At 38.4% G+C, this 114689-nt stretch overlaps 8 protein-coding genes and 2 pseudogenes across 13 annotated transcripts; 5 read left to right on the plus strand and 5 right to left on the minus strand.

Moving 5' to 3' along the window:
- Window positions 1–11641: 11641 nt before the first annotated feature.
- Window positions 11642–12586, minus strand: LOC126794832 (uncharacterized). The gene has a single exon (XM_050521616.1). It carries the CDS (start codon window positions 12512–12514, stop codon window positions 11642–11644), a length of 873 nt encoding a protein of 290 aa, XP_050377573.1. The 5' UTR covers window positions 12515–12586.
- Window positions 12587–13354: 768 nt separating this feature from the next.
- LOC126795563 (uncharacterized) lies at window positions 13355–28336 on the plus strand. The gene is given in 11 exon segments (XM_050522377.1): window positions 13355–13378; window positions 13482–13661; window positions 13952–13999; window positions 14092–14131; window positions 14229–14329; window positions 17429–17437; window positions 18280–18429; window positions 19902–20016; window positions 27294–27305; window positions 27534–27651; window positions 28216–28336. Coding segments are annotated over 11 exon segments (918 nt in total).
- Window positions 28337–28952: 616 nt separating this feature from the next.
- LOC126794820 (UDP-glucose flavonoid 3-O-glucosyltransferase 7-like) lies at window positions 28953–30986 on the plus strand. Its single transcript, XM_050521599.1, has one exon. It carries the CDS (start codon window positions 29108–29110, stop codon window positions 30809–30811), a length of 1704 nt encoding a protein of 567 aa, XP_050377556.1. The 5' UTR covers window positions 28953–29107; the 3' UTR covers window positions 30812–30986.
- A 456-nt stretch (window positions 30987–31442) lies between these two features.
- LOC126795565 (UDP-glucose flavonoid 3-O-glucosyltransferase 7-like) lies at window positions 31443–35198 on the plus strand (annotated as a pseudogene).
- A 3597-nt stretch (window positions 35199–38795) lies between these two features.
- On the plus strand, window positions 38796–40901 carry LOC126794830 (UDP-glycosyltransferase 73B4-like; annotated as a pseudogene).
- Window positions 40902–41681: 780 nt separating this feature from the next.
- LOC126794818 (protein ENHANCED DISEASE RESISTANCE 2) lies at window positions 41682–50642 on the minus strand. Of its 2 annotated transcripts, none has more exons than XM_050521598.1 (22): window positions 50211–50642; window positions 50024–50098; window positions 49455–49508; window positions 48998–49063; window positions 48782–48885; window positions 48206–48268; window positions 48001–48116; window positions 47823–47863; window positions 47631–47731; window positions 47191–47286; window positions 46875–46939; window positions 46723–46794; window positions 46440–46595; window positions 45764–45975; window positions 45632–45671; window positions 45384–45538; window positions 45167–45268; window positions 44473–44517; window positions 44262–44402; window positions 42732–42827; window positions 42542–42643; window positions 41682–41972 (listed from the first exon to the last, which is right to left on the minus strand). In XM_050521598.1, the coding sequence occupies exons 1-22, from the start codon at window positions 50349–50351 to the stop codon at window positions 41859–41861; spliced, it is 2157 nt and encodes a 718-aa protein (XP_050377555.1). In that variant the 5' UTR covers window positions 50352–50642; the 3' UTR covers window positions 41682–41858. The 2 variants fall into 2 exon arrangements, with proteins under 2 accessions (XP_050377555.1, XP_050377554.1); XM_050521597.1 differs by having other exon boundaries at window positions 48001–48117; window positions 48201–48268.
- A 2402-nt stretch (window positions 50643–53044) lies between these two features.
- LOC126794824 (uncharacterized) lies at window positions 53045–57205 on the plus strand. 4 transcript variants are annotated; one of them, XM_050521607.1, is made up of 5 exons: window positions 53059–53195; window positions 53570–53606; window positions 53825–54210; window positions 56194–56690; window positions 56788–57205. In XM_050521607.1, the coding sequence occupies exons 3-5, from the start codon at window positions 53864–53866 to the stop codon at window positions 56793–56795; spliced, it is 852 nt and encodes a 283-aa protein (XP_050377564.1). In that variant the 5' UTR covers window positions 53059–53195; window positions 53570–53606; window positions 53825–53863; the 3' UTR covers window positions 56796–57205. The 4 variants fall into 4 exon arrangements, with proteins under 4 accessions (XP_050377563.1, XP_050377564.1, XP_050377561.1 ...); XM_050521606.1 differs by lacking the exon at window positions 53570–53606 and having other exon boundaries at window positions 53045–53195; XM_050521604.1 differs by having other exon boundaries at window positions 53060–53195; window positions 53570–54210; window positions 56788–57203.
- Window positions 57206–57942: 737 nt separating this feature from the next.
- LOC126794826 (MOB kinase activator-like 1B) lies at window positions 57943–63049 on the minus strand. Of its 2 annotated transcripts, none has more exons than XM_050521609.1 (7): window positions 62918–63049; window positions 60924–60972; window positions 60336–60444; window positions 59665–59758; window positions 58999–59132; window positions 58753–58916; window positions 57943–58356 (listed from the first exon to the last, which is right to left on the minus strand). In XM_050521609.1, the coding sequence occupies exons 1-7, from the start codon at window positions 62938–62940 to the stop codon at window positions 58282–58284; spliced, it is 648 nt and encodes a 215-aa protein (XP_050377566.1). In that variant the 5' UTR covers window positions 62941–63049; the 3' UTR covers window positions 57943–58281. The 2 variants fall into 2 exon arrangements, with proteins under 2 accessions (XP_050377566.1, XP_050377567.1); XM_050521610.1 differs by lacking the exon at window positions 62918–63049 and adding an exon at window positions 61869–62905.
- Window positions 63050–85168: 22119 nt separating this feature from the next.
- LOC126794831 (uncharacterized) lies at window positions 85169–88250 on the minus strand. Its single transcript, XM_050521615.1, has 6 exons — window positions 88158–88250; window positions 87757–87879; window positions 87619–87670; window positions 86633–86691; window positions 85902–85947; window positions 85169–85558 (listed from the first exon to the last, which is right to left on the minus strand). Exons 1-6 carry the CDS (start codon window positions 88158–88160, stop codon window positions 85428–85430), a joined length of 414 nt encoding a protein of 137 aa, XP_050377572.1. The 5' UTR covers window positions 88161–88250; the 3' UTR covers window positions 85169–85427.
- Window positions 88251–89155: 905 nt separating this feature from the next.
- LOC126794821 (protein BREVIS RADIX) lies at window positions 89156–94351 on the minus strand. Its single transcript, XM_050521600.1, has 6 exons — window positions 94249–94351; window positions 93274–93403; window positions 90716–91110; window positions 90330–90459; window positions 89725–90047; window positions 89156–89619 (listed from the first exon to the last, which is right to left on the minus strand). The coding sequence occupies exons 2-6, from the start codon at window positions 93376–93378 to the stop codon at window positions 89541–89543; spliced, it is 1032 nt and encodes a 343-aa protein (XP_050377557.1). The 5' UTR covers window positions 93379–93403; window positions 94249–94351; the 3' UTR covers window positions 89156–89540.
- Between the last annotated feature and the right edge of the window lie 20338 nt (window positions 94352–114689).

The raw sequence follows: 114689 nt of genomic DNA on the forward strand, positions 1-114689 counted from the left end.
GACATTTGCCTTGGCTCTCTCATTCGATTGTTCGCTATGTCTTGTTATATACCTGTAAAATTGTGTATATTGGATATGTAAAGTTTAGGGGATTGTTGGTTTGAGCCAATTTGGTTGCCCTATTTGAGCCAATTTAGGAACACGCAATATGTTACTAACATGAATTAGTTACAAAACACCTATCATATTTCACAACTGACAAAGCTTCCAAATGAGATCAGTTGCAGATATTAGTCAAATAACAACCAACTCCAATCCGTTTTGCTGTAAATTGAACGTTCATTGGGTACAAAACTCGTTACAACAAACATATCGCATTGCTTTACAACATGTTCTAAGGTCCAATCCCGCGGCTAATCTTCCTAATAATTCAATAGTCTGTATCACAATCGTATCTCTGTCGAAATTTGGATAATAATATACCTAGCTAATACACAGTCAAAACATGTAATGGTGTCCATACTCAATTTATCTACATACAAAACCGGGTCAGAAGAATCCCCTTGAGTAGTCACAGTTACCTTTTCATGGAATTCACACGCAGACAAGATCAATTATATGACCGAATCAGAACAGATATCTTTGTACGATGCTAGCTAACATAGAAGGAAGTACACTTGCAGCGTTCACTGCTTCACTGCATCAGACAGATGGGAGATCTTTCTCTCCTCTTCTATAAGTAACCTCCGGTGAAGTCGACTTTGATGCTTAACAAATTCCAAAAATAAATCCTTCCGCAACTTAGCTGACTCATATTCATTAGTTCCAGAAATGACGACCTTCAATGAATTGCCAGTTAAAAGGTACTGCCTTATGCCAGCTATTTAGTATCCTGTTAGGATTGGCTTGCTCTATAACATAGCATGCACGAGCGGCATACTACCCTTACAACAACAAATAAAATAAAATAAAATAAAGTAAAATAAATAGATAAAAAATTAAAGAACAGGAAACAAACCTGACAGAAGCATGAAGCTTCGTCTTGCTACCCTTGGTGTCTCATGTAGTGCAGATTTTTCAGTCATTACCCAAGGCCTGCAGAGAATTACAAACTGATGGAATCTAACATGTCAATGAATAACACTCGAGCTAATTTTATAAACTACAAGAGGCTGAAAAATCTTTAAATTAACATCAGGTTAGCTATAACCATTTTCAGATTGTCAGGTTTACAAAACAATACTATCAAACATGTGACGATATATACCTTCCTTTTGAGGAAATGATAAGGTGATCCGGATTCTCCAAAAAGTAAGATAGCTTGTCCAGATTGCTTTTGCTGTCAACTACAATGGTTCCTCTTGTAAATGCTTCTGATGACTTACTTGGCCAGACAGATGCTTGACATGAGATTGTAACTTGCTGGTGTATGAATTCCATAATGGAGAATGGTGATATCCCCTTCTCAAGATTCTCAATCAGTAACATATAGAGAGTAGCTCCTATATCCATGTCATACTCAGCCTTGTCATCAGAAGGCCGGATTGTCAATCATTTCTGCATTTGAAATTTATTTGGGGTCTAAGAACTTGCATTTTTTAAAAGGTTTAAGAGCATATGTACAAAGTACAAACCATTACAAGACCAACTATGACTTGAGGGTTGTCCAGAGAAGCTTGTATCCTACAGTAAGAAAATTAGCATAAATATTATTGAGTTATTGACTAAAGGCTCATACATAATAGTTATTCACATGATAAATTTGAAACACATAGAAAGAATAAATACAGATATAATTGGATAATAACAAATTTGTTGATGTCTACAATTTTCAGGACCAAAATAACTATAGTAAATCTTGAAAAAAAAAATATTGAGTCAAAATATAATAGGTATCAAATACTCCATATTCTATGTAGAGAAGATACTTACCTGGTTTAGACGTTTAGAAATGTTTAGCTCTTCCCTACAGACAGGGGTACAAGGTTCTGAGTTGTGAGCAGATTCATGAGGAACTTTAAATATACTAGATAGAATGGTTTCTATTTTTTCCTTTGATGTTTCAAAAAAAGAGGACACAACAACGGATCTAAGTTGTCGACAGGAGGTTGCACTCTGCATATGTTTTCAGGAGGTTGCACAAACATTCTTCTTTTCCTTTTACAAGAAGGTGTCTATCATGTACTACGTAATGATTTCAAATCACAAATTTACAATTAATGGACAATAGTAGGTTAGGAAAAAATCTTAATATATTCTTCTTCTTTATTTTTTCTAGATACAAAAAACTTTATAAACATTTAATTACAAATGTGTGAATAGTGTTCCGGGAGAATTACTATTCTACCCTTGTGTGTGTCTTAGCCTAATAGGTTTCCTGTTAGGAGATAGATTAGCATCTCCGTAGTAGATTAGGACTCCGAATTCTACGAGATTGTGGTGTTGTAAATGCCTATATATAGGCCCCCATATCATTCAATAATATACAAGTATTCATCCTCAAACACGTTATCAGCACGAGGCCCTAAAACCCTCAATCTTTTAGAGCCTTCCGAAATTTTTTTTCTCTTCTTCCCGCCGCTGCCTCCTGCCGCCGCCGCAGCCCCCCCCTGCCGCCGCAGCCCCTGCCTGCCCTCGCAGCCCCTGCCCCTCGCAAGCCCCGCAGCCCTGCAGCCCCTGCCCGCAGCCCTGCTGCTCGCCGCTCGCCGCATTCACCGCTCGCCGTTCGCCGCATTCGCCGCTCGCCGTTCGCCGCATTCGCCGCTCGCCGTTCGCCGCATTCGCCGCTCGCCGCATTCGCCGCTCGCCGTTCGCCGCATTCGCCGCTCGCCGTTCGCCGCATTCGCCGCTCGCCGCACTCGCTGCTCGCCGCTCGCCGCACCTGCTGCTCGCCTCAAAGCATTCAAAATTGCTCCTCCCGCATATTCACGCAAGAGACGTGAAAGTCACAAGCAAGGACTTCGCTCAAGAGAAGCTACTCCCGTATACTACAAACCTTCCAAGGTAAATTTTTATAAACATTCCCGCTTTTGAACGTATAGATATATTATATCGGGCGCTATTAGCCTTCTTCTTGTCTTAATTCCGGCCTTTCTTATAACGCCGATGAGACTATAGAGGGATGGGTTTCCCCTCTTGGTCGATGTTTTCTGTGTGACGGTCCTGGGGGAGTCACGATTGTTTTGAAAGGGAAGTTAATCGATTTTCGTGTGGTCGCCTGAGTGCACCGCTGTTTTGGGTGCGATCATGAGTATCGCCGCTTGCATCGATTTTTTCTTGTGACCATATACGTCACCCCTTCTAATTCCTATTATACTTGAATCTAATCGATTCCGTATTCGTTTTGTAGATGTCATCGCCATCTCGACCGGAATTTGGCCTTCTTGATCTAGAAGGAAAGGAATACCACCGCTGGGTTTCCGACATCGAACTCGCGTTTGAGAGCCGAGGGATTGAAGGCATGTTTGCCGACCCTCCTGCTGATTTCCCACCTATGGCTAAGACTCAGACTCTCATCTTTATGAGACGTCACATCCATGCAACTCTCAAGAGGCAATACTTGAACGTAAAAGATCCTAAAGAATTATGGGACAAACTACGCTTGCGGTACAACAACGTTCATGATAAGCTTCTTCCTGAATTGACCATTAGATGGGATAACATCCGTCTATTGGACTATAAGAGAGTGGATGATTTCAATCAGGATATGCTATGCTTGCAATCCGATCTTGGCACCGTTGGTGTCATTAAGACCGACCTAGATCTTCTCAATAAGACATTGGACATGTTTCCAATCAACTATGAGGTTCAAGCTCATATGTACCGCACTCATGTAGAAGAAGGGAAGATCCGGTCTTTTGCCGACTTAATGGCACTCTTAGCTAAGAAGGAGAGACATTCTGAAATTCTCCTCAACAACAACAATAGACCTGTTGGCACTAAAAGAATTTCTATGCCACAGGCTAACTATGGGAAAGCTCCTAAGCAAAAGAATCAATCAAGGAACGCTCCATATCAGCACCAAAATAACAACTCTCGTGGTGGGAGGCAACAAGGCCGATCTCGGCCTCGGTTCAATACATGGACCCGTGATGGTGGCGGCGCCGCACCCTCAGGGGGAGGCCGTCCCCGTCCCACACTTCAAGGAGGCCGTGCGCCTCCTAATGCCTCCACTTCCGGTAATGGCAAGTCTCCATGCTTCAAATGTGGCTCCTTTAAGCACTTTAATCGCGATTGTCGCGCTAGCAAAGAGATGATCAAGGCTTACTCCGCCTACAAGAAGTTTCTACAACCCGAATCGAATCATGTGGATGAGGACCATGAGATCGAGACTCACCATATCTCCATGAAACCCGAGCCCCTTGCTTCTAAAGCTAGGCCTCCGGTTGCTACCATGGATACTCCCGACTTTGATTAGTCGTTTTAGTTTCTTTAGCTTTATGATTCAAGTATCGTTATGGCCGACCGCCATTGTTATTTTCATTGACTTTGTAATAGTCTTTTTGGAATTAGAAGTTTATGTGTGATGTATTAAAGATTGGCATTCAATAAAATTTCTCATTTCTTGCTTACAAGACGATCTCTTTGAGAATTTTATTTATCCGACACTTAGCATGATGATCAACGTGTGCAACTCACGTGGTTTTTAAATTGGACGCTTTTTGGGTCACATGGGACCCCAATAGCACTACATTGTGAATTTGGAACTTAAAATTCGGAAAACGAACCTCGAAACGTCGAAAACGACGTCGTTTTGCCTTGGCCGGCCCCGGTTACTATTCCGGCGTTTCCGGCACGTTTTGCCGGCGTATTCGCCGTCTTCCGGCCATTTCCCGGCGTTTCCGGCACCGCCACTTGGCTCCTGCCGGCGTCCCCTGTCGGACCTGAAGTCCCGGCCTCCATACCGGCCAGTTTCGACAGCCGCCGGCCGGTTTTTCCGGCAATAGGTGCCGCCGGTTTTCCACCGAGTTTTTCGACGATTTTTTTTCGTCGTTTTCTCGTGATTCTTCCGGCATATTGCAGCAGCCCCTGCTGCCACGTTTTCCTCGTCCAAAATTCACCCGGTTTAGAGTTCTTTTGACATGGTTTTCCGGTTTGTTTTTCCGGTTTTCTCCAAGTCCGTTATATGCACTCACCGGTACTCTTTGTGTGTGTTTCCACACCATTTTTGGATGGTTTATACCACCCTCGTTTACTGTTTGGTATTTCACTGCTTCAATACCATGATTTCCAACTCTTTAGTTGAAGAATGTAGTACTATTGCCATGTGATACATTCGATGGGATCGACCTTCGTTCCGATTCCCTTTCTTACAATATCCTACGGCGTATTGTATAGAATTGTTCCCGCGTCGCTGACTCTCTTAATTGTCATTTTGTAGATGTCCCGCGGTGAAATCGAATGTCTAGCTGATTGCGGAACCACCCACACTGTCCTACGGCACAGGCAGTTGTTCACGGATCTAGTGTTTTCGACTTCTTCGATGACTACAATGATTGGCTCGAAATCCATCATTCAAGGAAGAGGCACTGCTTCTTTCATGTTGCCTAATGGTACGACTCTTAACGTCGTAGACGCTCTTTATGCGCCGAAGTCTCCCCGCACCTTGCTAAGTTTTAAGGACATACGTGCCAATGATTTTCACCTCGATACTTATGTTGAGAATGGAGAGGAATATCTTTGCGTTACCTCTGAGAAAGCAGGCCATCGCCGCATCTTAGAGAAGATGAAGAGTCTTGGGAATGGTTTGTATCTTACTTCCATTCGGATCTTTGAATCATATGCGGTTGAACGCAACTTTTGTGATTCGGACTCTTATATGCTTTGGCATGCCCGTCTCGGGCACCCTGGACGTGATATGATGATTAGAATTCTTAAGAATTCACATGGTCATCCATTTTTCAAGTCCCGGAAGCGATTGGACGATCATCTCACCCGTGCTCCGCACGGTGAGGCCGTGCCGACCCATGCACCGCATGGTGAGGCCGAGCATGCCTCACTCGGCAGCTCCACGGCTTTCATGCCGTCGGTGGCGGCATCCCCTCCTTCACAGGAGCTTGTGATGCCTCCCGTGCTTTCACATGCCTCCATGGCAATTTCTGATGCCCATCGCTCGTTTTGCAAAGCTTGTTCTCTTGCTAAATTTCAAGGAAGTCCTTCTTTTGCTAAGGCTTCAACCGAGAACATTCCATTCTTACAACGTATCCAAGGTGACATTTGTGGACCTATTCAACCAGAATGCGGACCTTTTCGATATTTTATGGTATTGGTTGATGCATCGACGCGTTGGTCACACGTCGCATTGCTATCCACAAGGAATGCTGCATTTGCTAAGTTATTAGCTGAGATCATCAAACTTCGGGCTCACCACCCCGATTATACTATCAAATCCATTCGTTTGGATAATGCTGGAGAATTTACCTCCAAAACTTTTGATGATTACTGCATGTCTATTGGGATCGAAGTTGAACATCCCGTTCCTCATGTTCATTCACAGAACGGTCTAGCAGAGGCTACCATCAAGCGTATTCAGCTTGTTGCTCGGGCAATGGTTATGGGTACTAACCTGCCGGTCTCTGCGTGGGGATATGCAGTGTTGCATGCAGCGACACTTATTCGTTTCCGACCCGCGGCTAACCAAGCGTTTAGTGCGTACCAGATGGTAACTGGTTACGAACCCAATATTTCACACTTACGCATCTTTGGTTGCGCCGTTTATGTGCCTATTACGCCTCCGCTGCGTACTAAGATGGGTCCTCAGAGACGATTAGGTATCTATGTTGGCTATAATTCCCCAACGATTGTCCGCTACTTAGAACCAACCACCGGAGATCTCTTTACTGCAAGATTTGCAGATTGTCACTTTGATGAGACATGCTTCCCGTCGTTAGGGGGAGATGAGAATGTTATCATTCCAAATGAACGTCAGGAATTGACGTGGTGTGTCCCCACTATGTCTCATTATGATCCTCGCACTGCTCAAAGTGAGTTAGAAGTGCAACGCATTATCGACCTCCAGAAAGTCGCGGATTCGATGCCCGACGGCTTTGTAGATATTGCTAAAGTGACGAGATCAAACATACCCGCTGCGAACGTACCGGCACGGTTGGATGTCCCGAAATACGGGCGTGGAAGACAAGCTCCTGGACCTAGCAACGTTGGCGCCGCCCCTGACAGTGGGACGGAGGCCGACGGCGGCACCACCGTACGCCGTGGTGTTGCCGGCGCCCCTTGTGGCGACGATACTGAGATGGCCCAGCATGGAGCAGCTTCGGCCTCGGCTCCTCAAAGAAAAAGGGGGAGACCGATAAACTCTAGGGATTCAAAACCTAGAAAGAAGCGAATGACTAAGGCACAGCGCGTCATCAACGATGAATCACCATCGTATGAAGTTGTCTCTGATTACAGCTATGTCCATGAATCAACTCAAGTGTTTCCGTGGGACGCTATGGAACCTTGTTTGATGCCAGAGAACAACGAAATCTCAGTGAACTACACAAGTGAGCAGTCGGTCCGAAACCGAGCCACTACATGCATTGATGACGTTTTCGCTTATTCCGTCGTACTTGAGATCATATCTGAAGACGACGTTGAACCTCGCTCTATAGCTGAATGCGAACGCAGAGCAGATTGGCCGAAGTGGAAGGAAGCAATCCAGGCAGAACTTGACTCATTAGCGAAGCGAGAAGTCTTCGGAAAGGTTGAATTGACTCCAAGAGATGTCAAACCTGTTGGACATAAATGGGTCTTCGTTCGTAAGCGTAATGAGATGAACGAGATCGTGCGTTATAAGGCAAGACTCGTGGCGCAAGGATTCTCACAACGACCTGGTATTGACTATGAAGAGACTTATTCTCCTGTTATGGACATCATTACCTTCCGCTACCTTATTAGTCTGGTAGTGTCCGAAAGACTAAACATGCAGCTTATGGATGTGGTCACAGCTTATCTCTATGGGGATCTTGACACAGAGATATACATGAAAGCTCCTGAGGGACTACCTTTACCTCCATCAAGTGCCTCCAGACCACGGAGTGCTCATGCAGTCAGATTACGTCGTTCGTTGTACGGGTTAAAGCAATCCGGAAGAATGTGGTACAATCGGTTGCATCAATACTTGGTGAGAAGGGGTTACAAGAATGATGAACTATGCCCATGTGTGTTCATACGAAAGACAAATTCCGGATTCGTCATCGTTGCGGTCTACGTTGATGACATGAACATAATCGGTACTCTTGATGAGATTGAAGAGACCGTGTCTTATCTGAAGTCGGAATTTGAGATGAAAGACCTAGGGAGGACGAAATTCTGTCCCGGCCTTGAGCTTGTGCATAGGGCCGACGGCATCTTAGTGCATCAGTCAAATTACACGCAGAAGATGCTTCGACGTTTCAATATGGATCTATGCAGTCCATTGTCTACTCCCATGGTCGTCCGAAGTCTAGATATCAAGAAGGATCCCTTCCGTCCTAAAGAGGATGATGAATAAGTTCTTGGTCTTGAAGTTCCATACCTTAGTGCGATTAGGGCACTATTGTATCTTGCTCAATGCACTAGACCGGACATATCTTTCGCAGTGAACTTATTGGCTAGATTTAGCTCCGCACCTACGCTACGTCATTGGAATGGAATCAAGCATTTGTTTCGATACTTGAAAGGTTCCCTTGACATGGGATTGTTCTACCCCTATTGCAGAGAGAACACCGCCACGGTATCTCCCCACACCACCGCCGTTGCCGACCCCGGGCTTGCCGCCGTACGCCGCAGCGACGCCGCCGGCCGCCATGGCGTGGAGACCGTGCGCGGTGCCGAGAGCAGCCACCGGTCCCGTGCAGCTCTTTCCCCCGATGCAAAGACTCCAAACAACTTGTTAGTTGGTTATGCCGACGCAGGGTACCTCTCTGACCCTCACAAGGCTCGTTCTCAAACCGGTTATGTGTTTACCATTGGGAATACGGCGATATCTTGGAGATCCACAAAGCAATCTCTTGTTGCTACTTCTTCGAATCACGCGGAGATCATCGCTCTCCATGAAGCAGTGAAAGAATGTGTTTGGTTACGATCACTTGTTCACCATATTCGTGATTCTTGTGGATTAGTCTCTACAACTGATCAACCTACGTGCATTTATGAAGATAATGCTGCTTGCATAGAGCAGACAAAGTTAGGTTTCATCAAGGGAGACAACACCAAGCATATTTCGCCTAAGTTCTTCTACAACGTTCAACAACAGAAGTTCTTGAATGTTCAGATCAATCAAGTGAGTTCAGAATCCAATGTTGCAGATTTGTTCACCAAGTCTTTGCCCAAATCTACTTTTGTGAAACATGTGAAGAGCATTGGCATGCGTCGTTTATCGGAACACTAGAGTTTGGTAGACTTCAGGGGGAGTCTACATCACATGTTAAGATCCTTAAGTAGTTGGTGCGTTGTGCTCTTTTTCCCTTCGATCAAGCTTTTGTTTTACCCAAGAGGTTTTTGTTTTGCTTGACAAGGTTTTTACCGAGGCAACGATATGTGCACCATGCAACCTAGGCATGCGACACAAGGGGGAGTGTTCTGGGAGAATTACTATTCTACCCTTGTGTGTGTCTTAGCCTAATAGGTTTCCTGTTAGGAGATAGATTAGCATCTCCGTAGTAGATTAGGACTCCGAATCCTACGGGATTGTGGTGTTGTAAATGCCTATATATAGGCCCCCATATCATTCAATAATATACAAGTATTCATCCTCAAACAAATAGTTAATTCTATGCTTATATTTTGTATTTATTGCAACTCTAACTTATATATGACCAAAAGAAATACCACTGTAATTGTCGCTTTTCAATGTAACTCATTGACACTTCCACCATCTGTATCTATACAACAAGTGTTATAGTTTATGTAGTACATCAACATCTCTTATCATGACAATAATAGAATATTATTATATATTTATCAAATTTCAAACAAGCTAGTGACTAAACAAGAACCACTAGGCCACTTGTCGTAGTTAATTGTAAATACTCATAATTAAATCACTGTGATTCCACTTTCGCGCACAAACAAACGATAAATCATACTATCAATTACCCGGTTGACAACTATCTCATTGATTGACAAAACTCACCCTCACTTAGCCACTCTGATACCATATCTCAACTAACCAACGATCTACCATCCTCATAATCCAACCAAAAGCATTACACAATCAATATACTTATCCCCACCATTACATTGGGTGATGCCCAACTCATCATTTCCTCTCCCTTGTTCTCAAATTTTATGAAAATTATTAATTTCTTTTTTCGCAATAGTCATAACATAGCACACATGCATACCAAATGGGTGTCATTTTGCCATTTGCTTTTTTTTTTTTGTTATTTAGTTGTTTATGATCTCAAGTCTTCTTACCTTATACCAATTTGCTGTATTTATTTAGCTAGAAAAAAAAATTATTTATATTACCACATACCTATATAGAAGAAAATATTTTCATTGGGATCATGGGTTCAAACTTCACTAAAATATGTGAGTGACGTGTATTACGGGAATTTAATTTTTAATAAATGAATAAAAAAAGACCAACTTGATGAACAACGGCATCGTAGAAGCGGCAATCGTTAGGGCTTATTGAAATGGCGGCACAAATGAGGGTGGACTTCACCACCTTTCTGCACTCCCAATCTTGAACCTGAATCGACATAGGCTTATACCTCGACCTGAACTCCTCCATGTCTGTAAACAATGACAACATCTCAGCGTCAAAAAACTCGTCGTGGTCGTCAGAAAACCCGACGAACCTGACTCTCAGTCGACCCCCTCTGTCACCCTCCGTCTCTATTAGGACTTGGTACCACGCGTCGTCCACGCATGACCTGAACTCCAATTCCATCGCCGTCGCCGAAGATGAAGACCACGGCCAGAGATACTGGGATCAGTCTCGAGTACTCTTGTGTTTTCTACCGGTGGTGATCGACTGATCGCAGGCAATTTTTGTTTGCAGAAAGGTTTATATGAAATTGGTGGAGATGAAAATGATGTGAAGGGTAGTTTGGTCTGATCAAGATGAAAATGTGTTTTGGCTTCCCCAACCCAGCTGTCCAATCCTTCAAGATTAAGGAGACAAGTAGAAATTGTAGTGCTATATACATGAGTATATGGTATATACATTCATTTAATTTGTGCTTGAAATCTAAAATGCACAACTAGATACATACATGAATATATGATGGGAACTTTGTGATACATAGCGGGCAAGTACCTAGTGAAATCTAAAATTCACAAGTAGAATACATTCAGTGAAAAACCGTGGCCATATCTACATATCTAGCTGAATGTCGTCATTCAAATACGAGGTCAATGTTCTTATTTTTTTATTAATTCATATCCTAAATTTCTTGATTTTTAGTTTGTAAGGTTTGAACCTGTAGAAAGGGGTTTAGGCCCTCTCATGGCATGGATGTATTATCGATCGCTAGCTTGACAATTTTAATCAACATACTGTATATGGTAATAACAAAAGGAACAGAATTGTTTAGTGGCGCAAGCAAAAATATTACATCCAATCACCTAATTAAACAGGAAAAACAAACAGGTTTCATATTTCTTTGAAGTTTGAACAAATGAACTTATCAACGATCTTCTATGATATCATATTCCTTCAAAACATTACATTGTTTGTTTACATGTTACACATAAACGTTCATATTACAATCAATCAACCCTTCAACGAGTATATTTTCCCTGTAAAGGGTTGGAACTTTGAGTCTTCTTTCTTTTTTTGCTTAGCCTGCTCTTTTGAAGCTTCCTGCTTTTCTATTTTCTTCGGAGCAGTAGTAGTATGGTCGGCAGCATTTGATCCGAAAACAAGCTTCCCCTGAGTATGGCGATTAGACCCTTGAGAGCTAGATCCTGTGGAAGATGGCTGCGCGTTAGTCTTGCCATTGTTGGCTGCCGCAACGAATGAGGAAGAAGAAACTTGAACTTGGGGAGTGGGCAAAGGTTTTCCATCCAAACGCCTTCCATCTCCGCTAAAAGGGCAGAATTTAGGCTCTTCGATCTGAACAGGTTCCGCCATTGCCGCCTTGTTTGTTGGAGGAGAGGCAACAGCAACAGGCTTTTCGGGTTCCACATAGTCGAGAGGAGGCAGAAAGTCGACCTCGCAGTCGGTCTCAATAATACTTATGGCTTTACGAGGCTTTGTTTCCACGATATTCACATAGTACTCCTTGCCATTATAAGGAAGCATAATAGTATCACCAACAGTGAAACATGTAAAATTCCTCAGTGTTTTCTCTAACACAGCCTTCGGATTTGTGATGTCCAAAAAGTCTTTGGTATGGGGTTGCAATTTAACGAATTTGCCCTTAGGTAGAGACACATTTTTGACCTGAACAACGTCTCCATCTTTCAGGTCCATGCGCTTCATCTTCCATGAAGGTATATAGATTTTGTCTTCTACAGCAGTGAACTCCAGAACCCCACAGTGAGACACCAGCTCTCTATCGGCAGCATTTGGGTTTCGTAGCTGGAAGAGCATAGGGTTACAGACGGGCTGAGACAAAAGGACTCCGAGGGCTGAGGGCGGCATAAAGATCTTATCGCCGGATTCGAGTAGTGCAGCTTGGTCTTCGTTCAAGAATCTTGTAGAAAAGCAGTGGTAGCTTCGATTAAGAGCTGGACAACGCTCCATGTCTATCTCCATCATCTGCCGACGTATAAAAGCCGCCGAATCCTCGATTAAAGAAGATAGGACCATCTCTTGTTAGCTTGCTTATGAATCTGTCGGAAAGATCGATGTTAAGTAGATTTGTTAGCGGAATGAATACTTGGCTTCGTGCTGCATGTATTTATAAGGGTGACAAAATTTTGGAAACCACTTCGTGTTAGGAAATATTGACAGTTTCGGAAAGGAATTCTATTTATTAATTTCCTTGTCCAACATGGAAACATAACCAGACTTTTACCTTTCCATGTTAGATTAGGATTGTTAGCTAGATTAGGAATCAGCCAGAAGATTATATGTTGCCTCTATTAATCAAGTTTTCTAACTAATGCTTACTATTCATTGGTCGGTCAGTACTTTCAAGCATGTCGATTAGATTGAACAAAAATTTAGCGCTTAACTTTTGCAAAGAATAATAGTCGAGCCTAATCCCTATGAAATCCCAAGCAACATGCTTCTGATCAGATTTTCGCTCTGCAAAGTTACCGGAAGCGGTCCTTGCAATAGTTCTAAAACTATAACAGGAAGTTGTTTTTCTATTTTCGACCAGAACTGTAAGAAAACTATTGAAGATGCTTTTATACTACATACTAGAGTAATTATAAGAGAAATTATCAGTAGGGTAATTTGTGAATGCTTTTATAAAACTAGAACTAAAAAAACATCCGGTTGGATTAGAGGACAAAGTCGTCATTTGATATCCGGATGATTGGATCATCCCCGCCACATGTAACTCTGTGGCTACTCCAAACTGAAATACCCGCCTCTCTCTCTCTCTCTCTCTCTCCCTCGATCAGAAATGACCACTCATATATATTGATTCAATCAGTAGGTTGCAACTGGTTGCAAATATTTGCCTCTGACTTCTTGTCGGAATTTGCGTACCCTCAAATGGGCTGCACCTCATTTGCCTAGAAATCTCAAATTTGTGGCGAGTTCGATTTCCGGGGACGACACTTCGGTTGCCTTTGATGTGTCATTTCCTAGTGACTATGAGGAGCTCCTCGAACAAGTCACTAAACCTGGTACTGTTATTCCATTTCTATTAATATTCTGATATTCCAATTATTAACTTTGAATGTAATGTAATTTGCTGCAAATGCAATTGATATTATAGGAACTTGGATTGATTTGATGGAAGGGTTTAAAGATTTTATAAAATTGTTAATTATTTCAGTTAGCTAGCTACTCTCTCTCTCTCTCTCTCTAGCTATTATTGAGTTAATTTCTAGTGTGCCTTCAATATCTAGTATCCAGCTATATGATGCTAAAATTTGTCTTGGATTTCTTGATAATTGATAGGCCAGTAAAGCAACTCAATTGGCTTTGAAGGATAACAAACAGTTGATGGTGAGTTAGTACTACCATCAAATAGCATCAGTTCCTTGATATCAACAACACATACAAAGATTTGACACTGAAAAATACACCCCTTTTCTCAGGAGATCGAGTTTCCTACTGCTGGACTTGACTCCGTACCAGGTTATTTCCCTTCCACCAGCTAAAAAAGATTTACAGTCTGTTACTATTGTGTTTCATGATATAGTTTCTTCTCATGACTCCATAATACACATTTCAGGGAACGGTGAAGGAGGAATAGAAATGACTGGAAGTATACAGCTCATTCGAGAATTTTGTAACATCTCAGTATCTCCAGATAAAGCCACGCGAACCAGAATAGTAAATTTCTCAAATTTTCGCCTTTCTGAACATAAATCATTTTGGTTTTGATTGATGGATCCCTTACTAAAAGATTGAATTGTAGAGTACATAGTACCCACGAAAATAAGATTAAATAGTTCAAAAGAAATTATATTTTGTTCTCAAATTTTCGCCTCTCTGAACATAAATCATTCTAGTGTTGAATGATGGATCCCTTATACTGAATGATGGAGTATTTAGTTTTACACCCATTTTTGACACATACTTTTAAAATAAACCCACATATTATTTAATTCTAATTTTATCTCAAATATTGTTAATAGAACTTATAAATTGTCTTTCGTTTTAACAAGAATTACATACATTGCAACTATTTAAATCTGATTAGTCAACTATAGTGAATTAAATGCTCTTTTAAATACCTAATTGTAGATTGCACATTGACTCATTATTATTATAGAAATTATGTTTGCAATTTTAATTTAAATTATCTATCTTAAAGGTAAAATTTTAAAGAGGAAACTTTAAAATTTGTAGGTTGTTATTTGCAACACTAATTTTTCTATATTCATTCATCCCTTTATAGCTTAACATAAAGGTAGAAGTTAACATTGTTAACCTGGTTAATAGGTACGAGACAACTTAGTTAATAGATATCTCTTTTAATTTCAACCTAAAGGTTAGGAGCATTTTCTTGACATATGAAAATTTTATATTGTACCTCTTATCGAGGAAAACATGCATATATATCATTTTAATGTACCTCATTATTAGATTTTGTAGTGTATATATATTACATATGCTTCTCCTTCAAAAAAAATATATTATACCTCTTACAGTTGATTTATGTTATAATAATCTAACATGAAGAAAACAAATATCATTCAAGAACAAAGATGTGTACGTCCCTCACAATAAGAATTTCTCATATAATCTTCGTTTTACTAGCTCGTATTGCTTAAAAACAAGAATTGTGTAAACCTTTACAAAATTAGATAGATTGATGGAAGAAGAACAGCAAAGAGATACAAAAAAAACATGCAAAATTGAATAGCCTAGTGATGAGTATATATATAGATTAAAGTTAGTAATATGAATTTAAAACAATGAAACAATTATGGACGAAATTCATTAATTTCATATTCAAATGGATGTAAAAACCTAAAAGTAAGGAAATAATTTAATATAACTTTTTATGTATCATAAGGGTAGATCAGACATTTATAAAATGAATAAATATTGATAATAAAAGATTTTGGGTATAGATTGAAAGAAAAATTGGGTGTGGATGTATTTTAAAGAGAGAGCTTCAATATTGGGCTTATATCTAATTTTCTCCTGAAAGATTGAATTATAGAGTACATACTACATAGTACCCAAGAAAATAAGATTAAATAGTTGAAAATTATCGCTATCAATTCTTGATTTTTTTCCTGGCTATCTTTTCCTCGCAACCCGAAAACACATGTGATCATAGATTAAAAGTTGAGCCCTCATTTATTTGAGCTTTTGTTAATCTAAAAAGTTTCTCATTTTATGACCAATAAATAAACTTCACAATTTCTTTTAAAGGGTACTGTTCATCTGAATTGCGGTCAAAGGTTTCGCAGGGTAGTTGGTTTAAACATATAATCTTTGATCCCAAAGGTGTTGGTCTGTCTTGTTGAATCATATGTTTGCAGGCATTGTCATAGTGCATTGGGGTAATTGATTATAGACCTAATAATCAACACCCTTTTTAATCTAAACTCACTCTTAAAACTCTTTCAGTTAGGTTAAATAAGAAATAAAAAAATTATTTGCTATAAGAAATAAAACTTGTTCTTGATGAAAATTACTTTCTTTGTTACTGGTACAAATACATTTGGTATGTTTCTGAATTGCTTAATTGTAGCTTCAATTTAATATCCTATCACTTTATATTAATCCATTCATATTGAAATCCCTTCATTTTTGAAATTCCTTGTCACCTCTAAATCTCTTACCAAAGTACTTATTTAGAGTATGTATTTTTGTTATTCTATGTTTTCAGTGTGTGTCTGTGTTTGCTAAATCTGAAGAACCTATGTAACAGTAAAAAACATAATCTTTATTGTTCAGTGGAGTACGTGATTCTATGAAATATGTATGTTTTTTCTTAAGTATGCTAAATATGTGAGAGGATTCATATGGTTACTTGTGTATTGGTTGAGATTTGTAGGTTTTATAATTCTGTTGAGTACGTGGGTTTCACAATTTGGTTTGGATTTGTGTATGTAGAGTATATGTGGTTTTGTTGTGCATCTAAAGTTGAGGTAAGAACAAAGGCGGACCTAAGGCACGGCAAACCCAGCAGCCGCTGGGCAAACAAAAATTGGGGGAGAGCTAATATTTTTTTTCCCGCTGGGCAGAAAAATTAGACAAACCAATCAAAACCATGTTTTATTAGGACTTATGAGTGTTATGATGAAAGGAAGTCAAACATCACATAGTCTGTTCCTATTTTCAATTTGGCTCATCTTCTCAACTCAACTAATCTCTACTATACCTCCTAGGTCCATTGTTCTTGTCAATCTAGAATTCTCTCATTTTCAAATAGGGTGCAAACACTCCAATCCAGCCCCTCAATCTTTTTTTATGGTAGTAATCAATCTTGTTTCAATTGTATTTTTTATATATGAATGATATGATATTTCTGTTGTTGTAATTTACCTTACATAATTTGGTTGTTTTAAACTTATGTTTGCGAGATATTTTTAGGCTGGTAGATTGGAATTGCAATAAGGTTTTAGGTTTTAGCTAAAGCCAATTTGTAGCATGTAGGTTATACGTGTGTTGGAAATTTGGACTAAAACTATAGATATATGAGAATATGTGAGAATGATAATGTAGACGATATTGACTCAGAGATCGTCATTTTGAGTCTACTAGAGATTGTATAGCACAATTTAGATAAAGTGTTTTATGTAATAGTTCTTATTGACCCTTTTGGGTTGTAATTCTTATATATTTTTTGAATTCTCGAATAACATTTTGAAAATTTGTATTTTCCGTTATCAAAAGTTTTAACAATTCTGAATAAATTTGTTTTTCTGCTCACCTAGTTTTTGGACATTAGATCCGCCACTGGGTAAGAAGTTTTATTCTATAGAGCATTAAAATCTACTTAGTAGGTAACAAGATTTGCATTTATGTAACAAATATACGTAAAGTGAATAATTGTTTAGTAGGTAGTGAGATCTGCATCTATAGTGTTGGAATTGGGCAATTATAGGGATTTCATTATATTCTTTAAATTGTAGTGTGTATGGTTGTTTTGGTTTATAATAGGTGCTTTTCAATATGCTGAATATGTGGGAGAATGAAAAATATATTTCAAGTATATGCAAAAATATTTGATAACATAAAGTAATATGGGGCTAAATAGACGTCAAGAGATGGATAAACAAAAACTAAGACAAAATTTAAGGCTCATTATGACAAATTCAAATATTTAAATTTTCTTAAATAAGAAAAAAAATCAAAATTCATTCAATCATACATATGTTTCACTCTTGTATATACTATAATTTCTTTAAATTAATGTTAATCCCAGATTTTCTCAAATTTCTCCAAAATGAAATTGCAATTTTCATTTATGATAGATATAATTAAATGTTAACTAAATTAGAAAATTGGTCATAGCTAATTTTAAGGAGGAGTTTCAATTTCTCAACTTAAAGGGTAAAAAACTGAAACCATTCTAAATGAAAAATATTTGTTACAAAAATATTAGGTTAAAATAAGTAATTTGGGTTTAGATTGAAAAAACATTTGGGTGTGGGTTTAGATTTAAGTGGGGGCTTCAAAATTGAGTTTATATATAATTATCTCTAGTGGGCATTTTACTGTTCTGTGATATTTGACTTACAGCTACTCTCTTCGTTTTTTTTTTTTACCTTATTTTACTTTCTAGTTTAGCATCTAATGATGTATATTAATCTTTGTACGAAAGCAATGAAGTTGAGTTTGCAAGGAAATCAGCATTCGAAGGAGCATCCTTCAAGTTGGACTATCTGACTAAGCCATCATTTTTTGAAGATTTTGGTTTTACTGAGAAAGTGAAAATGACAGACCGTGTGAAGCCAGAAGATTATGGTGTGTATGGTGTGTTAGTGTTGTTACAAATTCTGATTATCTTTCACCTATTACTCTTAAAATAAAGTTCATTTATGTTGTTCATGATCCATGCAACAGTTTTTCTTCTCTTGAGGCCTGCAATGTCATGCTTTGTTCCTTTTGCCTTTGATCTTCTTTTTTCCTTTTGTTCTCATTTTCTTCCCTTCTCTTGTATGGTCACGCCTAATAGCATACCTGCACGGCTCTCGAATATTTTCCTAAAAATGTTCTATTCTCATTTTTCTATGACTAATCTGGTTCATATCATTTTACAGTCACCACCAGTTTTCAAGAACTAATCAAAACTAAGAGACTAAGGGGGGGTGTATTCAACTAGGATTTCAAATGATTCTGATTGATTTATTATAATCAATGGATTATGAAAATCCATAGATTATTTCAACTCCACATAGATTCGGCTAGATTTCATTGTATTGTATTTACCAGATTTGTCTTGATTTACTTGGACTTCACAAGTGCATGTATGATTTCTATATTATTATTAAATAATAAAATATAGAACATGGAGAATTAATAAGTTGGTTTTCTTTTTTAACAAATTACAAAATAATAATGTAATTTACAAAGTAATAAAAATATAAAAACAACCAAATATTATATAGTGAAAATTGCAAAGACAATTAGAAAAGTACATTAAGATGCTGCATACTCATCCATTTCGACCTCATTGTCATCATAGTCTTCATGATTCCTCTAATTCGCATTGTCCTCATTATTTTCATTCGCATTGCCTTCAATATCATTGTTATATTCTTGATTTTCATTATCACCATTCCGTAGTCTATCTTCCCACATAACTTCAGCAATATTAAGTCTCCAAGCATTAGCCTATGCTCTTTGTTATAGTTAACTTTGAGAAAGTAGTTCAAGATTCTCGTCTTCCATATCAAGTTCTTCATCATTTTCTATTTCAGGAGAAAATTCATCGGAACGACGTTCTTTATTACAACTATTAGTACAAGTATAAAAACAACCATCATTTCTTTTTTGCCTACAAAAATTATACAAAATCACAAGAAAAACCCATAAAATTGATTTGAGCAATTTAAATAAAACACATGATTAAGAACATAAAAATTTTCGATCTTATTGAGAGAGAGAGAGAATACATCAAAATCTCATGTCTAGATGCTTGATTTCTAACAAGCATGATATAGTGTAAAAATACTTCAAAATCCAACAAAATCAATTAATAAATGAAATCATTCAAAATCAATCGATTTTTGAATACCACCAGAATTCATAGGAGTTTTTGAAATCTTAATTGAATACCTTGAGATTTCAATGGATTGTTTAAAATCTTAATTGAATACCACAAGATTTCAAAAGATTCTTCAAATACAAGAAAATCCTATAGAATCCTAGTTGAATACACCCCCCTAAATGTACGTTCATTTCCTACAGAATTCATTTCCCACAAATCATTTATCAGTTTGTGATATCTGTCTTTGATTTTACATAAATGCTTGTGGTCGAAGAGCTGTACAGAGAAGCTATTCTGAACACTTCCAGAAAGCTAATTATTTTTAATGGAGAACTTGACCGAATAACACTACGCCAAATTTACACTCGCGCGACGGAGATGATATTCTTCATTGCCTAACTATATTAGGGCGACGGATAACGGGACTCGTCGCAAGAACGAAACATGTGGTCGCCTAAATACTTTCGGGCGACAACTTTTATAATCCGTCGCTTCAATTTAATACTTCGGCGACGACCTTTGTATATGGTCGCCTTAATATATTCGGGCGACAAAATTTGGCAATATCCGTCACCTAAGTTTCTAAATATCTAGGCAGCCAGCTGCTCTTCAAGACGGCAGAATTCTGTGGTGCAAAATACAGAAAACCTACTGCAGCTGCGATATACTGTTCATGGAGTGAAAAAAATTAATTTTTGGGATTGAAAGCTTGTTCTTCTCCTTTGCCATTGATTTGTAGGGAGGTTAGTATAAACTTCATCACTTCATTCATTCTTGGTGTCCTATATAATGCTAGATTGAGGTTGAAGTTTGAATTTAATTGGAAATTAGAGTATATTGGTTGTTTGGGTAAGAGTTTAGATTGTGATTTTGTGTTAGTTTTAGTGTTAAATTTCTTAGTTTGTGTTAGAATTAGTGTTTTGTTGCTCAATATGTATTGGATCTTGAGGATTTAAGACATTAATATGTTCAAGTTTGGCCTATTTGATTTGAAAACTCTAAATTAATTTAGTGTTTAAATAACTTAAGGGACCTTAAATTGCTTATGTGATTTGTGTTAGATTTAGTGTTAGATTAAATTAAAGTAATCTAATGTGCTTATGTGATTTGTGTTTGATTTAGTGTTAGATTAATTTAGTGGTTTATTTAGTTTTTTAACTTCAAATTTAGTGTTTGAATAAAGTAAGGGGCCTTAATGTCCTCATGTGATTTGTGTTAAACTAAGTGCAAGATTAAATTAAAGTAATCTAATGTGCTCATGAGATTTAATTAGTGTTGATTTGTGTGTTAATATGCTCATTTGCGCTTGTTTTTTAATTTCATTATTTTGTATGTGTTTATCATCCGGATTAGCATTTGTGAGAGTGAATCCACCCCCACAATAATGCACCGGTTTGCATTTAGCTTAGAATTTCCGTTCGAGAATTAATTGTACGGCATTTGATTCTTGAATTGTCCCATTTTTGGACAGTTTGGGAGAACATAACTTTGTTGAGCGACCTTGCACTTCATGTGATTTCATTTTTAGTTTTGGATATTGATTTCGACAGGATCTCCCTATATTGTTCCTCAAGTGCAAACTAGGTTTAGATATTTGTGCACTTGGGGAACTATAGGGAGATGCTGCCGAAATTTTTCCAAAACCGAAATTGAAACTCATGAAAGCAAGAAGCTTAACAAAGGAAGTGTTCTCCTAAATGGGATAGGACCCTAACCGAAGGCATAAGGCGAAGAAGAGCAATAAGAATAAGTATATTACGTGCATGTATTGTATATTTTTACTAACTTAATGAACATTTACTATTTATGTAGGCAAGAATATGGATAAGAGTTGGATGCAGTACAGTCATGTTGATCCAATATACCTTATCGAGATTTATCAATTCGTGAACTGGGTCAGAGATACAGCAGATGGGAAGACTTGGCACTATTGTCCATGCAACCGTTGTCGTAACAGTCGAGATCCGGTCACGATTGAAGTCATGTATTCACACTTATCTCATCACGGTATGTGGCCTAATTATACAGTATGGGACAAACACGGTGAAGTAACAAATTAATCGAGAATTGACGAGCTTCGAAGACAATTGCTGGAGCAAAGGGCATCTTCTAGCAGTGGTGCCGATTCTTCCATGGATCCCATTATGGACATTCTACATGATCGTTTTCCTTATCATGATGGATACGAGTCGGGTTTGGGTGAAGACAATAGTGATAATGCCGGCCCTACTTTCGATGATGTCGTAGATGATGACTACCAGAAGTATGACAAACTTTTAGTAGAAGCACAGACCCCGTTGTATCCTGGGAGCACAGAGACTGTTTTAGGTGCTGTCTTAAATGCAATGAAAATGAAAGTGGAAAATGGGTGGTCGGATAAAAGTATTCACGACCTTTGTAATTACATTAGAGACTTGCTTCCTCCTGAACACAACTATCCTCTTGATTTTGGAAAGATGAAAAATATTGTTAGGGACATCGGTCTGGGTTATGAGACTATTGATGCTTGTGAGTATAATTGTGTGTTGTTTTATAAAAGGTATGCAACTGATATTGAGTGTCCCATATGCCACACTTCAAGATGGATTCCACGTGAAGGTAGGAATAACAGCAAGATTTCTAGGAAAGTCCTCTGTTACTTCCCCTTGACTCCCAGGTTGAAACGCTTGTACATGTCGCCACACATTGCAAAGAAAATGCGGTGGCATGGCGAGAGAGAACCAGATGGTGATTGGTTGAAATACCATCTAGACAGGGAGGCATGGCAAGATTTCGACAAAAAATTTCCTGAATTTGCCAACGATGTGAGAAACGTGTGGCTCGGACTAGCAACTGATGGTTTCAACCTTTTGGAACAATGGGAACTCTACATAGCACCTGGCCTATTGTTTTAATGTCGTATAATTTGCCTCCATCAATGTGTATGAAAAAGGAATTTAATATGCTGACTCTGTTGATCCCAGGCCCGAAGTCACCAGGAAAGTGTCTCAGTGTAATCATGGAGCCATTGATCGACGAGCTTCTAAAATTTTGGGAAACTGGAGTTTGTACTTTTGATCGGCATGCACAATCTACTTTCATGATGAGAGCAGCAGTGTTGTGGACCAACAGTGACTTTCCAGGTTTAGGGATGTTGGCAGGCTCATCTACTAGTGGGTATAAGGCGTGTCCTGTTTGTTTGGATGATGTTTCCGTAAAACATGAATTTGGGAGGATGACATATGAGGGTCACCGCAGATGGCTACCACACGACCATTGTTGGCGGTCCAATGGTCAGGCATTTAATGAGGAGTGTGAGTTTAGGCCAAGACCCCTTTCTTTGTCTGGTGAGGAAATTCTTGCAAAAATCAACAGTCACGAGTACCTTACCCTTAGCTTGCACGACAAGTTCAAGGTCCCATATAATCCGGATAACAGAGTATGCTGGACTAATAAGTGCATGTTTTCGAGGCTGCCTTATTGGAAATTTATTAGAGTGAGATATGCTTTTGATGTCATGCACATTGAAAGGAACGTATTTGACAACATCATTGGAACCACTCTCAGTATTGCAGGAAGTCTAAAGACGGTCCAAAAGCTCGTGCGGCTTTAAAAAAAAGGGGTGTGCGGCAAAGTCAGTGGGAAAGGAGCAATGGACAACTTCCTTATCTAGGGATTTGTTTGTTGACTTTGGGTGTATATGGTTTCTCGTAGTGTATCAATATTCCTGTGTATAGTGTATCAATATTAATTTATCTGGAAAATTTGATGACATTGTTCTTGGGTTCGAATCCCTCAAAGATTACACTGTCAGTTTACAACTCTTGTAACTGATTTTGTAATCTTTAATCCAATTGAAATTGTATTCTGTATCTAAGTAAAATTAGTGTATGGTACTAGGTTTATGTTTAAATGTTAACTATTTTGGTTGATATATGTTTGGTTGCTGAGTTTGATTGGAGTGGCAAATTCTCGTTCAATTCTGTAATAAGGAAACTGCACATTTGAGTTTCATGTCATATATCGGTAAATAAAAGGAAGTAGAAGTATGCAATGATATTTTGAAACTCCATTGTTTGATGTGTTCATAAACAAAAGTGGTTACTGTTATTTAAGCTTACCCATGAATATAGTGGTTACTGTTATTGGTTACAGATTGTTATGTGATTAGTAGAAAGCTCATTTGTCGATGTTATGTGTGCATAGTATGCTCATTAACTGTTATGTGTAGGAGTTGCGGTTCAGAAACATCGTACTGTGATTAGTAACAAGACGTCACAAATTGTAAAGTCCATTGGAGGACTCATCAAGCTTGAGTGGTCAGATTTCCACACCGGACCTCACACGAATCATAATCATAGCATCCTAGTCCGTGACATTGGCACCGTTGTCAAGACGCATGTGCCAATGCTAGCCTCCACATTCTATGAGCTCCAACCTGACCATCACAAGGACGCTGTTAAGCATTATTTACAGGTTAATGTGTTTGATTTTTTGATTTTATAAATTTTTCTGTGTTAATGAAATTAAGGTCATAATGTGCAATTTTTTGGTGTGTTTGGCAGAACTACTACGATATACCAGCAAGTGACGAACATATGTGGAATTGGATTGACGAAAAATCCAATTCGAGGTACAGCGATTGGAAATACAAGTGTCACAAACATTGGCAGAAACATTTGGAGACACACGGGGACGCTGTTCCGCTTGAATTCCTACACCGTCCGGAGCAGTGGAACTACTTGGTCCACAAAGAATTCCGGGAGAGAGACAAAATGATAAGCTATCTATTGGTGATTGGTTATACATACATTTTTTAATTCAATTTATAATTAGAGCTGTTCTAACTCATATATATCTATATTTTCTGTTTTTTGTTTTTTTTGAGATTGTAAGCGTCCGGAACAAGGAGAACCGAACCAAAAACCATGAGCCGATCAACCACTGCTGTGGGTCAAAACCGCTCAGTTTTAGGGCAGAGGAGTACCTAATGCAGGGACATCCGGCCCCGCGCGTTCGTGCTGCAGTGGACGCTTACCTACCAAGCAAGCACGGGAGGGAAAAAGCGGTGAGTATTTTAATGGCAACACTTGTGTTTGGCAAAACTACTACGATATACCAGCAAGTGACGAACATATGTGGAATTGGATTGACGAAAAATCCAATTCGAGGTACAGCGATTGGAAATACAAGTGTCACAAACATTGGCAGAAACATTTGGAGACACACGGGGACGCTGTTCCGCTTGAATTCCTACACCGTCCGGAGCAGTGGAACTACTTGGTCCACAAAGAATTCCGGGAGAGAGACAAAATGGTAAGCTATCTATTGGTGATTGGTTATACATACATTTTTTAATTTAATGTATAATTAGAGCTGTTCTAACTCATATATATCTATATTTTCTGTTTTTTGTTTTTTTTTGAGATTGTAAGCGTCCAGAACAAGGAGAACCGAACCAAAAACCCTGAGCTGATCAACCACTACTGTGGGTCAAAACCGCTCAGTTTTAGGGCAGAGGAGTACCTAATGCAGGGACATCCGGTCCCGCGCGCTCGTGCTGCAGTGGACGCTTACCTACCAAGCAAGCACGGGAGGGAAAAAGCGGTGAGTATTTTAATGGCAACACTTGTGTTATTGTTTGATGAATTTTTGGTTCCTTGCTGGTTAAGCTTTTATTCTTTGCTTGCTTAAGAGTCTGTTTTTAGGAGACAAAAAAACTTAGACCAATAGAATACTGTGTTGCTTGCTGGTTTGCTTGAACATGAGTCTATTAATAGCAAACTAATAAGATACATCTTCTGCATATTAACCTCTGAGTCTATAAATATAAAATATCTTCATATTTTTAACCCCTTCTGCATTTTTACCTTGGTGTTGCAATTTCTGTTGGAAGCAAAATTTGAAGAGGAAGCTTGATGACATAATTGAAGAAGGAGAGTCAGACCCGGGTACTGTACACCAATTCACATTTGAGGAAGAATGTGATCTACTCGAAGACACCTGGGGACAACGAAAAGGAACAACAGTTAGAGGTAACTGCTCATCTTATCTCTGATGCTATTGGACACACACTAATATATAGAATGACAATGAGTGTGTACATGTTACAAAACCTGCTGTTGGAATTTGTAATCTAAATTATCAGCTTTCTCTACAAAACAAATTTGTACATGTTACAAAAATCTACTCCAACTATATTAGTGCATACAGAAACAATAGTTCACTGAAATGCATACAACTCTTTTGCGTCTTTAATGAGTCACCAACAGCATTATTAGTTATATGATTAGCTCTACTTTGTTTGGTATGAGTCAAAGTGTTGATCCGCTGATAAAGCCTGACAACCTCATGCAAACTGTGAACACACGGCTAAATATAGCATAATCACTCTGAAGCAACTTGTAGCTAGGAACATATGTGCCAATACCAAACAAGCCTATCAATACTACATTCCTGACATGAAAAGCGTTTCTTGTTTGTCCCATCAAGACACTTTCTTCTTCATTTGCTTTTGAGTTGTGTAGTTAATTCCCTCATTCATATTCGCTAACAGCAACTAAAGAATCACGAAAACTTGCAGCCTTGCTTTTTTGTTTTGGTTCGAATGGATGTAATTTAAATGATCACCTATATCTAAGAAGGTGAAGGAAGCCTTGACATATGATTTCAATCCTCTTTGTCACTTCATATTGTTATATTGCAGGCATGGGAGGAGGGGTCAAACGGGCGGCAAAGAGACGAGGAGGAGCACGGACCATCCTCATTCACGAAGCCGAGGAGAGAAGCCGGAAGTTAGAGGAGAGAGCCCGGCAGGCCGAGGAGAGCGCACAGCAGGCTAAGGAGGCAGCAGCCCGAGCTGAAGAGGAAGTCAAGCAGGCTAAGGAGGCAGTTGCCCGAGCTGAAGAGGAAGTCAAAAAGTCCAGGGAGGAAAATGAAGCCACGCAAAAGCGTCTTGAAGCGATGGAGGCATTCCAACGGGAATATATGGCTGCACGACCCGGTAGTACTTGAGGTAGTTCACTAGCACTAATATTAGGGGAATGATGATGATGTTGCTTGAAGGAAATTAAGTGCGGTATGGCACTCTTTTGTTATCAATTTTTTTGTGCTTCAAACAGCAAATTTCTTCTATAAACAACATTTGAAAGTTGATGTGTTTTTGTGGAATGGTTTTCAGTTGTGTTATGCAGGTTTAGCAAGTGAAATGGTGTTCAATAGCTTTTTTTTCTTTTAAATCAGATTCAGGCGACGAAAGCAAAGAATCCGTCGCTTCAATATTAACTAGAAACAACGGAAGCCAAATTACGGCAACCACTACTTCGTCGCTATAAAACTGAAGTGACAAAACTATTTAGTCAAGAACCCATCGCTTGAATTCGGGCCACCAACATAACTGTCCGTCGCTTCAGAATATGCCGTCGCTTCAAAACATAAAGGTCCATCGCTTAATTCTTAGGGGACGCATCTTATCTTCGTCGCCTGAATATATTGAAGTGACCACTTTTGAATAACTTGTCGCCTCAATGTTCTAGCCACGGTAATGAGGCGACCGCATTAAAACGACCACTTTCCCGGCGACCAGCTCGTGATTCAGGCCACCATTTCCCTCCGTCACCCGAGTGTGTTTCTGGCGTAGTGTAAGATCTGGGTGTATCCTTTGTTAACTCATGTCCCTTCAGTCTAATACACATGGTTATTTGCTCAACTATGGCTATTTCTTAACATTTATATTGCTAGCCATCGCCACAATAATAGATAGAACTGGAAGGTTCAAATATGTTTTGCTGCTGCATGAATTCAGTTTCTTTTGCATTATCTTCAAACAGTAAGCTAATAACCTCATTGGTGACATATGACAGTTTTTCTTGATAGAAAAAGATTATTCATCTTTCTTCTACCCAAAGCTAGCGGCTCTATTGAAGACCCTGTTTCCAAGTATGGAGACTGTATACTACATCCACAATTTTAAAGGCCGCAATGGAGGGATACTGTTCAGGTTCAAAAACAACTTCTGATAATGTTGTCCTCGGTGATATTTAAGAACCAATTAAGATTTAAGAGTCATCTTTTGTTCTTGCTTTTATCAGCACCAATGTTTTAAAAAACGAAGGCGTACCCCAAGGCGTTTTCTTGAGAGCTTTGAGCCTTAGAACTTGGGACGCATAAGGTGTAAGCCTTATGTTATAAAAAAAATTAGTAGTTTAATGTGTAAATATATAATTATACACATACAAAAAGAACAAATATACATAAGAACTTACTAATTTATTGCATTTAGATGTAATGAAATTCATAATCCAAACGTTTTAGATAGTTTTTCTCAAATTAAACATATTATATAAATAAATATAAAAAGATACTTAAAAAGATTATTTTCTAAGGCGTAGTAAAATGCGTAAAAAACGTAACATAAGGCGTAAAAGGCGAGCCTCGGTGTCCAGACCGAAAAACAGAGACGTTATGTAAGTAGCTTTAAGCATTTTAAGCTTTAGGCGAGCCTTGAGACGAGTTTTTTAAAACATTGATCAGCCTGTAATGGCTTTATTATTCCGCATTTTAGGTGCTAACCAGGTCCGTGGAAAGTGTTCAGAAAAGTGAGGAATAGATACATTTGTTTGCATCAGCAGGAAGCCATGCCATCTCTCAAGGAAGTTGCCTTGGAAATTCTTCCATCGGCTTAACTTTTTGTCACACTTTATACATTTTGTTGTGCTCTGATGAGCATAACATACTAGTTCATCCATTACGTATATCTTTAGCCTTCAACATCCTAGAATGCACTTTTTTCGTTTCAATAGAATGCCAGCAATATCATGTCGATCAAAGATAGCCTAATATATGATAGCAATGAGCAATGTGTGTGTATATCCTCATTTTCTTTTCTACTATTCCTTTTTGAGAATTTATTATGTTGGCTGGCATTTAGAACGATCACCTCCATCAGGAGTTCTCCTCCAACATCTAACACGATGTTGAAGGCTTGGGGTTCCTGGAGTTATCCAAAGTATACAAACTCTTGAATCTGTAGCTGTCAGATCAATCAACCTAGAAACAATTTGCAATATATCAATCTAGTTTTCTTGCTAATGAAGAAAGACAAAAGAGGAATGAGATACTAATAGCATCCATGCATGTCGGTCGACCTTAGTCACTCTCACCCATCAAGTATCTCAACGAGGTCGGTACACGTTATCCCCTTCGTTCAGTTCCAACAAAGTCCCCGCGTTTCTGAAAGTCCGGTCTTCTGTTCCCACTTCGCACACAACTAGATATCTTTCAGTCTCACAATACCTAACAGTCAATCACCATTCTCTCCATTTCTCCTACCTCTCTTTTCAGTATCCATTCCCTCTCTCTTAACTCTTAACTCTTAAGCTTCCTCTTCCTCCTTTCTTCTTCTCCATTCTTCCACTCCGTTCTCTCTCTCTCTCTCTCTCTCTCTCTCTCTCTCTATGTATATATATATATATATATATATATATATATATATTCCCAAGCCTTTGTTGGTTGTTACAGACAAACCCAGCTCTGCAAACATGGCAAATGAGATATGGATCGTTCCCTTCTTTGGTCAGGGCCATTTGTTCCCTTTAATGGAGCTTTGCAAGCACTTAGCTTCCAGAAACTTCAAAGCCGTTTTAGTTATCTCTTCCAAACTCTCCTCCTCCGTACCCTCATCTCTCCGTCAACACCCGCTCGTCGAAGTCGCTGAGATTTCTGAAGCACCACCACCGTCTGATTCGTCGTTTCCGTCGCAGGACCCGAGTTCTCAGCCGTTTCACCACCCCCACGGGCCCCACGGTCAGATGGCAGTCGGGCTTGAGAAGCTCTTCTCTACCCGAATCGAGAGTCCGGATTCGGTACGACCCCTTTGTGCGGTTCTTGACAATATGATGAGCTGGACTGCCGAGGTTTTTCAGAAGTTTGAGGTTCCGGCGGTCAGCTTCTTCACCTCCGGCGCTTGCTCTGCCGCCATGGAGTATGCCATGTGGAAGGCCCACCCGTTAGATCTCAAACCGGGGGAGACCCGTTTACTACCCGGGTTACCCGAAGAGATGGCTGTGACGGTCTCGGATATTAAACGAGAGTCTCGTCATCCGCCGTTCCCCATGGGTGGAGGCGGCCCTTCTGGAAGCCCGGGAGCCGGTTTCCCTACTCATGGGCTGCCACCGCCATTCGGTGGTCGTGGAGGCCCGGGAGACGGTTTTCCTGCTCATGGGCCGCAACCGCCAATGGGTGGACCCGGAGGCCCTGGCCCACGAAAGATGGGTCCGCCAAAGCCCGGAGACCAACCGCGTTGGTTAGACGAGATCGAGCAGTCTATTGGAGTGATGATCAACACGTGTGACGAGTTGGAGCATCCGTTTATCGAATACGTCTCTAAAAAGATCGAAAAACCCGTTTGGGGAGTGGGTCCGCTTTTGCCGGAACAATATTGGAAGTCTGCCGGTTCGATTCTTCACGATCGAGAAGTTCGAACCAATCGAAAATCAAACTTCACAGAAGACGAGGTGAATGAGTGGCTGAATACAAAGCCGCATGGATCGGTGCTATACGTTTCATTCGGAAGCGAGGTTGGTCCCACCAAGGAGGAGTATGCAATACTAGCTGAGGCACTAGAAGAGTCAACTCGACCATTCATATGGGTTGTCCAAGCCACAGCAGGAAGACCACCAGGCCCTCCTCCCGGCCAACCTGGTTCAGAACCGGAGCAGGGTTATTTTCCACACGGGCTAGATGTCCGCGTCGGAAACCGAGGGTTGATCATACACGGCTGGGCTCCACAGTTGTTGATTCTAAGTCATCCATCCACCGGAGGATTCTTATCGCACTGTGGGTGGAATTCTACTGTGGAAGCAATTGGTCGGGGAGTTCCATTCTTGGCATGGCCAATTAGAGGGGACCAACACGCGGACGCTAAATTGGTGGCGAGCTATCTCAAAGTTGGGTACCTTATTTGTGAGGATTTATCAGAGACAATAAAGAAGGAGGACATAACAAGTGGAATTGAGAAGCTACTAAGTGATGGAGACATGAAGCAAAGAGCTGTGAGGCTTAGTGCCAAGTTTGAGCATGGCTTCCCAACAAGTTCTGTGGCTGCTTTAGATGCCTTCGGAGACTTCCTTAGACATGCAAAAAAGGCACCTTCTCATTGATATTGGGTATTGTGTGCATGCTGATTAGAAGAGTTTATGTCTGACTTCTCTTTCTTTACATTATCATACAATAATCACTAAAGATTATGGGTCAAGACATTAATTTTCGTTACATTTTTTTGTGTGATCTAGTTGTATTTGAGAATTTCAATATAATTTATACTTTCTGTTCGAATGATGCCAACGCAATACATAGCATGACATATTTCTCTAAATTAAACTCTCACTTTCATCACCCAACGAAAATTCTCATTTTCATCCTGCCAATTACTGGTTGGAAGCCATTACAATAAAAATTCGTGACATATGACATGACATATGTCTGACGGAAATTGATCACAGAGATAGTATACAACCTTGAAATTGATAGTCTTGGAATCAAATCCATCAATGTCTCTACTGAAGAATGGTATTATTGAACAAAATAAGTAAATCTCAACAGATATTGCTATAGAATGTAAAATATGTCGAGCATTTTAAACAGCTCGTTATGCTATTTATACCAGCAATCAGCAAATCTTTCAGTTACGTAGCTAACAGTCCAAACCACTTTTTCTTCTTCATTCAATTCTTCTTGCACTACGCTATCTATATATTCCAGAAAGTTCAACACAAACCAAACTCTGCAAATATGGTAGATGAGATTTTGGTCATTCCTTTTTTCGGTCTGGGCCATCTCTTCCCTTTATTGGAGCTCTGCAAACACTTGTAATCCAGAAACATGAAAGCCCTCTTTGTCATCTCTTCCAGATTCTCCTCCAGCGTACCCTCATCCCTGTTGGAAAATGGTTGGAAAAACCATTTAAAACCAAATTTTAATTGATTAATTAAATTAAGTTAAACTTATAATTAATCAAAGATGAACATAGATTTGAGTTCTCCATAATGAGGGCTACAAGATCATATGTTTGTTTGTGTAATTTGGTTTGTGGGTGAATAAGAAATTATCACTCAAAGATGGCTACTTAGAATGAGGGAATGGTATTTGTCCCACATTGGAAAAGAGAAGTGTTGAAAAGACTTTATATAGAATCCACTGTAGAGATTAGTTCGGATCACTGTGGGGAGTTCCCCAAGTCCATTCCTATGATAAAAACCAGTGATACCCATGAAGAATGAGGTTAAGTTAAAACTTTTAATAATTCTTATGCGTCGAGAAATCGAGCAGAGTAATGCGGGTTACTCTTAATTAAGAGATCACATATGCAAGAGAGAAGTGGGGCCGCTTCTAGGGGAGTTAATGAGGGCATAACTCTTATCAAACTACTTGCAGAACCAGGCGTGTGTTCCATGGCCAAAATGGGCACAAAAATGAGAACCGAAGTGTACCAGGGAGACTCCTGTGTAAAGTATGTTATCATTTACACAAATGACGAATAGTTCAAAGACATCGCGTCTACTATTTAGTTAGTAAAGTAAGCATACTTTTATAAGGGAAGGTTCAAAGGGTCAAACCTACCTATCCTATGCAGGTTTCAACCGTAGAAATCTATCACCAATTTTTATCGAGTCTTTGGTGGCCAATTTCATTCATGTGGGGAATTGTTGGAAAATGGTTGGAAAAACCATTTAAAACCAAATTTTAATTGATTAATTAAATTAAGTTAAACTTATAATTAATCAAAGATGAACATAGATTTGAGTTCTCCATAATGAGGGCTACAAGATCATATGTTTGTTTGTGTAATTTGGTTTGTGGGTGAATAAGAAATTGTCACTCAAAGATGGCTACTTAGAATGAGGGAATGGTATTTGTCCCACATTGGAAAAGAGAAGTGTTGAAAAGACTTTATATAGAATCCATTGTGTATGGATTGTAAAGTGTGTAAGCCCCCTTATACCCTCTCGCGCACGCGCAGGGGAGGGTGCAAATCCTAGGTCACAAGGGAAACTCGTGTATGCCCGTGCGACCTGCGGACACGAATGCAACACCGAATTGAGGGTCGGAACGCAGATTCTTTTTGCATTTCCGAAAATTCGGGTTTGACTTTTCAAATTCTTCTCTTGACTGTTCAAATTCTTCTTTTGTAACAACTGAGTTATTGTGTGTTATGGAGAATTATAACAGAATTGAAATCAATATTTGTAACATATGTAACTCATATATGTTATGATTTTTTGATTTCTATAACAGCCATGTTATTAATTGCTGATTGCAAATCCTCACAGTATAAATAGCCACCATCCTTTCATTGTAAAATCACCCATTCGAAACACATTTCTCTCCCACTCTCAAAGTTCTTAGTTCTTCTCTGGTGATAGATAGAGGTACCTTTCGAGTTCGTTGAGGGTTCTAGTTAGTAGTGCAACTTTCTAGAATTGTTTAGTTGTTATATCCTGGGAGACAAGCGTCAAGCATCCTTGCACCGGTAGAGGAGGCGTAAACGTCTTAAGGACAGTGTGGTATCACACACGTCTCGACTAGTTCATCCATCACAAATCGTTCGGTATTTTTGTTGAATTTCTTTCGTGTTCTTCATTTCTGATTTATAATTATTTATAATTCAGCTTATTAAATTATATATGCAATATATCACTGATATTTACAACAATCCCTCCGTCAATACCCACTTGTCGAAATCAATGAAATATCAGAAGCACCGCCGAGCCGAGTTCTCAGCCGCGTCACTGTAAATAAAATGGAGCGATATTGCAAATATATAAATAGTAAATTAAATTCTGAAATAAATTTAAATAAGAAAATAAATATGCGGGAACAAAAATTTAGCATTACAAAAATTAGAAACGATAACTCAATCAATACCAAACGAATAGAAGGAAAAGTCGAGTCGTGTATGATACCACATTGTCCTTAAGACAATTACGCCGCCTCTACTGATGCAAGAACTCAATGACGCTAGTCACCCAGAATACAACGACTTGCAAATCCTTGAAGCTGCACTACTACAAGAATATCAGCGAACTAGAATGAACCTTTTCTTTCACCAAGAATAAATTTGTGAGAGAGATGATTGTTAGAAATATGTTCTCTGATTGAATCTATTTCCAATTGTGTTTTCGAATAAAAGAATATGTCGTTATTTATAGAGAGAAACTTGGATCACTAAATGAATTCTCATGAATTCAGAAATGAATTTCTTATCATAAGTTATAGCGGTTACAAAATGAATTTTCGTATGTTACGACCGTTACAGACGTTACGTAATGAATTTTCAAATGTTACGACCGTTACCTCAATGAATTTCATTTCATCTGTTACGACTGTTATACAATGAATTTGACAGTTACAGAATTCAATCTCATTAAATCTGTCATTACAAATTTAATCGTATTGAATCTGACGTTATAAAATCAAAGTGATTAAGTCGTCACACATTCCGGAATTCAAATGGTTTTCACGTTTACAGTGACAATTTCTTATTCACACTATAACCAATTTAACCAGATAAATATACATTTTGTAGCTCGTAATACCAGAGAATAAAAGTTCATATTTATTAATACAAATATAAGTGTGTCCACTCAAATTCTTTTAATTAAATTGGTTTAGAATGAATAGTGAAATTCACTAATTTTTCAACAGTCACCACCACCATGAACACCACAGACAGATAGCGCTCGGGCTCAAGAAACTCCTCTCGACCCGGAAGCATGACCCGAAATCAGTTTCTTCACTTATGATGCTTGCTTTGCCGCCATGGAGTATGCCACGTGGAAGGGCGGGCTGCTAGATGTCAAAGATGGTGAGACCCGATTACTACCCGAGTTGCCTGAAGAAATGGCTATTACGGTTTCGTATCTTAAGCAACAAAGATTTGCTATTGTATTACCACCATTGACTAAGTTTGGGCCGGAAAAACATCACTTGACGAATCCCAGTGATGAACCACTGTGGGTAGAAGCAATCAAGCCGTGTGTCGGAGTCATGATCAACACGTGTGATGAGGTGGAGCATCCGTTTATCGAATACGTCTCCAATAAGCTTAGGAAACCAGTTTGGGGAGTGGGCCCGTTCTTGCCAGATATATATTGGAAATCGGCCGGAACGATCATTCACGACCACAAAGTCTGAATCTATCAAAAATCGAACATTGCGGAAAATGAGGTAAAGAAGTGGATAGATATGAAACCAATTGGATCAATGTTATATATCTCCTTTGGGATGGTGGTAAGTCCCACCATAGAAGAATATGAGATATTGGCCGAGGCGTTGGAAGCATCAACCCGACCATTTGTATGGGTAGTTCGAGTCAATGCATGCCTCTCATTGGGTCTTCCGGGCCGGCTACAACTCGATTCAAGACCCGAAAAGGCCTATTTTCCACACGAGCTTCAGGTCTTCCGGGCCGGCTACAACTCGATTCAAGACCCGAAAAGGCCTATTTTCCACACGAACTTGAAGCTCGTGTTGGAAATAGTGGCTTGATTGTAGACGATAAAGGAGGAGGATATAACAAGAGGAATTGAGAAGCTAATGAGTGATGAAGAGATGAAGCAATGGGCTATGAAGCTTCGTACTAAGTTTGAGCATGGCTTTCCAACAAGTTCAGTTGCAGCTTTATATGCCTTTGGGGACTTCATTAGACATAAAGGCAAACCAAATTCAGTTCATTGACCTTGTTCTCACAATCTTGTATGGTCATATCCGTAGTACTCCGACATGCCTCTTTTCTTATTCCCTGCATTGTAATTCTTCTTATAATATTGATCTCTATTCACAAATCACAATCTCTGCATGTATTTACTGTGGTGCTAAGGAAGACTAGAAGAGTTTGTCATGCATAACTGTTAACACCTCCCCCTGAACAGGGTAATTCCCGACCAAATCTCCTCTGATTCCGATTGTCGAACCGGTGACCGGTAACCGGTAACCTGGTAATGCCAAGAGTCATAATTGCTAGCGAGGTAGCAACACCTCCGATCTGAACCTCGCTATTGACGCCATCCAAGGTGGCATAGGTGAATAATAAATGCATCTTGCACTAGACCACCTTCCCATATTAAAGGAAGAACCCAGCACATCTCCAAATGCGTCTATAAAAGGTCAACGTAGACCACTAGAAAATGATCCGGCCGAGCCGGCAGTGATTACACTTGTACAAAGGCAAAAAAACAAAAAGATAAAGTTACGACTGCCCTCCCCCAGTAGCACCCTAACTTGGTCCCGCGGCCACGACCTATCCTAAATGGCATCTTTTGCGGGATTGGCCTTGCAGGAGGATTTAACCGTTTCGGCGCGGGACTACTCACGCCAGCCTTCTTCGTAGAAGAGGCTGATCGTCGCGCAAGCGGTTGTCCATGCCCGCGGACTATCCCGGGATTCCTATCTGGCGATAGCTGTGGTAGAGGGTTTAGCCTCACGGCCCGCGACACCGGCTTAGGTGTCCGATGCCCCGGCGAGGAAGCCCCGACGAGTGGCAACGACAGGGCTTTCAGGAGCGACGCTTGCATGCGCTGGGGCACCGGCCGAGAATCTGGCAACCCCGAGATGTCTTAGGCCCTCCTTCTCTTCTCATCCTCCGCCAGTTAGTTGTATTTACCGACGTCCACAAATACGAGATTTACCCCGGTGTCATACATCTCATTTTGCCCGGCAATAACCCCCAAATCAAAGGCTTCGTTCTCTTGCTCCTCAGCCTCCTCAACTTCAACTCTTCCACGCGCTCCTTCTCAAGAGCCTACAGCCTAAGGGAAAGGTTATCCTCCTTTTCCATCAGCTTTGCCTTCAGCTTCTTGGCCCAGTTAATGTCCCACTCTTCCTTCCACTTCTTCTTGCTCGATTGTGGCCATTGAGTTCTTTCGCTTGTCATTCTCCTCCCTTAGCTCCTTCAACTCCTCATCCTTGGCCGCCTCCTCTTCCTCCAGCTGTACCGCTTTTTGAGTCACTCTGGTTAGCGAGCTTTGGCTTTTCTCTAGGTCGGCGTTCAATTCTTTGATCGTGCCGCTCAGCTAGACGAATTGAATTGTATGAACAGCTCGTTGGTTCTCAAGCTTGGTTACTTTAGCTAACAGCGACTCGTTGGCCGCCATGTAATCGCTTGATACTAGGCCTCAATGAAATCTCGGGTGTCATGCACCTCGGCCGTCACATGCACACGACTGTTAAAAATCCAATAAAAATGGATTTACACCCGAAAGGCAAAAGAAAGATTTCACTTACTCGAACCAATCTTTTCTCCGCCTCGTGGAAGTTCTGCTATGCCCAGCCATTCGCTTCAAATGGAGCGCCAACTCACCAGCCTCGGCCAACTCCGCCATGACTCCGGCCCAGACCTCGCCACTTGAGGATATCACCCTCTTAGCCTTTCGGTTCGGCTCCTCCTCTGATGTCAGTCCTCAGTCATTTGTCCAATGACCCTTTCAGAGTGTCCCCGGACCGTGTTATCGGCCACACCTCCTCCGGCCTCACCACTACCTCTGCAGGCACCTTGGGCACGGCCAACGGGTCAACCGGCTACTCCAGCACCTCCATAGCCCTTAGAACCTCCTCCCTCGATCCGATCATCACCTCTGGCACCACTTGTTGAATTACATAGCCGTCGTCGGGCCGCTTCATCGACACGGACACGGACCTGGACACGCCTGGACACGCAAACTCATTTTTGGACATGGATCCGACACGCGCGTGTCTTCCATGGACACGCAAATAACTAGGACACGCTCTCTCTCTCTCTCTCTCTCTCTCTCTCTCTCTTCTTCTTCTTCTTCTTCTTCTTCTCCTTCTCTACAGAACCAAATGATGGGGGCGCAACGGAGGCCGGCGTCGTTGTTGGGGTCGAGGGGGCGGTGGGGATTGAGGGTGAGGGGGCTTTGGAGGGGGTTGGTAGAGATGGTGGAGTTGAAGGAGAGCTTAGAGGGGACTTTGGCTTTGGTGGGTTGGCGGGGGCGATGGCAGAGAGGGAGAGGTGGGAGAAAGAGGAGGCTTGGCTAGGCGGAGCTGCATCTTAGAATATCCTGCATCCCTAAATAAAATAAAAAAGGATTGAGATCAAAAGCCAAAAATAGAAGAAGAAAATGAAAATAAAAAAATTAAGAAACCCGAAAGAAGAATCCATCTCTAAAAGACTGAGAGCAGAGACTAGAGGCGCGACCCTTGATCAAAGAGATCCACAGTGTTCGAGAAATCAAGAGCAAAGATGAAAAGGAATGAGAGAGGCCGAGGATCTGGTGTAAGGTTAGGAGTTAGCTAGGACTCTAGTGTGGTAAGGTCTAGTTTTTTTTTTATACAAGGAAAGAAATTACAAACTGAATCCCCTAGGGCATCTAGAATTAACAAGATCAATAGCAAGGGCATTAGAAGCCTGAAAAGGCACTTGATCAACCCATGATCTCGCATGCAATGTGTGACCGAGATTCGCAACAGCATCGGCGACGAAATTAGCTTCTCTATGAACATATTTGAAACTAATTTCCCTAAAATCTTTCACAATAATTTGTATATCCTCTATGAGCTTCCAAATCCTCCAAGGGGGGAGAATGATCTCATTGATAGCGTCCACCACCATCTTTGAGTCACCTTCAACTTCAATCTTCGAGAGATTCTTTGACTTCGCAATAGCCAAGCCCATTTCTAAGAGCCGTAGCCTCTGCAACCGGCACTGAAGTACATCCAACGTGGCAAGTAGCAGCAAACACTGGTATGCCATCATGATTCTGAATGACACAACCAGAAGCTGTAGATTTGTTTTTCACAGAACCATCGAAGTTTAGTTTGAAAAAAGGTTGAACCGGTGCTTGCCACTTAATAGTGGCAGGGTGGTTTGAAAGAGTGGTAAGGTCTAGTTAGAACCAATATTATATGCCCAATCAAACATTGACACCTCCCTAAGTATTAAGAAGCTAAGAAATACTAGAATAATTATACATACCCATATAATTTTATTTTCATAATTAGGTATACATATTTATAAAAAAATATTTAATTAACGTGTGTCTGTGTCTAACAAAAATTTCATGTGCCGTGTCCGCGTATCGAATTGTGCCTAACACGAACACTCGTGTTCATATCCGTGCTACTTAGATTATGAGCAAGACGCATGAAGTGTTATGGAAGTTAAAGATTCCAACGATGGTCTTAAATAATTTGACATGTTGCAATTGTAATCCAGAATACATGAACCATGCAAAACATTTTCCTAGTTCAACATGGACAACTCGATGTAATCTATATTAGTTTGATATTGAATCAGTGTTTTGATTCAATATGGTAAGTGAACCAATTTGTAATCAATGAGAAGATACAAAGTTGTATTACATTCGGGATCTAATTAGGATATTGAAGCCTAAAGCTATCCTTTATGAAATGATACTTGAGGTATTGAATCCTATATATAGATGACATTGTCTCTGCTACCACCACTGTAATCTAAGCATAAATTTTATCCATAAAGATACTGTGATTGGTGGCTAGCAAAGACGTTGTCTAGTTATTGAAGGAGTTACAGAAGCAAGATGCAGTTGAGCGCCAACTATAAGATCAGACTATATGATTCGATCCTTTTATATTTTTACTCTGATTTTAATTTCAAGCGTGAGATTGAAGTTGTGAGCTGAACGTATGTTTTAATTAACATCATCACCTCCGGCGCCGCCTGGGCGGCGATCCAGCACACCGTATGGGTGGTCCGACCCAGTGACATGAAACCCGGCGAGGCTAGGGCCTTATTCGGGCTGTCGGAAAACATGGTCGTCACGTACTTGGATCTTAAACAACGACGTCCTTAGATTCCGTTCCCGCCACCTGGTATAGCTCCCTCCCACTCCGGCGGGCTGGGAGGAATGAAACTGCCTCCCGTCCCCGCCTCTCCGTGGGTCGAGGAAGTGAAGAGCTCCTCGGCGATATTAATCAACACGTGCAACGATCTGGAGCGTCCATTCCTGGACTACGTGGTAGACTTGACCGGAAAATCCGTCTGGGGAGTGGGTCCCTTGTTGCCGGAGCAGTACTGGTAGTCGTTCGAGTTATTGCTCAACGACCCAGAGATCCGACCCAAGCGTGAATCAAACTACACCGAAGAAGAAATCATCCAATTGCTAAATTCAAAGCCACGTGGATCCGTCGTCTATGTGTCATTCGGTAGCGAGGTGAATCCCGCAAACGAGGAGTACCCAGAGCTTGCCAAAGCACTGGAGGAGTCGACCCGGCCATTCATATGGGTCATCCAACGCAAGTTTGGAAAATCTGGCCCCGGGTCGGGTTGGCCACCTGAAGAGAGTTATTTCCCACTCGGGTTGGATGCTAGAGTGGGAAAGAGAGGTCTGATAATTCACAGTGGGCCCCGAAGTATTGATACTGAGCCACTCATCGGCCGGCGGACTATGATGCACGAGTACGGGTACGGAACACGGCTACGGATACGGCATGACACGGGATATGTTATTTTTTAAAATGTAGTGTTTTAGATACGTTTTATAAAATAATATTATATATATATATATTAAATTCTAAATTTTGATCAAACAAACAATTAGAACACATAAATCTCATCAATTTTACAATAAACATAAGTTCATGAATTAAATACTTAATAAGTTCAAGCAAAACAAAAAAATACGACTAAGGGAGGGAGGGTATTAGATTTAAGTTTTATTTACGTGACAATGACAATTATAACCTCAAAACGTATTCTGACTGTATCCACAAAGTTGACATATACTACCTAATTTGGGTGCGTATTTTCAGGTTTGAATACGTATATGCAACGTATCTGATCCGTACTCGTACCCAATACGGATACGGTATGGGCGTTCACTTTTCTGGACGTATCCATGCATCATAACCGGCGGGTTTATGGCGGGTTTATGTCTCACTGTGGATGGAATTATACACTGGAGGCAGTGGTACGTGGCGTGCCACTATTGGCGCGGCCGATAAGGGGCGATCAGTACTACAATGCTAAGATGGTAGTGAGCTATCTCAAAGTTGGGAGCACAGTGTCTGAGGGCTACCCGGCTGACAAGGTTACTAAGGAGGACATAATGCTCGGCTTGGAGAGGGTTTTGGAAGATGAAGACTTAAGGAAACGATCGGCGGCGACAAGGGACAAGTTCGAGATGGATATCCGGCAAGCTCGTCGGCGTCACTGGATGCTTTTTGTGATTCTGTCAATAAATCTGTCAAGTAATGCATGGATGTAAGGTAATGCATGATTTTGTCAATGATCAACCTTAAATCAGAAATGGGACGAGTAGGCAAAATTATGATGATGAAGTCTATCAACTGTTAACAAGTTTAATTTTGCAAAAACAGGAGAACTAATTTATTTATGAATGTCAATAACTCGAGATATAATTGGTTTACACTTGATGTCACAACGCTTAATAATGAGCCAATTAGAGTAGCCTTGGATAAGATAAATCAAATTGATCAATACTCGGTACAAACAGAAGACCGATATGACAGATCAAAGATGAAATGGTGTTTGCTCAGTTGCCACCTCCAAAAGGAAGATGAACTCGTCCCAAACAGAAGCGTACATCTTTCTTTATACACATCCAAGGGTTATATTAAACAAATCTGCTGGCTTGCAACTCTTTCTTTCAGCAGATGCAGCAAGGCAGTTACAATACACACGAAGAACATTCAATTTGGGGGTAACAAATACAGCAGCCAGCTGCTTAATACATTGTTGCTGACCCAGTCATGCAGCAAGAAGTCTGGATACAAAACTGGTTCATATGTAAGGTTATAGAGTAACCACCAGTCTTCCGACTACCAAAAATAAAAACCGCCAAGACCTATGCCATATTTCCATTCTATAAAATGTCTCAAATAGTAACTCGAGCAGCTACTAACAATGAGAACCACTTATCTACCTAATACCCATCATGGACCTGAACTTTGACAGTCCCCAAAGGCTGGAAAGGAAGAATTTACCTTGATTGAACGAAAAAATATTGAACAAAACAATTTACCTGGACTGTACTTATTATAAAAGTCATGTCACTATTTGTGCAAAAATTGCACAAGAGATATTGACTATCTTCATTCCTGAAGTGAGATATGGCAATGATATAAGGAGATGCATTACAAGCATATCTGAACCAATGAATTTGTATAAAACCATAACGGGTCAATGTCTTTTAGTCATGATGGAGATGGTTCTCCCTCCAGCTTTGGGACTATGGCAGACTTGAGTTCTATATGAGAAACACGGACTGCACCAATTAGCCGCTCTGGCAATTCATCTGTGGTATTCGCCTGTAGAAAACCATTTCCCAATCAACTTACAAAGTAACAGAACTTCTTCCAATCATTGTTCACATGCATAAAACCATGGACATAAGAGTTTTATAACCTAAGTATTGCCTATCAGACATAAAAATGGTTTTAACAATTCTTAATGGGAAAAAAACTACTTAAATTAAGATCAGGCTGTACTTATAGAAAGGTTTGCTGTTATCATAAATAAACAAGAAACACACAAAAGTAGTCAAAGGGGATGGTCCATTGCAAGTACTCCTTGTCAGCAATGTACCAAGATCACTACTAAACATGCTTAGAGTGTATCTTATCTTAAATCTAATCACAAAAATTATTCATTTAATCTGATATCTCAAGCAAGTACTTCTCTTCTTTGCCACTACACTGAAACATCATAGTTGGTATCAATTATTAGTTTTCCATTCAGAATTAGAAATCATGCAAAGTAACAATCAGGATTGCCAATACTTTTGTGCGCTGGAACAAAAGCATGCCATCTTTATTGGAGTGATGCACACTGCAGTTTAATTATATATTAGAGTTCGGATTGGGTAAGACAAACATACCTGTACAAGAAAAGCCATGTCAACCACCAATGTTGTAATTACACCAGTTACAAGTCCCAAAACACCATTAGCAACAGTAGAGGAACCAATGTCCACATCAATCTGTAGATATATGAAAACCCTTAATACTATATCTTTTTTAACAAAAAAAGGGGCTGAAGTCCCGGCTCAAAAGAAAGCTTTATATTACTTCTAAGTACTTGGGACCACGGATGTAATTGCAATCAACAGCTTTTCCCAACAAACAAGGGGTGCTTCCGACACTCTGGCGGACAATCCATGAACCCTGCATTGTTCCATAAATATTACTCGATGGCATATACAAAACATCGAGTATAAAACAGAAAATATAATAACTACAATAAAACATATGGAAATAAAGTAATAAATCAGAGCTTCTACTAGAATATAAATAAAAATACAAATACAAAAATTAACACCACCAGGGTAACTATATAAGAGGCATAGAATTCTTCATATGAGTAAACCTGTGGTTAATGTTCATTAGCTAAAAAGGATGTCAATGGTTCGTTCCATGAAGGGTTCATTAGTAATGTTCATTCAGACAATCTTTCCCAGAAGGTCACTAAAGCGTTCTCTATATTCAAGGGTTTCCATTTTAAACCTTGAAGGCATGAACAAAATGGTATCACAGACTTGCAGTCAATTCCTATGACTTGATTTGTCCTTAAGTGAAATTGAGTATTGAGTTGCGAAGCTTAAGACTAAGAAATACAAGGAACGCGAGTTAAAGTAAAGAGGATTCTAGGTTCCATCTCCTAATAGTGTTTATACTATATTCTGCTTGAGAAAGCGAGTTCAACATCTAATTGCTACAGGCAGAATTTTCTTTAGTATAGCAAAAAAATCCAAGTTTCAGTTCTAGAATAGTTCGCTTGGACTAGATTTCATCAAACATGTCACTGCAAATTAGAAAGGAAAGCATCTCCTATGATATTTGAGAAGCTTTGGCCACAGCATTTCCTTCATGAAAGGTCAAGGACTCTTAACTTGGGCAATCCCCTATTCATTTTATGCCGCTAGGTTGGAAGCTCACTGATATTGGAAGTTCATTGTGTGGTTGACTGGCCCCCTTACCTGAATTTCGGAAGGGGACTTGATTGATCAACGAGAAGACCTCTGATGTATAAGCCTGAAGCCTCATGTCAAGTGTTTCTGATTTACGTTAGCATGTTCAGCCTAAATATAGGGTCTAATATTTAATCCTGCAATGGTTGACTCTTCCTGGTATCATCTAGTCTTTTCTGCTAGCCTATCTTAAACGTCTTTGTATTGTTCTTTTCCTTTTCCTTTCTTTGAAACAAATATCTGTAGTAGCCAAAATGACTTGGAGCAGTTTTCAGAGAAATTACATCCCAGTTCTGTACCGAGCATCCTAAAATCCCAAAGTATTGTCAACACTAAGAACCTACAATCTATAGTTTTCAATCCCTAGGAACATGATATATGTAGATCCTTCTACTTAATACTTTTATAATTCCAAAAAGTTACGTACACACACAATTATATAGATACTTCTATGAATTAATGGGGGGCTTAAGAACTCAACACCAACAAAGAAAGAATGACACCTATATAGATATATTTATATGTTTCTATATATATAAAAAGGAAGTCATGATCAATTGCCAGCTACAACAATCTTGAAATTGGGCTTTCATTATTTTCAGTTTTTAATGTAAAGAAACTTAATTAATACCTTAGGAACTGATGGTATAAGCTTCAGTCTACTAGTACGAAATTCGTCATCACCATCAACAAAACGTTGCAACAGAGATCCAGGTACTAGTTGTTTTGTCACGAAATAGAATACCATACTGTAATGTGTTGATCCAGGAACCTGTAGGCAGGACTCATCAATTCCCAACTCCTCATACATAATAATTTGTCAGATCAGTAATGAAACTTACTTGGAGATTAAAGACTATAGAGAAAAGTCCTTTTTCTGAGGCAACCTGCACAAATATACAAGCAATACTCCACATTACAAAGTAATGGTATAGAATGCTCAGAAAATGAACTTAAGAAGGGACCCATTCGGATCAATGCACCATCATGTCCCAACTACAAATTAAAGTAACATCTTACGACCCTAGTAATGTGATCTGTAATTTCAAAAATTTAAAAAAAAAAAAACACAGAGATATTCATACAATACCACTACTCAACTCCTCCCTCCATATCAATGGTGACAAAATCCCTATATTTCCTGAACCCGTCACTACTACCCAAAACAAAGTCGCCTACAGTCACTAAACTTATAATGCAGCTTTAAATGTGATTTTATATCAAATTTCAGACAAACTCATACATATCATCCATTCTCACTTAAAGCGTAATCTAAGATTTGATACGTGTAAGTCCAATTGGATCTTATACGCCAAGATATACAGTTTAACCTAAAATATCATTCAAATGCTGTGATCCTCCAAAAAGATGGTACAAATGCGATATACGATAGAGGCTCTTGGTATTTTTCAGAAAATAGTCTAGAAAAACCTTCAGTAGAAAAATTGATTACAATTTCTATGAGAAGCATTGTAATATGCAAAAAGCAGCAACTGCATTTTACTCATTAAAACAGGATCAGACGTGAATACATACTTGTGCTGCACATCCTTGACGCCTTACAACATGGTCCATTCTCTTTGTATCTTTAAACCAGTCAACAGCAACAAGATCCATTAGATGTTTTCCTGCAGGAATCTTAGATAAGCATGCCAACAAGAGTATCAGTCACTAACTAATAAATGTTAAATTATCATTTAAAAATAAATTAATAAAACAGAAACTAGAAAGTCTAAGTAATGCAAAAAAATACCTTTGTCTTGTCAAAGCAAAAATGTTTGCTCCGAACTCTGAAGTTGTTTCCCTCTGAAATTGTCCAGCAATCACGCCCTTTATCATTATTGTTGCGCCGTAGATTACCCGAAAAACAGGACAAATCAATTTGATCGGCTGGTTCTTCTTCAACAGCTTCATATCACGAGAGACATTGTAATTAGATTCTCCATTCTAATCATTAAACAAGGATCAAGACCATTAGAATGACACTGAGATAATAATTACCTGTTTTCCTGACATCACTATGAAGCCCATTCTGGTATGCCTGAAAAAGGTGCAAAAAAAGAATAGAAACATAAGTTACATTCCTTTACATATAAAAAGCATGTGAGCACATGTCCTGAGTCCAGATCAAACCTCTTGTTCAGCCTCGGCGATTTGAAAATCATCATCTTCATCAGAGTATTCATCCATCATCATCACTGAATTTCTATTTGCAGAACTAACAGAAGAATCAAGCAACTTTTGACCCTTGCGAGAAGAAACAGAAGCTGAGGACATATTGACCATAACAGGGATCCTAGGAGGAGCATTCCTTTCATCCGTCTGAGAGAACCATTCACGCAGCCCTGTAATAAAACAGAGCAAATAAGCACAATATTGCAGTAAACATAAAATCTCCCAGTACTCAATAAGATGTTGATGGGAAGGAATTGACAAAACTACTGAAACTCAATAAAATTGAAATAACAAATCCTTAATAAATAAATAAATAAGTGTATACAAAAAGAAGTAGCACTCTTTAAAATCTGTGTTCAATGATTTGAAGAAGTAATTTCTTATATGTCCAAAATAGTTTTTTAATGTGGTGCCAAAAGTTCACTCAGATCTCAAAAGATATATAACACCTCAAGGCTATCAGATGAGCTACAGTTTCTAATGCCCGGATGTGAATGTACACAGAGGTTTTGCCACTCTTAAACAGGTTATGTTTAACCGTGCAACACATGGTGATCAACCGCAAATGTACACATCACATATTATGTAGAATAAAATCTTTAAAGCCATTATAACAAGTAAACTAGGAACTTACCAGCAACACTATTTAACACCTGAAGGAGACAATGCTGTTGAAAGGATGATACATAACCAACACCCCATCCCTTTAGATCAATCTGCATCAGGTGCTGCACTTGAGTTCTGGGTCTCCCATTTCGAGACTTAAGAGGGGAGATGTTGAATCCCCCACCTTAAAAGAAAATCAGTAAACCAATGTTGGCCGTTAGATGGCTTACGAAAAACTATAAGACCAACAATCCAAAATATTCATCCTCCCTTGAAAGCTTTTCAGACCTTCAGAAAAGAAAATAACTTACTTTCAATATGTGCTCGCACATATCCTGGCTGTGGACCACAGTTCTCATGCTCCCTAGACCGAAATAACACAACTGCACAATAAGAAGAAAAAATTGATTGGCAATTTATATACGCCAATAAATGATATAGTCATGCAAGCAGTACAAATTACCATAGCTCCCATCATCATTTCGACGCCAATACCGCACATAGCATAGGTCACGAGGCCACACAACCCTGAAACAGAATGATTCTTGAGCAAAAATTGAGAATGCAAAAGTGGTACCTATTATGGTCTTAGAGCTAGGTAGAATGGTATACAGAACATGAATCCTGATTTCTAGATTCCATAAGTAATGGAAATCATAAATAAATATGAAACCACATAAATTAAACATATTGCTCCATAATACACTTAGTAGCGACTATATCCAACTAGTTTGTTTAAAAGAATATGAAACAAATCAGGATTATGGTAAAGGACTTACATCGGGAACCAGTCTAGCTGAAGCCTATGATATAGTACTGCCGTATGTCCATCTACCTCCTCAACTAAGCTACCATTCTGAAAACTACAATCCCACCTGCAATGGAAAGATATAATCAAAAATCTTACTTTTTAAGATAAAAATATAACAGCATAACCCACAGAAAACTACAGATTGAAGGCCAGCTGGCCATGTCTGGACGATAAGGTCCATTTAGTGTCCAGTCATTCAGCATGAGCAACTCTGGAGGAGTGCAAATGGCTGAGGTTAATTGATTCAAAAACGTGTCATGACCCATGATAGAGAATCTCAAGCGAATATAGATAAACCACATAACCTTACTTAAATACATGAACTCATTTAACTAATTAAAAGATACAGCACATCCTGCTGACATGCACACTCAAGATAAATGTAAACTTGTAAAAGGAAACACCTACTCAAACCGTGATCCATCCATGCTCATAACAAGCTCAAAAATTTCTTCACACGTAGCCTCAACCACTCCTACAGCTTTCATGGCTCGACTACAACTCCTCGGCTGCAAATAACAAAAGGAGTATCCAAGATTAAACGCCTTAACAAAACTGAATGGCATAAGTGAAAAGCTAGAGAAAAATAAAATTTCATACAAGGTAGTCTACTTCAAGAAGCTCTTCGAAAATGCGCAGTCCTGCCAAACCAGCAAATAGTAAGAAATAAAATAGATGAATGGATTCTCATCAATGCCCAAATAGTTAACAATTAAGTTACCAAGTTACATCTCTAGTTTTAATAAAAGCAGTATACAAGGGGAGAGGGGTGCTTCACCATTTTGGCATTGAAGAAGACGCCAGTGCTTCCGGGAAAATGCTTGATTACTGTTGCTCTGATTTGTCAACTCTGAGTCAAATTCCCTTGTCCAGTCAAATATAGATTCTGGCGGACCTGCACGTATCAAAGACAGTAAGACTCCTGGAGTGATTGCACCAATCTATATAATTCAATGAGAGAAATAAATCAGTTTAGACCATTTCCAATTGTTGTTCTCCGTAACAAACTTGGATGGGCATCATCTTCATCGTCCTGGGCACTAAATCTGCATAGTTATAAACGTTAATATACTAGCGAAATCCTAGACCACATAAACAAAAATATCATGTAAAAGTTTGAAAAGTATCATGACAGAAAATTGACAAGTTGAAAATAGGAAGGCTTTGAAATAGTAATTAATAAGAAAAATAAAAGTAAAGTAAAACAACACTACGTCATTTCTGAATTGCACATTTAATGGCCTGATAAACAACAATATGAGCATAGGTAACATAACAAGATAATAAAAGGCCAGAGCTATTATACAGCCTAGTAGCATCTTTTAGTTGATTCTTAACTGGTCCAACTTTTGTGTCAGCCAACCAGTATTTGAAACTTGAATGTAAATTGATGAGCATGTGAAGGACAATAAAAGAGATGAAAAACCACATGCTCATCAATTTACATTCAAGTTTCAAATACTAAGGACAATAAAAGAGATGAAAAACCACAGATCATCTTTTCTGTCATGATCACTAACATTCTGTTTCTTTTCCTTCAATCAAATTCATATACTTACTGACTTTCATGGTCTGATGAGGAAGCAGTCCTCCCATTATCCATTCCAGATTTATATTCAAAAGAAACATATTTGTTCCCATTTGGAGGTTGTGAACCTTGATGCTGCACAAAACAATATGCAATCAGTCATGTGCCCATTAGCTAATGAAATGTTACAAGTCATCTCTAGTTCAAGTTACGAGATATTGAGGGCACAGAACAGGGAGAATATTACCTGATCAATGACATATTCAATTTTTTCTTTCCATACTAGTGCCTCCTGTATGTTAAATGCTGCCATCTGAAGCACAAACATATCCCAAATGCATAAGTATTTCACACAACAAGAAAATAAGAAAACCTAATTCGAGCATAATTACTTCAGCAATCAGGAGTTCAAAGCAATTATCAAAAACCAAGTACATGTGTCTGAGTGTATCATATTATTATAGAACTACTATGTAGAAGACAACTTCACAAAATAATTAGGTGATATCTGAAAGAAAAAATTATAAAGCCAGCACAAGTCACAAAAAACCATATTTAAACCACATCACAATGGTTGCAATTTGTAAATAATACGAATATGGTCAAAGTTAACAATATGCGAATTTTATCAAACCAACCAAACATGTCATTTAAGATAGAAAGGATATCAAAGCCAGCATTTTCATATAAGAGAAACAACTCACCGTCATCCGAAGGTATTTATCTTTCTTGTTGTAAACAGATAAAACATATACCATCTGCACAAAAGATATATAAGCAAACCATCAGGCAATAAACCATCATCACTGATAGAACAAAAAACACCGCAAACCACGGTAGCTCAATAAACAAACCAATCAGCATAAAATAAAAACACACAAACTTATGCCTGTAAAGGTTTAATTTACAAGCAGACATCAAGCATATTCGAGGATAGAAACTACATAGTTCAATAGAAACACCTAATAACCAACACAAGTCAACTTGTAACATTTTAACCTCAAAGGCCAGCTACGGAGTAACTAACATCAGTGTGGTCTGTGTGGAGTAATCACATAACTATGTAACTAAAAAAAAACAGTTAGTTTACTCCGAACCGCTGCAATGTTTCTGAATTGCCAGCCTCAAATTTCGATATGCTGAAGAACTCAGTTGAATCCTCACCTCACAGCCCACAACCGAAACCGAAAACTACAGAATATCTCCATACAATGCTTCTATAATCGAGAATCACAAATGCAAATCACTTTTAAAAAAGCATTAACAAACTCACATGCCCACAGTGCGTCTTCAATCCTCGGTCCTCCACTCTGCAATTTCCATCAATCAACAACGACTTGATCGGAACCTAATCAACACCGAAACGAATTCAACCACAATTTCCAATCCAGAATTATCAACAAAAAAAACAAAAACCGAAATCCACAAATGAAGAAATGAAGGGAGAGCGATGAACGGACCTGATTATCTTGCGGTTTTCTCTTGTAGTACGCAAGAAGCCGAGACTCGAGGACGAAGTACCGCATGTGAATAAACGACCGGCCGATCTTCCTCCGGCCGTAACGCACCATCCAACCTTCGTAGACGACTTTGGACGACATCGTGTTGCGATTCCGAGCCGGTCGATTAGTCTCTCACCGACTCGGAAGCTCGGATCGAAATCCCCGGGGTTCAGACCTGATCGCCGTCGCTCATGGCGGCGAAGTTGAAATCGGCGGAGACCTAGTCGCGGGAATTCCACATTGCTTTGGGGGATTTAGAGAAAGTGAGAGGAAAACAGGTGGCGGTGAAATTTAGGGGGTTGGTGGGAATCGGCCGGGATCAAAGAGACAGGTGGTGGGCAAAACGACGACGTATGAGACGGGGAGGGGGGTGATCAGACGACAGCGGAGTTGAGGGGAGAGGAATATGTGACGGCAGAAAGTGGGAGATCCCACGTAAGGTGAGAGAGAGAGAGAGAGAGAGATCCGTCGGGAGGCGCGCGCGCCACGTGGAGGAATCTGACGATGTCTCGGGTGGTTTGGGTGTCTTTGGCGCCGTGTTAAAGCCAGAGGGCGAAATTTTGAAAAAGATGGTGCGGTCCTTGGTCGCTTCACGGTGAAATTGTTGCGAACCGTAGAGTCGTGGTCTAGCACATAATTGTGGTGCAAATAAAATACTTTGACGATGTTTTCCTTTCTCAAAAAAAAAAAATCAAAAACATGAAGTAAGAAGTAACTTGAATCACTGAGGTGCGATTCCCACCAATTCCGACTCCATTGTGTATAAATAAATGTCTGAATTCTCATAAATTAGTTCATTTTAAATAACTTCAATCACTGAGATACGATCCACACTCATTCAAACTTCATTAAGTGTAAGTAAATATTTGAATTCTTGTATCTCCTAATTTAATTGCATTTGAAGTAATATAGTTTTTGTTCGCATGTGTCATGGAACCACTTAAAAGATAATTGAGCTTTAAAGGGATGAAAAATAAGTCTAAATGAAGCAAGCCTAATGCTAGCAGATCTATGTAATATAGACTTATGTATTGAAGCTTCAACTGAATCATCCCACAGAAGTGCAAGGCCTCCCGCTCATACCATCCGATCAAACTGAGCAATACGAGGTAAATTCAATTGCCTTTTTCAACGATTGATGTTGTCCCCTGGTGCAATGTGTTTATGAAACAAAAATCATTTTAACCTAATCTTTTCGAACTAACATGTTCAACTCATAATGTGTTTTTCTATTCACTATACCATGATATTCCATATGGGAACATTCATCTTTACAAAGGAGGAGGATATCATTTTCGTTTAACCGAAAAATCTTCTATCAAAATAACCAGAAAATCATAAGCCTATTTAGGCGGCAACGCTTCTGGCGAAAGTACTTCTCACTTACCAATTTAAGTTGTCTTTTTCTTTTAGAAAACATAAATATTTCCAAAAGATTCGTTTTCAACAATGAGTACCTCCTTGACATTAGTTTTGGCCATCCAACTAGCTATTTTTGTAAGAGTAGCTCATTGTTGAAGAGCGGCGGGCTACAGTTTGAGTCTAAAAGCAATTCGTACTATACATAAATTTGGAAATATTAAAAAGGCATAAGAAGCTGAAATCGATAAGTTGTCATGTCAACTCTGAACAAAGTCTTCATGAACTAGTTACTTAATTAGGTAAGGAATCAGAGATTAAATTTGTCACTCGATGCGTATACTTGAAGGAGATAGTGATAAAGGGAAGCTGCTATAGTGTTGATATCGTGAAATAAAGTGAGAATACGCCAATGAACAATGCACCCCTTGACAACATCAATCTCTGACTTCCTTGAATCGTGTAATCCTATTTTTGTTGTGGCTACTGTTCGCGCTCCCCTCATGGTACAGGCCAGACCAGGTACTTGAACCAATCTCTGAGATGCGGGCGTGCTAGTACTCATCGTACTATCTATAGTGTTTGGTACGTGAGTAGCGCTTCTAACTTCTGAACCAAGTGAGAGTGTACATGGAAAGATCTCAACCCTACAAAGGTCCTTCTGTAGGTCGTCTAATAGTGAATTAAGTCTTCTTTCGCAGCTCTCAAGTGAACCACCAATCGATACACACTCACCGTTGCTGGGGCGTGAGTAGAGCTATAAACAGATATCTGGTGCAGCAGACCTCACAGTCTGGGCAGTAGACGATCGTTTGTGTAACAGAATCCGATGTTGGCAAGCCTATGATAGATCTAGGCAATAGATGATGTTCAACTTGTTGCCAAGGATTTTGATAGATGCCTCGAGGAGGACTTGAGTTGCCGGAGGGGACTTTAATTGTGTTGCGTTAGTTTGTTGTTGAGATTGACTGTGTATTTACTTCTGCTGCTATCCCTCGTATACATACTACTAGGAATTCAACGATTCCTCCGTTGATTTCTTACTTCTTTGTTGATTAAGCGTGATCTTCCAGCGAATAGCTTCCTTTTTATCTTAGGATTTGATATCCTTACCTAAAATACATCTGTAAAGAAGATGAACCGCATGTATCAGCCGGTTGCGCTCAATCCAATTCCAGCATTTGACCTTAAGTTGAATTGGACTCAAACAGCTACATTGATGCCATACGGCATAAATTTCCGGCACCGGATCCCCCGATATATGTAAGCCTGTAGTGTAAACCATACAAGTCGTTACAAGTTGCAACGATATGACGAGTTAAATTGTTTTGTTAAAGGAAAGACAAATCATGGAGGTGCCGATCTCCCATGGCCCCACGTTATATACAACGAGGGGGTGTCAAAGTCGTGAAAGAAAGAACGCACGTGACACATTTTTCCCAATCTTTGCATTGCACCTTCCGCTTAAGAATCGCTCCGATCGATCCCCACCACCACCACCACCCTCATCATCATCATCATCATCATCACCACTCTCTCTCTCTCTCTCTGATCATCAATCATACGCTTATAAGTGTAATCCCAGTACGTACTTCTCTCTCTTTCTTTTGTTTCTTTTCACCTTGGATTAAAGCAATCATAGCCTTTACAAACTCGTAAATTTTAGTCAAAAGTATATTGTTATAGAAGAAAAGAGGAACCCTGTTACTCCTTTTGGTTTAAATCTTTACTGGGTTTGTTCTTAGTTTTATCTGCCATTCAAGTTTGACTGATCAAACTCTGCTTTTTCCATCACTAAACAAGAGTTTGACTTTCCTACTAATATCAGATCAGTCTTTAATACTCTGGTTCTTGTTGTTGCAAAATGAAAAGTGAGGAATCCAGGATATGAATCATTGAATCTTATACTTGAATTACTATACTCATTTGGGTCTGATTTCTTTTTCTTTTTTCCCCAGATTCTTGTAGCTATACTAAGGAAGCGTTTAGCTGTAGGTAATTGGATATAGTTTCTAATTCAAAGCATTACTGGAGAAACTAAAAGCAACCCATAATTGAAAGAATCCGGAAAAGTCAGCATCAGGAAAATTGTTAGCACAGTTGAACTAGTCAATAGTGTGAAAGCCTGGAAATTGCTACTATTTAATCTGGGAAATAGTTGGTTTATTCTAGAGGTGTAGAAGTCAGCTTATGTGAGATTGTAATTCTTTCAGAGAGATAGGAGCAGTGACTGTTACAAATATTGAGCCAAGATGGGTTCTTTCAAGGGTCATGCTCTGCCAGGGACGTTGTTTCTTGTAGTTGGGTTGTGGCATATATGGAGCGCGCTGGTCAGATATGTATCGGACCCGAAATCCTTTCGGGTGCGGGTTTGGAATCCTGTGCCGGGGTTTGATGGGAGGATGAGAAACTTGGAGCTATATGTCATCGCCGTTGGTTCTTTTATTGATCTGTGTATCGAGCTTTTGTATTCGCCTCATTTTAAGTACTTTGTTAATGGAGTTCTGAACCCTGCTCACATGAACGATTTCGAGCATTCGGGGATGCTTCTTATGTTCTTTATCTTCGGCTTAATTGCTCTGCTCTCACAGGAGACAAGGTACGGTCATTGTCATTCGAATTTGTTCATTGATATGTTTCTTTTTCACTTGTGTGTCGACAATTATCTGTTTGATTTTCAAGAAAATTATAGAACATTGATAGAGAAGAAGGCCTGAATATCGTGTTTATGATCTTGATTGATGAAGTAAAATATTTTATTCTACTGTGAGTGTGCCAACTTTGACCTGCTCAATTGAGTAATTCATCATATCAGAAACAAATAAATTAAAAGAATACTGCATCCAAATACTACTTACTGGCTGTTTCAGGTACAAATGTCTGATTTTAGTTTCTGCTGTTTTCTCTAGGAATATTAGATTTATGTTTGATGCTAAATTTAGAAACTATTACAATCAATGAAAACTGTGTGGTGTAGTTTCATAATTCTAAATTGCAGTAGATCTTAAATGCCCACCTCAGGTTTGTGAAACTCAACAGTTTGGATGAGTTTCAGTCCTCATTCCAAAGGTTCATTTATTGCTAAATTGCGATTCTCTCATGCGAACTTTGGCTTGCATGTGTGAGGTTGCTAGAGTGGTGGTTATATGTGTGAGGTTGGTTTCTTTATGCAAGACATATATAAGTACAACACTACAACGTGTGGCTTGAAGTTAGGAGGAGACTTATGAGGGCATGCTACTTCCTTGCCTTGGTCTCTCGTAGTCCTAAGACATAAGGTTGGATGCCTCTCATTGAGCTTGAAACTGCTCACTAATTGTGTGAAGCTTTGCCTTTTTGTCTATTTGAGCTTATTTGAGGGACAAGGAAAGGGCTGGTATCCTAAAGTCTGTTATTTTTTCTATATATTTATAATTTTTTATTTGCTCCTTGCTGTTATTTTAAACTTATCCCTGTCCCTTGGTTTCGGGATTTTAAGAATTTCATTTTCTTCTACTTCTCCCCTTTTTGTTCTTTATCTCTGGGCTGGGTGTAGTCTTATTTAATGATTCACCATTGCTGTTTTGTTTTGGTTGCCTTGCTTGGCCCTTTTGTTTGTGTTCATGAAATCCTTTTTGGCTTTTTAACATCTGTTGTTTATTTCATGTGTTATACGCCCCTTGCATATTAGTATCCTATTAGCATAAAAATATCTAACAAAAGCTCCAAATCTGAAACTATATAGAATACGTGATTGAACATCACTGCCACTCCAGGGTGAAAATATTTTCAATAATGTGTGGAATTTGAAATGACTTTCCTGATTTTGTGAGCGAAATGTAGTGCTTGGTATTGCTGATTTCCTGAAAGAAATGTTACAGAATATGTTATTTTTTTCATAAGCCTGCTTATGACTGCAATTGACTCATGTAGTTAGACATATCTCAGAAATACTTGTGCAACTATCTTACCACTAATTACATGAAAGTCCATAAAAGCTGATTAAATCTTTGAGGAATTGGGAACTTTGGGACATTATAAATTGTATGTAGATAAAAACCAATTTATTGCAATGGTATCCATTTATTGCTGCTCATTATAGGTTGATTCAGACCAAGTTTAAGCACTGCATTAGGTGGTTCAGGATGCTCCCTGAAGCATTGCCCCACATATAGGTGTTGAGCTTTTTCTTTGTTCATGCGCTTTTTAAGTGGATCTGTGCATGAGCTTTTGGAATTTGGAACAAATTCTGTTTATATCAACCATGGTCCTAGTTTGCTTCCATAATCCAATGCAGAAGTTCATGTATTGCTGCAAACTGTGGGTTTAGTTGTCTGTTAAGGATCTTCTCCTAAAGTGTTGCTACTTGCTAGGCATTAGGCTTTCTTGTGGTTGAGCTTTTAACATTGGAGCCATGTCCACATTTTTATCATAGAATGGAGCGATTGGAGCCTTTCAATGAACTTCTGTGTTCAGAAATTCTGAAGTGCGCATTTTGACTATCCATCGTACATCTGTGCTATACCTTTGTTTTATTTACTGGGTATTATGATCTTGTAAGTGGCTAATTTTTTCTTTTGTTGTTTTCATTTCTTGCATTTAGATTTCTTCTGTTGCCTGAAGGAGCACTTTGTCTGATTGCTGCCACAGCCTTCTCTGCGGAGTATCTCCTCTTCTACTTTCACTCAACAACTCACAAAGGTCTCGAGGGGTATTACCACATCATCCTTGTCTTACTGATTGGGCTCTGTATATTATCAACTGTTACAGGAGCACTCCTGCCAACCAGTTTTCCAGTTGATTTATGCAGTGGCATTGCCTTAACTCTCCAAGGCATCTGGTTTTATCAGACTGCATTCACCCTCTATGGTCCGATGATGCCAGCTGGTTGTCAGTTGAAGGATGGAATGATCTCATGTCGTTCTGCAGACAATGAGGTCCGGGGAGAGTTACTCGCAAACTTCCAGTTCTTTTCCATAGTTCTTGGTGTACTTGTTGCTGTTGTGGTGGCATATGGTTTTGTTGCTTCAAGATTTGGGCATTCAGATGTCAAGCGTTTGCATGCAGTACAGGATGTATTGGTTGACGATCAACTTAGGGGTACGTTGTGATAAAACTTTAACAAGTTACGCTTTCATTACAAGTTGAATTTTTGCTTTGTCGACCAATTCTGATCGGAGCAATTTTATGATTACAGGTTACTAGAGCACATATGAGATAAACTAATAATATATACTGGAGGAAAAGCTGAGAAATGGTTTTAGGTTGTCAACTGTAGGTGATCATCACTTATATTTGAAGGAAGCCGGACACGGCGGAAATTGTGGTATTTACAGAAAAAAAATTGTCAATGATGTAGAGACCTTAGTTTGAGGTCATGTTACTTTCTGATGCTGGATTTACTAACCCTGTTTAAATGGGTTTGTGTTCGGTCCGAAGGGAAAAAACATGAGAAAACCTTATGTTATACCCGTTATAACTGTTGAAAATGTGATCTCATACAATTTTGTTTGATCTTTCAGCGAAATCATTACTCCTGTGATACTATCTTTTTTATTCATAATATTATTTTGAGGTCCGGAGGTCTTGGAGCGAGTGATAGGAATCATAGGATTGGCCAGTATTGAACTACCTAGTATCATAGCAATTCATTTCCTCAAGTTAGTCAGCACTCGGCACAGCTTAACACTCTAAATTAAGACAATGTGTTATGTTCACGAAATGTACTCCAGCATTGAAAAGCAAATTCAGGGTCCTAATGTTACCTCAAGCAAAGCTGGTGTTCAGTCTATAGATTATAGAATAGAGGAGATGCAAGAACAAGATGCATCTTCTACTACAAACATTTCTGGTGAAGGGTTTTCGGTTAGGCATTGGAGCGGAGGACTTTGATCATGAGTTGCACGTCGGATTCGAAACAGCTACCTGGTGCTGCTGGCGATTTTGCCTATGCTGATATCTTCCACTCTATTCTCTAAGGAGAGCAAACGCTTTCAACTTGGGGATCTGTTTTTTTTTTCTCAAAGGTGAAAGAGGAAGACTGATCCCAACCTTGCAACCTTGCAACGTAGCACAACGACTAGCAACCGCATCTGCCAGAAAACTGGCGTCTCACCAAATATGTTTTACTTCGATATATTGAATATGCGACATTATGAAGTTCAGGATCCCTTGGTTGAAGTTCAAGATACTATGTACCCTGGCAAATTTACTACAGATATGTTTAGACTTTAGATCAAGGTATTCCTTTCATTATACTAGTGCATACAAAAGTGTCAAACCCAAAGACATGTTTCGGTATTGATTGCCTTCTGGCTTCTGCCAGTATTGAAACCCTAATGAAATCAGCATATCACTTCAACCACTTGAAAATTTATTTCCAAACCAGTTTTAAACTGAAATCGGTGTCAATAGTTTTGAAATACAGCAAACAAAAACAAATGCCATATTCATCATATGTTCGTCCATGTTATACCAGCTCGGTAAATCTTCGGTGATTTCTGCTGACAGTGATTTGCCCAGCAACCCGTTTGCTTTCCAAAGATTTTTGTTCCATATAAAATTAACAGAACTTCAAATCTAAGGCACACAACATATGCACAAGAAGCTTTTACAATATGCAAATGTATAACACTGTAAAAGGAGCGATTTATTGAATCATTCATCCCCATTGGGATATCCAAAAGCCAGCTCAATATGGAACAATGATGGATTCTATAAGCTCTTGAAGTGGAGCTAGCTCCTTCTTGTCTATTAGGGCAAATTCCTGAAAAAAGACACAGTACAGGGGTTCAGCCACCAACTTTTCTATCAGATCACCACCTTGTGCATCACAAGTAACACTTTCTCTTGATAGTTTACATAAAAGCCATTGTTTTAAAAGTTTTTGTATCTCATTCTTTCTGTCGTACGTTTACATAACTCATTCTTCTAATCGGTGAACCTGAATACCTATTTCTCGGTTATGTTAGAAAAATAAATTTTTAGCCTTACTCAGCACAATCATATTGACATCTACACACTTGATGCCAGAGTCCAGTGTTGACCTCACGATAGGTGATCCAACCAGATAATAAAATACCACCTAGGGAAGCTCCTTTCTATTTTAAGAGGTACCATACTGAAGGAAAAAGAAATGGTCATTGGATGAAAAACTACTTACACAGGTAAATAGAATGAAATGCTTGAAGCAAGTATTTAGATGGGCCTCTTCCTTAAGGCTCACGATTTTCTGAAAATGAGAGTGGTATATGTGGGCATATACGCGGAACAGTCTTTTAAATATTGTCTTCACAACCTCCCTAAAATTAGGGGGGAATGGTGCTCCTGAAAAGGATGAAGACCAAGAGGGAATAAATTACATAACAATCAAATGAGAGAATCTACAGAATAGAGCAGTAAATATTACCAAGCTTTTGAGGAAATATAGATTCATCATCAAGTTGAGATTCAATCCAGTCCATCAAATATTCAACATATTTTGGAGCAGAAACTTCAATAGGTTTCTTAATTTGTACACCATCAGCCCATCTATACTCATACCTGTCATTGTACAAAACAGAGGAAGTTGATAAAACCAGAAGCTGGACTGAAGTACGCATAGCCAGGCATAGAATGTACAATAATTTATCAACAAAGTAGTCTATGCCAACCAATCAAAAGAACTTGGAAGGATAAGAAATTTTATTTCAGAATTCAGAAAAAAAAGGCATGAAGATTTGCTGATAAATATTATATGTGATTTTGCGTATGGACATAGGAGGATCTTGATGCTCCAGGTTGTCGTAACTGTGTATTACTATTGAGAACCTTGCTACTTTCATAATAATAATGGATAATTGTATAACGAAACACATCTGGGTTGATAAAAAACCAGTAAAATTTCTAGATTCTCTTCAGAAATCACTAAACCTTTTAATAAATAAAATATTTCCAAATTACTTGACAGATATGCTTAGAGAAGGAAGTTGGAGTACATAATAAAACGAAAGCTAAAACAATTGAACAACCATAAAGTCATAAACTAACACCAGATAAGAAACAAAATAACAGTGTAATTGATAAACTGCCATACTTGGGGCCTGCAGTCATTGTAGGACAATTTTCAGGAGTGCAAAACTCTGTGAGGGTACCAAATAACAAATTGACTTGATTAAAGAAGTCCACAGCTGAAATTGAAAGGTCAACCACACTTCAGATATATGTCAGAAAATAGGTTAAAGAGGTATTTGAACTTTTTCGTCTTAGTTTGCTTTATTGTTTACAAGAATCATCTATAATTTTCCCACTCAACTCCAACCTCTTCCACAATATAGTCACCAATAAACGTCTAAAACACTGTTTAAAATATATCTAACCTATAAAAAGTTCCCACGTAGGCAACAATTCTAGCTGCACCTTCTTTGATACGACTCATATGAGGCATAAAAGCTTCAGTGTCCTTTATAAACACAATTATCCTACTAGAAAATCCCTTCAACTTCTCAATGCCTCTCCCCCAATTTTTAGCATAACTTATTAAAACAAATGATAATCTCCTGCTTAATCAGATCTCAATCAATACTCTTCTCACACCTCAAACATCACTTTCTCTTCCCATTTGCTGCTCTAGGAAAATAACTGCTATAAGTTTCATCATCTCTGGCCTATGCCTCCAACATAGTTCTCCTCTAAATACTAGTCCATAAAACCGGGAAAAAAATCAATATAAGAGCCAATTGAAATTCTGATGAAAAAGAGATATACTGTTGACAGCAAGCCACTCATTTAAATCCTCTCCAGTTGGAAGTTTGACTGCTTCTCTTAGGTTCCCACTGCCTAGTGTTGCATCAATGTGTTTTCTAAGCTGAGCCCCCTGCATCAAAATAAATTATACATTAATAAAATCACTTAGTTATACCTATCTTGTCATAAAGATCCAGAAAGGTTGATACACGGACCATAACAAAAGAAGCACATTGAATTTCAGCTAAAATTAAAATAGAGGTGCCATGAGAAGGCCATGGCGATCTTTTGAATCTATTGTAAAAACAGATTTTTTTGCTCCATTTACCAAAGATTAATTGTTCCATCTATAGATTCTCAAAGATGAACCATGGCCATTAAAATATTGATTACAGTAAGGAGTTTCTACCACCACACAAGAGATTGAATAAGAATAGAACTACCACTTCATCCAGAAAACATTATGAATGAATTGGGAAACGAGTTAACTACAGATATTGCATCTCTAACATACACAGATAGCATAGATAAATCCCTAAATCACTACCAAAACTTCTAACATTTATAAAAAATATGACTAGACTTAAAGAGTAACTAACGGGATACAACCTTACTCCCAGAAGGGGCGCTCTTTTTTGGGCGGAATGTCCTCTGGTTTCTGCAACAATAACGAACTTAAGTAGGGTTCAAAAATCAAAAGTATGTATGATACGATAATAAATGAAAAGCAAAAGGGCATGCACCTGTGTAGGAGGAAAACTCAGATATTGAGAAAGACTAAACAGTCATAAATTTTCAAATTATGAGCCAAGAGGCTCAGACAAACATAAATTCTATAATCCTCAATCTAAATTAGATGGAATATTATCAAAAAATTCTAGTCACTTATTTGCATTTAGGAAAGTCTTCTGAACTTCGGCCCTCCCCTGGAAAAAAAAGGACTCTGCCTAAGATGGAACAAAAAAACATGAGGAGAAAGGAATTGACCTTGCTTCAGGTACCAAATAACACAACAGTGAAGTCCAGCCTTTGTTCACTAATTTCTACCTTGTTGCTAGCTAAACTTTTAAACTAACGCCACATGATGCAGTAACTGTGACAGAGTATGAGAGAAAAGAAAGAGAAGGGAGAATGAGAATAGCAAGAAACCTCGAACGGTTGCATCTGCCCGTTACAAGACCAATTCAACAGAATAATTCAGACAGATTTGACAGTAGGCCCTAGATTGCAATCAAATCTAAATTTTAGGGGGCAATGTAGACAAAGTTTCTGTTTTCGGAAGCCAAGTGTTGTTTGGGCCAGGGTTGAGGGGGCATTGCTTATCTCCCCTGCATACAAATACAAGGTACAGCCGCTGGATAAACAAACACTTGTTAGAAAAGCATTTGCTTAGATCTAGCATCTGTTCACTATTTCCTACCTTTTTGCCTGATACTTAAATTACAAGTCTGCCTATAGACGTTGGTCATGTGACTAATTTGCCTTAAAATTTGATAACATGAAGACTGCTCACTGAGAGAAACCTTAAGAATTCTTACATGTCATATTACTCACCTATCAGACTGCTCTCACACACATCCCCTTAGCATCACCCCCTTCTTCAGGCTAAGAATCTATTCCTCTCATAAACTAACGTGGCAAATGAAGTCGGAATAACACAGCACAGATTTGAGTCTCTAAATATCCTTCACCATAAGAATAATCAAAATTTCATCGGCACTTCCTGCTCCACTCTGCACAAGAAACAGAAGTAGAGAAATAGACAAAAATACAATGTCTTCTCCTCTGAACCACATCAACAAGTCTCAACTCTACCACAAGCTGTAATCAACGAGAACACCCCAACCTTCAGAAACACTTTTTCATTCACAAGAGAACATAAAAGTAGTCGGGAGGTGGAACATTTACTGCCTTGTTTAGGACATAGAAGAAAAACCCCCTACAGCTCCAATTTCCAACTCCCAACTCATGTCATCACAACTGAAATAAACTTTTTGGAACTGTTCAAAACGCATAGCAAATCATCATTCTGAACAACAAACCAAAAGGAGAAACAAAAAACCGCGTTTCCAATTAGCTCAATGACCATATACACTCGGTATTTCATAAATTAATCTCATTTATGATTCTCACTCTAACCTACTGCCAATACTTCTTTCCCCATTTTTTTGTTTCCATAAAATCAGTCACCTTTTACCTTCCTCGATGCATCTGATCCGAAACTACACTCATACCAACAAAAACCAATTCATGAATGCAAGCATAACCATCCATAGGAACTATGATTCACGGCATTCAATGACTCATATGAATAGAACAGTATTTAATCCTCGATTTACATTCTACATTAACACAAAGAGTTCCCATTATTAAAGATTAAAAAAAAAAGTCAAAGGCACATGAGAATCACACATTTCACAGATCTAAAGATGAAACCTTTCTCCACCGATCACAGAAAACAAACGAAAAAAAAAACACAAACTTTGGATCATATATCATGCAGAACCAAATAACACCAAAGAAACCAGGAAAGAAAATCACGAAGAATATCAAAGACAGAGAGAATAACAAAGAGAGATAGGGAAGGGGTTTGAGTCAAGGACCTGCCCAGACCAAAGAGACTCATGGTTTTGATTTCTCCGAGAAGAAAAGGATCTTCTTGGGCGATTTCCGTGAGCTTTCTTCTTTCGGGTGAAGGAAGACAGAGTTCGGGCTCCAAACAAAGAAAACAGAGAAAGACCTCCCTTTTTAACTTTTTGTAAACACAAATTGTTTTATTTCGATTCCTTTTACATTTTTAATTTCCTTTTTCTTTCTTAAGTACTGAAATTTTATTTTGAGAGCTTTTATTCATCAAATCTACTTCTTTTAAGTAATTAAAATGTTATTTAGACTCCGTAATTTTTCTAAAATGTCCATAGCTTGAGAAAATTTTAAAAAAAATTTCAGAAAATTCTACAGGAAATTGTAAATTATTTATTATTCAATTTTTTTTAAATATAATATTTTCCATCTAATTCGTTCAAACATATATTATTAATTAACTTTTTCAAAAATTGTGAATCTTGTTTGTTCATAATCACAACTCACAATATAACTATTTTTAAGTTCTTGACACTATAAAATTGTAATAAATGCATTTAAGCGAGTGAAACCTAAAAATAAACCAACAAAAAAGAAAACAAATTAAAGACCAAAGCAAAGTGCATTATCTTTCAAAATTCACATAAAATTTACTCAATGATCGATTGTAATGATTATGAGTTTATGGTTCTTGAACAATAATAAGCTCAATTTTTTGTTTTGTATGGTGAGATTTATTTGGTAATATGAATTTTCTTTATGGTAAACTAAGATTGTTTTGGTAAGATTGATTCTTTTTAATAAGATGAGATTCTTTTAGTAAGTTGGTTTTTTTGGTAAATTTACATGCGTTGAAAAATCCAATACTAAATTGAATATAGAGAGAAGTCTAACTACAGTTTTGAGAGATATGAATAGAAGTTTCATTTTATTTCCACTAACCTTACAAAACAAACTTAATTGACATTGACACACAATGGCCCTTGAAATTTTTTTTTAATAAAAGAATAAATTTCAGTAGTTCATTAATAATCAAATAAATTACCCTGATAATCAAATAAAGTTCGGTCTTAATGGAATCTTATGAAATCAGCTGGTGTGCGAAAGGTGGGAATCCCAAGGCAGCCAAAATCCTCGGTAGCTTCTCTAGTTGATTGACTAAAAGCTAATCTCTTGATGGTGCTTATGATGGCGTCAACCAGTGCATCAATCATGTTTATTCTCCTTACATGGTGGAAGCATAAGCTGGTGGTGCGCGCTACTTGTGAATTAACAATGGAGTTTGGTTTAGCTCCCATAAAATTTGAGTTTGATTGTCTAATTTGATGAATGTTGTTGGGGTTACAGTTCTAGTTTCTTTTCTCATGCTTACAAGGAAGCTAATATTGCAGGTCATATGGCTGCTAAGTTAGCTCTCTCGTCTGATGCTTCATATAGATGATATGATATTATTTCTTCATCTTATCATCGTTTTTTTATCATCTATATATTTGTAACCTTTAATTTCTCTAAATAAACCTTTCATCTTTCATTTTAGTCTTGTTGTTAGGACCAATATTCTATAACCCTATGTTAGTTTGGCTAGTGTATTAATTTACTTAAATAGACCCATTAGTAGACTCGGGTCAGGTCATATTTTAAACGGGTATCAAGGGTTATGTCAGAAATATCTATATAAGGCATTTAGCCTTCAATGTAACTCTTATCTAAGAAATGAATATCAATCTATTTTAATTATTTCTTTTAAATTTCTGCATTTTATTTCTTTCAATCCAATTGATGGATCTTGATCCTATCAACTGGTATTCAAAGCCAGTTCCGATGAGGAATTTTTTTGTCTCGCCCACCTATGCCCACTATTATACGCTACCGACGCAGTTTGTTAGTCCATCCCACCCTCCCGCTGCCATGGAAAAGGGTGGTCGACGGTGCTACTGAGCGCTTATACTACTGGAATCCAGACACGAACCACAACCAATACGATAGGCTTGTTTACTCAGTTCCTTGTCCATCTCCCTACCCATCACATTCCGCAGGTGCATTTCCACCCTCCGCTCTTGCTTCCTCTGACCACGTCTTCCACTCCTTCTACCCAAACTTCGCTCCCACAACCTACTAACCAACCTACTCAGCATTTCCTTTCCTTCAGCAACAAAATGATAGGTCGCCTTCCATTCCAACGTTTCAGTCACCCTCAACCCCTATCTTTGTGCCCCAATCTACTAACGCACAATACCCATCTCAAGCAGCCACACCCAACCACTTTCTTTATGATCCAGCTCTAGCACCCAACCCTAACCCACAACATGATTCAACAATACAAGCCTGCCTTGCTGCTTTTGAGAAATTCAACCACACCCTAAAGATTGAGATGCAAAAGTGTCAGAGTCAACTTCAAGAGTTTCGTGTAAAATTGGGGCAAATTCGATAAATTTGTGCCAAACTTCGGGCTCCTGCGACCTCTGCACACACTGCTCTAGCAGACCCGTCGCTCCCAGCCCTTTGGAAAAGTGTTATCGACAGTTCATCGGGTTCTCTGTACTATTGGAATCCGAAAACTAACGCAACCCAGTATGAGCGACTAGGTGAACAAGCTCAGAAAACTCCACTGACCTTCCCTTCCTTCGACTCTGACGCTTGTCATGGCAATGAATGATACTACAACGAGGACCAGTGTCGACCTCTACTGTTGTAAGGATTTGGATTTGGATTTGGATTTGCCGACCCAAGGCCTGGCAGAGAATAACTCAGGTTGTACCTCGTCTTTGGAGGAGGATAACGTCATCAATTTGGAAGCAAATACAACGAAGATGGGCCTCCAAATTTTTGATGCTATTATTGAGGTACGAATCCCAAACAAAGAGTACGAGTTATTCGATTCTAATAATTCTGAATTTGAAATAGCTGGTAATGAAATTAGGGGTCCTAGTGTGGTCAAAGAAGAGGATAGTGGTGATTCTAGTGATAATGGTCTTAAGATCGAGACTCTTCCACAATCCTTCCCCATAGCCGTTGCAGAGGAGCTCAATCTCACTTCACTGGAACCCAAAAATGACGGCTGTGTTACCTCTATTGAGTCTCCATTCCACATTGGATGAGCGTGTTCGATGAGTTTAACTTCAACCAAGAATCTAGTCTCAATTGATAAGGCACTGATTATGTGTTTGATGAGTTTAACTACCCTTGCATTTGGTGGTAGCTCCTCACATGAGAAGCACAGTGATGGGTTTTCTATTGTTCAACGGGATTGGAAGTATGATAAGTCCAGTTTTATGGTTGATGAGGCAAATTCCTTCACAACACAAGCTGTTATGACTGGGTCTCGGTCACTACCTATTGCTACAATCGGAGGTAGTATTCCAATCTCAAAGAACCCAAATTTTACTCTGTCACATGGTGAAGTGATTTTAGGCTTAAATGATAATATTTATCCTGTTGTGGTATTTGAAATGAGTAGTGAGGATGATGTTGTTGTTTTGGTCAAGAATTTGAATATTGTGCATGATATCATGGGTCTTAGCACAAGAAATATTGAGCCTGAGTCTCATAATACTGAAGCGGTGCAGAGTGTTAATGATCCTATACCACAGCTGCTACCCTTGCAGGATGCATTTTGTAAACCAAAGTTTGGTTTAGTGTGTCTATTTTGCAAATTGGTACCCTTAAAAAAATAGCACCGTAAAACAATTTATATTTTGCAATTTGAAGTAGTTTGGTGTGTCTATCTTGATCCTATCACTTGCAGTGTAGTTTTAAATTCTTTACATTTCAAAAATTTATATTTTGCGATTTGAAGTAGTTTCATAATGTGGACTACCTCAATGCATTAATCTATTTAGGCCTCATCATTTAGCCCGTGGATTCAAAAAGTTTGTGGAGGTCAGCAAGCTCGATGGACTTTTACCATACCCGGCCCGCGAGAAAGCCCACTTCCGTGGGTAGAGGGGCATGCTTAAATTAGAGGGGTGAAACCCGGCCTGGCCCGCCAAATAAGAAAATATCATACATACATATTTTATTATATTTAGAATAAAACTATCGCATTATGAAGCAAGTATATAAAGAAAACTTCTCGAGATCGATCAACACTAGCCGATATGATTGGTATATATATTTAGTGACCCTGTAAAAATTTCATCCAATTCGGACCTCATCTGACCGTCGAAATTTTCGATAAACTGAAAACAACACTAATATGTCATAAAAGAAGACTCATTACCAAAATACAAACACCGAAAGCCGTTTGCATATATGGAATAACCTTTTTTTTTTACCTATCATGCGCAGTCGCACTGAGGAAACTCATTTAGTAAAGTCCCGATCAATGAGGTTTCAATATGTTAAAACACCTCTTTTTTTGTTGACCGTAGGTACAAACGGTCAAACCATGTCCAAAACGGAAGAAATTTTTACGGGGTCCCTAAATATATATACAGATCACATCAGCTGGTGTCAATCGACCATATTTCGAACTGGAGTTGGTGATCACCTAAGTGTCCACTAATGTATCATAACATTTATATTAGGTTTAGAATAAAACTATCGCATTATGAAGCGACTATATGAAGAAAACCTCTTAGGATCGATCGACACTAACTGATGTGATCGGTATATATATTTAGTGACCCTATAAAAATTTCATCCAATTCGGACCTCGTTTGACCGTCGGAATTTTCGGTAAATCGAAAACACCACTAATATGCCCTAAGGGATGACCTATTACAAATATGTGAACGCCGAAAGCCGTTTGCATATATGAAATTATCTAATTTTTGTTACCTTTCGTGCATGGTCGCACTGAAGAAACTAATTTGGAAAAGCCTCGGTCAATGGGGTTTCAATATGTCAAAACACATTTTTTTAGTTGACCGTTGGTATGAACGGTTAAACTATGTCCAAAACGGACGAAATTTTTACGGGTTCCCTAATTATATATACCGATCACATTTACTGGTGTTAATCGACCATATTGCGAACTGAAGTTGTTGATCACCGAAGTGTCCACTAATGTATTATAACTTTTATATTAGGTTTATAATAAAACTATCACATTATGAAGCGACTATATGAAGAAAACTTCTTTGAATCGATTGACACCATCCGATGTGATCGGTGTATATATTTAGTGACCATTTTAAAATTTCATCCAATTCAGACATCGTTTGACCGTCAGAATTTCCGGTAAACCAAAAATAACACTAATATGCCCTAAGGGGGGACCAATTAACAAGAAGCAAATACGGAATGTTTACATATTTGAAATCACATATTTTTTGTCACCGATCGTGCGTGGTCGCAACGAGGAAACCATTTAGCAAAGCCCCGATAAATGGAGTTTTATTATGTCAAAACGTCTCTTTTTTGGTTGACCGTAGGTACGGACAGTTAAATCATATTCAAAACGGATGAAATTTTTACAGGGTCCCTAAATATATATATATATATATATATATATATATTAATCACATCTACTGATGTCGATCGACAATATTTCGAAACTAGAATTTATTTATGACTTTTTTTAAAATGTTTTCTAATAATTCTTTTACTGTTTCAAATCATTAAATTAGAGTATTATGTTTTTTTCCATTACAAGCCTGCAATACCCACTTTAGGTGTGTGGGTTTGAATCTTTAAGTGGGTGGACTTGGATATTCATATTTGTGAAAATACCCGACTCGGTCCGAGCCTGCTATTCATGAGCCCGGCCCATTGGACGAGCCCTAAATCTATTGATGACTTGGCCAATGTCATTGTGTCGTTCCCACACGCCTCATCTAATAAGGATTCGAGTACCATCACCTTATTGACTTCTTGCTTTTTACCCATAGATTTGAGTTTATTCAATAAGTTAGACTTTTGATGATCTCAACTATTATCATTTGGTCGAAGTCTTTGTAAAGAGCCATAAGAACTTTACTATCGAGAGGGTTCATTCATCTGCCTACATTCTTGAAGAAATCAGATCAAACACAAATTCATATTTTTATCTCTTTTGGTCCTTTGGTTGCGAGCTAGCATGCCCACGCATTCCAGAAGAACTTTTGATTCCCAATTTCATCGACCTTTGATTTTGAGCTAGGAGATTTTGAGTTAGAACTATGTCTAAAGACAATTTTACACTCGTATTGACATGCATATTGCACCAAAATAGACTCATACATTCAAGAAATGACATAATCGTTGTTTAGTGATCGACAACTGTACCAACCAAACATATGACTAACTAAGTCATTTTTAAGAATTATTTCTTAATGAATTATTATTGTTCTTTATATTTTGAATGATTGATTTATCAGTATTAATAAGCGAATAATGCTTATGTAACCAGCAAACCTCCTATTCTTGAAATGCCCCTCTGAAATAATGATTATTAGCATATGCGTAATTAAATAAAACAAGAACAAAATAATATTAAGTAGCAAAGATAGAGATTGAAACTGCTTGAAGTTACTCCATCATTGATTCTTTTTATATAACCAAAATTTCACATGGTTCTAAAGAGGATAAAAAATTGATGAGCAGATGGATTACTCCATGGAAAAACTCATTATTCTGGTTGCTTCTTGATTATCGACTACATACTGTGATGATTATTATTTTGATGAATTTAAGAATAAATTTAATTTCTCCGTATCTTTTTGGAATTTTGTTTCTCATATTGAGTATGGTTGATGAAAATAGGTATGTATTCCCTCATGCAGAGCATGAACTTGGAGAAATCAACATCAAATTTGGTTTGAATGCATTCATTTGAGAGAGAAAAATTGGTAACTTATACCATTTCAGTTCATACAATCGTTGTTCAATGAATAAATAATGAGTGAAAAGCTTTGAACATTGAGGAATCTTGGAGGATATTGAACAAAGGTTTAAGTAATAGCAATTGATTTATAGAATTTATTCACTATATACGTATGAACGTACTAATTCAGATATATGTTGTGCCTCTTAATTATGTGTAGAATGGTAAATATCATAACCTCGGTGGAAGTTTTAATTGATTCAGAGTTGAAAAGTCATGCTTTTTACAGTGCATAAACTTTAAGAAGAAAAAGTCATACAATTTTCATGTGCCACTATTTTATTTTTGAATATAGTTATTTTGAGTTGTTAACTGACAAATAATAATTAAAAACAAAAACAAAACCGCAATTGTGTACACAGCGATTCCGCACGCACACAGGGCGTGATACTTGCTTGGTTCTGTCGAAACTGAATACGAAATTTCACAGATTAGTTTTAATAGAAAGATTGTAGTGCGAAAATTATTGATTGTGCAGCTAGTTGAGATTTGACTAATGTCACAAGCAATGGTGACAGCAGAGGAGAAGTGGATTGTTTTAAGTATGTGGATATATCCAAGCTAGAGACCTAGAGTCCATCAAAAGTTGCTAGCATCGGGGTTTGAGTACTTTGTGGATATAGCTGAGAACTTGAGTAAGGATCGGCACTCAAATAAGTTGCTTGAAGCATTTTGTGTAGATAAAGGCTAGTTGTTGTTGTTATTTTTGTTATTATTATGATTAAAATAAAATTATTAATATTATATTTCTTATAAGTGTCCTCGTTGTAATAATATCACTTATATATGCACCTTATATGAAAGTGATACTCAATTGGCCTATATAATGAAGAAATGTCATATTCGCACAGGGGAAAAATAGTAATATTTATAAGTTAATAAATCATTTACCTATCAATTTCCTCATTTCTCACAAGAAGGTTCAAAATCAACTTCGGATATATGTTTTCTCTCTCTTCATTTTTGAATTATTTGTTATTCATCTTTAATTCAATTCAGCTGTGATTTTGTGAATAGTACGAAGCTAGGGTTTTCTCATCTTTCATTTGATTCGTATGTAATTGATTTCAAAATTAGAAATGATACATATCTAATGACATATGATGTTGAAATGGTAAATTTTGAGTTTTTTAGTAATCATCGAACTTATTACTATTTACTTTTTTATTACTAATATTTAAGTTTCTCTTCTAGCGTTGCGCTTCGGATATAATAAGATAGATAAAAAAACTAAAACGCTATCCTATTTTTATTTATACTTGTCAGGTTTCATTATTTATATTTCTTTTTTATTTTTATATAGGATATTTGAATGAGAGTTTCTATTCATATCTCCAAAAATAGTACTTGAACCTCCATTTTCTTCTAGCTAGTTTTGACTTTTGTCAACCCTTATGAAATTACCAAAAAATATATAAAAGTACTTTTTTGTTAAGGAAATAATTCTCAACTCATGTATTCTAAAATACAAATATAAATGATTATCCTTATAATTATTGCTAGAATATCCCGATTTGGGATATCAAAATGAATAAGATGATTTATTAAATTGATTACTTTTTTATTAACATCAATAGTCTTACGTACTGTAATATAAACTATCTGATGCATGATGGAATAATTGTGTATTATTGAATGATATGGTGGCCTATATATAGGCATTACAAAACCACAATCCCGTAGGATTCAGAGTCCTAATCTATTACGGAGATGCTAATCTATCTTCTAACAGGAAACCTATTTGGCTAAGACACACATAAGGGTAGAATAGTAATTCTCCCGGAACACTCCCCCTTCTGTCGCATGCCTAGGTTGCATGGTGCACATATCATTGCCTCGGTAAAAACCTTGTCAAGCAAAACAAAAACCTCTTGGGTAAAACAAAAGCTTGATCGAAGGGAAAAAGAGCACAACGCACCAACTACTTAAGGATCTTAACATGTGATGTAGACTCCCCCTGAAGTATACCAAACTCTAATGTTCCGATAAACGACGCATGCCAATGCTCTTCACATGTTTCACAAAAGTAGATTTAGGCAAAGACTTGGTGAACAAATCCGCAACATTGGATTCTGAACTCACTTGATTGATCGGAACATTCAAGAACTTCTGTTGTTGAACGTTGTAGAAGAACTTAGGCGAAATATGCTTGGTGTTGTCTCCCTTGATGAAACCTAACTTTGTCTGCTCTATGCAAGCAGCATTATCTTCATAAATGCACGTAGGTTGATCAGTTGTAGAGACTAATCCACAAGAATCACGAATATGGCGAACAAGTGATCGTAGCCAAACACATTCTTTAACTGCTTCATGGAGAGCAATGATCTCCGCGTGATTCGAAGAAGTAGCAACAAGAGTCTGCTTTGTGGATCTCCAAGATATCGCCGTATTCCCAATGGTAAACACATAACTGGTTTGAGAACGAGCCTTGTGAGGGTCAGAGAGGTACCCTGCGTCGGCATAACCAACTAACAAGTTGTTTGGAGTCTTTGCATCGGGGGAAAGAGCTGCACGGGACCGGTTGCTGCTCTCGGCACCGCGCACGGTCTCCACGCCATGGCGGCTGGCGGCGTCGCGGCGGCGTACGGCGGCAAGGCCGGGGTCGGCGACGGTGGTCGTGTGGGGAGATACCGTGGCGGTGTTCTCTCTGCAATAGGGGTAAAACAATCCCATGTCAAGGGAACCTTTCAAGTATCGAAACAAATGCTTGATTCCATTCCAATGACGTAGCGTAGGTGCGGAGCTAAATCTAGCTAATAAGTTCACTGCGAAAGATATGTCCGGTCTAGTGCATTGAGCAAGATACAATAGTGCCCCAATTGCACTAAGGTATGGAACTTCAAGACCAAGAACTTCTTCATCATCCTCTTTAGGACGGAAGGGATCCTTCTTGATATCTAGACTTCGGACGACCATGGGAGTAGACAATGGACTGCATAGATCCATATTGAAACGTCGAAGCATCTTCTGCGTGTAATTTGACTGATGCACCAAGATGCCGTTGGCTCTATGCATAAGTTCAAGGCCGAGACAAAATTTCGTCCTCCCTAGGTCTTTCATCTCAAATTCCGACTTCAAATAAGACACGGTCTCTTCAATCTCATCAAGAGTACCGATTATGTTCATATCATCAACGTAGACAGCAACGATGACGAATCCGGAATTTGTCTTTCGTATGAACACACATGGGCATAGTTCATCATTCTTGTAACCCCTTCTCACCAAGTATTGATGCAACCGATTGTACCACATTCTTCCGGATTGCTTTAACCCGTACAACGAACGACGTAATCTGACTGCATGAGCACTCCGTGGTCTGGAGGCACTTGATGGAGGTAAAGGTAGTCCCTTTGGAGCTTTCATGTATATCTCTGCGTCAAGATCCCCATAGAGATAAGCTGTGACCACATCCATAAGCTGCATGTTTAGTCTTTCGGACACTACCAGACTAATGAGGTAGCGGAATGTAATGATGTCCATAACAGGAGAATAAGTCTCTTCATAGTCAATACCAGGTCGTTGTGAGAATCCTTGCGCCACGAGTCTTGCCTTATATCGCACGATCTCATTCATCTCATTACGCTTACGAACGAAGACCCATTTATGTCCAACAGGTTTGACATCTCTTGGAGTCAATTCAACCTTTCCGAAGACTTCTCGCTTCGCTAATGAGTCAAGTTCTGCCTGGATTGCTTCCTTCCACTTCGGCCAATCCGCTCTGCGTTCACATTCAGCTACAGATCGAGGTTCAACGTCGTCTTCAGATATGATCTCATGTGCGACGAAATAAGCGAAAACGTCATCAATGCATGTAGTGGCTCGGTTTCGGACCGACTGCTCACTTGTGTAGTTCACTGAGATTTCGTTGTTCTCTGGCATCAAACAAGGTTCCATAGCGTCCCACGGTAACACTTGGGTTGATTCATGGACATAGCTGTAATCAGAGACAACTTCATACGATGGTGATTCATCATTGATGACGCGCTGTGCCTTAGTCATTCGCTTCTTTCTAGGTTTTGAATCCCTAGAGTTTATCGGTCTCCCCCTTTTTCTTTGAGGAGCCGAGGCCGAAGCTGCTCCATGCCGGGCCATCTCGGCATCGTCGCCACAAGGGGCGCCAGCAACACCACGGCGTACGGTGGTGCCGCCGCCGGCCTCCGTCCCACTGTCAGGGGCGGTGCCAACGTTGCTAGGTCCAGGAGCTTGTCTTCCACGCCCGTATTTCAGGACATCCAACCGTGCCGGTACGTTCGCAGCGGGTATGTTTGATCTCGTCACTTTAGCAATATCTACAAAGCCGTCGGGCATCGAATCCGCGACTTTCTGGAGGTCGATAATGCGTTGCACTTCTAACTCGCTTTGAGCAGTGCGGGGATCATAATGAGACATAGTGGGGACACACCACGTCAATTCCTGACGTTCATTCGGAATGATAACATTCCCATCTCCCCCTAACGACGGGAAGCATGTCTCATCAAAGTGACAATCTGCAAATCTTGCAGTAAAGAGATCTCCGGTGGTTGGTTCTAAGTAGCGGACAATCGTTGGGGAATTATAGCCAACATAGATACCTAATCGTCTCTAAGGACCCATCTCAGTACGCAGCGGAGGCGTAATAGGCACATAAACGGCGCAACCAAAGATGCGTAAGTGTGAAATATTGGGTTCGTAACCAGTTACCATCTGGTACGCACTAAACGCTTGGTTAGCCGCGGGTCGGAAACGAATAAGTGTCGCTGCATGCAACACTGCATATCCCCACGCAGAGACCGGCAGGTTAGTACCCATAACCATTGCCCGAGCAACAAGCTGAATACGCTTGATGGTAGCCTCTGCTAGACCGTTCTGTGAATGAACATGAGGAACAAGATGTTCAACTTCGATCCCAATAGACATGCAGTAATAATCAAAAGTTTTGGAGGTGAATTATCCAGCATTATCCAAACGAATGGATTTGATAGGATAATCGGGGTGGTGATCCCGAAGTTTGATGATCTCAGCTAATAACTTAGCAAATGCAGCATTCCTTGTGGATATCATTTGAAAGCACGGGAGGCATCACAAGCTCCTGTGAAGGAGGGGATGCCACCACCGACGGCATGAAAGCCGTGGAGCTGCCGAGTGGGGCATGCTCGGCCAAACCATGCGGTGCATGGGTGGGCACAGCCTCATCGTGCGGAGCACGGGTGAGGTGATCCTCCAATCGCTTCCGGGACTTGAAAAATGGATGACCATGTGAATTCTTAAGAATTCTAATCATCATATCACGTCCAGGGTGCCCGAGACGGGCATGCCAAAGCATATAAGAGTCCGAATCACAAAAGTTGCGTTCAACCGCATATGATTCAAAGATCCGAATGGAAGTAAGATACAATCCATTCCCAAGACTCTTCATCTTCTCTAAGATGCGGCGATGACCTGCTTTCTCAGAGGTAACACAAAGGTATTCCTCTCCATTCTCAACATAAGTATCGAGGTGAAAACCATTGGCACGTATGTCCTTAAAACTTAGCAAGGTGCGGGGAGACTTCGGCGCATAAAGAGCGTCTACGACGTTAAGAGTCGTACCATTAAGCAACATGAAATAAGCAGTGCCTCTTCCTTGAATGATGGATTTCGAGCCAATCATTGTAGTCATCGAAGAAGTCGAAAACACTAGATCCGTGAACAACTGCATGTGCCGTAGGACAGTGTGGGTGGTTCCGCAATCAGCTAGACATTCGATTTCACCGCGGGACATCTACAAAATAACAATTAAGAGAGTCAGTGACACGGGAACAATTCTATACAATACGCCGTAGGATATTGTAAGAATGAGAATCAGAACAAAGGTCGATCCCATCGAATGTATCACATGGCAATAGTACTACATTCTTAACTAAAGAGTTGGAAATCATGGTATTGAAGCAGTGAAATACCAAACAGTAAACTAGGGTGGTATAAACCATCCAAAAATGGTGTGGAAACACACACAAAGAGTACCGGTGAGTGCATATAACGGACTTGGAGAAAACCGGAAAAACAAACCGGAAAACCATGTCAAAAGAACTCTAACCCGGGTGAATTTTGGACGAGGAAAACGTGGCAGCATGGACTGCTGAAATATGCTAGAAAAATGACGAGAAACGACGAAAAAATCGTCGGAAAACTCGTTGGAAAACCGGCGGCACCGATTGCCGGAAAACCGGCCGGTGGCTGTCGGAACTGGCTGGTATGGAGGCCGGAACTTCAGGTCCGACAGGTAACGCCGGCAGGAACCGGGTGGCGGTGCCGGAAACGCCGGGAAATGGCCGGAAGACGGCGAATACGCCGGAAAAACGTGCCGGAAACGCCTGAATAGTAACCGGGTCCGGCCAAGGCAAAACGACGTCGTTTTCGACGTTCCGAGGTTCGTTTTCCGAATTTTAAGTTCCAAATTCACAATGTAGTGCTATTGGGGTCCCATGTGACCCAAAAAGCGTCCAATTTAAAAACCACGTGAGTTGCACACGTTGATCATCATGCTAAGTGTCGGATAAATAAAATTCTCAAAGAGATCGTCTTGTAAGCAAGAAATGAGAAATTTTATTGAATGCCAATCTTTAATACATCACACATGAACTTCTAATTCCAAAATCAAAAGACTATTACAAAGTCAATGAAAATAACAATGGCGGTCGGCCATAACAATACTTGAATCATAAAGCTAAAGAAGCTAAAACGACTAGTCAAAGTCGGGAGTATCCATGGTAGCAACCGGAGGCCTAGCCTTAGAAGCAAGGGGCTCGGGTTTCATGGAGATATGGTGAGTCTCGATCTCATGGTCCTCATCCACATGATTCGATTCGGGTTGTAGAAACTTCTTGTAGGCGGAGTAAGCCTTGATCATCTCTTTGCTAGCGCGACAATCGCGATTAAAGTGCTTGAAGGAGCCACATTTGAAGCATTGAGACTTGCCATTACCGGAAATGGAGGCATTAGGAGGCGCACGGCCTCCTTAGAGTTTGGGACGGGGACGGCCTCCCCCGGAGGGTGCGGCGCCGCCACCATCACGGGTCCAAGTATTGGACCGAGGTCGAGATCGGCCTTGTTGCCTCCCACCACGAGAGTTGTTATTTTGGTGCTGATATGGAGCGTTCCTTGATTGATTCTTTTGCTTAGGAGCTTTCCCATAGTTAGACTGTGGCGTAGAAATTCTTTTAGTGCCAACAGGTCTATTGTTGTTGTTGAGGAGAATCTCAGAATGTCTCTCCTTCTTAGCCAAGAGTGCCATTAAGTCGGCAAAAGACCGGATCTTCCATTCCTCTACATGAGTGCGGTACGTATGAGCTTGAACCTCATAGTTGATTGGAAACGTGTCCAATATCTTATTGAGAAGATCTAGGTCGGTCTTGATGACACCAACGGTGCCAAGATCGGATTGCAAGCATAGCATATCCTGATTGAAATCATCCACTCTCTTATAGTCCAATAGACGGATGTTATCCCATCTAACGGTCAATTCAGGAAGAAGCTTATCATGAACGTTGTTGTACCGCAAGCGTAGTTTGTCCCATAATTCTTTAGGATCTTTTACGTTCAAGTATTGCCTCTTGAGAGTTGCATGGATGTGACGTCTCATGAAGATGAGAGTCTGAGTCTTAGCCATGGGTGGGAAATCAGCAGGAGGGTCGGCAAACATGCCTTCAATCCCTCGGCTCTCAAAAGCGAGTTCCATGTCGGAAACCCAGCGGTGGTATTCCTTTCCTTCTAGATCAAGAAGGCCAAATTCCGGTCGAGATAGCGATGACATCTACAAAACGAATACGGAATCGATTAGATTCAAGTATAATAGGAATTAGAAGGGGTGACGTATATGGTCACAAGAAAAATCGATGCAAGCGGCGATACTCATGATCGCACCCAAAACAGCGGTGCACTCAGGCGACCACACGAAAATCGATTAACTTCCCTTTCAAAACAATCGTGACTCCCCCAGGACCGTCACACAGAAAACATCGACCAAGAGGGGAAACCCATCCCTCTATAGTCTCATCGGCGTTATAAGAAAGGCCGGAATTAAGACAAGAAGAAGGCTAATAGCGCCCGATATAATATATCTATACGTTCAAAAGCGGGAACGTTTATGAAAAATTTACCTTTGAAGGTTTGTAGTATACGGGAGTAGCTTCTCTTGAGCGAAGTCCTTGCTTGTGAATTTCACGTCTCTTGCGTGAATATGCGGGAGGAGCAATTTTGAAGGCTTTGATGCGGGGACTTGCGGGGCAAAAAGATGTTTTTGCGGAGCGAATGCGGAGGAGACCCTGCGGTGCTGCGGGGCTGCGTGCAGGGGCTGCGGGGCTGCGTGCAGGGGCTGCAGGGGGGGTTGCGGCAGGGGCTGCAGGGGGTGCGGCGGCGAGTAGTGCGACGACGAGCGATGCGGCGGCGGCCGGCGGAGAAAAGAGAAGAGAAGAAAAAAAATAGGGCTCTAAAAGTTCAGGGTTTTAGGGCAAAGTGCGTGATAACGTGATGCATGATGAAATAATTGTGTATTATTGAATGATATGGTGACCTATATATAGGCATTACAAAACCACAATCCCGTAGGATTCAGAGTCCTAATCTATTACGGAGATGCTAATCTATCTTCTAACATGAAACCTATTTGGCTAAGATACACATAAGGGTAGAATAGTAATTCTCCCGGAACACTATCTAAATTTTTTTTTATAAACTTCAGTCTGATCTAAAAAACAAACTTGTTCATTAGAAACTAAAATATTACATGTTACTTCTAATCTTTTGTTAGTTGCATAATATCAAGGATGAAATGTATCACTTTTATTATGAATATAGGGAACGAGTGAAAGAGTACATTAATTTGAGAATATAGTTTGTGTGATTAGTATGTATTTTTCAGTTGTGTATAATAAATAAATTTAAAGTATAGTTTGAAAGTAATTAATGATAGTAGCTTGGTTTGATATATAAATTAGATTATGAGCATTTTAAGAAACTAGAAAGGCCTAAATAACATTTGAGTTATCTGTAAAAGTAAATTTGAGGTATACTAAATAAGAAAGTCTAACTACTTTTTTGGAGGTATAAATAGAAGCTCCATATTTGAATAAGAGCTTAAGAGTAAAAAAAAAAAAAGATGCATATAAATTTAAGAAAATGAAACAGAAGAAATAAAGTGATGAGAGTTTACTAAAAACATGTTGTTAGAAACATATATTTTAGTTGGATGCAACCACAACTCAACACGTGCATTGGTAATACAAGACACTGATGAGATACATCTTACAAGATGCTGATGAGAAGTGTCTATGGTAACTTATGTTTTACGCTTTGTCTTGCGGTGCTTAAAGAACAACAAGTATGAGATAATTTGAAACACCTAAAAGATTTGAAGCTAAAAAAACTATGGTTATAATTTTTTTATATATGTGTTTTATGTGTATGTGGATATGTGATGAAGTGTGATGGTTTCAAAAATTACTTCCTATCTATGTATAGGAAAACAATTCACGTCTAGGATATATATGAGAAGATTGATAATTATTAAGGTCATATGATTACAATTGTACTTAAACTGAATTTTAATGTGTTTAACAATATTCCTTGGAGATTGATATTTGGAAATCCAAGCAAACATAACTTAATTAACCTTAAACTGTCAACAACAATATGGAGGTTAAATGATAAGACATTTGGCTACATATGACTAATGATAATTAACAAATTTGATTGATTCTATAACATGATTGCAAGAAATTTATGTAAGCATCTTAAGACATTTAAGTGCCAATTCATCCATAATGATATAATGTCATTCATCATATCAACTAATCAACCTTTCTCATGTATGTAATCCGTTCAGATTGTGTAGTACAAATAGTTGAAAATTCTATCACAGATCATTAAGTTGTGAAATAAATTAGGCCATATGCCACTCACAGCGTTAATACTTGTACTTCCACTTGTTTCATTTTTTACGAATCATGTACATAATATTTTTCAATCAACAATGGCCCATCTTTTTACACGAATCATGTACACAAAATATTACACTTTTTAAGCCATTAGATTAACTAAATTTAACGGTCTTTATTAACTTCTAGAATGATGTGGCAATTGACTTGGAATTATGTATCTTTTTTGTCAACTAAAATTAAAATATATCCATTGTTTTTTAAATAAAAATAAAAATAAAAAGTACACAATAATACAATGAGATGAACAACAAAACAATTTTATGCTTTTGAGGATTACGGTTTAGGCGGTGAAGATAGCAAACACAAATGACATGAGTTTGAATTGACTGGAACTAAAATTTAGCGTTTATAAGTATAGTTGGTGATAGTGGTGGTGCGTTAAATAAACAAGAAGACTTGAATTTGATAGTGTGACAGTTACAACTGGGTGGAAATTGATCATAGTTTATGTGAGATATCGTGACCTAGAATTGTTGTAGCCTTGTAGGATATAATACCTATTGGGTTCTTACTCATCCTGGGTGGTAATTATTGCCAGAATTTATAACTAAAAATACTACGAGGATGTGAACGAAATGAAGTTCATCTTTAAATTCTTTATTATAGAAGATGAAAACATCAAATCTCTTAAAAAATGCCTCAACTCCAACAACTCATCTATTCAATTGTATAAAATAAAATGTAAATGTGTATAATTAAATGAAAATCAAATTGAATCTCATAAAGTCATAATTTATACCAAGACCAAAGAAAAGTGATAACTCATTCTTTTTTCTAGGTTATTTTTTAGGATGGAGAGTGAAATTTTTTTCAGTAAGAAATAAAATTTAGAAATTGTTTTCAAAATTATACAGATTTTGAAAATCTACAAATCTAGAGATTTTATTTCTCTCTTTTCCCACTTTCTCTATTATAGAGGACGATTTAAATGAGCTGTTGGAGTTAAAAATTGATGTTTTTTTCTCTCTCTATAATAGAGATTATTTAGGGTTTTAGAGGAGCTGTTAGAGATGATCTGATACAATTAATAGACTACGATCGAATTAGAAAGAAGAATGCGACTAGCCTAAAAAAATTGCATCGTTTAAAAATCTCATATCATCTGATATAGTTTTGATTTTGATTTTTCTTCTAGAGAAGATGATGCTCTTTTTTAATCTTTTTCTGTTTTGATATTTATTTTTAGAAAAGTTCTTTTTACATTTTCTAGTTGATGATTTTCATTTTAATTCCATGTCATTTCCACATCATGAGGAAATGTAATCAAGACCATTAAATTTAGTTAGATCTTATGACTCAAAAGAAGTGTATAAACTTGTATTATAAGGTGTCCCTTGATCTAGAACCAATTTATATACACATTTACAACACTTTAATCATGTAATGAATATTTTGAATTCAAGTAAAGTTAAAATAGAGAGAACAAACGTCTATGTCTTTATAAAGTGGTTAGCAAAAATTGACTTTTAAACTATTGTTTACTGAAATTTAACTAAAATATAACTAGTATGGCTAAAGATGCTCTCACTATTCTTCTTTCTCGAATATACTATCGTCATGACCTCCTATCCATGCTTAGACAATGACATCATCCAGAAACGAGGCAACGAGGCTAACAGTCTCGTTGGCGATTGTTTGAAATGTGTAATTAGATGACAGAATCTGGAAAACCAACATCAGCAAAGTGGCTACGTTAAGAAACAAACCCCGGACAAGTATCTCTCAGACTACAGCTATAGAACTGCATTTAGTTCAACTCAAAGCTGGTTCTAATTTAGTATATACTATTTTTGAATTGGGGAGTTACTGTTCATGACTTTTATGCCCATGCTTGGCTGGTAATTCCCATCTGTGCCTTGTGTTCCACGCGTTCTTTCACGTCTCTTTAATTGCTTTGTTTTTTCTTTTCTTTTCACAACAGACTGAGGGAGGGAGAGCAAATGATACCAGAGACTTTGTTGGCCAAAGAGAGATGGAGGTCGTAGGGCGAGAGAAGAAGTGGTGTTTCTGCGGGTATGTAATCTTATGCTGGGCTTTTGATTTTTATTTTTTATTTTTTATTTTTTATCCTTTTGCTATGGGTAATTGGGTTTTTATTATAGGTTTGTTCTTGCTTATTTTTGGGTAGTTGATGATGAATTGATTGGATGATGGGAAGAGGGGTTGATTTAAACCTATTGGTGTTGGGGATTCTTGCATAATCTTCACATTGAAAGTTCTTGCAAGATCTCCAAAGTGATGTAGGTGATTTTTGTGAGAGGTGCCTTACTTACCCTTTTTTTTTAGAGAACTTGTTTCTCTTTCAATTGAGACTGTAGTTGGAAAATGGTTTTAACGTTTTAGTGATGCAAGGGTTTAGAATCGTGAAGAAGCTACAAGAAGGAAATTGATTTTGATTTTCTGGATTAATGAGGAAAGAAGAACAAAAGGTTTGATGATTCGTTATTTGTGTTTGTGTTAGTAGAATTTTTATTCAGTTTCTGTGAAAGGTCAAATTTTGGTTGGTCTTTGGCAATAGTCATCTTTGCTTGATACTCTATGATTCCTAAGTGATGTGATTGTCTTTCTTGCTTTGACACAATGTAACAGAGTCTTTATGCAATAAGTCATGTAAATGTTGGAAGTTATCTGGAGTTACATGTTATCGACCTTGAATCCAATCTTTATGAAGAAAACGAGAATTTTTAAATGTGGCAGTTTGTCCGATCGGTTAATATATATTTAAGTGGGGAATGTTAAACACCAAACATTGAGCTTAAGTTGATATGGACATGATTTTGAAAGGGTAGTCCTAATTTCTAATAAAGACTATAAAACTTTGTTTTAAGGAAACAAAATACAACTTCTGATTTAACAATTTGGTTTGAGTTCTCTTTTCTTCTTTTGTTTATAATGTATTATTTCATAAAAATGGTGTAGCTTCAGTGGATGCAAAACTTCCGATATTTGGAGGTAGCTTCAATGAATTCAGAGTAGAGATAACTAAGAATAAAAATGATTAGGAGGCTTTAGCTATGTTAGAAGTTGCAGGTGCCATTGTAGCAAAATGCTTTTTTTTTAAGCGGTCTCCTACTTCTGACTTTGCTTTCTGGTGGCATGAAATAGGCAAAATAAAAGAAATCTGGCAAAAACAATGAATAGGCAAAGAGGGTTGATTCTGAGTTTGACATTAACACTTTTAGAACTGCCAACTATAATTGATTTAAGACTACATAGTAGATCAGTAGTCGATGATACTGAAATGGTGATCCTAACGATTATTGGTTTATATCATGAATGTCAAATAATACAGTTTTTATTGGTGCCGTATACGCATGCCTATTGTTTGCTTGAATTTGCGAAACCTATTGCACATATTGCCTATGCAATAGTGTGTACAACTTGGAAAAATAAATTAGCTTTTGACATTGAAAATGCATAGGAAAAAGAAGGGTTTAATAGGTACAAGGCTGGGGAATTTTAGAACACTGAAAGGACAATATCAACTAACACTTACCGTCTCCTTTTAGCATAAATTCTAAATAATTCTAATCCGCATTCTTACCTTATTGCTAATTATTCTTAGTTTCTTACTAAACAGGATAACAAATGAAGTCGGATCATCATCATTAACACCAACTAAGCAACAACAACGTAAACAGAAAGATGATTGAGCACTCTTCACATAAATTATCTTTTCTTGAACAACTTCTATTGGCGAAAATGTACCAAAGAAATGTCAGATAACATAGTTGCTCCTTTGGAATCTTTATGCATCATCATATGGGAGAGTGAAACTCCAGATCAGGCTCTAGCTTATAGCACGGTTATGTTTTTGCCAAGTATAGTGTGCAATGAAATGTAACTTTGATTGGAGAAGCTATCACTTCAATAGCAATTTTGTATTAGCTTCAATCACATCTTCATATAATTATACCGGTAGTTTCCCATCTACGCAAAACTTTGTTCAGTTTAGGTATAAGCACCTTAAACACATCTTTTAAGACTTGATACCTTATAGTACTAAAATTAGGTGTGTAATATACAGAAGTTTTTGGCTACGGAGGTCCAGATTTGCCGTTTCCGGCGACGGCAGGCCGTAACGACAGGGTGGACCACGACAACCACACTACCCACCTCCCAGTCAGTGATCATGTTTGTGCCAACCAGAGCTCTACCGGCGACCCATGGCGGTCGGAATCTGCAAAAAAAAAAAAACGAGTTTATGGGCAGATTCCGGCGATTTCGCCATTCCGGCCGCCGAGGATCGCCGATGGAGCTTCAATCGGCACAAATGGGGTCGCCGGGAGGGGGGAGCACGGCTAGCACCATCCGCATCGTCGTTGCGCGTCGCCAGTGGTCGGAATGGCCGAATCCGGATGGTCTGGACCTCCGGAGTTGAGAAAATATATATATATATATAATATATATATATATATATACAGTCCCTATCCAGAGTGAAGCTTCATTCTGAAATTTCAGAGTGAAGTTCCAATTTTGGCACACTTTTCGGTCAATTTGTTTCACCATAACGATTCAATATTTAGGTATGTTATTCAAGATCATCTCTATAAAGTTTCATCTAATTTGATAATGATTTGAGCTTTCAAAATTGAGATTTAGACGAATGGTTCACGTTGAACAGTTTTAATTCATTCATTGATTTAATCTAATTTCAATACCTTAACGATGTCCGAATTAGATGAAATTTTGTATAGATGATCTTGAATAGCATACATAAATATTGAATCGCTTATGTTGAAAAAATTTGACCGAAAAGTTTGCCAAAATTGGAACTTCACTCTGAAATTTCAGAGCGAAGCTTCACTCTGAAATTTCAGAGCGAAGCTTCACTCTGGATAGAGACTCTGAAATTTCACACTCTTGCTTCCCAAAGACCGTGAATTTAAGAATTCAGGAAGTTGAACTCCACATTCCTTAACCTATCTCAGATTGTTAATAATCTACAGTTGAAAACAAGAGATCGGATACAGCCATCCGGCACCACCCTTATACCATTTCCACACAAATTTGTATGATTATATTCTAATTTAGCAACACAAACCAGCAGCAAAGCGCAGACAAGCTATCTAGTTTTGACATCTTCAAAAGCCAATTTATTATGGAGAGTTCACGGTTTATATTCTAATTTAGCAACACAAACCCACAGCAAAGCGCGGGCAAGCTATCTAGTTTTGACATATTCAAAAGCCAATTTATTATGGAGAGAGTTCACGGTTTCAAACATCTCGACTCTTCCTGCATACTCTCTTTCTTGTAACTCTTATATGTATGTAGCGGAGATGCATTATATGAACAAGAAACCTATCACCCTAAAACGAAGAGATCCAGTAACCCAGTTAATCTGAAAACCAAAATGATCTCATGATTAGTAAACGACCATGAGTAATGAGTAAAAGTAAAATTTGGAGCCTATAAGCCTACAAAGCCACCGCTCGAGGGAAACAAAGGGACTTTGACCATGCCACTAATGAGTGAATAACTGAATTAGCCAAAGCATGTTAGAATGGGATTATGGAAGCTGTAGGTATCCGGGAGAATCAAGTGAAAACCAGGTCATTACCAACACAGCAACAAGTTACAGATAACATAACATTTTAGTGATAGGACTAATAAGTAGGCTCAAATCATTTATGAGAACATTTACATTGTAGTAACTCTATGTCGATCAAATTCGTGCTACCAAAAGCCCAGTGACTGATGTGGACAATTGCGTAGATCAAAGCTCAATGCTTTCCTCATGTCAAAAGCACACACAGCAACTTTGGACTATAGAGTAGAGGAATTTCTGGAGTTGTGCATCTTCTCATCTTGGGAAGTCGCAGGAGGCAATGACGTGGATGAGACAACTGCATGATAAGATGACGAAGCAAGTTGCGCCATAGCTGGAATTGCACCACCTGTATTTTTTTAATGAAATTACTGCCATATAGTCGTGAAAAATGATGAATGGAAACACATATCATCTCCCATTCAACATGTATAATTAAATCGGATAGCAGAACACATGGGCCTGATATGATGGCGAATTCACATGTTTTTAACCTTGAGCTACTACTCACACTTCTACTCTTTCGCAGGCTAGAGTAAGGACTGAAGCAAGTAAACTGTGACCTCAATGTTACCATCATAATCTCAAACTCGAATTTTATTGATCACATAAAAATACTTCTTAACCAACCTTCACACACATAGGTGAAGACTGAAAACTAGATAAAGACACACCAGACATTGACAACTAACCTGCCAAACCAGCACAAGCAGAAGAGAATACAATCACAGGGGGAGCCTTCAGTTGAAAAAGAAGATTAATGTCATTCACTGTATAAAGTACTGGTAAAAATTTAGAGCATACTAATAAAACAAAATAAAATAAAAATGAAAATCAGAAAGCACATAAACCGGCCTCTATGGCTTCGGGGCTTGTACAAAGATGACATATCCATGCATGGAGATATCCAAAATAGAATTCATCCTCTAACTCAGCTAGAATACATGCTAGTGAAAGTATAATCGATTGTCACTCCTTTTCAGCAATAAAGGCTTGGGAAAAACTAAGTTGTCACTCTTCTTTTTGCGAGTTTTATTCGGTGTAGAAATCTGCTACCCTGGTTTAAAATGGACAAGAAATTATAGAAGGCCTTACCAATTAATATTACTCTCAGTTCAAAATTGTAGAGCTTACCACTAAAGTTGATTCAGACTACAAACTTCAGTACCTCCAAGTAACGTTATTTACTATAATATTAACTTCGATCCTTGGCATATAGCTCTAAGCTTTATCAAGGAAATCAGAAATTTTCATGTGGGTACACAAAGTTTCAACCTTACATGTCTTTTTTTTTTCTCCTAGGCTTTCAAATTACCAATTTACATGTTCAATAAATTTGTTTCAGTTTCCTGTTTTGATATCTATGAAAAGACAATTTCTTACATGAAGGACATTCTTATAATAAATGCATTGCAAAACTTACACCAATGAAAAAATGTAGCCACATAGGTCCTTTTACGCGTCTCTGAACAATAGGCATCACTGCATCCAAAAACACAATATAGATAAACTTCATTGATTAGTACTTCTGATAAATCTCACTACCAACAACTGTGAACAAGTATCACACTAGAGTTTATGAACAATTAAATGTCATAGGTTAGAGTGCATGCATGCTCACTGAAAGACATATGTAGTATGTATCTTAGGACGACTGCAATAGATGGAAATGTAGGAAGGCGAAATGAGAAAAAAAATGCAACTAATTTTTCAGCCAACTTGTGCAAAATTATTGTATGCAACATTCTTCATGTATTTATAATGCATATAAGAGAGTTCCTGTTGTCCGGATAAGTTTAACCCTATTGACAATTGATTGATACATAAACAGAAGAAATTCAAGATACTTTCGTAGACGTAAGAGTAATGGGAAGATTGTATTTCACTTCTTTATGAAATATTGTCCTCAAAATTCTAAATTGCAGTACTATGTCATAAGCCATTTTCCTAATACATGAATCCCAACAACCAGTAATTTCTTAAGTGCTAGATAAGCAGTGACTAACATGTTTTCGACAGAATTTGTGATGGTTTCTAAATAATGTAATACCACGTATCACCCTTCCTGAATATAGCAACCTGAAGAAAAGTATGCTGTTGAGTTCACGAGAACCCTTATAATCGACAGCAGAGGTTCTGCATCAACTATAGATTCATCGAATATCACTCTCCTTTCCAATACAACAGAATAGCATTATTTTGCCAATGCTCTGATATGCCATGAGCTCTTTTCCTACAAAACCTATTGATAGTTTGATACCAGGAATTATAATAAGGTAAGAAAATAACTCGTATTCCACAGCTTCTACCATCCCGAAAAGCATACAAGAACATCACAGTGTCAAACACCATGCACAAACTACATCAAGAAAAAGCAAGACAAGCATATATAGACTAGATTTTTTTTACCATAATTGAATCCATAAAAAGCACTTGCTGTACCGCCAACAGCAGAACCAATCTGTTTCAATGATAATCAGCAGTCCAAAAGTTCAGCGTAAGCGAAATATAAAAATTCTAAACAGCTGTATAAAAGATATATAATACCATAGAGAAGCTATCTCTGACGAGAGGTGCAACTGTCCAGGCACTAGTTTCCATCTCCTTCGAAAGCGGACAGGCGCAATGAGGACATCTAATATCAGTTTTAGAAGCCGAACCAGCCATCCCCTATCACGCACCGGACTCAACAATCAAAGCCAGTAAAGAAGTCTAGTCCGACCAAACAAACAAATTCAACTGATGAAATGCCATTCTTTCATTCTCTTATCATATTTATCAGATTAATCAACTAAGACCAAAACCCTTCTGCCCTTGAACCATTCTAGGCTTTGAATTGAACGCCAAAATGGTTTATGTAGCTCGGTTTGGAGATGTATGTTTTGAAATCTCCAGATGGAAAATGAAAAACTAGAAAGAAAAGGGAATAGAAGAATGATACGACCAACCATGGGGGATCGGGAGTAGTCTTGCTCTAAAATGGTGTCTGTCCAACCTCACAAGTTGGGAGTCTCTGAATCCCAGTCGGTTTTGAAGAGAAAAAGAAGAAGAGATTTAAGAGGATGTTGACGGTATTAACTATTAAGAGATCGAGATGTACGACGTCGTTAGGGTAAAATTCCCCTTTGGCTCTATTTTTACAAAAAGAGCTAAGAAATATCAGCCTCAAAACTGTAACATTTGTGCTTAAAATTATTATATTTTGCCCGGTACCATTTGGTCCAGCGGCATTGGCGAAAGTTACGATAAGGGTTGCAGCTGTGGAGGACAAGAAGATCTTGGAGGAAGCAAATTTGTCGTCAAATCCTATTGTCGTTCAATCCTACCGTGTTCACTCACAAAAAAACACAAAATACTATTTTTTTCAATAAATTTATAAATATGATTATTATAAAAGACACTTATAATTTATTTGTGAGTTGGACATTGGGTGGACACGGTAAGAGTGTGCGGCAAATTTGTTTCCGATTGTGATAACTCTACTAGCATGCAGTAAAAAAAATAGACATGTGTTCTAGATGTCAAGATCAATCATTTAGGATCCACTAAGGTCAGAAAAAGGGAAAAACTATGAAGCAGAAATTGTTTAAGTGAACAGATTGCAATTGGCTTCCTAAGCCTACCCATTAGATCCATAAAGTAACCTCTCTTGGCTACTCAGATTGAACTGACCAAGGCTTTCCTCGTTCGGTAAGGAAAATTGTGTGGGGTGCTATCATCTACCATATTTGAGAGAGAGAGAGAGAGAGAGAGAGAGAGAGATGGTGAGGCGTATAACAACCCCACACAGTAGAACTCTAGTATATCCACTCCTACTGTAAGGACTTCCCCTATTATGTAATTCCAAATCATTTCAATTCCATTTCTCAAAGTATATCAACTGTGTTACAAAAATCAAACTTGTTAAGCTCCAAATTAGAGCCAGCCCCACATGAACCCCATAATTCCCAAACACTACAAGCCGTGAAAGAGAAAACGACACCCATAATATTTCAGTAACTTGTTCCCCTCCTGGCCTAAAAGTTATAGGAGTAATGACAGACAACAATGAAGGCAAAACTGGACACTTTGGGATGTCCCATGAAAATGAACCCTCAAAGAGAATGGTAGTAAGAAAAAAAAACATAATTTGAAGTGTTAGACCATCATAAATATCATCATACAATGTGATTTTAATTTCTGACCATCTCTCGCTGGTGGCAAGACTGATATATTTGGAAGACTACTGCAAAGTTCCACTTTCCATGTTCTTTGAGACATCCAGGTGCAACTTGAAGTGGTAGTCTTTCATTTCCTCTCTACCGGATATGTTGGTTGTGTAAAGTTAAAGTTTAAAGATATTGAGCTTGTATTCTCTCTCGGTTTTCTTCCCACCATGTCTTTGCGTTCCTCTCCCCAAACCTTTCGCGACTGATGTATTAAGAGGAACAGACATGTTCAGCTATCTAAGCATCTCCATCAACAAACAGCCAAAACAAATTGTCAAAACAAAATAAAGAACTGTTTTTCCCATACCTGAACCTAACACGCCGGAGCTCCCTAGTGCCATCAGCTAGCTGTCGAATAGTTATATACACCCCAGGCTCATCTTGTTCGACCCATTCTGACTCCACATCACTAGCATTGCTAATAGAGACTGAAGCTTCATCCCTAGATGAGGTTGTTGTTCGCGATGCATCAACAGATCCACCTGCATTGTACTGATGACCATCAGATGGGAAGTATCCTCCGCTTCCAGCTCCAGAGGGTTTATAGTGGTGCCTTGGTGTCCAATTTGTTGGAACCATGGGGCTTTCTCTAGCAGAATCCATTTTTGAATAAAAAGATTCTCTTGGTGGCTGAACAAGAGTACAAGATCTGTTAGCACATACTAATTTCGTGCATACAGACACCAAAAATATTGATCGAGTCTAATCTTTTCATGTATTTTCAACATAAGATTTCCGATGAAAACAACTGTCAGTTTTGAATAACCTGTTTTTCTTTCTGAATCCATTTAATGTCATAAGATAGAAAATTAAAATAAGAAAAAATAAATAAAAAAGTCTAACTTGTTCGAACTATGTGCACAGCCTAAAGTGAATACTGCTCTTCAGACTGTTAAGTCAAATATTGATTACCTCATCTTCAGACCTGGGTGGAGTGTGAAGAGCTTGCCGGTTGAATCTCTGGACATTGTAGAGCTCCATTATGCGGTCATAATTCTCGCCCCACCATCGCTGAGCTTGCCATTTGTTAAACATCTCTCGGCTTCAAATTTAAAGCAATTTCATCAGTTTACAACTGAATGAATTAATTTCCCACTACAATATTTGGAAACATTTATAAAAATGGAAAGTGAGAGGAATTAATCAGTCCAATCACATATCTTGTCATGTAGAGACTGATGAATCCCGCATCTCACATCAGGAAGTTTTAGCCTTGCATAACAATTTAAATATCTCTGGCATCTTCAGTTCTAGTTATTAATTTTTGGTTAGAATGCTTCAACTGTGATATTCCATACCTGAAACGAATTCGTTTAAGATCATTTCCCCCATTAGGAAGTGAAACAAAGGTGATGTGCACTCCTGGTTCGACTTGTGCCATCCACTCCTTGGGCTCATCCTCATCCTCTAACACAACTTCACATGTTGAATCTCGAGTCTGATCACCACCGCCCCCATATGGTCGCGTGAATCTCGAGTCTGATCTTGCACCAAGTTGATGATTAGAGGTGAAGTCCCAAGCAGGTGTAGAACTTGAGCTTGCAGCTCCCATATAAGGGTATGGAACCCCTTCAGAAGCAGTGTCAAAATCAGGGTAAGGTTTCCTTGGCCCCTTCTTGAAGCTACTGCTTGATCCTGTGCATGGTTTGCATTGCTTGTAAGCACCAGAGAATTTCAATGCCATATCCTTGATCTGCACAATGTTGAAATGACATCAGCCACATGTTACAAAATACAGTTTATATCTTGCCTCCATATAATCTCTGTTCTCTAATACCCCATTCATAAGTTCATGGGGAAAGATTGCCTAAGCTCCTGGAACTTCTTAGTTCATATAGAAACACAGAAAAAAAATGTAAAGATATTAATTGATATTTTTAGCAAAATAAAAACATTTTTTTTTACCTAATGCAACACCGTTCATCGACCATCTTACTATTTGAACTCTTTGAATACACATTTTTGGTTTATTAGGCTACAAGGCCACATTAATTTGTTACCGAAAATTAAACGAAGGACAACAACAATGTGGTGGATCTTCAATGCAGACAAAATGAAACTATGTGTTCAAATTATTAGAAACAGAAACATGGGGAGCAGAAAAAATATATTGCAAAGATATGGGGACATATTCTCTTAATTGGAAAAGTGATGGGTGTAGGAAGCAAAGCCCCACACCAAAATGGAAGATAATGATAACACAATCTTAAATGATTTATGTACTTTATTTTCCATCTATAATACCACTGGCTTTGGGTTGTCATTTACACAATTTATTTTCTTCCTGTTCTACGCAACCATGTGTTGCTTTATAAACACAGTGATTAGACAAGTATTCAATGGTGGGACATCAATTAGCAGTCTTTTCTTTTTCTAAATTTAACTACTTGTCTCTTCTCTCAAGAACCCCCCACCATTACTCTCCTTGCTTATTCTGGAAATAATTCATTTTCTAAACCAAACCGGCGGGCGTTCATGGGATGACTACTCAAATAAGTTATTCAATCTCAATGTTCATAATGGTCATGGTGCTTTTGCTACGAAAGGCTATGAATTTCATAAGGAAACTTATAGACTTCAGATTGGAGAAATTTGAATGTCTAGAATTGCATGAGGAATATATGGTTCTTTTTTGAATGTATCAAAGAAACTTTATCGGAGAAATTTAAATGCCGAAAATTCAACAAACACTTCATAAAAATATCTTAAAATGCACTCGGTTTTAAACTCTCCCTACCTATTTCACTAATATCAAAAGGCGATTTTTGACGTAATTTCATCACATGAATGTGCATAAACATGAAAAATGCACAGTAAACAATGAAACATGAAACAATACACAAGAAATCTTCCAAAGAAGAAAGGCAAATCACGTGATTTACGTGTGGATGAGAAGGTGCACTATACTAGTCTTATGCTAGGTTTATGTGCTACGGTGGCAAGTAACTAGTGACCTCATCAGATTATAGTTGAACTAGAATGTCCTACCATGATGACTAGCTTAGCGGACCACTGTCTCTATAACCAGACCAGACCAGACCAGACCAGACCCTTTTTTATCTATTTATCGATCCCTCCCTAGGTTTAGCTTAGCTGGTAAAGATTTGAATCTTTTGCATGGATGGATATCTATTCAGCTCTTTTCTCCTTTCATTTACTTTTTGACTGAGCTAGGGAAGGTGAATAATTCACCTGACAGAAATCTAGCCTGGGCTCACTGAGATATAAATTACAACCCCCCTTGCAGGAACAAGATGATGATGAAGCAGCAGCCAGTTGATCATGAGACAGCTATTCCATAAATTCCAAATATCCAAACATCACATGCCGTATGTATAATCGAAAATTTATGCGCCGTGGATAATCTTATCAAACTTCGTACTCCCTTGCGGCTAAAAGCGTACAATACTAACGAATCAGTATCGCCAATGTATTTCTCTCAGCCCACTTTGGTGAATGTTTCGGCACCGTTGTACTCAAATATAGCGCAAGTTTATGCACGCATTATGCGTTGGACATAGACAACCATATTCGAAATTAGTCGGGACGTCTTGTACCGTACTCCGAAAAATGGGAAATCTAAAAAGATGCCCCCAAAGGGTGGGCCCCAGAACCATCTCAGTCCCCCATCCCATACTGTAAAAGCAAAGCTTGTTCTATCCAAAAAAAAAACAAAGCTTGTGTAGGTGAAGCAATTGACACACAAATATAGAGAGAATCAGAGAGAAGAGTGAGCCTGAAGAAGCAGAAATGTTATATATGGATTTATTTATTATATTAATGATAATAATATTATTATTGTTATATTATTTATAAATGTGAATAAAATTGATGAGAGAGAAAGAGAGGAGGTAACCTGCGTAGTCAGGCTTTTGACGGCTTCTTTTGTACTTGGGGTGCCACTCCCACGCTCTCCTCCGTCCTCCTCCGTTTGCTTCGTACATGCTATGCATGTAAACATTTCTCACTCTTTTACCGTTATACCCCTGCACAAACCACACATTCTCAATTCAACCACTACCAGATCTCCATTTCATTCACATTTTTAAGGTTGAGAAGTGTACGAGCTTCCTCTTTGCAACAAGAAAAGGATCTTTACCCCAAAACGGCACACGCTAAATTACGATAACACCCTGGACGGTGACGATTTTCCAAGGCTAAATCCGACAATATATTACAAATGGAGCATTTGGAACCCAATGCAGGGTAAAACAAGAGATGAAGAAGAAGGAACAAAACCATTGCCCGCCCAAAGCCCACATTTGGGGTTTTGGTACCAAAGAACATGCGTGGGATTTGCAAAACGGGGTCCAAAGAGAAAGAGCAAGAACAAAAAAATAAAGGGGGAGGGGGGGGGGAAAGGAAAAGAGGTTTCTTCACTCGGGATCAGAGTAAGACCAAAAAGAAAATGTGTGAAGATTATGAGTCAATAATTGAAAGTGAAAAAAAGAAAAGAAAATATTTGGGGAGTGAGGGATTTGAAAGTGGGTCTTATAAGGAGGCCACAACTGGGTCTGGGTGTGCTTTAAAATCCCGGAAATAAAAGCAGAGCCAAAAATAAAGAAGCTTGCTGCAAAAACCAATCCAATTGCCGGCCTTCTTCTTCCCTTGCAACTATTTCACATCAGAGGAGGACCAGGGGAACGTACGACTTGGGTTTCTTTCCCGCTGGGGCTGTCGTTTTTTCACACAAGAGGGGGATGCTGGGGTTTGAAAGCGGTGGTTGAGTGGACAAGGAGACAGAGAGAAAACAAAAATAAAATCGAACAAAATATTTTTATTTTAAAAAAAATTCATTGAAGACGATCGTTATTATTCGAAAACGACTTACCGAAGCCACAAAACCCCAACTGTGCTTTTTTGCTCTTGTCGCCTTTGGACCTCTCCTCTCCTACTCTTAACCCCCAAGCCTTCAATTCTTCACTCCTCCTCTGTTACCCAAAAGTGAGGAAAGGAATTACACACAGGGAATTCTTCTTCAATATTAATGGATAACAAACCAAACCAGACCAAACCCCCATTTCAAAAAACAAAGTAAAACAAAAACAAAAGGTAATCAAAACCCCATGAACCAAAGAAATGCTATGTTTGGTTGCTGAGGAAAGCAAAAGAGAAAAATAGCTCTAACCCTGATGACCTGATTAAGAATGGGGAGGAAATGAAAATGAAACAGTGTGCGTTTCAAATCTGTTTGGAATGGCCAAGTTTGATAGAGAATCCCATTGATTTCGGTGATCTGAAGGCAACCCAGAACTTACCAAAAAGCTTCCTCTTCTATATGTGAACTTGGAAACCAAATGGTGGGATTGAATTTTCGAGCGAAAATCTTGGCCGGGAATGAAATGCCGTTTGAAATATCTGGAATGGGAAAGTACGCGAAGACGGGACTGATAGTCGGAAAAGAGAGAAAGAGAGAGAGAGAGAGAGAGAGTGAGAGGAGAGGAGAGGTTGTATTTATAAGAGGAGGGGATTAACGGCGTTAATTTTGTCTGTTAGAGAAAACAGACTGGGGTTAAGAGTAGGTCGGAGGCATTTGGTCATGAGCATTCAGGACATAAAGGGTCCACATGTCTAGGTGATGTAAGGGGAAGGACCTCTCAGGACCTCTCTCTCTCTCTGCTCGACTGTGGAACTCATAGCTTCGATCAGTGACACGATTTATTTTATTCATTTCTTGTTCAACAAAATATGAGTGGGTAACTTATGGTTTCTCAAAAAGAAGAATGTACAACTGACTTAATTTCTATGACTCTCGGAAAAAAATCATGTTAGCGGGTGTTGCTGCTAGTTACATACGGGAAGAGTTAAGTAAATAGACTTACGGAAACTTATTCAATGCAGTGGATCAGTATTTATTATAGAATCTCAACTATTAATATTTAATAGACTTACCTATTTTCGGAAGAGAGTGCAAGAATATCTAAAGACACCTTAGGTACTATACCGATCAGTTTTGACCAGAAGCGAGCTACAGTGACCAGTTGTATGGCTGACTATGGTAGGTGTTTTATGTCGTAGAGAGAGTGTAAACATTTGTGCATTTGAACTAATCAACACAAGTAAAGAAGGGATAATTTCTATCTGATTTCCTAATACTTCGAATCACAATGGCATATTTTTGTGTTTACACTTTAAACACTAATGAGTTTCTCAACAAAAAAATTGGTGCAAATATTTTGCATCTTATAAAATCAAATCAATATTCAAAAACAAAAAATAGAATTTACAACAAACATAACCTAAGGAAAATGAAATTGAGGAGATTCTTTTGTATATATGGGATTTGGGAACCAACTGGTCATGCTGAAATTCACCATCAAATAATAGACAGTTAATCTTTTGCAAGCTAAGGGGACGTTTACTTAATGAGAATTGAATGGAAAAGTGAATGAATGATTTCGGGTATAGAGAATTTTAGTGTTTACTTATACATGCTGAAATTGTAATAAGTGTGGATCCCACATTTTTATTAAGAATTGAATTATTAACAACTCAGAATTGAAAATCCAAGAAGGGAGGTGAGATTATAATTGAAACATCAAGAATCGATATTTCTTCCGATAATAACCTCTATTAATATGATATATTTTCTAAAAAAGATTAGAAATGTGTTTTATTTTTGTTGTCTAACCCTTATAACTTCCTTAGCTTAAAAAAGATTACAAAAATAATTTTGACAAATTTTGGCACAAGAGAGTTACATGAAGGAAGTTGATGTTAATGTGTAACCTCATGATTATAATATATATATATATAGAACAATTTGCAATGAGAGTGATTGAAATGTATGACTGCATTTTAGGGTTATTTTAGTAATCAAACCGGAATTAGTTCAATTCTTAATTCTAATTTCATACGGTAAATAACGTTTGATGGTATTCAAAATCTCTCTACTAATTTCATTCCATCACTTATTCATTTAACCACCTATTCATGATAAAATCTATTTCGAATAAGTAAATGTGCCCTAATTGTACTGCTCATTTTGAATCAAATGAAAAAGGACTCTTCTTAGTATGTGGAAGTTATCTCTATTCCTCACAAGAATAAAGTATTTACTTGGCAATTACTCAGCAGTCATTTTAAAACAAGAGGTTTGATTTATATTCTATGGTTATCGATATATTGCATGTTCCCTTTTTTTCATACTAAATTTAAGACTAATGATCATCTTTTTGGTCACATTAATTACTTCTGAAGTTTGATCAATGCTCGTTATCAGTTAGTTCTTGATCCAAATGTTTCTCTTGTCAACTGATCGGAGGAAATGCTTTTAGAGCATCGCCAACAAACTCATTTTAAAATTCTCTATTATAGATGATGAAAATATCAAATCTTAAAAAAAAAAAAAGTTTCAACTCCAACAACTCCTATATTATATTGTATAACATTAAATACAAATCTATATAATTAAATTATATATATAAATTGACGAGAGTAACAACTCCAATCTTAGCACAACCATAACGTGAACAATCATCATCATCATATATAAACAATTTAACCAACTATAACCGCCATGAACAATCCATTTAGGGCTAGTTGAATGAAAGATTCATGAATAAAATTCAGATATTAAAAATCACTTGTCAAGCAATGGTGGGATAGGGAGGGAGGAAGTTGATGTGGATTTCAAGAGTGCAGCCAAGTAAGATGAGACAATGAGAGATAATATTTTGGTGTGTTATATTTTAGGATGGAGAGTGATTTTTTTGGGGTAAGAAATAAAGTTAGAGATTGTTTTTAAAATTATACAGACTTTGAAAATTCTACAAATTTAGATATTTTGTTTATTTTTCTTCCCACTTTTTATATTATAGAAAACGATTTAGAGGAGTTGTTGAAGTTAAAAATTGATTTTTTTCTCTATAAATAGAGATTATTTAGATTTTAGAGAAGTTGTTAGAGATGTTCTTATAATCTTCCACAGTTCGGTGCTATTCTTTGCAAAATTTTAATTATTTGCTATAGTATTTGGCAGGCTAGAAATTTGGCCATTCTATCTCTATAACTCGATAGATAATTAATTAGTGACACAAACATGCATTGAATTTCACACAAGTAAACATGATGATCGAAAATTCCAATCACAATTAACATGTAAATTATGAAGTCCTTGCTTGCGGACGAAAAAAACATATCGATCATGAGCAGAGGGCATGTCTAAACTTTGGGGCAAATTAGCAAACTATACTGTGAAGTGTGAACTGAAGTTTCATTTTTGTCTTCTCAAGGACCCATATATAAGTCGATCATCAGTTTGTTTATTTTTGTCCCTAAGAAGTTTTGATGAAATATTGAAAAAGAGCCATTCACAATAGAAATTTTTTTTTGGAGCTGAAATTTACAATCAACACTAACATTTTTTTTAGTAAATTTAATTTTTGTCTTTAATAATCAGAGTTTTATCTTATTATAAAAAGTGGGAGTGTAAATTGGAAATTTTAGAGCGTAAATTTCAGGACTTTTTTTTTTCAAGCAGAAAATATGTCATCGGTCTAACAAGCTCAATACGTACAAGTACTATTCCTCAACAGCAAAATTCCAATTCAAAGGCAAGGTGTTGTTTATATTGTGCTTCTCCTTCTTCATCTGTTGCTGTCAGAATTCAAAGCTAGGGCAAGTAGTAGGTTTCAAAGTCATCATCATCATCGATCATAGACCACAAGGCTCATATGACCATCATCATCGAATAGTCCTATCAGAATGCACGAGTGAGTGAAGCCATGCCAAGGTACATAGATCCGCCGCTGGTGAGGGAATCGCAACTGTATGTTTCTGTATCATATCCAAATTGGGATATAGGAAAGATCCTCAATCTTGTCACAGAAAGATTCTAAGGAACCGAAAGGGCTCTATTCGGGTTTCTGAGCATGCAGTGTCGTCTGAGATACGTGGGGGGTTTATTGTCCTCTCTTCTCTCCTCCTCTCCCACCTGACCAAGCGCCATGGGGTCACCAACAGACCCAAAGGTCAGGTTTATAGTATGCTGGGTCTCAGTCTCTGAGTCATAAGGACCAACAGTACGGGTCTGTTTTAGCAGAGAGACAGTAATTAGGGTTTTCTGTAAGTCTGCAACTACGGGGCGGGGACGACCGTCGAAGGGTGACTAATCGGAGGGTCTCTCTCTCTCTCTCTCTCTCTCTCGGGAGGAGAGTAGTTTCCTTTGAAGATGATTACTGCTGGTTGGTGTCTCTTGTCAGCAGTTATCATGGCTCTTTGCTAACTGGTCTCTCTGCTCGATTACAGACCGGACTGCATTTATTCTATTTTCGACTGCCAACTATAACATTATTTTGGGCGTATTTCAGGATGCCTTTCCCTTATCAAACTATCACAAATTACAACGTCTTAAAACATAAGGTAATCAGACAATTTCAACCGGCTTATACGTTGAGTTCTGCCGTATAATGAAGCGTAATATTAAAGCTTTTTCACCGGTGGTTAAATCAAAACGTACAAAACCATCTCACGACATAATGTATGATAATAAGTTCTCTACATTGGTTTCATACTTAGATCTCGTGAAATGTACTATGATATACCTCTTAAAATTTTATATTTGACTAATGTGATATTAGAGCTAGCTTGTCAGTCGTCACTTCATTGGAGTGAGAAGAAATTGAAGATTGTAGAATTTGGAGGTCTTCTCTGTTGGAAGATTTGAAATGATCTTGATTGCTCTTTGACAATGCACTTAGCAGTTAGCACAATCATATATATATTATTTATCTTGTTCACACTTATGCTAGCTTTATATACATTGCTGGCTCACTCAGTAATATATATTATACTATTAAATTATTAATACATCTCAAATTACTATTTACACATTTTTTATTACTATAATTTAATTGTAGTTATAAATTTTTATAAATTTACCTTTTAAATTTATTTTCTAATTGGTTTTCTTCATAAACAGATAAATATCAATTTATGGTGCGTTAATAGCAGAATCATATATATATATATATAGCGGTATAGTATTAAAGTATTGAAAGTACTTAGGAACTAAGTTAGAGTACTTAAGAGATGATCATTTGGTGATAATTTCTTAGGTTTTTTGGCTTGTTTTTGTTTGGGTAAATAGCTATGATGTGCTTTAACTTTAACCAAGTACACACTACTGCTATTTGTCCTTGCTTTATTCCTGGGGCTAACTTCTCTTTAAGCAAAGAATGCTTGGAACAGAGGGACAATCAAAATCCAGCTCACACATACATGATATATATAGCAAGCATACAGTCTGCTCTCTCTCTCTCTCTCTCTCTCTAAAATGGGTGTCTTCCACGTGTCCTGGTTAATTTAGACAGCAAAGCTCTTGATTTATAAAGAGAGGGTTCTCTCCCAAGATCTTGTTGAGAAAGAAAAGCATAGTCAAGGCCATTTCCATATGCATTATCCCTTGGGTTACTATCCTGGGAAACAAAATTCGAAATTACAAAGCTTTAAATCACAGCTTTGTTTTCTATTTTTCACTACTCTCTCAGGCTCTCGCACTCTCTTTAATCTTTATCTACTCTCTATGTGAGTAAAAAGAGACATCAATTTGCACCCCAATTCCAACTCTCCTGTGACCATAGATATTCCATGTGTTTACTTTGCTGTAAATTTATCTGGTGAACTTGGACGAGTGCTCATCAGGATTGATCGATCATTCACCATTGTCCTTGAGCAATATGTCGATCTCTTGTCTTGTAAACAATAATTACAATTTGATTTGACAAATCATGAGAGAAATGATTCCAACACTATAGTTGTGCATTTTCACTCCCAATGTACGCAGTTTACCTACTCCAAATAGGAGTTTTTGATTCTCTAAAGGATTTTGTCTTTACCACCATACCAATTAACAACAAACAAAATAACACCAAAAAACCATGTAACGACGTACAGTTTAATCAAGTGAGACAAGTCAGACAACTGATTTGATGGTCAACCGATTACCGTGAATGAAAAACAGTGCAGCCAATTTGCCAATGTTGACCTTATGTCGTTCCTCTTTAATAGCTCACCATTTGGCCTCATTCGATCTGTTCTTTTTGATAAACATCCTACGTCACCTGTTGATTATCTCCATTCAGATTGTAGAAGTTAAGTTTTTTTTTTGATTGAATTTTAGAAGTTAAGTTCACATTATTTTATTGCTCTAAAAACAAACGAAGATGACATAATACTTAGAAGCTCCGTTTTCTTTTGGAGCGGCCCATACGAAACCTTTCGCGCTTAACCTCCGGTGAGGCGGTGTTCGCGGGTTCTGAGGCGACACGCTTATCCTTTGGAGGAGTTTCGTTTGCGGTCTCTGAGATCAGCACCGGTGAAGGTTTTAGTGCTCGGCATGAGGCTACTTGTAGATTGGGGCAAGGCTTCTTGATCTGATGTCAACATCAGCAGTCTCGTCGATGACAGTTGTGGTTCCGGTGTTGCTCAATTGGGATCTTCAGCCTTCCTGAAGCAGAGTAGAAGGCAGCTTTGAATCTTCCAAAGCAAGTTCTAGGGTTTCTTTCCAAGGCAGAGTTAGAAGCTTTCGAACACGCGGGTTGAGGCTTTAGACGAGGGCAATCATAGCCCTCCGATCTAGCCGACCACCTGACTGATTCGGTGGCGGCGGCTCCCTCCTTTTGGATTTTACAGATCGGCCGATATGGGTGAGAGAAGGAGTGGTTTGTTTGGGCTTCTTAAAGGTTGGGCCTGGGGCTTACCCTTCTTCTCTATCCCTATGGGCTAATTTGTAAGGTGTTGTTGAGGGAGTGACATCACATTTTTCCTATAGTATCTTTGGATCAAAGCTGTTTAATGGGCTGCTGAGTGACAACGTACACCGCTGAGTCTTAGGCGTCAGACTCATCAGTACAGATGCTTTGGTTTACTGTGGTGCAGGAGTGGGGGTTTATTAATTTTATGCTTTCTAGCTTTAGTTGTGGTTGTCCACTTTTTTGGACGTATCTATTTTGTTTTTAGTTTCATTAGTTGAATAATGAGCTTGCTCTCCTAGTTTGTAGTGGAGCTTGCTCTTCCTTGATCTAACAATAGTTGGTCACGTAGGTTTCGACTGGTATGGGCGACTTGCTCTTTGGAATATATTTCATTATTTTTTTTTAAAAAAAGGATGACATTATACTTTCATTTTCAATTATCTACATTTGACCTTAGCCCATGAAAAATTTGACCAATCTTCAATAGCTTTGAATCTTTTGAATGACTAAAATAAGATAGTAACATATATATAGCATGACCATTCCACTAAGAGATCCATTTTTTGGGTATTTTAAAGGAATATGTCACTTGACAAACTTTTCAATCACATTTCATCTATCTTCATAATTCAACATATAGAGTCTAATGTGTAAATCACTTATGTAAAATTCAGTAAAAATAGAGGTGTTTAAGGCATTCAAAACTAGGATTTAAACGTATAAGCATGAACGGTTCATGTTTAAAAGATTTGATAAGTTCATTGCTTTCACAAAGTTTGATACCTTAGCGATCACCAATTTGGTTGATATTTTACAGAAGTGATATGCACATTAGACTCTAAAAGTTTAACGGTGAAGATATAAAAATGTAATAAAATAGTTTATTAATGAACTATCCCTTTAAAACACTAAAAAAATGAATTTCTCATTGGAATGGAGCTAATATATATATATATAATAGACACGGGCCGGTGCTCCCTATATGGCTATGTATAAGTTATTTTGAATTATTAAGATTACATCGTGTATATTTTCACCTTTTTCCAGCATTAATATTGACATGTTTAGGTAATTAGAATGTTCGAATTCATGATGTCATCAAAATGTATAAGTAGGACTTAGGGAGTTAGGGTTATCATACCGTTGAAGAAACCATTTCAAAACCCTCTAAATCACTCCCTTAGAAACTGAAGAAAAGAATACACCAAACGAAAAGAATAATAACAAAGTGAAAAGAAGAAAGGAAAACGACAACTAGAAAAGTATATGAAACATGAGATCAAGTATGGTATGGTATGGTGGTCGATTAGACCACTTTTAACGTTAGGAATGTTCTGTGTTCAAGTTAACAATTTTGTACTTGGAAAAGTGATTATAAAGCCATTCAGCGATCCTCCCCAAAGTAGATATCTACCTCATCATCCCATATTGTTAATCTTTCCCTATTTCCAATGTTGGCTGCTTTGATTGATTTCTTGTACGTGTCTTTTGAATTTGTGTTTCATATTCCAAATCTTACTTTCCCGATGGATGCTAAAGGAAGAGACCAAATGGAATGTGTTCGATTATGATTAGTATAATGTTTAGTTAGACCATTTGATACGCTATAACATCATTAACTTAAACTCAAACAAAAAGATCAAGCATATGACATACTTGGACGAAATGATTGTATCCAACGTTCTGGTTCGATCAGAACCTTAGTAACATGACCAGTGCTTATTTCACAAGTCAGATCCGATCATTTGAATATTGGTTCTGTAACTTAAGCAAATAACGATCACTCGATAATCAATTCATCAATACTTAAGGATCTTTAATCATGCAATCACAAACACACAAACAATTGAATTAAGAACATCTTAATATCAACTAAGTTGTATACCTTTTCTGCTAGCCATATCCATCTTGTTCATAGAGCTCTTTGATGTAGACATGTTCTTAACTGCACAAACTGTGAGCTCTTGAAATTTTTCTTTATTTTTCCGGCATAACTAACACGCTTACCGATATTTTTCTGAGATTTCAAATTTTTGGTTTCTTATTTTTGTGTTGAACTATGCGTTGTTACAAGCGCGGGAGTACTCATGAAATATTTTTCCGACGCTCGGTTATCTTTCTGCTCAATTACGAAGTTAACGGTTTTTAAATTATACTTTCAGAAATTACATTACTTGTATTTTTAAATCTTGGCCCTTAATCTCATTCGTGCAATCTGGCTGTTGATTTCCTTATAGGAAGAGAGAGCTTACCCTAGACTCTCCCACACACAATTCTCTCTCTCTCTCTCTCTCTCTCTCTCCCTCTTTCTTTTTATTTTTCCTCTCTTCTCTCTTTTCTTTATTCATCCTCTCGTGCCTTCTTTTCTCTCTCTCCCATCTGTTACAAATAGAGGCAGCAACTGATCGCCGTTGTCTGGCGATGCCTCGCCTCGAGACCATTGCCGCCGCCACGATCCTCTCCCTCTCCTCTCTCCGATGGTGCCCTTAGAATTGACATGCAAGCCATTTTCGGCAAGTTCGAGTTTTGAAGTGGATAAGTTCCGGCGTGGAGTTCTTCTGCTCTGGCGACCTTATCACTCATTTTTTTAGTAACCTGAGCCTCCATCCCCTTTCCTACTCCTTATTTCCTTCGATCTATTAGATCCTAGCCCTAATTCCTATTTTTTCTTGGTTTTGCCTTCGGTTTGTGGAACGACTCCGGCGATTGTTAACCTTTATTACCATAACTCTATTTAGATATCTGGGGATAGGCCTCATCATTTAGCCCGCGGAGGCCCGCAAGCCCGACGGGCTTTTACCCGGCCCGGCCCACGAGAAAGCCCGCCAAAGCCCGCTTCCATGGGTAGAGGGCCGGGCTTAAATTAGAGGTGTGAAACCCGGCCTGACCCATGGGCCCGGCCCGCCAAAATCCCGCAAGGCCCGTGAGGCCCGGCCCGCCAAAAACCTGCAAGGCCCGGCCCGTAAAAGCCCGCCAATTAATAAAATATTATACATACATATTTTATTAGGTTTAGAATAAAACTATTGCATTATGAAGCAACTATATTAAGGAAACCTCTTGGGATTGATCGACACCATTAGATATGATCGGTATATATATTTAGTCATCCTGTAAAAATTTCATCCAATTCGGAACTCGTTTGACCGTCGAAATTTCCGGTAAACCGAAAACAACACTAATATGTCATAAGGGAAGACCCATTACCAAAATGCGAACACCAAAAGTCGTTTGCATATCTGAAATCACCTAATTTTTGTCATCGATTGTGTGTGGTCGCATCAAGGAAACCAATTTGGCAAATCCCCGGTCAAAGAGGATTTTAATATGTCAAAACGCATTTTTCTTTGTTAACCGTAGGTACGGACGGTCAAACAATATCCAAAACGGACGAAATTTTTACGGGTTCCCTAAATATATATACCGATCACATCTACTGGTGTCGATCGACCATATTTTGAACTAAAGTTATTGATCACCGAAGAGTCAACTAATGTATCATACCCTTTATATTAGGTTTATATTAAAACTAACGCATTATGAAGCGACTATATGAAATAAACTTTTCGGGATCGATCGACACCAGTTGATGTGATTGGTATATATATTTAGTGACCCTGTAAAAATTATTTCATCCAATTTGGACTTCGTTTGACCGTCGGAATTTTTTGTAAATCGAAAACACCACTATTATGCCCTAAGGGAGGACCTATTACAAATATGTGAATGCTGAAAGTCGTTTGCATATATGAAATCACCTAATTTTTATTACCTATCGTGCGCAGTCGAACTGAAGAAATCTATTTGGCAAAGCCCCGGTCAATGAGGTTTAAATATGTCAAAACGCCTCTTTTTTAGTTGACCGTTGGTACGAACGGTTAAACCATGTCCAAAACGGACGAAATTTTTACGAGTTCCCTAAATATATATACCGATCACATCTACTGGTGTTGATCGACCATATTTTGAATTTGAGTTGTCGATCGCCGAAGTGTCCACTAATGTATTATAACCTTATATTAGATTTATAATAAAACTATCACATTATGAAGCGACTATATGAAGGAAACTTCTTGGAATCGATCGACACCATCCGATGTGATCAATATATATATTGAATGATCATTTTAAAATTTCATGCAATTCGGACCTCGTTTAACCGTCGGAATTTCCGGTAAACCAAAAACAACACTAATATGTCCTAAGGGGGGACCACCAAGATGCGAATGTGGAAATTTGTTTACATATTTGAAATCACTTAATTTTTTTTTACCTATCGTGTGCGGTCGAACTGAAGAAATCTATTTGGCAAAGTCCCGGTCAATGAGGTTTAAATATGTCAAAACGCCTCTTTTTTAGTTGACCGTTGGTACGAACGGTCAAACCATGTCCAAAACGGACGAAATTTTTACGAGTTCCCTAAATATATATACCGATCACATCTACTGGTGTCGATCGACCATATTTTGAATTGGAGTTGTCGATCGCCGAAGTGTCCACTAATGTATTATAATCTTATATTAGGTTTATAATAAAACTATCACATAATGAAGCGACTATATGAAGGAAACTTCTCGGAATCGATCGACACCATCCGATGTGATCAATATATATATTTAATGATCATTTTAAAATTTCATGCAATTCGGACATCGTTTAACCGTCGGAATTTCCGGTAAACCAAAAACAACACTAATATGCCCTAAGGGGGGATTAATTACAAAGATGCGAATGTGGAAATTTGTTTATATATTTGAAATCATCTAATTTTTCTTACCTATCGTGTGCAATCGAACTGAAGAAATCTATTTGGCAAAGCCCCGGTCAATGAGATTTTATTATGTGAAAATGCCTCTTTTTTTTGTTGACCGAAAATTCCGACGGTTAAACGAAGTCCGAATTGGATGAAATTTGTACACGGTCCCTAAATATATATATCGATCACATCTATTGGTGTTGATCAATAATATTTCGAAACTAGAATTTATTTGTGACTTTTGTTTTAGAATGTTTTCTAACAATTATTTTATTGTTTCAAACCCTTAAATTAGAGTATTATATTGTTTTTCTAATACAAGCCCGTAAGGCCCGGCCCACAAAAGCCCGCAAAAGCCCGCAAAAGCCCGCAAGGCCCGCCTTAGGTGGGCGGGATTGGATCTTCGTATTTTTGAAAATACCCGGCCCGGTCCGGCCCGCCACTTATTTAAATTTATTAAGGCCCGGCCCGGGCCGACCCGGGCCCGTCACTCATGTGTCGGGCTGTGCCGAGCCCGGCCCGTTGACGAGCCTTATCTGGGGAGGTGGTGGAACTTAGACCCGTAGCAGAAATATTTGGGAGGTGAGGAGGAAGTCCCAATAGCTTGGAATAGCAGTGGCGGAGCACGGAGCCGATGAGATCTCTTTCCGGTGCTTCATTGAGGTATCAATCGAACTCCGATTCCTTTGATTTTGGTGTTGTTGTGTTCGTAACGTCGTTTCAATTCGTTTGGTATATTTGGATGTTGATTTTGAGTTGATCAGAGTTGAAGTTTTGGCCGGAATGGGTGATCGGAGGAGGAAGGGTAAAACCCTGGTTTTTATTGTATAGAACTTATCCTTTTACTGTTTTAATGTGGAGTGAAATGACATTTCTACCACTGTTGACTTCCAATAATTACGGTCTTACCCTTAGTAGTAAATAAGTTGAAAATTTCTTGTTATACCCAAACAGTAATTAGTTTATTTTTTACTTAAATCTCATTTCAACCTTTTTACATTTAGATTTTCCTATTTAAATCGGATTAAGAAAAATTAGTAACCTTTCGCTAAAACGTAATTTTCGCTTTACGGTTAAACCTTAAACTCGATTTCCGTCCGGATTGAAAATTAAGGAACTCTTATGCGTGAGAGATTTAAATACCGGAAGAATAAATTTAAAATTCATTTATTGATTATTCGCGTCTTAAATATAAGATACAATTATCTATAAAACTAGTTCACATTGACTTATCCCGAGACCTTGACTCGAGTAGTCAAACTAGTCAAACCGACATTCAATTCCTAAATCGACTAAAAACGTCATGACCCTTACTTATTCATTTTCGTTATTTGTTTAGCTATGAGTTGCTATATCAGGTAGGGTGAGCCGGTACCTTCCGGGTTAGTGGTTTTCTATATATAAAATGTATATGTTATACGTCTTTATCACATGCTTGCATTCATTTGTATTTTACTTTGGTTGTTATGTCTCAAGACTAAACATTTTTATTTTATGCATGATTATAAGTCGGTGATTCCGTGTATTGATGTCTGGCACCGCATGTTTTATTATTATATGGTAAATCCCGTGTCCTGATGTCTAGCACCGTGTGACTTATTACTACGGTGATAACCATGTCATGATGTCTGGCATTGTAGTACATTATTGGCTCTCGGTTCGCCCGAAAGCAAATCTTAGAGCCAGTCGGATTGGATATACCCAATCGACGCATTTGATATTTCGAGCCGAGTCGCATATTTTACATCTGCATGATTTTACTTGACTTGCCTTAAACCTTACAAGACTTGTTATAGTCTCGGTTTGACTTTTGTTACGTGTTTTTACGTTAACGGTCTATATATACTGTTACATTTTTATATATGTATATATAAAAATTATTTTCAAACCTAACTACGGTTGGGTCGTCTCACCCGCATCGGGTTAGCGAGGACGAGTGCTCACCCCTACTTTTCAGGTACCTGGAAGCCGGTTCGCGAGGACTTGGACTAGGTGCTAGTGGCATCGCATCGTTCATGGTTCACTTTCGATACTAAGGAGCCAGCTTCCGGTGTGACTTCTTATTTACCCTATCTCCGTTTCTACTTGAACAATTGCACGACGCGTTTTATGTTACTTTTCATTTCATTTGTGCAGTTGTTTCCTTTGGCCGTATTTATTATGATGACACACTTTTCTCCTGTCATACTTGAACTTTTATTTTATTTACTACCTTCCGTTTATTCGTATTTATTCAATAAATTGAGATTCCTTTGTTTTTAACCTAAATTTACTATTATTTACTTATCCCATAGCCTTGAAGTCGTAAGTTGACGTTGTCAATGCGTATGATCCCGTATTGATTGATACTAACTTAGGACTACGACGATTACTGCTGTGTATTTCGGGATCGGAAATGGTCCCGGGGTGTGATATAAAAACTAGAGATATCAGTAGTACTAGCAAGAGATCTTATGCGTTTCAATACTAGCACAAAATGAGACTGTTTGATGCCAAAAACTATATTGAACACATGGACTCAAGCCTTGTATATATAATGGCCAATGTGATTCAATCTGGATACAATCCCATAAGTGTATCCTAATCAAACTCTTAGTTCTATCACAATACTAATTCATATTAATCATGCTTTAGATAATGAACCCCTATGTAATTCAATTGATATAATACTTGAATTACTTATCGGAAACATAAGAAAATACAAACATCTCTTGTTAACTCGTTTACTTGTTTAACAAGTCTTAAGTTATGCAAAACACTTTGTTGAAGTCCATATCAGTTCTAACATTTAAGTCAACTTAATTCAATTGTAAAATCATAAACGTGCGAATTCGAATGATGCATGCCAGCTTGTGCTTGGACAACAAAAGATTTATTCAGGACGTGGAGAAATGTTTATTAGTTGTACAATTATGTGTTTATTGTAAAAGTGAAACAGAATTGGTGTACTTGTATTATTACGAACCCCTTTTATATAGGGAAAATATTACATGGAAATGTATCAATCTGTTTAATGACAATAACCGCTAATTGACCCGTTACATAATTTAGATCCGTAATTAACTAAATATCAATGTTGATTGCCTAATTGTCTCCGTCAGTTACTTTGACGAAGACACACTAATAAGGTAATAATATTTTTCCTTTAACACTCCCCCTTTTGCCAAATCAAAGACATAGTAGTGCGTGAACTGTTGCCTCATCAAAAACCTTGCCAGATAATAAAACCCAATGAGACAAAATGAATCTTGGTCAAAGGGAAAAAAGAGTACAACACACTAATGACATGCGTGGGTCTAGACTCCCCCTAAAGTATACCCCTCCCCCTGATTCTCACTTTAATTAAGGGAGTTCAGAAAGCTTTCGCATTCCTCTATTCTTTACATGTTTCTCAAATGTAATTTTAGGCAATGACTTGGTAAATAGATCTGCCACATTCTCCTCAGATTTAACTTGGTTCACTTGAATCTTGAGGAGAGCCTGTTGTTGTTGATTATAGAAAAACGTTGGAGATATATGTTTCGTATTGTCACCCTTGATATAACCTAGCTTCATATGTTCGATGTAAACTGCATTATCTTCATAAATGCACGTAATGCATGTAGGCTCTTCAGTGGTAGAACTTAAACCAATAGTTCCTCGAATATGAGTAATGATGGACCTTAGCCATACGCACTCATGAACCGCCTCATGTAGGGCAATAATCTCTGAGTGGTTCGAAGAGGTAGCCACAAGGGTTTTCTTGGTTGATCTCTAAGATATCGCCATTTTCCCAATAGTGAATACATAACCAGTTTAGGAACATCCTTTATGTGGGTCAGAAAGGTACCCAGCATCAGCGAAAGCAACCAATTGGGGTTTCAGAGTAGGGGATAGTAATTTTGTCATCGACATTTTCTTTAGGAACTGTAATTCCATTTGCGGATCCTCCTATCTTACTGTAAGGAAAGAATAAACCCAAGTCAATGGTTCCCTTTAGGTATCGAAATATGTTCTTGACACCACTCCAATGATGCTGCGTTGACGCTGAGCTAAATCTAGCTAACAAGTTCACTGAGAATGCAATATCTGGTCGAGTACATCAGGTCAAGTACAATAATGCGTCTATTGCACTTAGGTAGGGAGTTTCAGCTCCTAGTACCTCTTCGTCCTTTTCCTGTGGGCGAAACAAATCTTTCTTTATATCCAAACTTCGATCGATCATGGGAGTGCTAACACGGTGCACTTTGTCCATGTTAAATCGCCTGAGCATCTTTTGGACATATGCACACTAGTGGATTAAAATTCCACAAGCTCGGTGCTCTAGTTCAAGGCCTAGACAAAACCGAGTTTTCCCAAGATCTTTCATCTCAAATTCGGATTTCAAATAGCTCGTGGTTTCTCTTATTTCGTCAAGAGTACCTATTATGTTCATGTCGTCAACATATACATCTATAATAGCAAATCCGGAACTTGTTTTCTTTATAAATACGCAGGGGCACAATTCATTATTCTTATATCTTTTCCCAATCAAGTAGTCACTTAGACGAATATACCACATCCGTCCGGATTGCTTTAATCCGTAAAGTGAGCGTTTCAACCTAATTGCAAACGCACTCCGTGGTTTAGAGTCACTTGACTTGGGAAATTGAAGGCTATCAAACACTTTCACATATATATCTGAATCTAGATCCCCATAGAGATATGCTGTAACCACATCCATAAGCTGCATGTCCAGTCCTTCGGAAACTACCAAACTAACAAGGTAGCGGAACGTTATGACATCCATTACGGGAGAGTATGTCTCCTCATAGTCAATTTTAGGACATTGTGAGAAACCTTGCTCCACAAGGCGAGCCTTGTACCTTAGGACTCTGTTCTTCTCATTACGCTTTCTGACAAATACCCATTTATGTTCTACATGCTTTACACTTGGTGGGGTTAGTACTACCAGACCAAATACTTGTCTTTTTGTCAGTGAATCTGATTCTACCTAGATTGCGTTTTTCCATTTAGGTTAATTTGTTCTTTGTTGACATTCTGCAACAGAGTGTGGTTTGATATCATCATGCTCTATTATTTCATGAGCAATGTTATATGCAAATGCATCATCAATGTGTATGGAAGATTTTTCCATCAACTCATGTGCACTCTCATAATTCATTGAGATTTCTTTGTTCTCTGGAATCATATCAAACATCGGAGCATCCTCCAGTAATATTTCATAGACATAACTATAATAAGAGATAATCTCATGAGAGGGATTCTCCACATCGCTGATTAATGGATCTGGTTGTGCCTTAGTCGCCAATTTATTCCTTGGGCGAGTATCGGTTGAACCAAGTGGCCTCCCCTTCTTCCTTTGAGGAGCAATGACCTCAACCACACCTCCACTAAGTATGGTTGCAGTGCCTCATACTACGACACTGTGCTCCTTTTTGGGGACTTCTAACCTTGCAGGCATATTTGCAGTTGGTATATGTGATTTTGTCACTTTAGCGATATCAGAAAACGCATCATGCATCGAATTTGCTACGTTCTGAAGATCGATTATTCTTTTCACTTCACTTTCACATTGTGGAGTGTGGGGATCAAAATGAGATTGAGTAGGGACAAACCATGACAATTCATGTCGTTCCCTTTGAAAATATTTTTTCTTATCTCCCCCTAACGACGGGAAGACTCTCTCGTCAAAGTGACAATCCTCAAATCTAGTAGTAAAACGATCGCATGTCAAAGGTTTCAAATAAAAAATAATTGTTGGGGATTCATATCCAACATACATACATACTCGTCTCTGAGGACCCATTTTTGTGCGCTATGGGGGCGCAATAGGCACATTTACAACACAACCAAATATGCGTAAGTGTGAAATGTCAGGCTCATATCCAGTAACCAACTGGTACGCAGAATGGTTGGCTAGTAGTAGGTCTGAAATGAATAAGTAAGGTTACGTGCAATATTGCATAACCCCATGCACTGATAGGTAAGTTGGTGCGCATAACAAGGGCCATAGCAATTATCTGTAGCCTTTTGATGGTGGCTTCAGCGAGACCATTTTTTGTATACACATGGGGAATGAGATGCTCTACATCGATCCCAATAGACATGCAATAATCATCAAATGCTTTTGATGTAAACTTTCCAGCGTTATCAAGCCTTATAGACTTAATAGGGTGATCAGGGTGGTGAGCCCTTAAACGAATAATATGTGTTATAAGTTTTGCAAATGCAACGTGTGACCAGCGAGTCGAAGCATCCACCAGAACTATAAAGTACTTAAATGGGCCGCATTCTAGATGGATAGATCCACAAATATCACATTGTATCCTTTGTAAGAATGAAATGTTTTATTTCCTATCTTTAGCATAGGAATGTCTCGATCCTGTTTTTGCCAAAGAGCAGGCTTTGCAAAATGACTGATGTGCCTTGGAAATAGTCATTGAGGCAAAGGGAGGGAACACATCTAGTAATGAAGGCAATGACTGCATTGGAGCAGTGTAACCAGCACTTTGCATCGTATTGGATTGTTGTCCCCTTTTATTTTTCCCTCAAAAGAAGGGATGTCTGTGTGAATTCTTTAGAATACGGGCCGTCATGTCACGACCAGGATGTCCTAATCGGTCATGCCAAAGCCTGTATAAGTTAGTGTCCCAAATTTCATCATTGGTGACAACATAGGATACAATAATCCGAATGGTAGTAAGATATAGTCCATTATCTTGACTCTTTATCTTCTCTAAAACGCGTGTCCTTCCACATTCAAGAGAAGTAAGACACAAATATTCAATTCAATTCTCATAATAAGTGTTCAGGTGATAACCGTTGGTACGAATATCTTTGAAGCTTAACAAGGTTTGAGAGGCTCTAGGCGCATATAGAGCATTTGTGATTTTCAACAATGTGCCATTTGGCAGAAAAAATTGGGCAGTTCCTCGCCCTTTTACTATTTGGTCGGATCCAGTCATAGTAGACAAATATGAATTATATGGAATTAATTCAACAAATAATTGTCGATTCCTTAATACAATGTGGGTAGTCGCACAATCTGCTAAGCAGTTCCTCGATTCATTCCTATAATTGAATTTTGATGTGATCATTAAAAATATATATCTCATATTCATTAGAATATTCTGGCGTAGGTCGAATGATATACTTTTCATTCTATAATTTTTTCTTTTTATTGCATGGATGTATTGCTTTACATCAGTAATAGTGTTATTTTTGAACCATGTATAATAATTTAAAAACTTGAACAATCTCAATACTTCAGAATAAAATATAAAAATTTATTAATAATACAACAGTAATCAAACTAAGTCTCATACATAGAAATCCAATTCAACAAACCATTATTGAAAAATAAACTTTAAGACAAAACCAATAGTCTAAATAAAATAAGACATTACGCCTTCACAGTTAACTTGGAAATAAATGAAAAAGATTAATCAAAATCAGGAGTATCGCTTGACTTGGCAGGGTCCATCTTACCATTAAAGTCTGAAATTCTGAGGTTGACATTAGGTTTAGGACATTCTTCCTCCATATAGTGAGCCTCTTGTTCTCTAGACTCCATATATCTCTTGTAATTGGCTGCTACTCTGTTGCTTGCCTGACAGTTCTTATACCAATGAGCAATGTCTCCACACCTATAACAAAGTTCATTGTCAACTTTTTCCCCTTTTACTTGTGGGTTTTTCGGTGCTTTTTGCACTTTGTGACTACTAGGTCCAGTGCCACCATGGCCACTAGGACCTGCACCACCATCTCTGCGCCATACATTAGGAGGACCTCCACGGCCCATACCACGACCTCCATATCCTTTTCCACATGGTGTATTGCCCCCACGTGTGTAAGGGTCAGCACGTCCAGTCCCTTTTGCTTTAGGGTTCTTTCCATCATTCACCTTGCCATAGTTAGTCTCGGGAATTTTCTTTGTCCCAAAGGCATGGCATTATTGTTCAAAAGAACTTGATCATGATGCTCAAATACTTGCAACATGGTGATCAATTTATGGAAGGTAGTGATTCTCTTATTGTCATACTCCAACCTATATTGGTTCGCTAGTATAAGTGCTGAAGTAGGGAAAGTGGATAGAGTTTTCTAGATCATATCATCTTCTGTGAGTTCTTTGCCACAGAAATTGAGACGTGCTTTCAAGCGCAACATATCCTTGTTGAAGTCATTAACCCTTTTGTAGTCAAGTAAGCAGATTTCATTCAACTGGACAGTTAATTCTGGGAGCAAAGTGTCATGAATGTTCCCAAAATGTCCCTTTAGGGCATCCCACATTTCCTTGGGTGTTTTCAACTGAAGGTACTCCCATACCAAGCTTTGATCAATATGACGCCTCAAGAACATTAGGGCATTTGCTTTGGTTTTTGTCGACGGTTCATCTTTTTTATCGGTGGAAGGATAAATGGTGGTTGTGTAGTCCTTTCCCACAAACGTGGTTTCAACATCAGAAACCCAACGATGGTACTCAATTCATTCTGAGTCCAAAATGGCAAATTCGGGTCGAGTTTGGTCATCCATCTACAAAAAAAGAGTAAATGTGGATTAATTTCCAAGAGTGTGAATTAGATATCGAGACCAAATTTCATAGTGGTCACATATTTTCTTTCGATATTTTTGTGAAAATGCTTTATCACATAATTAATTTTAAAATTTTGTAGAGCGCATAAATTTTCATTATCATGGCAAATGAATAATTTCTTGGTTTTAATAACATTTTAAAGACGGATAACAATATAACATGCATATAATCAACTCTCAAGCATGTCATCAAGTATAACAAATTTATCAACTATACCACAATCGTAAATTAATGTTTTAATTTAC

This window comes from Argentina anserina, chromosome 5 (genome assembly GCF_933775445.1).
Source record: "Argentina anserina chromosome 5, drPotAnse1.1, whole genome shotgun sequence".
NCBI lineage: Eukaryota > Viridiplantae > Streptophyta > Magnoliopsida > Rosales > Rosaceae > Argentina > Argentina anserina.

Coding starts and splice junctions, on each gene's coding strand:
- LOC126794831 (XM_050521615.1), bottom strand. Junction 86,692..87,618: donor TTTTTATGGATTCAATTATG/GTAAAAAAAATC, acceptor TTTTGGATGCAG/TGATGCCTATTGTTCAGAGA. Junction 85,559..85,901: donor TGCTTGTGCTGGTTTGGCAG/GTTAGTTGTCAA, acceptor AAAAAAATACAG/GTGGTGCAATTCCAGCTATG.
- LOC126794821 (XM_050521600.1), bottom strand. CDS start 93,378: ATGTTTACATGCATAGCATGTACGAAGCAAACGGAGGAGGACGGAGGA. Junction 91,111..93,273: donor TCAAAAGCCTGACTACGCAG/GTTACCTCCTCT, acceptor AACATTGTGCAG/ATCAAGGATATGGCATTGAA. Junction 90,048..90,329: donor CACCCAGGTCTGAAGATGAG/GTAATCAATATT, acceptor ACTCTTGTTCAG/CCACCAAGAGAATCTTTTTA.
- LOC126794818 (XM_050521597.1), bottom strand. CDS start 50,351: ATGTCGTCCAAAGTCGTCTACGAAGGTTGGATGGTGCGTTACGGCCGG. Junction 47,864..48,000: donor TCTTCTTCAATGCCAAAATG/GTGAAGCACCCC, acceptor CTGGTTTGGCAG/GACTGCGCATTTTCGAAGAG. Junction 42,828..44,261: donor TTATACCATCAGTTCCTAAG/GTATTAATTAAG, acceptor GGAACAATGCAG/GGTTCATGGATTGTCCGCCA.
- LOC126794832 (XM_050521616.1), bottom strand. CDS start 12,514: ATGCCGCCCTCAGCCCTCGGAGTCCTTTTGTCTCAGCCCGTCTGTAAC.
- LOC126794824 (XM_050521606.1), top strand. CDS start 53,864: ATGGGTTCTTTCAAGGGTCATGCTCTGCCAGGGACGTTGTTTCTTGTA. Junction 54,211..56,193: donor CTGCTCTCACAGGAGACAAG/GTACGGTCATTG, acceptor TCTTGCATTTAG/ATTTCTTCTGTTGCCTGAAG.
- LOC126794820 (XM_050521599.1), top strand. CDS start 29,108: ATGTATATATATATATATATATATATATATATATATATTCCCAAGCCT.
- LOC126794826 (XM_050521609.1), bottom strand. CDS start 62,940: ATGAGTCTCTTTGGTCTGGGCAG. Junction 60,973..62,917: donor AGTCTCTTTGGTCTGGGCAG/GTCCTTGACTCA, acceptor TTATTGTTGCAG/AAACCAGAGGACATTCCGCC. Junction 58,357..58,752: donor ATTTCATTCTATTTACCTGT/GTAAGTAGTTTT, acceptor GTCTTTTTTCAG/GAATTTGCCCTAATAGACAA.